This window comes from Tasmannia lanceolata, unplaced genomic scaffold (assembly GCF_043159265.1).
Source record: "Tasmannia lanceolata isolate RefF3 unplaced genomic scaffold, GAP_Taslan_0.1 ptg000021l, whole genome shotgun sequence".
Classification (NCBI taxonomy): Eukaryota; Viridiplantae; Streptophyta; class Magnoliopsida; order Canellales; family Winteraceae; genus Tasmannia; species Tasmannia lanceolata.
In genome coordinates, this window is record NW_027518698.1 from 7,650,314 (window position 1) to 7,794,492 (window position 144,179).

Genomic DNA, 144,179 nt, shown 5'->3' on the forward strand with positions numbered 1-144,179 from the left:
TTTGAATTGTTTTGTTATATGAACGATTTTTAGAACCATCAAAATCCTATTTTCGGGTTTTATTTAAATGAATTTTTGAGCTATCAAAACAAATGAAATCTACCGGAATTTTTAGATTTTTGGGGTTCTTTTAACCTCATTAAGACTCAAAAAATATAGCTTCGTGAAAAACTCTTTATTTTAAAATACTCACTTTATAAAACAATTCAAAAGTCGCTAGATATCCCAATCGATTAAACACCCAATTTTCCCATATAACGATTCCTTTTTGTACCAAAATTGATAATTAAATAAACTGACGCATCAAAATCATGCATGGTAGCTTTTACGAAAATCATGAAGAAAACAAAGAAGAAATTGCCCTAAGCATGCTTTTCTACTTTTGATCTTATAAAGATGAAGGAACCTACCGTTGATCGCGCCCCTTGTCTCTAGGGTGCGTAAATCTGAGGTATATGCTTTGTCGCACCCTTTTATACGCTCTAAAAAAACCCCTTTAATGAAGTTGCGAACCGAAGCTATGTGCGAAGACCCGCAGAAAGATGGCTGACTTGGCACAATGAAGAGATAACACCACCAAGAGAGAATGAGTGAATCTTTTTTTTAAGAGATGAGAAGGCTGCCCAGATAAAATAATGGGGAAAGCTATACATATAGCATTGAGGAATAGATCTTTTCTTCCTAGTCAGTAGAAAAATCAAGAGATCCTCTTCCTTTTGAAGCCGCAATCCATCTATAGGGAGAGAGAAGATCTCCTCAACATAGAAATTGCCAAGATTCGATACAATGAGAGAGGGAAAAAGTTGCCATTTTTCCATTGCCTCTTTCAAAAGGAAACTACTACTTTATTATCAATTGTGGTCTCTCAAAAAAGAAAATTAATATTCTTCCCACCACATGCTTTGATTGTGTATTCAAACATGGAAATCCAGAATAGCACTTACCACGAGCCATGATATAAACCGATTGCTATATGGCCTCTTTCCCATATATAGTTATATACGAGTTTAACGATTCTCACAATCAAGAAAGTTCCTTTTTCTTGTTGCTGCTCATGCTAGCAATATAATATTGCTTTTGGGTAATCTCTATCAGCCATCTCCATGGGATGATCATTACGGTCCATTTGATGGGCATCCCAAAACCATTTTCATAAGATGATCCACTTTCCAATGTGGCATATGATTGCTATTTTAGCTACTCTAAATTGGACAAAAATTGAATGTTGAGCTCTCATTAAAAATGCAAGACCATGTGTCCAAAAATAAAATCGCTTGAAGAGGCAAGAGTGAGGACATATCTAAATACCCACAAATTTAGCTAAGGACACCCATTTGCAAAGGCCAAATCAAGGGGGTAGAATTGCCACAATCCAATTGCCGCAAGGTGATACAATATAGAAACTGATTTTTTTTTAGGTGAGAGCCAATAATGAAAATCCTGAGTGACCTGCCATGTGGGTTTAGCTCCTTTTTATTCTAACCGAATTCTCTTGAAATCCATTTATTTTTGTGAATAAATGGTAGGCCCCTCTTGATGGAATGATCTAAACAATTCAGTGAAATGGCCCAACATGTGAATGGGTTGTGCTCTCAAAATCACTTCCATGAGATGATCCGAGCCATCCATGAGCTGCCACATAAATTGGTTGTGCCACAAAATTAATTCTAATTAGAATAATCTCAACCATCAATTTGACAATCCACAGCTTCAAAATCATTTTCAAGAACGGTTTGGATCATCCTAATATGATAAACACTAAATGTATAGTGGGCCCTACTACCTCGCCGATCAACTATTCCTTCAAAATTTTGATTTTCCAAACCTTTGTGACCGCACCAAATGAACTATTTTTATTCAAATTTATTCTCTTTAATATCCAACTCTTGATGTGATTCTATATAATAAGATCAGTGAGTGGCCCCACTTGCATTTGCCGGATTCCAATAAGATTTAATAATTATCAAGAACGAGCCCCACTTGGGTGACCGAATTCCTCTAGAATAATTTTCAGAATTTATTATTGGTGGGCTCAGACAAAACCAGAACGCTCTTGAAATTTGAACTTTTTCTAATCGAAAATTATGTTGGCTCACTTGTTCAACCCGAATCACAATTGTAAGGCCACAAAATTCGTACAAACTCCTCTCATTCAGAACTTCATGAACACTCTTTCTCAACACTTGCTGGAAAAGATGGAAAACGCAGTAGAACTGACCGAAAAGATCGAGATAATATAAGAAACGGACTTAGAAAGGGAAAACACTGAAAAACAGATAGGAAAACACTAACTTCTTTGTTGATTAAAGCGGAGCAAAATGGGGGTGTCTACAGATACCCCTCTTTGGTAGAGATGACGTAGCCATTGAATACCAAAGCAAAAGTGACAACACCATTTTGTGCAGTATTTGCCAACAAAGGACTCTTTAGACAATATGCAACCTAAATTTTAAATGCTTTCTAATGCAAAACCTTAGATGAAATCTTAGAATTAGAATGCTATCAATGATTATTTACTCTAAACACCATAAGGTAGTAGTTTAGAATAATGGAGAACTGAATTCAATCTAAGAACAAAAATCACGTAACTTAGAATGAAAGATAATTATGATGTGGCGCCTTTTCAGACGAACAATGAAGGCATGGGAGATCATTTTCAAATGGATTTTCGAAGGGAAAGGAATACCGTTTTTGAACGGTTTCAAAGGAAATGAGACGCCATTTTCAAATGGTCTTTGAGAGAATAACAAATGACTTTCGAAAGATTTTTAAAGAAAACGAAGCATCATTTTTGAACGAGCTCAGATAAAATGTGATACCATATTCGTATGGGTTCAAAGGACATGAGATATCATTTTGAATGGATTCAAAAAGATTGAGACCTTGTATTTGTACGAGTTCGAAGGGCTAAGAGACTGTATTTGTACAGACTCGATAAGAATGAGACCTTGTATTTGTACGGGTTCGAAGGGCTAAGAGACCGTATTTGTACGGACTCGATAAGAATGAGACACCGTAGTTGTACGGGCCTAAAGGGAATGAGATATCATAGTTGTATGGGTCCAAAGAGAACAGGACACTGTAGTTATACAGGCCCAGAGGAAACGAGACACCAGAATGAGACACCGTATTTGTACGGTTTTCCAAAGAAAAATGAGCAACATATTTGTATGGATCCCAAAGAGGAATAAGAGAACATTTTTTAATGGACTCAGAAAGGATGAGATACCGTATTTGTACGTTTCCCAAGGAACATGAGATACCATATTTGTATGGATCCCAAAGAGGAATAAGAGAACATTTTTTAATAGACTCAGAAAGGATGAGATACCGTATTTGTACGACTCCTAAGGAACATGAGATACCATATTTGTATGGATCCCAAAGAGGAATAAGAGACCATTTTTTAATGGACTCAGAGAAAATGGAACACCGTATTTATACGGATTCCAAGGAAATGAGACATCATATCTGTATGACGCTCAAAGAGAATAAGAGATCACTTTCGAATGGACTCAGAGAAAATGGAACACCGTATTTATACGGATTCCAAGGAAATGAGACCTCATATTTGTATGATGCTCAAAGAGAATAAGAGATCACTTTCGAATAGTTTGAAGAGAATGGAATACCGTATTTATACAGATTCCAAGGAAATGAGATATGATATTCGCATGATGTTCAAAGAGAAGAGACAATTTTCAAATGGACTAAGAGAGATATGATAATTTGAGTTTTGACAGAGATTATTAGAAAAAGGAAATCGAAATCTCCATTTAATAACTTTGGAAGCAAAGGATTTAATAACACCATATATAAAGGACTTTCCGGGCCCGAATTTGGGATGCCACTTCATTAGCAACCTGCCCGAGTTTGAGGCATTCTAACTTTTTTCTATTCATTGACCAGAGATCATTCTTCAAAGATTTTTCACCATTCATGACAGTCTTGCCTTTTCCAAGTTTCTCAGAACCTGTTAATGAATCTGTTTTCAGAGTGATTGCACCCTACAACAATTCTTAAAATAGAATTCGTAAAAAAAAAAAATTCTAAACAATTAAAAACCACTGGTACTTGCAATAAAATGACGAAGTAAGAAATATTACTCAAGTAATCCTGTGATGCTTCTGACTTATCAGTACTTTCTTTTGGGTTAGGCTAGCCTCTTTTAAAGAATGTTTCTCCATTGATAAACATCTTCACCTTTTTTTAAGACAGTAATACTTCATATATCTTTCTATCAACTTTCTGATTGCTAGAAATTAATGCCCCTAGTTTCAAGAATCGTTGTTATTTTTGCCTGACATACTGTGATTTCAGAGATCAATGTAATTCTTCTGGCATGAACCCAATCTTACCACGACCAAGTTCCCTTTTTGGATTTTTGACTTGGCGGACCGCTTGGCCTTAACTTTTGCCTGAATCGCCTTTTCAGGTTTTCGACTCAGCAGGCCACCCCCTTAACTTTTGCCTAAGCCGCCCTTTCAGGTTTTCAACTTAGCAGGGGAATGATCCTAAATTTTGCCTATAGGTTTTCAATCTAGCGGATCTTCAAGCTCCATTTCTTATTCTTTTTTTCTCTTTTTTTCTTTTTTCATCATCATTTTTTTTTACTTGAACACCAAAAGGACTTTATAGGTGAGGTAGGGCTTTTCAAAGAATGGCTTAAGGTTTTGCAAGAATTTCGACTGAACCTGTGAACAGGTTGCCTACGTATCCCAGGGTAGGAATCAGGCCGTGCGTAGTTCAGGGCGAATGCCCCTAGTTTGAAGGTAAATTATTATTATTATTATTATTATTGAATAACTTCCTTTTGGAATGATTGAATTTCTTCTTTTGAAACAACCTAACTCGGTTTGACCGAGCTGCCTACGTACCCCAGTGTAGGGATCAGGTCATGCATAGTTCAGGGCGAATGCCCCTAGTATATTGGGTTTTTGAAGGGAAATATTATTTAGGCTCAATAGGGTTCGCAAAAGGTTATATATATTTCCATCTTGGGCTATGAATTTAGGATTTACTCGGCCGAAAGACGACCTTCTGGTGTTCAAGCATAGAACCTCTTGAGTTGATCAAGGTTTGTTGGTTCTGGTAATATTTCTCCATTTAAATTACAGAGCTTGACGGCTTTTCCTGGTAAGATTTGGTCCAAAATGTATGGTCCTGACCAATTCGGTTTGAACTTGCCCCTTGGGTCAAACACTGGCGCTCGGTTCTCTTTCAGAACAAGATTGCCATCTTCTAAATCTCTGATCTTAACCTTTTTATTAAAAGCCCGGGCTATTCTACGCTGGTAACCCTGTACATGGTAAAGCGCCTTTAACCTCTTCTCATCTAGCATGTTCAACTCTTTATATCTGGTATCTGCCCATTCATTTTCTGGCAACTTAGCCTCAGTTAACACTCGGAGCGAGGGTATACGGATCTCAACAGGTAGCACTGCTTCCATCCCATAAACAAGAGAATAAGGGGTTGCCCCAGTTGAAGTTCCAATTGATGTTCTGTAAGCCCACAAGGCGTACGGTAGCTTATTCGACCAATCCTTATAAGTTTCTGACATTTTGCTAATGATAGTCTTGACATTTTTGTTTGCAGCTTCTACAGCTCCATTTGTCTGTGGTCGATAAGGTGAGGATTTATGATGCTTAATCTTGAACTCTTGGCAAAGAGTGATTACTTCCTTCTTCAAATGAGATCCATTATCTGAGATAAGTTCATGGGGAATTCCATATCTTCATATGATATTGGTGCGTATGAATTTAGCAACTGATGCGGATGTAAGCTTTGCGTAAGAAGCGGCCTCAACCCACTTGGTGAAGTAGTCAATCGCAACGAGTATGTACTCGTGACCATTAGATGATTTGGGAGAAATCTTGCCAATAATGTCAATTCCCCACACCGAAAACGGCCAAGGAGAAGTAAGAGAATGCAATTCGGTTGGTGGTACATGGATAAGATTTGCATGTATTTGACATTTATAGCATTTCTTCACAAACGTGTGACAATCTGCTTCTAACGTTGGCCAATACTACCCCAAACGTAGGATCTTCCTTGCCAACATCTTTCCATTCATATGAGGTCCACACACCCCTTCATGAATATCTGCGAGAATTTCTTCTGCTTGATCTTCAGTGACACATAAGAGTTGAATTCCGTCGAAGGACCGTCGATATAACTCTCCTCCGCAAACGACAAAATTAGCCACCAATCTCTGCAAAGTCCTCCTTTCTTTATTCGAGGCCTCGTCGGGATGCTCATGGCCTGAGATGTAGTTCTTTATGTCTGTGTACCATGGCTTACCATCAGGATTGCAGCTATTTCTATAGCATTAACATATGCAGGAGCCCATTGCTCCCGAACCGTGATGGGTCTCATCTTCTTATTGTGAGGGTATGTCAATCATAGAAGCTAACGTCGCTAAGGCATCGGCGAATCTATTATTCAATCTTGGTAAATAACTGAAAGTGATGCACCGGAATTGTTGAACAAGAACGTCCAAGTATTCATGATATGACTGTAGCTTTTCTTCTCTGGTTCTCCACTCTCCCTGAGTTTGGCAAATGATTAACTTCGAATCTCCATATACGTTAAGATTCTCTATGCCTAAGGCCAATGCGGCCTCAAGCCCAACAATGCATGCTTCATACTCTGCCATATTGTTGGTGAAATTAATTTGTAACTTAACGGCAAGAGGAATCTGCTCATTTCGGGGTGACGCAAGCAATGCCCCTACTCCCTGCCCTGCTTTGTTTGCTGCTCCATCAAAATAGAGGGTCCAACCAATTTCCAGATATTCATCTTCTACCATCATGATCTCTTCATCTGGGAACATCGGCTTAAAAGGCTGACTTTCTTCTCGGGGTGCTTCTGCCAATTGTTCAGCAATGGCTCGGCCCTTTACTGATTTTTGGGTTACATGGGTGATGTCAAACTCAGACAACAATAATAACCATCTGGCAGTCCTCCCTGTCAGGGCTGGTTATTCAAAGAAATACTTCAGAGGATCCATCCTTGACAAAAGCAGGACCTTATGTGATAAAAGGTAATGTCTGAGTCGCTGAATAGCCCAAACCAAGGCTAAGCAAGTTTTTTCTAGGACAGTGTACTTCTGTTCATACTCCAACATCTTCTTACTAAGATAATATACAGCCTTTTCATGCTTGGTTTCTAGATCTTACTGTGCTAACATACAACCCATGGTGGTTTCTATTACTGACAAGTAAAGCAGCAATGGATGTCCCGGTATTACTAGTGCTACTATCGGTGGTTCAGACAAACTTTGCTTTATCTTCTCAAAGGCCTGTTGACATTCCTCTGTCCATTTTTTGGAAGTATTTTTCTTTAAGAGCTTAAAGATAGGTTCGCAAGTTGATGTAAGATGAGCAATGAATCCTCTTAGGAACTGTATCCTTCCTAGGAATCCTCGAATTTTCTTCTCGGTTTTAGGCGGCGGCATCTCCTGGATAGCCTTAATTTTCTGAAGATCTACCTCTATGCCCCTTTGGCTCACCATGAATCCTAGCAACTTACCAGAGGTAACCCCGAATACACACTTGCTAGGATTCAGGCGAAGCTGGTATTTGAGTATTTCTTTCAAAAAACTTCTTAAGGTTCGGGATATGATCTCTCCTTTCCTTGGCTTTTACAATCATATCATCGACATAAACTTTGACTTCTCTATGTATCATGTCATGGAGTAAGGTTGTAGCTGCTCTTTGGTATGTCGCACCGGCATTCTTAAGACCAAATGGCATTACCCGATAGCAATAGGCCCCCCATTGTGTAATGAACGAGGTCTTAGTCATGTCCTCGGGTGCCATCTTAATTTGATTGTAGCCCGAGAAACCATTCATGAAAGATAGTAATTCATGCCCGGCCGTATTGTCTACCAGGATATCGATATGTGGTAGAGGGAAATCATCTTTTGGACTTGCCTTGTTCAAATCCTTGAAATCTACACACATTCTTACCTTCCCATCTTTCTTTGGTACAGGCACTATGTTTGCAAGCCATTCTGGATATTCCACTACTTGTAGAAACCCAGCAGTCAGCTGCTTAGTAATTTCTTCCTCTATTTTCAAGATCCACTCTGGCTTCATTCGCCTTAGTTTCTGCTTTTTAGGTTTAATTCCTGGTAACAAAGGCAGCTTGTGTTGGACGATGTCTTCACTCAACCCGGGCATATCTTTGTAGGACCAGGCAAAAACTTCTTTATATTCCCTAAGTAGGTTTATTAATTCATCGCGCTCTTCAGGAGATAGAGTATTTCCAATTCGTATTTCCTATATTAAATCTTCTGTTCCGATGTTTATAATTTCGATTTCATCTTTAAGAGGCTGGGCTCGGCGCTCCTCCTCTTGTTTGAGCATATGCTGCAACTCAAGGGGAGTTTCGTCGATCCATTCTTCCTCGTCTGAGGAGGGAATGTTATCATTATTAAAGTTAGAAAGCAAACACAGAGACGTACTGAGAATCAGATTTCATTGACTTGAAAGAAATTACATCATCATCATTGGACTCATCCTGAACAGGCTCAGGATTCACATTATAAATAAAATCAGAAAATGACTCGCCTGGACTAGGCACTAACACAGACTTAATTGACTTGACTGGACTCGACTTAGCAATAAGATAAGTAGGAAAAACATTATAACTCCAGTTTGAAAGATTTTCTATTGCAGGTGCAATCTGACTCTGAGGTTCAGTAAAGGTAGCATCGCTCTGAATAACCGCTACTAGCACATCTTCACGGTCTGTCTCTTCCTGTTCTTCAGAATGGTCTAAAACTGGCAACTCCTGCCAAGCAACATCAGGCTCGTCTTCTTCAAACAAGGACTCCAACATATCTGGCTCAAGGTAGACTAACTAGTCCTCAACAATTTTCTGAAAATAATGCACCGGCGGTTCTGTTTCTGGGAGAGCAAGGCCACTAAATATTTCAAAACCAGGTATCATGATTCCTGTTACCGAGTCATACCATGGTTCGGAAAACCCATAGTATGGTGAAGTCTCGCCTTCTTTGACAAAGTGACTGTTCATCGATAAGGAGTATGGAGCCATTGGGAGTACCCCCCGGTGCGGCGGATTTCTTCCCTCAATTTCAACAATTCTTCCATGGCTTCTTCCTCTTCCTCAGTAGGTAAATATCCAATACCAAAAGTTCCATGGTTTGCTTTGATTGGGCGCCAGTGAGACGCCTTGCTTGGATCACGGCCCAAATTCATGCCAGGAAAGTAATTCATTTTTCTCATTATCTTGGCAACCACAGGACTGATGGCAAAAGATAAACACAACTCCTCCTGTGAGGCCTCTTCATAGGAAATAGCAGCAACATCGAATGCGAAACCATTCAAGTTGTAGTCTTCTGCTTTTACAACTGGGAGGATCAGAGTTTCTCCTGTTATTTGTCCTATTTCTGGCTCTCCGTCACCTCTGACAGTGATCAACTTTCCATCTTTGATGAACTTCAATTTTTGATGAAGGGTTGAAGCAACAGCACCTTCCTTATGCAACCAGGGACGTCCCAGAAGCATATTAAACGAGGCCTTGATGTCAATAACCTGAAACTCAACTTCAAATTCTTGACCACCTACAACAATCTTGGTGGTAAGGACCCCGACTACATTTCTGCAGGTGTTGTCATACGCGAGGATTCCAAAGGTTGATTCGGCAAAATCATTGGGACCGAAACCCAAGGTAATGGCAGTTCTCAACGGACACCCATTCAACGCAGATCCGTTATCTACTAACACAGATAGTACTTTCTTACCTTCACAGACAATGGTGACATGAAGAGCTCTAGCATGATTCCGACCTTGAGGAAGCAGCTCTTGATCTGAGAAGCTAATGACTCTGGTAGCCTGGGTTAGAGCAACAACTTCAGCCAGTTGCTCTGGAGATATTTCTGAGGATACCTGTGTAGTATTCAATTCTTTTAACACGGCTTCCCTGTGTTTCTTTGATGCTATCAATAATCCCCAAATAGATATAACAGCCTGAGTTTTCTTCAACTGCTGCACAACCTCATCATCTGGGTCTTTCACATATTGCGGCTCTTCTCCTCGAGCCAATGCCCCTGGATTTTCGACTCTTAGTTCAGCAGGTTTGAAGATCCTTTCTCCCCTAGTAACATATCTGACCTCATTTAGCTCCGGCTCATCATAAGTAATAACTTGAGGAACTTGTGGCTCATAGGTGATCACCAAGAGAGATACAGACTCTCTTTGGTAGACTCATCACAGAAGATGATTTGAGGTTCAGAAACAGGTTCTAAGGCACAGATGAGGGTGAGAGGGTCAAACCCAGAATCTCCTATGGTTATGGCATTAATGGCAGCAGGAGGATTGGCATGACCAGGTAGCGGGTTTTGGGTAACATTGGGTCTTGGCTGGAATGCAATGCTTTCTCATCAATGAGTTTCTGAATTCTAAATTTCAAGGCAATGCAGTTGTCAATAAGATGACCAGGACCCCTGTGATACTCACAGAATTGGTCAGCTCGCCAATTTGCAGGTAGAGGATTGGGGGGAGGCCGGATGGTGGGTAGGGTTATGCGACCTGAGGCAAGACACTGCTTAAGTACCTCTGAAGGTGGAATAGGAAGAGGGGTAAATTCTACCTGGGTCCATTGTCGAGGTGCAGCATCGGGTTGGGCATAGTCCATCACTAGAGGTTCCTGGGTCCTAGAGGACTGAGCATTGGAATGAGAAATATTACTAACTTGGGCTGGGGGAGACTTTTGGAAATCCATGGTGTTTGGGTTATTACGGTTGAATACACCTTGAGTCATAGCCTCCTCTATCTGGGTGCCTGCCACGATAAAGTGTTTGAAGTCTGGATAATATTGCAATGACATGTGATAATGGAGTTGGGGGGAAATATTTTTCATGATTATTTGAACCTGCTCTTCCTCAGAAGGGCGCTCCATCATCTGGGCTGCTAGTCTCCTCCATCTTTTCACAAATGTTAGAAAAGATTCCTTCGAGTCTTGCTTGGTTCTCTCTAAATCATTTCTAGTGATTTCCGTCCCATCATCATATTTGAATTGCTTGATGAATTGTTCGCCGACGTCCTTCCATGTCTTATAACGGATTTTGTCTAGGACCATGAACCATCTCCTAGCAACTTTAGTGAGCGAAACAGGAAATAGTTAGGCCATTTGCTCAGGAGATAAGCCTTGAGGCTGACACATAATGGTAAACATCTGCAAATGGGTGATTGGACAACCCACACCATCATATTTATCAAAATCCGGCATTTGAAAATTGGCAGGGAGACGGATTTCTGGAAACAATGTAAGATCACTTGGGTTGAAACCACCCTGGTCCTGAAGCTGGATGTCTTGAACTTTCCTAGTAAGACTTTCTAATTTCTCCATAACTGTCTTATCAACCGTGGACTGAGAAGGCTTACTGTGATCCTCGCTGTACTGTTCTTTTTCTAAGTCTTCTTCGGTTTTATCAGGGATAGGGATGAACACTGGCTGGGCAGGTGCTGCTGAAGTAGCTATATGGTGCATAGGCCCTTTATCTTTGGAAGACGACGGCCCCAACTTCTCAGAAAGCTGAGCCTTGATAACTCGGTTCTCCTCTTTGAGCTCTTGAAGTTGCTGGAGAATTAAGGTGAGAGTATCGGTAACAGCAACGGGTGGAAGATTATCTTGGTTTTCTGCCATTTGTGAGGATGAGGATGAGAAAGAAGGAGATGCTGGGGTTCTCAGAGAAGGTGGCGGAGAGACAGATTTCCTCTCCAATCGTGAAGAGATCCGAACCCAAGGAGTAGTAGGCTTAGCTATGGTGTTACTTCCCTGAAATATTTGAAAGACATATTTTAAAATCACAGAGAAAAATAGACGATGATACATACATAGACGAAGATAATGAAAGAGAAAGATGGACTTTATTGATCAATCATTAAAGCTTGAGTACATGGTTCACTCTTATTAAATCACAGATAAACTAACAGGACTAAAAAGACTAAACATTCTTTCTAGACTTTTTCTTCGGACGATAATCTTCCTCAACTGATTCCTTTAAAGGTTTGATGATTTTGACATCCCAAGCAGATGAAATGGCTCTGACGATCTTGGGCTTGAGATCCTCAGGCGGATTAAAATGATGAAGGGGAGGCACAATAGATTGCTCCCTTCCATACTGACACAGAATCCTGGCAGGAACATAAAAGGAAGTCTTTTATAGACCAAGAAGGCGAACGTAGTTAGCTTCTCCAGTGTTGAAGACAGCTTCTTGGATTCCAGAAATTTGCCAACAAATCTGATCTTGTCGGCGAGAACTTAACCAATCAGCCCAATCACTTTTATGATCGAAGGAAACATCATGACGCCACTCGCTAAAAGTATACAATGTATGATCAAAATGGACAGGAGCTGCAATATTTAGCTTGTGGCACAACCACACCTGGAGTAATGCAGGACATCCTGAAAATGACCCATTGAAAGAGCGAACATAATGACCTGGATATGAGCTAGCACGAAGGCGAGCCATATCATCTAACCCATTGAAGGTTTCTACAAGTATAGTACGAATTAGATTGACGCCACAATCCATTTGATCAACGAGATCCAAAAGAACAGCTGACGCCAAGCGAGAAGGCTGAACAGTGAGGAACCTAGCAAAGGAGCAGAATCTCAAAGCGCGACGTCGGGCCTTTTGAATATCAACAGCACCAATGTGTCCAATAGGAGGGTAAGTGTCGATCAGCTATTGTATGGACACTTCGTGGCCTTTTATGAAAGAGTCCATGGATTCATCTGGATTATTCATTAAGCGAAGGAACAAAGGACGATAATCCGGCACACAGGATGGCTTCATCAAAGGGCCATCCACAGGATATTCCTACAAGGCACACCATTCTTCAAAAGTGGGACACATTTCTTGGTTGCCAAAACGGAAGACATGATGATTGGGATCCCAACACTCTGATGCGGCATAGAGTAATCCCCAATCGAGCTTAATGGTTGCTATGTAGCCAAAGAGATTTTTCTCTTGCTCACTTATGGCATAGATGTGTGATTCCTTTAATGTACCACGGATCCAATCAAGAATTTTACGAGTAGACATGGTGCCTGTAAGCCAAGAGAAGGGATACAAGAAGGATCAAGATTACGTAAACATGAGATTAGGACAAGTTCCTGCCAGTTTAAAGAAAGTATGAAGACATGATCAATCACATGATAGAAGAATGAAAGGCATATGATCAAAAGATTAGATGAGATTGCATATGATTGCTTTCAACGGATAGATCAAGAATAGACCAATCCTATGAGATCTTGGGAAAGATGGGATTTATATCCTAATCCCAAAGGGAAAGTTTTTTTAATCTTTTTACATTTTAACAAGGGTTACCTGAAGGCATCAATCCTAATCCTAATCTAGCGGAGTGGAGAGAGGATCTCGACTCATGACTTTGTTTGTGTACCTAAGGACCGATCGTAGTCATTGGAAGATGGACTACCGCCTAATCTAGACACAAATGGGTAGGATATCCTAAGCTAGGCTTACACACGTGATGCACGTGTGTTCGTATACTACATGCATGTGTGGGTTAATCTAGGGGTAAGGCCAAGAGTTCCCTTAGCGTGAATCCATGCTCAATATACTGTACCAGTGTCCGGCGTATCAGTACGTGAACAAGCGATCCGTTTACCTATCATAAAGGTACTAGGCTAAGAGTGGAATGCTTCTCTAGCACAGAGGCACCAGGTGATGAAATCCCAGTCAACCATGCTAGATAACACTCCGGGTTCCTAAAATCGGATGTGTGTGCATGTGAGATGCAAGGGTTTAGATGCAAGTGATGTAAGTGTGTGCAATATGTTTACGCAATCTATGAAGCCTTCAGGTTTTGTTAGATTAAGTTTGACTATTATGTGATGAGAAAGTAAACAAACTAATCTACCAAGCATATAAAAGAAAGAGTTTTTATGAGTCAGTTAAATTAAATTCAAATGAGTTATCCTTTGAAGTTTTAATGAAGTTAGGTGGTCCCCAGCAGAGTCGCCAAACTGTGGGACCCGATCCCACGAGAGGTTCGCGAGCGCGCGAGGCGCAACGCTCTCTCTTGGTCTCTCGTACCCACGCGAATGGCGTGTTCTTGTTATTATTAATTTTAATTACCCAACCAACCAGGCAGCAACCAAGCCATAGGGTGCAAACAAACGTGCAACCCAGTACCCATAAGGGCAAGGGTAAGCCGCCGAGCCTAGAAAGGTGTGATTTCATTCATCTTTTCCGTGAACTTGGGATCACTAAGGCAATCCAAATTCCACGCAAAAGAGAGTGACAGAGTCGCCACCTAGATGAGGGATCTATGACCCATAATTAACCAGAAATCTAGACTCGTTACCTGGTTACGAGAATGGAAGGTATGGGGAGTTACCATCACATGCACCATTCCTGCCCGATAATCGATCTTCAATTCTAAAAGTTAACTCTTTTGAATTTCTTTTAAATGGCTCATTTAACTCTATATTAATGTGCGAACTACATGACATGCATCCTAAGATCTAATTTCAGTGTAATTCCTAAATGTGTATCTTGATTTTCTTAATTTATTGGAATTCAATCTAAGTGAAAGTTCTCCTAAAATTCTAATTTCATGGAAAGTCCTAAGTGATTTAATTACTTTCAATTTAAGGATTAATGTACAAAACCCCACCACTTATGTGTGGAGCCGACTCGTGATTGGTATGCCATCAAGCATCCAAGCTGCCTACGTACCCAAGCCTCACTGGGATCAGAGTCGACGTAGTTCGGTGCACCTGAACTAAGCTACTTATTGCTAACTCATCTAAAATACCGATCTAGGCTTGATTGACTGTTTTAACAGTTTAAGAGAAATTATTTAGTTGAAGTTGAAGATTTTATTATCCTAGGACTTCATCTAAGATGTTATATGATCCTATCTAAGTGCAAGTTGTCCCTTAGACTAATGCAGGTTAACCTACATCCTAGCATGTTATTATACAAAGGAAATCTATTACTTCTAAGATTTCTATTTCAGATGGCTTAGTGATTGAATACATGATGAAAAGTTAGAGTTCTCTGAAAATTTTCAAGGTGCTTTGAATTAATTTGGATTTTTAAATGAATTTATCAGGATTGGATCAGATTAATCATTTTACACAGAAGCCTATAGCTAATTATGTTAACTGTTCCAGAAACTTTAGGATATGATGTGTTATTGAAAAATATATTCTTCTTGAATTTTTCATAATTTTAAAGATTGAAATTCGATTAGTAATTGATTTTTGACTTTCGGGTCAGATTGATGACATTACACTAACAAATATACCAAATTAATTCCAAAATCAACCAAACTTTTACTAGAACATTCTTGGACAAATAGAAAATTATGAGAAAACATTCAGACATTATTTCGATAATTGTCTATTTTAACAGATATATTTGTATTCTGGTCAGAGCAATTAAACATCAATAAAACATATTATAATATACCCAAAATTTCTGAGAAATTCACAATATGATTCTGACTGGTTATTTCATCTTGCTACCAAATTTCAGCTCTTAAATAGTTCATTTAATGATATGTCCTTCATATACATGAAAATCAGTGATTTTATCAAAAAAATTTCAATAAAAATAATAAATAAACTCCAAATCTTTTGAAAATATTTGTATGATATTTAAACATCAAAAATCTACTGAGGACCAAATTTCAATCAGTTTTGAATTGTTTTGTTATATGAACGATTTTTACAACCATCAAAATCCTATTTCCGGGTTTTATTTAAATGAATTTTGAGCTATCAAAACAAATGAAATCTACCGGAATTTTTAGATTTTTTGGGTTCTTTTAACCTCATTAAGACTTAGAAAATAAAGCTTCATGAAAAACTCTTTATTTTAAAACACTCACTTTGTAAAACGATTCAAAAGCCACTAGATATCTCAATCGGTTAAACACCCAATTCTCCCATATAACGATTCCTTTTTGTACCAAAATTGATAATTAAATAAACTGACGCATCAAAATCATGCATGGTAGCTTTTACGAAAATCATGAAGAAAACAAAGAAGAAATTGCCCTAAGCATGCTTTTCTACTTTTGATCTTATAAAGATGAAGGAACCTACCGTTGTTCGCGCTCCTTGTCTCTAGGGTGCGTAAATCCGAGGTATACGCTTTGTCGCACCCTTTTATACGCTCTAAAAAATATCCCTTTGATGAAGTTGCGAACAAAGCTATGTGCGAAGACCCGCAGAAAGATGGCTGACTTGGCACAATGAAGAGATAACACCACCAAGAGAGAATGAGTGAATCTTTTTTTTTAAGAGATGAGAAGGCTGCCCAGATAAAATAATGGGAAAAGCTATACATATAGCATTGAGGAATAGATCTTTTCTTCCTACTCAGTAGAAAAATCGAGAGATCCTCTTCCTTTTGAAGTCGCAATCCATCTATAGGGAGAGAGAAGATCTCCTCAACATAGAAATTGCCAAGATTCGATACAATGAGAGAGGGAAAAAGTTGTCGTTTTTCAATTGCCTCTTTCAAAAGGAAACTGCTACTTTATTATCAATTGTGGTCTCTCAAAAAAGAAAATTAATATTCTTCCCACCACATGCTTTGATTGTGTATTCAAACATGGAAATCCAGAATAGCACTTACCACGAGCCATGATATAAACCGATTGCTATATGGCCTCTTTCCCATATATAGTTATATACGAGTTTAACGATTCTCACAATCAAGAAAGTTCCTTTTTCTTGTTGCTGCTCATGCTAGCAATATAATATTGCTTTTGGGTAATCTCTATCAGCCATCTCCATGGGATGATCATTACGGTCCATTTGATGGGCGTCCCAAAACCATTTTCATAAGATGATCCACTTTCCATGTGGCATATGATTGCTATTTTAGCTACTCTAAATTGGACAAAAATTGAATGTTGAGCTCTCGTTAAAAATGCAAGACCATGTGTCCAAAAATAAAATCGCTTGAAGAGGCAAGAGTGAGGACATATCTAAATACCCACAAATTTAGCTAAGGACACCCATTTGCAAAGGCCAAATCAAGGGGGTAGAATTGCCACAATCCAATTGCCGCAAGGTGATACAATATAGAAACTAATTTTTTTTTAGGTGAGAGCCAATAATGAAAATCCTGAGTGACCTGCCATGTGGGTTTAGCTCCTTTTTATTCTAACTGAATTCTCTTGAAATCCATTTATTTTTGTGAATAAATGCTTGATGAAATGATCTAAACAATTCAGTGAAATGGCCCAACATGTGAATGGGTTGTGCTCTCAAAATCACTTCCCTGAGATGATCTGAGCCATCCATGAGCCGCCACATAAATTGGTTGTGCCACAAAAATAATTCTAATTAGAATAATCTCAACCATCAATTTGACAATCCACAGCTTCAAAATCATTTTCAAGAACGGTTTGGATCATCCTAATATGATAAACACTAAATGTATAGTGGGCCCCACAACCTCGTCGATCAACTATTCCTTCAAAATTTTGATTTTCCAAACCTTTGTGACCGCACCAAATGAACTAATTTTATTCAAATTTATTCTCTTTAATATCCAACTCTTGATGTGATTCTATATAATAAGATCAGTGAGTGGCGCCACTTGCATTTGCCGGATTCCAATAAGATTTAATAATTATCAAGAACGAGCCCCACTTGGGTGACCGAATTCCTCTAGAATAATTTTCAGAATTTATTATTGGTGGGCTCAGACAAAACCAGAACTCTCTTGAAATTGGAACATTTTCTAATCGAAAATTATGTGCTCACTTGTTCAACCCGAATCACAATTGTAAGGCAACGAAATTCGTACAAACTCCTCTCATTCGGAACTTTATGAACACTCTTTCTCAACACTTGCTGAAAAAGGTGGAAAACGCGGTGGAACTTACCGAAAAGATCGAGATAATATAAGAAACGGACATAGAAAGGGAAAACACTGAAAAACCGATAGGAAAACACTAACTTCTTTGTTGATTAAAGCGGAGCAAAATGGGGGTGTCTACAACTTATCATATGTGATGCACATCAAACATCATATGATAAGATGGATGGACAGACATTGAGCATGTATAGCTCTTCCTTTGTAAGTGACTCATACAGTGTATGAATCCAAAGGGCTGTCCAACCACAGAGACACTAAGGGATTTAAAGGTGAATGACTTTCAAACCACCCTTGGGCCACTAATGCATGATTTGCTAAGGTTTAAGGTATCAACCTAGCATACCATGCTCCCCCTAAATATGTGCATATAATATATACATATATATATATATATAACACACAAGGCACATATGGCTTATTATAGTTAAGATGCTGGGTAAAAGCTAAAGAAATTAGTGTTTTAATTAAAGGTGAGTGTACACTCTCCATCTTACAAGGTAAGATGACAAAGAGTACCAATTTAGTGATTTTTAAATTTAAGTTTACCATCTTTACCATGTACTCAGTAGCATACAAGGAGAAATAACTATAAATTATATAGATTATCAATTAAGCTTAAATCTATAGAACTTAGACATTATAAGAGGGATTAATAGAGTCCCATGTATAAGAGAGACATCCATGGCTCATGCGATAGGGCATTTAAGCACAGAGTGCAGAAGGCCCATGGAAAACCAAGATGTGTGGGATAAAAGTGTTCCCATCACAATGTGTTACATGATAACACTACACTGAATAGCTGCCCAAATGAGATACCAGATTCCTATGACATTTTCAATTTTATTCAATTGAGTTTCATACATTGAATCTAAACTCATTTTCAATTCTCTACAAAAAAAGTATTCATGCAGGACTGTAGAGAATAATCCAAAGACTTCTAGAGAATGTCAAGTGATGAACACCTTGGACACATGCATTCCAAAATAAACTACTATGACTAGATAGTTTTATCTTAGTCATGAGAGGATATTCATTTTAAGCTTTTTGGAACACATCAATTTAACCCATCAAAATTTCTTATGCATTTAATGATAATCATTAAGCACATAAGAATGGGTTAGAAGGACAACTAGGCGCATAGTAATAAACATACTTACTCACCTATGGCAAAAGAGATGTCTAAGAAAGGATTTGAGTGGATTTCCTTAGACATGGCTTTTAACACTCAATTTTGCTAGAAATTATATTCTACCTAAGTTGAATATACTGAGATCTAGCAAATGCCAAAATTATTTTAAATAGAGTTCAAGAATGAAGGGAATGAACTTGAAAGATCAATTTGAACTCAAGGGCAAAGAGGGAGATTAATTTTTATGAAAGCACATATATGGTTTTCACATTGAATTTTCTATTGTGGATTTGCTATGTGGATGCTAAGTGCACAAGTGATGTGATTTGCACTTAGATAGGCTTTTCAAGAAAAGATATTCAATAAAGTACAAAAACTAAAAAAGATGTGATCATTTCAGCACAAGAAAACTAGATACAAAAAGTATTCAATGAATTTAAAGTATCTAGCATGAATGTGAATGATATGAACATTTTGCACAATCCCTAAACTAACTCATTCACTAATTAGTTTAAATGGGATTCTTCGGAACCCAAATCCCTTTGGTTCCATCCAAGTTTGTTTGCAGGAGTGTACATTTTCTTAGCCAAACAAACTTGTTAGATTTCACAATTCTAAGCTTACACTCAGAATTGTGATGACCAGATCTACCACAATGAGTACAATAGTAATGATTGGTAGATAAAGAGCAACTAGAATCATTAGACTTTGAAATATGTTTATCTTTCTCTTCATGAGGTCTTTGATTCTTAATGGAGAGTTCTTCATTTTCATGTTCTTCATTTTCACAAACATGTTTAATTAATTCAATGTTGTGATTTCAAGGCTTTTAATTTCTTTCTCAAAGGCATTGCATCATTAAAATAAGTCAACATTTTTGTTTATCAAAAATATGCTTAATTGACTTAAATTTTTATTTCTTTTCAAACTTTCATTTATTTCTAATTTAAAATTTTCAATTTGAATTTCAAAATTAGAAATTGAATGTTTGAAAGAACTTTCTTTTGCAAAAGATTTTTGAGAAGTCTCTTTTTGACTAAAAATTTATTCATTTTGAAAAGAGAAACATTTTCTCAAAAGTATTTTCTAATGAAGTCCAAATATCTTTTGCATTGATGCAATTTGAAATATTGTCAAAAATGTTTAGATTTAAACCACACACAATAAAATCATAGCCTTTGAGTTCAAGAAAAATAATTTCATATCACCTTCAGTGCATTTCCTTGAAAAAGAAATTCCCTCATCAATGACATAAAAAATGTCATGATCTATGGATTTGAGATAGGATTGCATTTGTGCTTTCCAAGCTCCATAATTTGTTCCATCAAAGAATGGAGGAATTATGGTGGATCGGCCTTTCTCAAAATCCATATGGATTGTCACAAATCTTTTCTCTTATAGATTTTTAAGATTTAAAAATCTCTTTAAGAGTCTAGGCTCTGATACCAAATGAAATACAGATGTAACAACCCAAGAGGGGTGGTGAATTGGTCAAATAAAAATTTTAGGCTTAATTAAGGGAAGATTAAAAATTAATTCATTTAATTAAGCACTAATTAGTCTAACCCTTGTTCAAATAAGTATATCAATGAAAGATAGGGTTTAGACTTTCTAATCATGCACATTTAGCTAAGCCTTGTTTAAATACATATCATAATGCTTAGGATTTAAACATTTCAATCAAGTGCATTTACTAACCCATGTTCAATCAAAAGCACAAATATAAGTTAGGTTAGAGATTACCAATCACCACACGTGCAAGAGAAGGAAAGGAAAAGAGAGAGAGACAATGAACACAAGATTTATAGTGGTTCGGTCTATCACAAGACCTACTCCACTCTTCACGTCTGCGCATGAGTTCCACTATCTCGATCCTCCTTCAAGGTCGGATCAATGAGCCATTACATGACCAAGTTTTTCCATTCTCAAGGGCCAAAGCGAAGCTCATCTGCACGAAGCCTTCAGCGAGGGGACACACCCTCATATGTCATCTTCACCTTTCTTAACCAACCGGAGAGAATACCCTCTTCTTCACAATTCTTACCGGGCCAAAGAGAAGACCCTCACATGAAGAACAAATACAATGAAAAACACTCAATGCCTCTTAAATATGTGAATTACAACTTTGTAAAGTAACATTCACTCCAAAAGAATAAATAAAGAAAAGCCCTATGGAGTGCCTCTTGAAAGAATGTAGAAATGAAAGCTCAAAGAGGTTTTGCTTTTGATTTTCAAAATGAAGCAGAAAGAGAAATGAGATTTGATCTTTCTCAAATCATCAAAAGCTTGTAGAGATAGGTTTTAATCATGTATATATAGTGTATTTGAAAATATGACCGTTTAGGGTAAAACTGTAAATAATTGGCTTGAAAAAGTCAAGCAGAAAATGCCCCCACGGCTAGTTTGCTCGACCGCGGCGGTCGATCGAGCCATCGTGGTCGCCCGCCCCTATTTTATTTTCAAGTATCTTACCGTCGCGGTCGACCGGCCCAATGGCAGTCCCCCGGCGTGGTCTACCTATTTGCTCAAAAATTCGGCTCAAAAACCAATCCGGGTTGATCGACCCACGGCGGTCGCTTGCCCAAACCAACTTGGATGTTTTCTGGATTTCCAGAAAACCAATCCGCGGTCGCCCGGCCTTCCCCATTCGACCGGCCCGATAAATTTTCGCAAGTGCTTGAATTCCAGCAAGCTTGCCGCGGTCATCCGGGAGATGCCCGGTCGACCGGTCCGGGTAAAAATTCCATTTTAACATTAAAAGTTCAGGGGCTTTTGGACCATGGTCTTTGGGCTTAAGTCCTAGGTTTTCAAACACATTTTTGGGTGTGTGTATGGTTTTCAAAGATGTGAAAAGTTAAGTATGAAAATCATTTGAAAACCTTTTGAAAATGCATTTAAACATAAAATCAAGAGGACTCCAAATACATTCTAAAAATAAGAGCATTGAGTCTTCTTGGAATGTCTTTGCTCCTTTGCACTCCCTTGGACTTCATCGGCTTGAGAGAACATCTTGAACTTTGTCTTGGCTCTTGTGACTTCCTCCAATCTTCAATGCATGTTGGAAGGTGCATGAGGTGTCACCATGGCATGTTCAACTCCAAGCTCCTTCTTGACACTTGTTGGGAACTTGTGGAATCTTCATGATGAGCTTCTTGATTTGAACATCTTCAAATGAGGATGTCTTCACTGTAGGTGCAAGCTCTTGGTTCCTTTGCTCCTTGATCCACAAGCCATGTGTTGTGAAGAGTTGTGTAATGGCGATTATGACATGAAGTTCCTGTATACAACACAACACCTCAAAGCAACACATCAGCCCATAAATGCTAATCAATTTAGTTTGCTAGCATCAAAACAAGAAGGTAAGGTGAATGATTAACCCATGGGAACCCTTGGGCTTACACTGATATTTGTGGAAAATATGCGAAGAGTAAAGAGAATCTTTGGAATCAGGTTTTAAATTCATAAATTTCTAAAAGACGATTCTCTATGTGCTATAAATCTCAGGTAATTTCCTTTCATATGATTCTTGTGACTGGATTTTCTCGTTTTGATATTTATTTTTTATGATCTAGAGTGTTTTCTTTATAATTAATGATCTGCCATGAATCGATTTTTTTTCCATTGCTTTTACATAAAAGATCTGATCATTGAAGGTTCTGGATATTTGTGTTAACACTGTAGTAATGTGTAGAAATATCATTTCCGTTACTAGTCCCTTTGGATCTGTGATAGTGAGCTAAGTGGAAATGTCATATGTTGGTGAATTAGACTTTTAAAAAAAAGTTCAATATTAACATATTCCAAGAGGTGGTAAATTAATTTTATGTTATTTTTTATAATAGTGATGCTCTTGCTATATTCTATCTTCTTATTTTTAGTGTTACATGACCTTTCTGCGATCAAACAAATCCTATTTGTTCTTTTCAATTCAGTCCCTCCATGTATCTGTGATTTGATTGTGGATGATTTAAGTATTGTTGGAAATATCAAAGTAGGTTTGGGTTTATCATGATTGACTTGAGAAAGATTTCAATGCGTGTTGAATTGATCTGAATTATTTCAAGTTATATTATGCTTTGATAATTACATCTCTGTAGTTAATTCTCTTTTTTTTCATCAAGTTCTTGAATTTTTTTTATTGTCAAAATTTTGATAGTTCCTGGAAGAATAGAAAGCAGTATATCTTGGTGGTTAGTTTTTAATATTTTTTGTCTCATTACTCCAATTCATTGACTTTCATTAAGGATGGTAATAATCCAGGGCTAATACAAAATAAGATGATTCTAGGGTGATCTCATTTGTCTCATATGTATATGAAAGTGTTGATAGATTGTCATCATAGTTATTAAGCCTATAAAGGACTATAGTGTTGTTTTTTTAAGTTGAAGGTCAAATTATCATACCAGATGATGTCCCTTTGTATCACCTCGTCTCATCTTATATGGTAGTGAAGTTTCTGTTATCGAAAGGATTAAAACGTTTAAGGTTACCTGTTCATATGAGTTCATGGAGGCTTGGTTATCATCAAAGTCCTTCTCATTGACATTAACTTTGGATATTTCGAGTGTTTTCTACATGCCTTTGAATCATTTTATCAAATTTTATGAGTATAACTAAGTCATGGAAATGTGGGTTAGTCATCAACCCAGACCTTGTCTCGATTTGGGGGATCATTATTTGGTTGGTTTCTGTGAATTTCTTTTGAAGGGTATGTTTTAATGACAAACAATGATTCTTTCATTACAGCACCCACTATGATTAATAATTAGGTTCCCTGAGTATAATGCCACTCATAAAGTTGATGTATATGGGTATGTGGTACTAATGATAGGGTTTAATTAAACTGTGGTAATATGGATAATGCAAGAAGATGATGATATGAATATTGTCTATTTCTAGCGAGCTTTATTTCCCATCAGACGAGGCATTTAGGATTCATTTTCAATATCTAATTGACAGCACCTTATCAAGGTCATGTTTTAATATTTGTTTTAATGTACTTTTATCTCCTGGAGTAGTTTGTGGTTTTGGAAAATCCAATTATAATGTATTTGAAGTAACTTGCATGGATTGTTGTTCAAATGCATTTTGTTTTTTTTTTAGACTTACTTAGTCCCATTGACATTTTGTCCTTATCACAGGGGCAATGATAGGGTTACCTAGAGCCCATCCTTAGGAGACTTGCCCTCTGTGTTTCATTAGTACACCCTCTATAGATTATACCCCCTTAATTAGAGGCTACTTTATCCTTTCTAGTTGCCCATATTTATCATTGTAGGGGCAATGATAGAGCTATCTGAAGTCCTCCCTTTATGAGACAAGCTTTGTTTCATTAGAAAGTCACACATAAGAGACTATCTAAGTCTCATTGTTAGAGCACCCCAACTAAGTTAAAGACTAATATGTCTTTTAGATACCCTTATTTATCATTGCAAGGGCAATGGTAAGGTTACTTGGAGCACTTCCATAGGAGACATGCTTTGTCTCATTAGCCCTAATTATCTTTTCTTCTATGGGAATTACCTAGTCTCACTAGCACCCTTGTTGTCTTCTCTTTCTCTAGGAGACATACTTTGTCTTATTAGCACTCCTCTTAGAGTCTATAGCTTAAGAGTCTGTCCTTTAGGCTAGAATTCTATCTTTTAGTTGGGGAGTCAGTCATTTAGCTAGGAGTTAGCCCTATAGCTTTAGAGTTTGTGTATTAGTTAGGAATCTATCCTATAGCATACGTATCTCCCCACCTTTTAGAGACTAGTTTAGTCTTGTTAGATATACTTTCTTGGGATCTTATCATCATTACCTGGGACACTAGTTCACTCATTTAAGGATTTTTTCTTAAGTTATATGGATTCTGTCCTTTAGTGTTGACACTCCGCCAGGCTATGGATCATGGAGTGTGGTCTTATAGGTTCCCTTTAGCTGAAAGGGTGAAAACACTTTAAAAACAACAAAAACATCAGAAAAACTTAAAAAACACTAGAAATATATTTTGGAAAAGCTGTTTTCGAACTACGTTGGCTTGATCCCCTTCCACGGGGTACGTAGGCAGCTTGGGACCGTCATCCCATGTCTAGTCAAACCTTTTAAACAAAACTTTGCAAGCCTTTTAAAACCTTTTTAACAAACATTGTCAAAACCTTTTAAAAAAGCAAAAACTTCTTATTTGTAGTAGGAGTCTGTCCTAGATAGATAGGAGAGTCCTAGAGTTATGAGTGCTTCAGTCAAGTCAGTCGTACACATCATCAACTGATGACTAGAATATGATTCACTAGATAGCCCAGTCTTTTTCTTTAGGATCAGCCTAGTCACACTTAGGATGTAGGGCCCACCTGTATTAGTCCATGATTAAACTTGCATTCAGTTTAGGAGCATACAGGAAGTCCTAAAATTCACAATCAGCTTCAACATAACTTAATCATCTTCAATAAGCTTTAAACACTAGTCCAGTCTAGTTGGGTCGAGTCTAGTTTAGTGGTTCTAGGCACAATAGGCATCGTAGCTTAGAATAGCGCCACCGAACTACGTTGATCTTGATTCCAAAAGAGGCTTGGATACATAGGTAGCCTAGACGACCATCCGAGTCCAGATTACCCTATGCGCATTTTTTTTAGGTTTTTTTAAGGTTTTAGGGATTTGTGGTCTGTTTCTTGACATTATCTCTTGTATAGGGGCATGCTAGTGTGTTCACTTCTTTATTTTGATTATTTTCTCTTTGGATACATCTCTTATGCAGTTTTATATGCCCATTCATATGTTTAGCAGTAGTATACTTGCTTTCGCATTGTGATTGCTAACATATGCCTATTTAGCTATAGTTCTTTATCTGTACCTGCTCCTTCACATGCTTAGCTATAGCACTTACCTGCTTATTAACTCTTGCTTACCTATTTAGCTGTAGTCCTTTATTGTTATCTACTTATTTTATTTCACTTATCTGCTTATATCTGTCACTACCTGCTTAGCTGTAGCATGCATGTGGTTGTTTACCACTTTCTTAATGTGATGTGTTAAGATTAGATGTGACGAGTTAGGATTAGTGGAGACAGGTATCATAATTATCTGATATTGGATTGGCTCTAGTCTTTCCCGTCTCCCCATAAGTGATGTGAGGATTTCATATTCACATTCTGTATGTATATTACATGTATATATATTTTTTCAATTCGAGAGGGGGAGACGGCAGACTCTAGTGTTCATTCCAATGTCAGGTGATACTGATATCAACCCTCTGTGGGTCATGGATGTTTTCTCTTTCTTTTGAGGATATGATTGCCCATCCCCGGGTCATGCATGTTTTAGATAGATCGTCTTCTCGAGGATGCTGGTTCCCATAACATAATTTTCACCCAAAATTCTTCAAAAATAATAAAAATGGCATCAGAGACTGAGTTTTCTCGGGCGAGTGGGGAATACCTTCCCCACTCATAACCAGGCACCGACCTGTTTATTTCTGGTTATCCATTGCACAGGGTACTTTATGGGTTCCAAGCCTTAATCCTGGATGGCGACTCTTCTTTTATATTTAGGTACGTCATGGTTCTGAGCTTTGACTCCGAATCAAGAGGTATCGAACGTCATAGACTCATGCTGTGAGGGCACTATTTCGAAAGAGCCGCAGCGAAGCTCTCTAACTCATGTGGAAGATCGAGAGGCCCGCGGAGTCTCATCCCGCCTTCTACGCCTCGAGATCGGGTCCCACACACATATAAAACTCCTTTTATAATAAAATAATATTTCCCTTTTTATTAGACTAATATTATATGTTTATGGCACTTTCTCTAACAATCTCCCACTTGATCTTATCATGTAATTTTTTGTCCATTACAGTTAAATCCAAATTCAAATCTTTTAAATAATTCCCATCTAATGGGAGTATAGCTCCATCCTATAATATCCCTTTCAGTTAACACTTAACCAATTTGGTATTCCAAATGTGTCCCATAGTTTAAATACACTATGATATCTGTTCCCTTTGCATCAAATGCTACGAAACAAGTTCGTTTGTACAATCAAATAAATGCGGGACCATATCTAATAGATACAATTGGTCATTCGAGTTGTGAGTGGGATTGTTGCAGGGATTCAATGGTCAATCCTGCAAAACCCAATGAAGAGTCCCACTACGATCTTTTTCTATAGTTCGAAAACTACAATCGCATTGAGTCAGTGGCCTCCATCGAGACGTAACCCTAAAGATGACCATCAAATCATCTTACCCCTAGTCACATCCAATATGTGCAAGTCCTTTCTTCGTTCTCCATTTACCGAGTTGAGTCCTACGGAGGGTGGACATACATTACCCTTGGGCCGACTCTGAGTATACCTTTTATTCAAGCAGCTTAGGCTCGCAAATGCATTTGCTAAAACCATTCAAAATATTTTCGTAAAACATTTGATAAAACATTTATCAAATCCACATGGCCAGGTATTTTATAGGCCTACTGCTCTTTTTCGTCGCTTGGCAGCGATATATTCTGCTTCAGTGGTAGAATCTGCTGTGGTGTCTTGTTTACAATTCCTCCAAGATATCGCTTCACTAGCCAAAGTAAAAATAAAGCCTGAAGAAGACTTCATGTCATCAACGTCAGACTGAAAGTCCGCATTGGTAAAGCCAGAAATGACTAACTCGTCTGCCCCATAAACCAAACAATAATGTTTGGTTTTCCTAAGATATTTAAAAATATGTTTAACCGTCGTCCAATGCTCAGGAGCTGGGTCTGACTGATATTTGCTAACCACACTTACAGAATGACAGATATCTGGCCTTGTACATAACATGGCGTACATATGACTTCCCACAGCCAAAGCATAGGAAACTTTATTCATCATCTGCTTCTCCTCATATGTCTTTGGAGACATCTTCTTGGATAGCCTGATTCCATGCCTGAAAAGGATTAATCCTTTCTTAGAATCTGCCATATTAAACCTTGCCAATATCATATCAATGTAAGCCTCCTGTGATAGCTAAGCTTCTTACTTTTTCGGTCCGTAAACAATTTAAGTACTAATATATAAGAAGCTTCGCCCAGATCTTTCACTGCAAATGTACTGGAACGGCATAACTTTGTGTTAGATAACATTTATACATCATTCCCAATGAGTAGAATGTCATCCACGCATAGAATCAAAAGAGTTACGGCGCTCCCATTGACCTTCTTGTATACACAAGCCTCATCAACATTTTAAGAGAAGCCAAACTCTTGGACAGCTTGATCAAAACGAGGATTCTAACTGCGATATGCTTGCTTTAATCCATAAATGGATCTCTGCAACTTGCACACTTTCTGATTATCCTCTCTAGCAGCCTCAAAACCCTCTGGCTAGACCATATAAATATCTTCCTGAAGGTTTCCATTCAAGAAGGCGGTTTTGACGTCCATCTTCAAGATCTCATAATCATAATGTGCAGCGATAGCCAACAAAATCCTAATGGACTTTAACATAGCTACAGGCGAGACGGTTTCCTCATAATCAATTTCAGCCTTTTGAGTATAACCCTTTGCCACAAGCTGTGCCTAGTAGGTCCCCACCTTTCCATCAGAGCCCTTCTTCCTCATGAAGATCCATTTACATCAAATGGGCTTAATACCCTCTGGTGGATCGACTAGTGTCCAAACCTTGATGGAATACATTGAGTCCATTTCGGATTTCATAGCATCCAACCATTTGCTCTCATCGATGTCTAACATCGCCTTTCTATAGTTAAGGGGATCCGTTTCTTCTATGTTTGGTTTACTTTCCTCACCCAAATAGAGATATCTATGGGGTCTTATGATCTCCTTAATACTATGTCGAAGTGTCGGAGTAGGCTCACTAGATTTTTGCTCAGTTTCCTCATATCTCTCTATTGGATTATCATATTGCTCTTCCAAGATAATCCTCTCTATCTCAATTGTATCTTGGATGTACTCTTCTTCCAAGAATGTGGCATTCCATCTTACAACACAAATTTGTTCGCCAGGGTTATAAAACCAATAACCCTTTGTTTCCTTAGGATATCCAATAATGAGATACCTTTCGGCTCGAGTCTCTAACTTGTCAGCACTTACCTCTTTAACATGGACAAGACAACCCCATATCCCCATGTGATTCAATGAGGGTTTTCTACCCGTCCATAACTGAAATCCCAATAGGCAACACAAGAGGGGGGTGAATTGTATTATTAAAAATTTTGCCCTAGTTAAGTGCACTTTTAAAATTAATAGTTAATATTCTCAAATATCAATTGTAAATCTAACCCTTGTTCAATTAATAACAATAATAGAACTTAGGGTTCAGATTATACCATTCACCACAAGAAGCAGAAGAAGAGGATAGGAGATGACGTAATCATGTATAGTGGTTCGGTCCTAACCGGACCTACTCCACTACCCAAGTACTTGGTCTTTTCCTAGGGATTTACCTTCACTAAAATAAAATTCCGCACGCCGAATCTCCGGGCTTTTACAACGAACTCCTTCAAGGGACAAACCCCCTTTTTGTACAAACCGCCTCCAAGGATCACCACCTCTTTGTAAACCGCCTCCAAGGTGCTTTCTCCTCTTAGCAAGTCCGCCTCCAAGAAGACGAACCCTTTTCGCAAACCACCTCAAAGGGAATCGCTTCTCTTCACAAATACAATAAAAATAAAGGAAGGTTTAAGCTCACAAAAGCCTCTAGATAGGCAAATAACACACTTGAGCTCACTACAAACTCTCTCTCAAAGATAAGCAAGAAAAACCTAAATCCAACACTTTTGGATGTAATCAAATGTAGCTTGATGTTTTCTAGCTTAAGATTTTCTTTTTCCAACTTCATCTCTTCTAGTTTATCTTCTAAATATTCAATTTCTTTAGATGAGTTAGTTCTCAACTCTTCTTCATCTTCTTTCAAATATTTATACTTTTCTTTACGTTCAAGGTTTGTACTTAGTAGACCTTTGTTTATCTCAAGCAATTCAAAATCTTTTGTCTTGAGTTTTTCTAAATTTTCTTCTAAGGTCTTGATTTTGCATATCATGGAGTCAACAGACTTTTTAATCAACAAGTCCTTCTTGTTTCTTTCCATTAACTCCTTGTTAAGCTCTAAATATTTAGTTTTGAGTTGCTCACTTTCTTGTTCATCAATTCTAGTTATTAGTGAGACAACTTTGCAAGTGTTGTGGTTATTATAATATTCTTTAAGTTTATTCCAAACTTCCTTTGCACTTTTACATGATGAAACAATATCATAGACATTAGTGCTTAAGGCATAACACAATGCAATTAGAGCTTTTAAATGCAAAATAAATTGTTTGGTGTCTTTTTCATTAAATTTTCTAATGCTAGGAAAAATTACTCCATTTTCAATGGTTTGCCACACACCAAACTCTAGACTTTTGATATAGGTCATCATACGGATCGACCAAGATCTATAATCCGAACCATCAAACATGGGAAGTCTAAAATCCATTGGTTGCTTTGGATCTTTTCTCTTGAAGGTTTTCAATGAAAACCTATGTAAGAGCCTTTAGCTCTGATACCAATTGAAATCCCAATAGGCAACACAAGAGGGGGTGAATTGTATTATTAAAAATGTTGCCCTAGTTAAGTGCACTTTTAAAGTTAATAGTTAATATTCTCAAATATCAATTGTAAATCTAACCCTTATTCAATTAAAAACAATAATAGAAATTAGGATTTAGATTATACCATTCATCATAAGAAGGAGAAGAAGAGGATAGGTGACGACGCAATCATGTATAGTGGTTCGGTCCCAACCGGACCTACTCCACTACCCAAGTACTTGATCTTTTTCTTAGGATTTACCTTCACTAAAATGAGATTCCGCTTGCCAAATCTCTGGGTTTTTACAACGAACTCCTTCAAGGGACAAACCCCCTTTTTGTACAAACTGCCTCCAAGGATCACCACCTCTTTGCAAACCGCCTCCAAGGTGATTTCTCCTCTTAGCAAGACCGCCTCCAAGAAGACGAACCATTTTCGCAAACCGCCTCAAAGGGGATCGTTTCTCTTCGTGAATACAATAAAAATAAAGGAATGTTTAAGCTCACAAAAGCTAGGGGTGCAACTCGGGTCGGGTTGGGTCGGGTTGAGGCCAACCCAACCCAACCCGAAAACTTCAACCTCCAACCCAACCCAAGTTTCAACCCGGCTTGGCTAACCCAACCCAACCCAACCCAAATTGATTTTTCCCTAACCCGAACCCAACCCGACCCGACCCGATTTCCCAAGTTGGGCCGGGTTGACCATGACAATCACCTGTTTACTTTTTACTTTAGTTTGTTGTTTGCCTTTACTTTTTGGATAGAAGTTAATAGGAAATATTAAATAAGTATTATAAATATAAGGATGGAAAGAAAAAATAAAAAAGTCAACAAAAGGTCAAAAACTACAAAAAAAACATGTATACTGAGAAACTGTGTTTATCTTTGGCGGGTTCACGGGTCGGGTCGGGTTGCTTGGTCCCCAACCCAACCCAACCCGAATTTAAGTCGGGTTGCCAAATCCCAACCCGGACCCGAACCCAACCCGAAATTGGTCAACCCAACCCGCCCAAAAATCGGGTTCAACTCGTCTGGTTCGGGTTCAACCCAACCCAAGTTGCACCAAATAACACACTTAAGCTCACTACAAACTCTCTCTCAAAGATAAGTAAGAAAAGCCTAAATCCAACACTTTTGGATGTAATCAAAATCAAGGCACAAGTGTTGAAGGAGAGATTTTAAACACAAAAATGATGACCAAATAGATTTTAGGGTGTTAGGCTATTTCAAAATATTTTCATCAAGTTAAAATGGAGCTTGGAACTCCTTTTTGTAGCCTTTGAATGGATATAGTAATTGGAGGGTAAAACTGTAAAAACTTGGTGCAAATTAAAGCTGTGCAGAAAACCCAACGGCTAGTTTTCCAGAGAGGGGCAGTCGACCGGGGTGTCACGATCGCCCGAGCCTCATCGGGCGCTCTTTGTTAAATTCAAAATCTTTATCGCCGCAGTCGACCGAGACGATCGTGGTCGCCCGCGGGCCATGTTCTGATCAGATGTTAAAAACTTTCCTTATCGCGGTCGACCGGGCCTGTAGCGGTCGCCTGCCGCATGGCTTCTGACCAGTTTTATATTTCACCTTTTAAAAGGCCGGTTCGACCTGGGTCTTGGGTCGGTCGACCGCCGATTGCAAAAACTGTGTTTTAAAGGAAATTTTCAGGATTTCTTTTGCAATCTTTTTGGGTTCTCTCTTGGACATAAAAAGTACAATTTTGAGGGGTTCAAGAGAGTGTGCCTTGATAGAGGAAACATCAAGAGTGTTAGAGATACAACCTATAATCGGATTTTTCAACTCTTGAGTCTTCTCTCGAACATGATCTTCAATATGCTCCGTTCGATGCTTGACTTGGTTGAGATCTTTGAATCTTCACTCCATCTTGTGGGATCATCCATTAAATGACATTTTGAGCTTGCTCCCATCACGATTGAGTTGCTCCGTGTAGTATCCACATGGATCTCCAAGTCATGCATTGTGTTGTGTATTGTAATGTAATGTCATTTTCCTGTTTCAACACAACACTCAAGGCAACTTATTAGTCCTAATAACCTAATCAATTTGTGTTTGTTAATCATCAAAACATTGGTGAAAGTATGAGGAACCCTTAAGAGAACCCTTGGGCTTACAATAACTCATATGGAGTCATTGGTACTAACTTAGTTGGGACTCGATTAAGGATATAAAGCATTGTTTCTAAAGCATACCCCCAAAGAAACAATGGTGCCTTGGCAAAACTCATCATGCACCGAACCATGTCTAACAAAGTTCGATTCCTTCTTTCTGACACACCGTTCAACTCAGGTGTGGCAGGTGGAGTCCTTCCATGTTCTTGTAAGTAGTCCTTAAACTCATCCGAGAGATACTCTCCTCTCCTATCAGAGCAAAGAGTCTTAATTTTTTTATTTAACTGGTTTTCTACTTCATTCTTGAACTTTTCAAGGGTCTCAGACTTACGTCGCATTAGGTACAGATATCCGTACCTTGAATGGTCATCCGTGAAAGTCACATAATAGACAAATCCTCCTCTCGTAGGATGAGAAAGAGGTCCACAAACATCCGTATGTATCAAATAAAACACACTTTCGGTGCTTCCACTCTTGCCTTTAAAAGGAATTTTGATCATTTTGCCTTATAGACACGATTCACAAGTTGGAAAGGGTTCCACATGAATTCCAATGGACCATCTTTCACTAACATTGTGATCCGCTCTACACTAATATGACCTAATCGAAGATGCCAAAGTTGAGTTGGAATTACCTTGTCCCTTGCCCTTTTGAAATTCGGAACATCAATGCTTGGAATACTCTCATTGTTACTCACATTCTCTTTGGTGTTAATCAGATACAAACCATCGACTAATGCACCTTCCACAATAATAGAATTTTCTCTTTTAATAAAAATTGAACTTTTATTAAAATCTACTAAATATCCATCTGAAATAAGTTTAGAGACAGAAATCAAATTCCTTCTTATAGAAGGCACATAAAGACAATCTTTTAATAGTAAGTATCCCCTAGAAAACTCCAAATAGTAATCACCCATAACCTGAACTGCAACAATTGCATCAGTTCCAACCTGTAGGTTGAGTTTGCCATCAGTCAGCCTTCTGCTTATAATCGCTACAAAACATTGCAGATGTGTGAGGTCGCACCAGTATCTACACACCAGGAAAATGCAGGACCAATCATATTGATTTCAGCAACAAAAACTTACAACATACCTTGAGAAGGCTTGTTGCCCTGCTTGCTAGCTAAGTAGCTCCTGCAGTTCCGCTTCCAATGTCCAGGCTTGCCATAATGGAAGCATGTATCGTTGATTTTGGTTAGCTTTTTCTTGAAAGTTTTCTTATTCTTAACCACTTGAGCTTTTTTCTTGGAGGCTTAGCCTTTCTCATTCTTTTTCTCTTACCTTTCGATTTGGAGACTGAAGGTACATTATTGTCAGCTAAGAAGACACTCTTCTTATTTACATTTTGCAGATCTTCAATTGACTGGAGTTGGTTTAATAGCTCAGTCAACGTCATTGTTAACTTGTTCAAATGGTAGGTCATCACAAACTTTTTGAATGACCCTGGTAGGGAAGCAAGAACAATGTCAATCAGTATTTCTGCATCCATGATGGCCCCCAAGATGTCGAGTTCATTAAGAAAACCCATCATCTTTAACATATGGTCGTTGACAGGGGTTCCCTCTACCATCTTAGTGGATACAAGGCCCTTTATCGCAATCAGTCTAGCTGTGCGATTCTGCTCTTCAAATAATTCTCTTAGATTAAGCATTATTTCCACAGTTGTAATCATTCCAACATATTGTTGTTACAGTACATTGGACATGGAGGAAATGATATAACACTTAGCCATTTCATTATCATCAATCCATTTCTACCTCCTGTCACTTTTAGCCTGTGGGGCATCGACAATAGGCTCTTCAGGTTCAGCAGTGGTAAGAACCCAGTAAACTTTCGTAGTTGTTAAAACCAACATCAAATTCTTTTTCCAGTCAATGTAATTAGGGCCGTTTAACTTATTATCTTTTAGGATTATAGCTAGTGGGTTGAAGGAAGCCCTTGATCTACATTCAATGAAAAAGAGAGAGACACATTAGTAAGACTACCAAATTTAAGTTCATTAATTTCATGACATATTTCCATCGAATCTGGGTTTTCGATCTACGATGGTACCCCCCATTGTACGTCTCATTCACGGGCCCCCCCAACCTCGTGAATCAAGAGAAATTTGTAGTTTCTCCAATGGATATCGGAAACCTATTCATAACTTTAAACAAGAGGATTCTTCTAATCCATTATGTCTCACATAATATCTGATTTTCCTTTTGCCCTCCAAGCATTGTGGTATGTTTATCCTTTGGGCTTCAATACCCTTTGCTTGGTTAAGTTAGACCCATTGCCTTCGAAAAACAATGTAAATTTACAAAAGCTTCTACTTTGGCATGTGACCTTTGCATTTTTGCATGTTTCCCTTATCCTAATGGGAATCTAACGGTTACTCTAGCCAAGGGAATGGAATCGGCTTCTGCTTTGGCATGTGACCGTTCTATTCTCTTGACTAGCCAACCACTAGATGGCTATAGAAGGCCATGGAGTTTAATTCTTTCAATTTGAACTCAATTTATCAACTTAATATTATAATGAGGGTATTTTTATAGTGAGAGTGTGAATATAACATTACTTGCATGTTTTAAGCAAACAACCATCCAATGGAATAAAACATGCATTAAACAAGCATAAAGAAATCATAAGGCATCCATCATATGAACACATCCATCCAAACCATGGGCTCAATTTGGTAGTTGGGTTGTAGGGAACTCCCACTAACCTTATTATAATAAGGGTATCCCCACGACTCCACATTACCAAACCGGAGGTGAATTTTGGGCAACTAAGTGCTTTCACACTAAGAAAATTCACCGACCTCAAGGCAAATCATCCAAAGGGGTAAATTTTAGATATATGCCTCATCAAAAAATACTAAATAAATCAGCAACATCAGCGTATATGTCCGTCCTTGGTTGAATAAAAAACCGCCATCATCCGCCAGACCTTCTGAAGCATCTCCATGCCACAGTTGATTCAATCCATCCGTCGGCCTCCAAATCAACGATCCGATCATCAATTGAGCTTATTTGAACACGAAATAAACCACCTTGGTATCCTACACTAGCCTAGGTAATCTGATCAAATCTCCATGGAAAACCAGTTGCCCGCGCAACTGCCCAGAGGGAGTATAACAATTAAATAAAATTAAAATTAATACATTACGGTCAATATGTGGGACAAACCACGTATGAGAAAATAAATAACTTGCACATCAGCAAATAAAACTAGAAATTAACATATGCTTGAAGCGCACGAGTTGAGGTCTAAACTCCCTTTCTGCCCAATATTCACTTTAAGCGATTATTTCGCACTTTTAATGGGTTGATTAATTTTTAATTAATACACAACCATTCTGATTTCCATTAGAATAATCATAAAACACTTTTATATGATCTAAGAAATCACCATAAAAAATTTTGTGCGAAAACAAGATCATTTGATAGGAAAAGCAAAAAATTGTCCTGTACCGGGGATATAATCCGGATAGCATGACCTTTTGGATAATTTTGAGTGGGATTCAATTATCCAAAAGACCTATCATGGTTCTGATCATGCTACAAACTCCCCAAGACATTATTTGAAAAGTCCATGCCTGGGTTACAGGTTTTTCAAACTTGTTTGGGGTAAAAATTACATGCAATTTTGAAGAATCATATCTCATAATCCGCCCGTCGGATTTCGATGATTCTTGATGGCGTTGGATTCGTATTCGTATCCAACTATGAAAAGCAATCATCTGAAAAAATCCAGCAAGTAGATTAGATCCACTGTTTTCTAAAAATAGTCATATGTCTATTAAAATCACACAAATACTAGGAACCTCGGATAGCCGGGATAAACGTCCAGGCTCACAGCGGGTAACCGTATGATCTATCTTTGGGTCGTTAGCCTCCTAATCGATTCCCTAGTTTGCTCTGACCACTTGTTAGAAGGGTTGTATAACCCCCGGGCAAAATCGCTATGCACAACAGAATAAAATCGCATATTATAATAATTATCTTTAATTCCGCCCTTAGCCCAGGATTTCTAGGATCTAGATTATATTTTGGTGATAAAATAAATAGATAAAAGCATACATCTGTAGAAATTACCACGAAGAAGATCGTCTACTTGATTTACTCCCCGAATCGCCACGAACGAGCTTTTTGCTGAGGACGTCGCAAGTTGATCCGATGGGATCTTTTTGATTTTCACAAAAAGAATAGAATAATGTTCATTCTATATCAAGAACTGATCTAAATCAGCTCTTTTTTTGAATTGAGAATCTAAGATATTGATGGAGCTTTTGATCTCAAGTTATGTCTTTCAATGGAAACTAGTTTTTGAACTTGAGAAGAAAACAAGAGAGAGAGAGGGTTGGACATTTTTCAATATGATAGATGGGAAATGAAAATTTCACTTTCCAAATTGTTGTATTGGACGTCCACTCCAAGTTGGGTTTTATAGAATTTCAATTCTACAATTCCTAAAATTTCTTACTTGAAGCTTTATCTAAAATTAGAAAACAAGTTTATAAAAACACACCTTTTGCAATACTAAACGTCCAACAAGAGTTGGACGTTTTCTCCCCTTTGTAAAACGCTGGAATAAGAGTCCTATAGATGGCAGACTTAATAAGTTTATTCCAAAAATCTCTCTCTTGCTCTTTATCTTGAAACTAGTTTCCTTTTCCAAATAGATTTTCTCAAATTAATAGATACATTTGAATATGAAAGTATTTCAAAAATTTTGGAAACTTTTATGGAACGTTTTCTCAAGTCTCCCACTTGAGAAAATTCGTCCCATGTGGGCCACATATAAAACTCCTTTTATAATAAAATAATATTTCCCTTTTTATTGGACTAAGATTATATGTTTAGGGCACTTTCTCTAACAGTTGCAAGGTCTAAATATTGGTTCTGACCGTTTAAGTAGTGATTCTGATTGTACATAGTAGGAGTTTCATCTTGGTTTTACTCTAACTAGAAACATATAGGGAGAGAGAGAGAGAGAGAGAGAGAGAGAGAGAGAGGATGTAAAGCAAGAGGATGACAATACACCATAGCAATGTAAAAGACAAATAACATGTAAAGAACATGCAAAACCTTAGCAAATGGAATGGACCTACTAGAGCTTAGGTTTAATAGCCAAAGAAAATTAAGAGAGCCAATAAAATCTACAAGTTATAAATGACAATGGAGTTTCACCGGTTCTCAATAGAGTTTTACTAGAGGCAATGGAGTTTTACTAGGGCCAATGGAGTTTCACTGGTTGGTGTGGGAGAAGAAGGTAAAAAAGGTGAAGAGGGTTGGTGAAATGCATTGGGATCCATTTTTAGCAAAAAAAAACCAAGTGAAGGGCATTCTTGTCTTAAAACATGCCTTGTGATCTGTTTCATCCTTTTCTCATAATTTAGAAAACAAGCGGGAAATGATATTTACGCCCCTTTTGATCAGCTAGGAAACCCATTGCCAGTGTAGTTTGCAATCAAAGCCACTGGATTTTTCTGACATCAAGTACATGAGCCCTCTTTTTGTCATTGATACACGGACGTTGGGTGTCCCTAGTGATAAAAGGGGCGTAAATATCAGTTCCCAAACAAGCCCCTTTTCTCATAATTTAAGTTAAAAGTGCCAATTTTTTTTGTCATTTTCCCTAGATTTTATTTTTTGAAGAAAAAAATACAAGCCTTGATGCTAGACCTGGCAAAAGTGACCCGTGCCCGCGGGTCGACCCGGCCCACCCGCAAATTTGCGGGCACGGGTCTAAGTTTCCGTGACCCGTCAAAAACCAACCCGCGGGTGACCCAACCCGCAAAAACACGGGTCGGGTCAACCCGCGGGCACCCGCATTTTTACAGTATTTTTTAATCTTTTTGAGAATGTTATCATCACTGCTGTTTGTTTTTTATGAGTAACTCCTCACTTTATAAAAAGTACGGTATGTCCTGCACCGTAGGATTATCCAAAGTTCCAAACCGTCCATTAGATGGGCCATACCCTAAATAGGTTATGCCCCAAAATTATTTCCATCGTTGATTCTAACCCTCCGATCTATAGAGGGTTAAGATCAACCCTCTAACATTCAGATTGGAGGGATAGGATCATCCTATGGAAATGATTTTTGGAGCATAACCTATTTAGGCTATGGCCCAACTAATGGACGGTTTGGATCATCCTATGGTGTGGGCCATACATAAAGTGAGAGTGCCCAGTAGTGTTGATAACATTTAAATGTGGTTTTTATTTTATTAGAATTTGCTATCAAGCTTCTCCTTTGGCAATTTCTCGGCAAGTGGCCTTTGTGTATGCAAAGATGCGCGCATCCAAATGTTGCTAAAATGTTCCTAGAAAATGTAAAAAGTAATCATTACACCACAAAAAGTAAATTAGCTAAATTATAAAGTTTTGAATGAAAAATTACCTAGAAAGGGTTATAAAATTTTAAAATTACGAAAAAATACCAAATCACATATCGAGGTTACGACAATTGGTTACGACAATTACGGGAAAAATAGAGGCTGTCAAATCAAAATAATTATTACAATCCCATATTTGCGGCATATTTGCGGGTGACCCGCGGGTTGACCCGGCCCACCCGCGGGCCGCGCGGGTCACGTAAATTTTGACCCACCAAAATGCGGGTCATTTTCTCACCCGACCTGTGGACCCGCACCCGCATCACCCGCGGGTTGACCCGGCCCGACCCAGCCGTTTGCCAGGTCTACTTGATGCAGTGGACAAGATCCCTTTGTTTGCGACCAAATCAGGACCCACTTGGTAAGTCATCAGATCGACAGTCTCGATCAGATCATGGGTACGATTGTCAGTAATCGTCTTTACTAGTCAATTTAAGCAGCCTAGTCTGTGAGTTCTGCTGCCGCATTCCTTTTTGGGTCTGAGAGGGTTTTCCCTCAAAACCAAAGAGAAGAAGAAAAAACGCGAACCCCATCTTCTCTCTGCTTCCTCAACCATCATCTACGTATGCTCTTCTCTTTAACTCTTCATTTTCTTTGCCATGCTTATAATAACTCTATTTATCCTTTTTCTTTATAGCCATCTCATTTTCTACTCACTCGATGCAGTTGTTCTCTTTTTGGAAATTACAAGTAGAAGAGGATAATCTCTGACCCAATTTTTGTAGTAGAAAGTAATTGTTTTCTTCTTCTGGGTTTTGTTTTCTTTCTTCCTAGAGACAGATATTACATTGAATTCTTCTTGCTTTATCCAGAATCTTTGATACATTAGTTGGGTCCTTTTTCTTTTGTTTTCTTTTCAATCCACCCATGTGTCAAGAGGCCTTTTTCCAGATAAAACCCTGCCAACAGGTTCTAGAAATATATGGGTTTTGTTCCAAGAAACCCAAAGCATTTGATTTTATTTATTTATTATTTTTTTGGCCTTGTCTGGATTGCAAGAATCTTCTTGAAAATTTTGTAAAAGAAAAGTATTTGTAAAATTTACTAATTTTTTAACACACTAAAAAAAAGATAACTTGAAACAACCCTATTTAATCTCTATTTAGTGGGACATTTGATTTATGACACTGTCCCTCTAAATTAATCACAATTATATTATTTCTCCCTAAATCATGGAAAGAAAAAAAATGAAGAAATTTTTTTTCCATCAGAAATGTTTTTCATGCAATCCAAACAGGGCCTTAGCTAAACCCTCTAAGATCAATATGTTTCAGGGTTCACAGTATGGATATCCGATATCCTGATTGTGTTGCACGATTGCTGGTAAGCCCATACACAGCTTGTGTCTCCATAGGATATGCTAGTTTCTTTCTAGAGATATCTTGTGATCAATTCCTTTTTTTTTTTAATGTCTCTGTGGTCAAATCCCTTAAAATTTATGTCTATTATGTCCATATATTCATTACTATTAACTGCAGCCTTTTTACTTCAATTCAGAACAACTGGTTAAGATTTTTTGTAAGCCCAAGGGTTCTCAAGGGCTAATCATTCATCTTACCTTATTGTTTTGATGCTACCAAACTAAATTGATTAGCTTTTATGGACTAATGTGTTGCCTTGAAGTGTTGTGTCATATATATGAATTTCGTGTCATATACATGAATTTCATGTCATAATCGCCGTTACACAACTCAACTCAACACATAGCTTGTGGATCAAGAAAGCAAGGAACCAAGAGCTTGCACCTACATTGGAGTCATCACCATTTGAAGATGATCAAGTCAAGGAGTTCAATATAAAGATCCCACAAGTTCCCCAGCAAGTGTTAAGAAGGAGCTTGGAGTTGAACATGCCATGGTGGCACCTCATGTACCTCAACATGCATTGAAGATTGGAGGACAAGTCACAAGAGCCAAGACAAAGTTTAAGATGTTCACTCAAGCCGAAGAAGTCCAAGAAAGTGCAGTCCTCTTGATTTTATATTTAAATGCACTTTCAAAAAGTTTTAAAATGGTTTTTATACTTAAGTTTTTACATCTTTGAAAACTATACACACCCAAAAATGTGTTTGAAAACTTAGGACTTAAGCCAAAGACCAAAACCCAAAGCCCCTGGATTTTAAAGTTAAAAAAGGAATTTTACTCAGGGCCTATGCCGGTCGACCGCGGGATGCTACCTGGAAGTCCAGGACATCTCGAAATTTATCTCGCCGGTCGACCGGGGTAAGCCGGGCGACCGCGGATATGTTTTCTGAAAATCCAGAAAACATCCAGGTTGGGCTTGGAGGTCGACCGCGATAGTGTTTTGAACCGAATTTTTTTTTTCAAACAGGTAGCCCTTGCCGGGTGACCGTCATAGGGCCGGTCGACCGCGACGGTATGAAATTTAAAATTCAAATAGAGAGCCCGATAAGGGCGGGCGACCGCCTTGCCTCGGTTGACCGGCCCTTATTCATGTTCAGATTATGGTAGATTAGGGGATCACAAATCTAGGTGCAAGTTTAAATTTGTAAAATCAAACTAGTGTTTAAAAACTCCTTGACTCGGCAAGGAACTCACCCGAGTTGACTCCTTTTTACCTCGGCCGCGTTCCGCGTTGCACCACATTCGCATTCCGCATTTTGCCCTACAGAGTCAATAAACTCTTTTGACTCTCCCGAGTTATGACCATGTAAACCATGTCAACCGCATTCTTTGCCGCGTCCGTGCCGAGTCGACAAGGATTTTTCTTGGCCGCGTTCCGCGTCAAATCCGCATTTTTAAACACTGAATCAAACAAGTTTGTGTGGATAAGAAAATACTCACTTCCACACACAAACTTGGCTGGAACCAAAGTAATTTGGGTTCCAAAATCACCCATTAAAACTCTTCATTGAACACTTTGGTTAAATGGGTTGTGGTAAAATTGCTATATCATATGAATTCTCTCTAGATACTATTTCAATGTTGCATTCATTGTATCTAGATTACCTTTGCTTTAATGATATATCATTTCATAATTAAGCATAGATACATACCATTAGTCATGTTTTTAATAGAATGTATCTTTGCTTATTGAGCTTGATGATCACATCATGTATCTCTTATAGTCTATAAAGAAAACAAGAAATTACCTCTTTAGACTATATGTTGTGCTATATTGAAAATCTTTTAGAAAAACCCATTTAAGTGCAAGAACACACACATATGCACTTAGTATCCAAAACTAGATGAGCTAACATGTCAAATATTGCTAGATATAGTTCTAACAAGTGTCACATTTTGTATCTAGCAAAATTCATCAAACATACATCCACAAAGAACTTCATTGAAAATATATGTCCATTCATTTTCTTGAGCATTAAATGTTAGAAAAATAGAAATGAATTTTTAGATGTCCTCACATAGCCTAGGGATCGAGTTTACATGTTCATTAGAATCCCATAAATGCGAGAAAAATAGGAGAAAATTGATTTGTCCACAAAATCCCTTGAAAAATATCAAGCAATTGAAAACAGGGGTGTGGCGGTCGACCGAGCCTCGGAGGGCGACCTCGGAAGGTAACCTGGACAAAAATGAAATCAAAACAGGTTAGACGCGGCGGACGACCGCGTGAACCCGGTCGACCGCGGATGGTCGAAATGGGAAAAATAAAAAGGGACAGGCGAGTCGCGGCGGGAGACCGCGATAGTCCTGCGGGCGTCCGCAAATCACTTTTTCACTTCCATCGTTTCTTTCTTCTCCTAGGGTTTTCTCGCTTCTTCGCTCCCAAGCTATTTTCCGTTAAGATTATTGAAGATTAAAGGTATTAAATAGGTTGATCCATTCCTCTTCCTTCATTTCTCGTTTCTTCATCTCTCTCATTTGTTTTACTCTATAAATCACTCCATAGCTCACTCTTCCTACATTTCTCCTCATATCTCCCTAAAATCTTTCGTTTTCTCTTTGTTTTCATTCTCTTCTTCCATCCTCCATCATCCTTCACGTAATCCCTCATCCTTCACCGCGTTTTCTAATCATCTCTCAAAATCCTAACCCTAGAATGGAATCCTCAAGAAGGAAAATGCTTGCACATAAAGAAAAGAGGTCAAGATCTGAATCCGAAGAAAATGGAGCTCCTAATGAACACTTATTTAATCAACAAGCACAAGAAAGGTACGAGCTCCTCAAAGATAGGCCGATCATCTCGGGAAGGAAAGTCGAGATTACTGACCTTATTGAGTTTGATCTCTTCAATCTCTTTGCGGCACAAGGATGGGTACCATTTCTAGAATCTAACTCCTTGATCTTCCCCAAGCTTGTAAAGCTTTTTTATGCAAATCTTTTAATATCACATGGAGGAGCAGTGATGAATAGCTACTGCAGATCACAGCTTGTGTTGAATGTTGCAGAAATTTGTAATATCTTTGATGTCCCTAATAAGTGAAAGTGAATCTTCTTTTGGGGAAAAGATGACATTGAGAACCATCGCTTCACAAGGAAGGATGTTTACGAAACTTTAGGATCTTTCCCCCCTACAGGTAAAAAATTGAACATCATATCTAATCAAATGAATCATCAGGCCAGAATAATCCATAAAATTGTGGTTCACAATTTCACTCCAAGAGCTGGCAATCTTGATGCAGTCAAACCATTTGAAGCATTCTTAACTCACTGCATTATTAAGAAGATTCAACTGAACCTCAGTACCGTTATTTTAGAATTCATGGATGAAACAGTTAAGAAGGGAAAATGAGGTTTACCCTACGGGATGCCCATCACTAAATTGCTAAATTATAACGGAGTAGATTTGATGAAGGCCTACTTCACACTGCCTGATCCTGTGATCGATTCTTCTACCTTGATTCAAATAGGAGTAAGAGATACCACAGGGGGAGGTAGTAGTAGAGTTGGCTCTAGAAGAGTACCATGGGGTCAGGCTGAGATGAGCAAGCACAGACTACTGAGCCTCAGAGATCATATGAGCATCTTGTCAGACGGATTGACCAGATGAGTGCAGAAATAGGTCGGCTTACTAGGGCTGATATTCAGAGGGCCACCGATCATTCACAACTAATGGATACCTTAGCCACTGACAAGAGTGAGAGAGCTCGAGAGCATGATGAGCTATTACAGGCTATATCAATATCCCATTCTCTTCGACATTACTCCTCGACTCCTTTCCTTGACCAGCCTCTTCCAAAAATGTAATGGATTCACCAGTTCTTGATAGGAGACAGACTGTAGTTGGTACACCAGAAATGGTATACTATAATGCTGCTATAATATTATCCATTTCTTCCCCTAGATGAGCTTTTGGACATTATTATTATTATGTTGTGATAAATGTTGCCCAGTAAGGGTTTTATGCTTGATGGACGTTTATGCCCAGTAGGGGCTTTTATTTTATAAGATGTGGATGGATATGCTATGTTTGGCATATGTTTGTGATTTTAGATGTTTGTCCAGAGGGGCAGTATGCTTTATGGTTCATTTTGTCTTTCATATTTAGAGATATGTGATTTTATCCTTTGTAGTGGTGATGAGTTCTTGTTCCTCACACCTAGTATTCATATATCTCTGTTGATGTTTTGACATGATGAGAAGATGGTGTGTCTCTTCCATCTATTGGCTCATGTATATGGAGTTTTATGTTTTCCTATATATATATATATATATATATATATATATATGATCTTTTGGTTGCCATGGATGTATATTCTCTTGGTGTTCATTATTTTGGTATCCATGTGGTTATTAGACTATACTTGCCTCAACTTTATAATCCTATGTCTAATAATCATCCATTCTAATTCAAATTGTACTTCTCATTTGAATGGAGCAAAAATTAGAATGATTAAGGTAATTTAAATCATGGGCCTATGTGCTTAGAACTTTTACATTTAGATTTAGTGCATATAGTCAGGGGGAGCTTTCACCTGCAAATGTATAACTATCTAGGGCCAAACAACTTAAACTCAATAGTTATTTTACAGTTCTGAGCATGTTCATGCTCAGGAAGAAACTTATCTGCCCTATGACAAGAAAACCCCTACATAATGCAACTTGTGAACTTGAAATGTTAGGTCATAGATTCGAGCATATCTTTGCTCAGGTAGATACTTATCTGCTTCAACAAGTTGCAAATGAAGTCCAAGTATTCAAATCATTCTGCCCTGTCATGTCCTACAACATAGGTTTCACCTATGGCTTGCTTCTATAGAGCATTGTGATGTGCTCACAAGGTCTATTACCCCTATTCCTATGCTTAACTTGCAAATCATTTGATCAAAAAAAAAAAAGGCTTATCATGCATTTCACTTTTGCTTTTCTCTGTGATAAGCATTCCTAGCGCTTGAATGGTATATCATATACAAGGCACATAGCTTAGACAAGCTATTATTCATCTTGACACCCCACTTGCACTTTCACTTGTAGATCCCTGCCTTTTTGCAGTTGCCAAAATGGGGAGAATTTTGGGAATTGATTAGGTAGTCCAATTGTGTATGCACCATACGCTTTGTAGTAGTTAATTATGTTTGTGCATATAGTGAGGGGGAGCTATGCTCTATTGTTTATATCATATCATGCATACTCATCTTGTTGGTTTGATATCTCCTTCCTCTCTAATCAATTTATTTGCCATCATAAAAAAGGGGGAGAATGTAAGCCCAAGGGTTCCCAAGGGTTAATCATTCATCTTACCTTCTTGTTTTTATGCTAGCAAACTAAATTGATTATCTTTTATAGACTAATGTGTTGCCTTGAAGTGTTGTGTCATATACATGAATTTCATGTCATAATCGCCATTACACAACTCAACTCAACACATAGCTTGTGGATCAAGAAAGCAATGAACCAAGAGTTTGCACCTACATTGGAGTCATCACTATTTGAAGATGATCAAGTCAAGGAGCTCAACATAAAGATCCCACAAGTTTCTCAGCAAGTGTCAAGAAGGAGCTTGGAGTTGAACATGCCATGGTGGCACCTCATGTACCTCAACATGCATTGAAGATTGGAGGATAAGTCACAAGAGCCAAGACAAAGTTCAAGATGTTCACTTAAGCCGAAGAAGTCCAAGAAAGTGCAAAGGAGCCAACCAATTCTAAAAAGACTCAAGGTTCTTATTTTTAGAATGTATTTGGAGTCCTCTTGACTTTATGTTTAAATGCACTTTTAAAAGGTTTTAAAATGGTTTTCATACCTAAGTTTTTACATCTTTGAAAACCATACACACACCCAAAAATGTGTTTGAAAACCTAGGACTTAAGCCAAAGCCCAAAGCCCAAAGCCCCTGGATTTTAAAGTTAAAAAAGGAATTTTACTCAGGGCCGGTCGACCGGGCTATGCCGGGCGATCGCTAGATGTTACCTGGAAGTCCATGACATTTCGAAATTTATCGGGCCGGTCGACCGGGGTAAGCTGGGCGACCGCGGATATGTTTTCTGGAAATCCAGAAAACATCCAGGTTGGGCTTGGAGGTCGACCGCGATAGTTTCGGTCGACCACGATAGTGTTTTGAACCGAAAATTTATTTCAAACAGGTAACCCTCGCCGGGCGACTGCCATAGGGCCGGTTGACCGCGACGGTATGAAATTTGAAATTCAAATAGAGAGCCCGATAAGGGCGGGCGACCGCCGTGCCTCGGTAGACTGCCGCGACATGGAAATAGAGCTGTTGGGGCTTGCGCATGTTGACTTTTTCAACCATGTATTTTACAGTTTTACCCCCAAACGGTCATATTTCCTTGTGGGCTATATATACACTATCTAAACCTTTCTAAATAGCCTTTTGCAAGATTAAAATCCTATCTTCTTGAACCTAAACTTTTATATGAAAGGTTAAAACCTCTTTGAACTTAGATTTTCATATTTTATCAAGAGGTACTCCATAGACTTTACATTTTATCTTCCTTGGAGTGTTTGTGAGCCATACAGGGTCTGTAATCCACCTATCTAAGAGGCATTGGGAGTTTTTCATTTTATTTCTTCATTGTATTTGAGGGTCTCCGATTCGGCCCGGTAAGAAAGGTGGATCATGGTAAGAGGGAGTGTGCCCTCGTAAGGCTTCATGCAGAAAGGGTGTGATCCCTTTAAAGTAGAAGTTGGTGTACGGCTTTGAGATTCGCCCGTTGAAGAATCTTATTGGTTAGTGGAGAATCCCAAGGAAGAAAACTTGGAAGAGTGGAGTAGGTCAAGTTGTGACCGAACCACTATAAATTTTGTGCCTTGTGGATGCTTTCTCTTCTCCTTCTCTTTGCACTTTGGTGTTTGGTAATCTCTACCCTTTACTTGTGTTTATGTTTCATTGAACAAGGGTTAGAGTATATAAGCATAAAGTCATATCTAATCCTTATCCTACATTATATTTATTGATTGATAAAGGGTTAGACTTGTTAAGGCTTAATTGGTAAAATGATTTTAATGATCCTCATTTAAGCCCCAAAATTTTAATTGGCCAATTCACACCCCCCCCCCCTCGGGTTGTCACACCCGTATTTCACTTTTCGATTTCATTTCTAGTTCAATTCATCTTTGCCTAAAGTATGTTTGTGGCAATTCAAGTACTATGGAAACTGCAGAGTAGGGGAATGGGCCTTAGATTATATCTATTTTAAGTCTTCGTTCATTGGTGCCTCAGTATTCCTCCTATCTTCTGGACTCTAAAGAAGCCTATCCTTTTTTGGTATTTTATTAGGTCTCTGCCAGACTGTTACCATTTTATGCTTGGTTGTAACACTCTATGACATTACTGTTCGGATTTTGTTTTATGTTCATCTCTAATCACATGAAGGATATATCTTTTGTTTCATAAATAACTACATTTATCTCTAAAAATAAGCCATTCAAGCTATTAGATATTACCCCTTTCCTCAAATTATTGTAAATTATATCCATGATACCCTCACCTAATCTTGATTACCATGCCCTATTTGGAATTATTAAAATCTATAACCATGATAACCCCAGCTAATCTTGATTACTGTGCCTTATGCAGGTTTAAATTCTGAAAGTCCTGTGAACATTCAGCATTATGCAGGCGGTAAAAGTCAGCTGGGTTGGGCAAACATTTGCTCTAGCTAAATGCAGTGATTCTCAGGGAAAGAAGCCTCGTAGTCGGCGAACAAAAGAGGAGAGGAGGAAAATGGTTGAGACCTTTATTAAGAAGTAAGTTTGTGTTTTCTTACATTACAAGATGCTACTGTTTTTAGCTTTAAGTCGTTGGCAAGTATATGCTGTAATTAGTTAACTACTCTGCCTATTTCTTGGCCTCTTACAATTATGGAATTTCTCATTTCCTGCCCTGTTTCCTGCCTTGTTGATGAGCCTCATCATTGGAATCTAGACCCTGTATGGTTTAATTGGTTATCAACTTGCTTTCAGGTATCAAACTTCTAACAATGGAAGTTTTCCCTCACTTAATCTCACACACAAGGAAGTTGGTGGATCTTTCTACAAAGTACGAGAAATCGTGCGAGATATAATTCAGGAAAATAGAGTGCTGGGCCCCGCTAGTTCATCTCCAGAAAAACTAAGTGTTGATCATTTCTCAGAAGAACCAGAGAGTTACTTGTCTCTATCTTCGACATTTGGGCATGCAATTGGCCAGGGTCAGAAGGAAACCATTTTCATTTCTAAGGAGCAATACAATATTGCTGACGGACCTTTTACAACATCAAATGGGCAATCTATTCACAGATGTAATGAAATGGATGAATCCGATGGTCAGGAAACACTTGAATATCATTCAAATAATATTTTCATACCACAACTTACACATGCAGAGTCTACTGGTGATCTACAGCAGAATTCTGACAATGGTAGGTACCTTAATGATAATAAGTACGAGGCAAGGAACCCATCGGAACAAGGAGATATCAAAACACAATCAGATGAACTGATATGCACACAAATTGGGGTGAGCAAAAATGTGGAGGGGACGGAACATTTTAGAGAATCGGCTAATGATAGAGTAGCTCCTACGCTCTACAATGGCGAAGATTTTAAGTATTGTAAAGATAAAAATGAAACTCTTTCACAACAGTACGATGGGATTCCAGTGAATCCTGGGAGTGATATGCAACCAAGCAATGGACTGTACCCACACGAGCATAGCCATATAGAAGGCTGTGATGTCTGTATATCGGAGAACCAGACTGAATTGCATCATACCCTATCTGTAAATTCACCCTTATATGTATCAACAAGGAATGGCAATAAAATTGGCAAACAAAGGCCCTTGAAAGCAGAAGACTTATCTTTGCCGCTTAACTCGGGCTCTATACTGAGTGGAATGGACTCTCCAGAAAGCCTGTCTGGCAGCGTTGTTGATGAGAAAGTAATGGTAAACATTGCAAATCCAGTGTTGGAAAACTTAGCTTGCCCTTCACACAGCAGAAGTCCAACACGTGAAATTTCGACTCATGATATAAATAAGCTTTCAGAGGTTGAGGTAAGTCATAGTAGCTTACTCCATTGTTTATGTTTTGCATCTTTTTATATTGTTTTTGCTGTTTAGAATTTATAGTTTTCGATTTCATATCTTGTAGTTTCGCCTTAACAATCCAAATATTCTGATCATATGCATAGCTATTTAGTGCTGGTGAGGACATGTTGAAATGATTTGACTTGATACCTTGATCAGTGTTTTAAAACGCGGATGTGACGTGGAACACTACCTCGTCTTAATTCTTCCGTCACAGACAAGCTGTCTTCATTTGAAGATGAAATCAAGGGAAGATTCTGGAGAGGTTTTATGCTCATAGAAAAGGGCAATTTGGAGAAGTAACTAGGGAAATAACAATCATAAGATTTGGGTGTGGTGAGACGGAGAAAGAAGCACGGAAAGACAAACTATTGAAGGAGAAGAATAGCAATCACCTACCGCTGCTACTCACGGCCGTCAACCAACACGAACCAGTCCTCACCATCGCTGGCCAAGGAGCATTGCCAGGACACCGTACCAATCGTTTTTTTGTCACAGTAGCCCCACGGGCGCCGCACCACCATCATCGTCGCGAACCGATCCTCTCCAAGAAAACCAACATTCTGTGAATGCTGTGTAAGTGAATGCCAGAATCATATTGGACAAGAAACATGTCTCTCAAAGCTTCTCTTTGGTTTCACCCCCGTACAATAGCAATTGCACTGCTGACCAACTTCATCTACATTCTATTAGAGACCACTCGGAAAACGCCCATGTGTTTCACACCATGAATAGTAGTTACAGTTGTTTTTTCTATGAATGAGAGAGGAAAATAGTCTTCTCTTTTTATAAAAAAATTAGTGACGTGAAAAAGGGAAAATGGGAAATACCTTGTGCGTTTGTTGTTGGAAGGGTTTTAACCCTAAGCAAAATCACTATACGCAACTGAATTAGAAATCGCATAGTTTTAAATTTTTTAAACAATTTTGCCTATAATCCAGGAACCCAGGGTCTAGATGATCTGATGGTGATGAAAATAAATACCAGAACCTTACCTTTTTATTTACCGAAATTTAAATCTTCTTCTTGATCTACACGTCGAACGCCCGCAATCGTTCTGAACGCTGTGAACTCGCAACTTAAACCGATGGATTCCTTTTGTTGCACCAAGGGATATTGAATAACAATTATTCCTAGATGGTACTTATCTATATCAGTACCAAAGAAGAAGAAATCGAATTTTACTTTTGGAACCTTTTGGTGTTCTAAAACTAGAACTAGAAGTGGGAGAATAAAAGAGATGATGAAAGAAGAAGAAACCGATATTTCTCGGAGGTGGGGGGACAAATTTTCTAGCTTCTAGTGCTGGAAATTTTGTTCTCTCTTGCTTGTATAAGATGTAGTAATTTTCCTTTTTGAATTCCTAGTTTTTCTCCTTCATATTTTATCACAATTGGAAAACTAGTTGAATTGGGAGTCCAAAACCAAGTGGGAGGGGTAGTGGGTCAACTTGGATGTTTTCCCCTAGTAGGGGAACACGTTTTTGGATCCTAATACATTTCGCTTTTCTGTTTTTAAAAGAGTTTTTGTTGCATTCCAATTCCTAAATAATCTCCTACAAAATATCCTATTTTATCTCCAACTCTATCCAATAGGATTTCCATTTTCATTCAAACTTAAAGTCCGCCAAAAGAAAACCTTTTGGGAGTCCTTTCACAAGGGTGGTTGTGTGGTGGGGCCCACCACATGTTTTTCTTTGTTGGGAGACTCCCCACAACTTCCATTTTATTTAATATAATTTATTTGAAATATAAAAAGCACCAAAATGATTGGACGAAATATATGTGTGTATGTGTCCCACCAAAAGCTTTAAATATATAATTTGTAATTCAAATAAAAATAAAAATATATTATTTAATTCTCCAATTAAATGATTTAATCACTCCCATCCAATGGGAATTAAGGCTCCAATAAAATTTCGAAAATTCTTCTATATGTATTAATTGTTAATTAACATTTAACTAACATTAAATACATAGCATTATATATATATATATATATATTATATATATATATATGTATGTTTTACCTTTCAAAAAAAAATGTATAGTATAATTATATCCCTTTGTAATTAATCTAACGGATCAAATCCGTTTGTGGAAACCAATAAAATGCGGGACCCTAATCCAAAAGGATGTCCTCAGTTCATTCGAATCGTTGCAGGGATCCGACAGTTGATCCTTCAGAACCCAATGGTGGGTCCCACTACGATCTCGCTCCATAAATAAAACCACAATCGCATTGGGTCAGTGGCCTCCATCGAGGCGTAACCCAGAAGATGATCGCCTGGTCATCATACCCCTAACCACATCTAGTACGTACAAGTCCTTTCTCCTCCTCTACATCTACCGAGTTGGGTCCTATGCAGGGTGGACACCATTTACCCCCGGACATAGTTGTAAATACCGTTTCGTTTCGTCCGGAATGGACGAAACGAACCGGTTTCGTTCAAATTCCGGAATGAAATTGACAAAATTTCGTTTCGGACGAAATTTCGTTCCATTTCGTCCATTCCGGACGAAATTTTCCGAAATCCGGAATTTCGTCCGGAATGGACGAAATTCTCCATTCCGGCCGAAATCGTCCATAACGGCTAGTTTGACTTGCAGAATTTACGACAATGCCCCTGCAACGGCTCTTTTTGGTTTTTGACCATTTTAACCTCAAAATGTGACCGTTTATAGCTGTTGGGAAGGGTATTTTAGTCATTTTTAAATGCACAATCAATAAAAAACTCTATAAATAGCATTTTCCCTACCTTCTTTTCCTCCACCTTCACATAAGTGATTCTCCTTCTCTTCTCTACTTTCACTTACACTATCTATTCTACTAAATTTCCTACAAGTCTACCCTCTTCTACAACTCAATCCAAGTCTATTTTGGAGCAAAGGGAAGGCATACATTCAACTTACCACTACAAGAAGTCAAGAACTATTTCCAAAGGCTTATTTCAAGTGAGTGAAGGCTAATTTTTTATTCTTCTCTTCAACTCAAGTTCAACCCCAAGGTTCTCTTTATTTCTTTCCATTTCCTTTCTTTTATTTCTTACTTCATTTGTCCTCTTCTACTTCATTTTTTTGTAATTTGTTTTAATTTTCTTTCTTCTAATTCATTTTTCCCCTTCTTCTACTTCATTTCAGAATGAGTGGGTCGGGTTCGGGACCTTCTGCAGGAGCATCCTCTATTGGTTCGGCACCCGCTAGATCGGATGACCCGGCATGGTCTTACGGTACATTGGTTCCGGGTCAAAGAAATAAAATAACTTGCATATTCTGTGGCAAAGTCATATCGGGTGGAGGTATAACCCGCTTGAAAGAACATTTAGCGGCTGTTCCTGGTGAAGTAGCATCATGCAAAAAAGTGACTGAAGATGTAAAATATCGAATGAAGCACCTTTTAGATGCAAAGAGAAAAGAAAGGGCTAGGATGAGCATATCCAGAGCAGAGGTTGGAGGTTTTTATGGCACACCAGACGAAGAAGAAGAGCAGGATGAAGAAGACCTTGGCACACAATTGCCTCAAGTCCCTCAACGAAGAGGTAAGGAAGTTCTTGTAGAACCGAGTGGTACAAAAAGGAAGAAGAAGGGAATCACAGGAGGGATCAGGAATTTCTTTGCAGCACGAACAACCCCTGGAGCCCAGCCAAGCATTAAAAGTGCTTTGGCTACTAAAGAAACAATGGATAGAGCAGACATGGCGGTTGGCATGCTTTGCTACGATGCCAATCTCCCTTTCAACGTTGCCAATTCACCTTTCTGGCAACCTATGTTTGACGCTGTGAATGCCGTGGGTTCGGGTTATAAGGCACCTACTTATCATGCTTTAAGGGGTCCCATTTTGAAGAATACAGTGGATGAGGTAAACAACTACTTGGAGGAAATTAAGATGTCGTGGAGATACACTGGTTGTAGCATTATGGCAGATGGATGGACAGACACCAAACAACGTTCCCTAATCAACTTTTTGGTGTACTGCCCTAAAGGAGTCATATTCCTCAAATCCGTTGATGCATCTGGCATAGTGAAGAATGCTGATGAATTATACAATATCTTTGCAAAGATTGTCGGAGAGGTGAATCCGGAATATGTGGTGCAATTTGTAACTGACAGTGAGCCAAGTTACAAAGCTGCTGGGAAAAGACTAGAAGCCGCGTTTGGTACATTCTTCTGGACTCCGTGCGCAGCTCATTGCTTAGATCTCATCTTGGAGCATCTGTGCAAACCGACTGTATTTCCTCACATAGCAACCACAATTGAGAGGGCTCGAACGATTACAAAGTTCATCTACAACCATGGAAGCCTCTTGAATTTGATGAGGAAGAAGTTCACAGGAGGGAAGGAGTTGTGCCGCCCTGCTGCAACCAGATTTGCTACAAATTTCATTAGCATACAAAGTCTGGTGTTGAATCGGAAAGCACTTCAGCAGATGTTTGTGTCTGATGAGTATAGTACTAGTAGGTTTGTCCAACACCCACTGAGTGAAGGGGTAGTTAGTACTGTGTTGGATAAATCTTTTTGGGACCAATGTAAGTACATTCTAAACATCAACGAGCCTTTAGTGAGAGTGCTGCGCTTGGTAGATCGGCAGGACAAACCGGCGATGGGTTACCTATATGAGGCTATGGATAAGGCCAAAGAGAACATTAAGGAGAGGTTGAAGAGAAAATCAGATTACAATCCCATCTGGAGGATCATCGACCAAAGATGGGATAGGCAACTCCACAGTCCCCTCCATGCAGCAGGATATTTTCTTAACCCTGCTCTCTTTTTCACTCCTACCTTCTCTAGGCACAGTGAAGTCTCCAGAGGCTTGTTGGCATGCATCACTCGACTGGTACCTGATGAAGGTACACAAGACCTCATCACCAATCAGATTGAGGATTATCGAGAGGCTAAGGGTATGTTTGGAATGAAGCTTGCAATCCGCAACCGAACGAAGTTGGGACCAGGTATATTTGAGTTTTTTGTTTAATTAAGTATAATTCATTTTAACTTTCAGTTTCTCAACAAATAATGATTTACTATTTGTTACTTTACAGTTGCATGGTGGAATCAATTCGGAGGTGACGTGGAAGAATTACAGACATTTGCGATCAGAATTCTCAGTCAGACCTGCAGTGCGACTGGGTGTGAAAGGAATTGGAGCACCTTCGAACACATTCACTCTGCAAAGAGAAATAGGTTGGAGCACCAGAGATTAGATGACTTGGTGTTTGTCCATTACAATCTTAAGTTTCGAGAAAGGTATACAACGTAATATAATGTTTTCAACTCTCACCTCATCACTTTAAGCTTTTAAGTTTAACCTTTGACATTGATTAAACTTAATGTTTTCCTTTTCAGGGACTTGTTGAGGAAATCATCTACCACTAGTGACCCTTTGAGCATAGACCATCTGGATGTCATGATGGATTGGGTTGCAGAAGAAGAAGATGTCATATTCACGCCGGAAGACATTGGGTGGGAAAATCTTGAAGCACCTACTGTTGTGGTTGGGGCCGGGGACGACAACGACGACTTTCTCATGCCTCTTGAAGAAGATGTCCATACTGGTGGTCCATGTGGTGATGACGGCGGCGGCGACGACGACGACGACGACGACGACGACGACGAAGAAGACATTGAGTATGATCATCCGGGTTATGATGATTGAGAGTTGTTGCTACTAGCTATTGTCTATGTTTCATTTTCATGTATCTTTTTTTTTTAATGTTTTTCTATGTATCAGACTATCAGTTGCACTTGTGCAAGACTTTATGTGTTTAAGTAATGAATATGCCTTTTGGGACACATATTTTGGACTATTTATTAGTTTTTCATCTTTTTCTATTGATTTTTTATTTTTTTGGATTTTTCTCATATTTTTTAATATATTTTTTGTGTGAACGAAAAGTTTCGACCGAAATGCACCGAAATGACCGAAATCCCACCGAAATTCCGTTTCGGTGGCCAAAACGAAATGGCGACCGAAACGGAATTTACAACTATGCCCCCGGACCACTCATGGTATACCTTTCTAGTCAAGTAATTTAGGGCCCGCAAATGCATTTGCAAAACCATTTCTAAAACTTGCTAGTGTTTCAGAAAACTTTTGATAAACTGTTTACCAAATCCGCATGGCCAGGCTATTTAATAGGCCCACCACTCTGACCGACATTGTAGATGTCTTCCCTTAAAATTTAGGGCATACAATTTCGTGTTGGGTATACCAATTGGCCTCGAGGGTTTGTCCCAGGATCTACCGCTATCCGAATGTGACTCTAAACAAGAACCACTATAAGATAGACTAAAACCCTAGAACGGGCCCACAAACCAATATGACCCCTCAGGTCAAAGAACATGTAAAGGGTCCTGTCTGGTAGAACAACCTTATCTCGTATTGTCCATAAGTTGTTCAAATGTGATCCTGTCAGTGCGCGATTCAATCGTCGCACCCACTCTTCTTGCTTAGGGTCCACTACCCAGATGATTGAGATAAGTCACCTCATGACTCGTGCATGTAGGCAAGCATGGTGCTGGTTGTATATAGAAAGAGATGTTCAATCTCTACTCCAACCAGGAACTATTAAGGTATGCAAAGAACCGAGATGCCATATCTCCTTGCTCCCTTGGATCTGTGAATCCTCGAGCATGACATTTCTACTTTGGTACCTGAGGATGGATGTGTCATAAAACATGCACATCACACACATTCAAATGTATAAAACCCAATATATGTCATGAAATAATTTTTTTATTGATACTTGGAAAAATTGTTAGAAAAATGCGAAGTTTTGGTTAAATTGTCAAGTAAGGGTACATTCTCTTTTTTTGTGAAATAAGGGCTGTCAGGTACTTCTAGAAATCCCAAAGGACAAGAATACCCTCCCTCCTCTTTTTCCCTTCACCTTTTTAGCTCACTTCCCTATGCATTTTCACCTCCCTATCATCTTTTCCCTCCACCTTTTCACCCTCTTCTTCCCCAAACGTGAGAAACTCCATGAAACCCCAAGGAAGCTTGCCATTGCTAAACGTTCTAAGCTCCATTTCCATTGGCTTTTGATAAAAACCTTCATTGTGAACACCCTCTTCTTCCCCAAACGTGAGATTTCTTCGTGTGCGCCGGTAGGTCATCTCTTGATTAGGTTAAAGATGTTGTTTTCATGTTTATTTTGTGTGATATTTTGGTTTATTTTCATCCTCTCTTGCTTAGGTTTTAGATGAATCTTTTGACCCCTCTCTCTTTCTCTTAATGGTTCAATGGTTGAATGGTTCATTGGTTGTAAAGTTTTTAAATGGTTCAATGTTTGTAAACCCAATATCAGACCCATTACCAATCCCATTAACAATCCCATTTGGTTGCTCTATGTAGACAATCAATTTATACAATTGGAACCATTATGTAGACCTTGGAACCACTAAGAGTGTAACTGTGGTTCCAAGAGTGTAAATAGACTTTCATGCACTTTATAAGTGATCATGAGTGTATTGATAGGGGTTAAGGTACTCATACTCAGTATGTATATAATCGGAACCATTATCAACACCTCGGAACCACAATTTATTGGTTCCAAGAGTGTAAATAGTGCTTCCAAGAGAGTAAATAGGAGGTCATGTTTTGTAAAAGTGGTTTAATACACTGTTTACCATTATTATGACCTTGGAACCGCAATTTAGTGGTTCTAAGAGTGTAAGTAGTGGTTCCAAGAGTGTAAATTATGGTTCCAAGAGTGTAAATAGACTTTCATGCACTTTATAAGTGATCATGAGTGTATTGATAGTGATTAAGGTACTTATACTCAGTATGTATATAATCGGAACCATTATGAACACCTCGGAACCACAATTTATTGCTTCCAAGAGTGTAAATAGTGCTTCCAAGTGTAAAGTATGGTTCCAAGAGGGTAAATAGGGGTTCATGCTTTGTACAAGTGGTTTAATACATTGGGAACCATTATTTAGACCTTGGAACAATAATTTAGTGGTTCCAAGAGTGTAAATAGTGGTTCGAAGAGTGTAAGTAGTGGTTCCAAGAGTGTAAATAGACATCCATGCACTTTATAAGTGATCATGAGTGTATTGATAGTGGTTAAGGTACTCATACTCAGTATGTATATAATCAGAACCATTATGAACACCTCGGAACCACAATTTATTGGTTCTAAGAGTGTAAATAGTGCTTCCAAGAGTGTAAAGTATGGTTCCAAGAGAGTAAATAGGGGTTCATGCTTTGTAAAAGTGGTTTAATACACTGGGAACCGTTATTTAGACCTTGGACCATAATTTAGTGGTTCCCAGAGTGTAAGTAGTGGTTCCAAAAGTGTAAATTATGGTTCAAAGAGTGTAAATAGACTTTCATGCACTTTACAAGTGATCATGAGTGTATTGATAGTGATTAAGGTACTCATATTCAGTATGTATGTACTTGGAACCATTATGAACACCTCGGAACCACAATTTATTGGTTCCAAGAGTGTAAATAGTGCTTCCAAGAGTGTAAAGTATGGTTCCAAGAAAGTAAATAGGGGTTCATGCTTTGTACAAGTTGTTTAATACACTAGGAACCATTATTTAGACCTTGGAACCATAATTTAGTGGATCCAAGAGTGTAAGTAATGGTTCGAAGAGTGTAAGTAGTGGTTCCAAGAGTGTAAATAGACATCCATGCACTTTATAAGTGATTATGAGTGTATTATAGTGGTTAAGGTACTCATACTCAGTATATATATAATAAGAACCATTATGAACACCTCAGAACCACAATTTATTGGTTCCAAGAGTGTAAATAGTGCTTCCAAGAGTGTAAAGTATGGTTCCAAGAGAGTAAATAGGGGTTCATGCTTTGTACAAGTGGTTTAATACACTGGGAACCATTATTTAGACCTTGGAACCATAATTTAGTGGTTCGAAGAATGTAAGTAGTGGTTCGAAGAGTGTAAGTAGTGGTTCCAAGAGTGTAAATAGACATCCATGCACTTTATAAGTGATCATGAGTGTATTGATAGTGGTTAAGGTACTCATACTCAGTATGTATATAATCGGAACCATTATGAACACCTCGGAATCACAATTTATTGGTTCCAAGAGTGTAAATAGTGCTTCCAAGAGTGTAAAGTGTGGTTCCAAGAGAGTAAATAGGGGTTCATGCTTTGTAAAAGTGGTTTAATACACTGGGAACCATTATTTAGACCTTGGACCATAATTTAGTGGTTCCAAGAGTGTAAGTAGTGGTTCCAAGAGTGTAAATAGACTTTCATGCACTTTATTAGTGCTTCCAAGAGTGTACATTATGGTTCCAAGAGAGTAAATAGGGGTTCATGATTTGTAAAAGTGGTTTAATACAATGGGAACCATTATTTAGACCTTGGAACCATAATTTAGTGGTTCCAAGAGTGTAAGTAGTGGTTCCAAGAGTGTAAATAGACATCCATGCACTTTATAAGTGATCATGAGTGTATTGATAGTGGTTAAGGTACTCATACTCATTAATAATCGGAACCATTATAAACACCTTCGAACCACAATTTATTAGTTCCAAGAGTGTAAATAGTGCTTGCAAGAGTGTAAATTATGGTTCGAAGAGAGTAGATAGGGGTTCATGCTTTGTAAGAGTGGTTTAATACACTGAGAACCATTATTTAGACCTTAAAACCACAATTTAGTGGTTCAAGAGTGTAAGTAGTGGTTCCAAGAGTGTAAATTATGGTTCGAAGAGTGTAAATAGACTTTCATGCACTTTATAAGTGATCATGAGTGTATTGATAGTAGTTAAGGTACTCTTACTCACTATGTTTATAATCAGAACCATTATAAACACCTCGGAACCACAATTTATTGGTTCCAAGAGTGTAAATAGTGTTTCCAAGAGTGTAAATAGTGCTTACAAGAGTGTAAAGTATGGTTCGAAGAGAGTAAATAGGGGTTCATGCTTTGTAAAAGTGGTTTAATACACTCGGAATTATTATTTAGACCTTCGAACCATAATTTAGTGGTTCTAAGAGTGTAAGTAGTGGTTCCAAGAGTGTAAATAGACATCCATGCACTTTATAAGTGATCATGAGTGTATTGATAGTGGTTAAGGTACTCATACTCAGTATGTATATATTCGGAACCATTGTAAACACCTCGGAACCACAATTTATTGGTTCCAAGAGTGTAAATACTGCTTCCAAGAGAGTAAATAGGGGTTCCAAGAGTGTAAATTATGGTTCCAAAAGTGTAATAGTATTGTTTTGGTCCAAAAGTGATCATTGTACCAATAATGGTTCTTATCGAAACAGGGTGTGCGAAAATGGTGTAAAAAAGGGCTTCTTTTATGTTACACGTTGATGGGTACTTGAATGATGAAGTATTATTCCAATATTTTGGTGGGACGAAAATGTGTTTAACTGTGAATCGCCATATAAAATTTTTGGAATTTCAGTTTCTAATTCACCAAAGGATCGGGACCACAGGAACCGGCGTGTCATTATATATAAAATGTCGATATGTCATGGATCCATATCAAATCGTGTTATACGACATTCGAAATGATGATGAGCTAGGTATGATGATGATGCTTTTTGAGAATAGCCTCTTTAATTCTATCAGCCTGTACATAACTAAAGAGTACAGAGTTGGAGGAATGATATCTGCACCCATCCCCATGAAGAGGTAAAATATTAATTCAGCTGAACTTGGGCATTATTTAAATTCTCGTTCCATTAGAATATTATCTCATGTGGAAATTGTCATTGCTCAGAAATGTAGTTGATATAAATGAACATTATGAAGCTTCTACTCCAATCGAAGCGGCTTTGAGCCCCAAAAATAATTTCGTTCGTGCAGTGTCAGCAACACCTATTCCAGCTGAAGCTCCCAGCAAAACAAATACGACATGGCGAAGGACATACCAACAATATGTACTATCCGTGTATGAAATTGTGATTCCATTGATAAAATTTTCATTCCATTATTCTTACTCTAATGTTGATAGTGTCGGCAGATATTCAGTTGACTTGGATGAAGATTATGAGGATCCAATTTTTAATGAGACAGAGGAAGATACAACTCAACAGAAGACCACTTCCATGTAATAAATTATAGAAATTATATTTAGTTGGGAGGTTCTATTTTTTTCCATTGAATTTCATTCTAACCTAGTCCTTACCATTCAGGCACGATGCACGGTTCGGTAGGGATTTTCATAGTGATATGCATGTTAATGATGCCATTTGCGAGGATGGTGATGAGGACTTTGATGAGGACAATGAGGACTTTGATGAGGACGATGACAACCAAGGTGTAGAGCAGGATGGTGTAGATGATCAGGATGGTGTACATAACATTATCAGAGACCAGGATGGTGTACATAACATTATCGGCGACCCATTCGGTAATACGTATACAAGGGAGCCGATGGAAGTAGATGAAATGGTTGTGGATGAATTAAATGTGGGGAGAATAGGACTTGAGGAGTTGAAGGTGTGGGGAATCTTCCCGAATTTAAAAGTATTTAAGAACAAAGTTAAAGAGTATGCAATTGAACGGCGTTTTGTATTCATCCCAGTAGACTCAAAACCTACAAAGTATGCTGCTAGATGCAAGAATGGAAGTTGTCCTTTCAGAATCAGTGGGGCAAATTACCTGGATTGTGTTAGGGTGAACAAGTTTGTGCCAGAGCATACATGCTCAAGTACGATGAGTGGTAATGATTATCCCCTTGCCACAGCATCTTGGGCAGCAGAAACCTGCCTAGGGTTATTTCCCCGTCCAGGAGACGTGACGCCTAGTTTGATAAGAGAATACATCAAGGATAAGTGGAGTATAACTACAAGCTATACGAAGGCTTTCAATGCGAGGATCATTATACACGAAATTATGTGTGGAAATGCGGAAGCTTCATCCGCATCCTTCTTGCGTATGCTCAGGAGATGGAGAGATGTAATCCTGGCACCATTATGCGTGTATACCGAACCCGGCAGCTATGGGGTAGTGGAGACACATTTGGTCGTTTATTTTGGTCATTCGGCCCCAGCATCCGTTTGTTCAGTCGAACAGTTAGACCCCTGATACTAATTGATGGGACACATTTGCGAGGGAAGTATAAAGGAATCTTATTGGCTGCGACAACTCTAGATGGTGATGATGGATTATTTCCGTTAGCTTTTGCTGTGGTTGAGAACGAGAACTTTGACAGTTGGCTATAGTTTCTTCTTTTACTCCGCCAGAGGGTGATGCCAGTAGACAAAAACCACAATGAATTTACGATTTCCTCCGATCGGATGAAGGGTCTGCCTAGAGCTGTTGCTGAAGCATTACCGGGATCATACCATAGTTACTGTATTCGTCACCTCAATGCCAATCTGTTGAAGACCTTTAAGAGTCAGTAAACTATTTTCGAGAGCGGCATATGCCGTAAGGGAGAGTGACCATAAGGAGGCGATGGAACTCATAAAAGCAAAGAATGAAAAAGCAGAGAAATGGATATCTGAGATTCCTAAAGAAAATTGGGCTAATGTACATTTTAAAGGGGCGAGGTGGAATGTACTGACCACTAATGCAGCAGAGTGCTTCAACAACGTATTGAAGGGCGCAAGGGAGTTGCCGATTGCTGCTCTAGTCGATCACACTAGATAGAAAGTACAAGACTTCTTCCAGTTTCGCCGGAAAGCTGGGGCTACATGGAAAACACATTTGACTCATAGAGCAGAAAAGTGGTTGGACAGATCATGTTCGTATGGCAGTAAGTTTCTACCCCGCACGTGTAGTTGGAATGAATATGAAGTGCTCTCATCCACTCATACGGATAGTGTGGATTTAGAGAAGAAAACATGTACGTGTGGTCTTTTCCAAACGATGGGATTGCCGTGTGAGCATGCCATAACAACTATGAGATTAAATAAGCTGGACCGATATAAGTACTGCCAGGATTGATTTTTGTCTTCAACATATCGGAGTACGTATGAAGAGGTGATTCATCCTACTTTAGATCGAACACAATGGTCGGAGCCATCTCATGATTTACTAGTACTATTGCCACTGCGAGTAAGACGACAGCCCGGACGACCCAAAAAAGTACGAATAGAGAGAGGGCTGCAATTTGGACAACATCACAACTGCAAATCATGTGGGGAACCTGGACATAACAAAAGAACGTGTAAAAATCCCTCCCTCGTAAATCGTCAATTAAATACGACTCCCATCGGTCCATCCGCACCTACACAGAACATGTATGTTCCATTATTACGTACTCGATATGATTTTCATATTAAACTCATCATTTTATTGATTGTAGCAACTTTCTCTTATAGGTCCGGAGTGTCCTTCGCACCTTCTTTCTTTACTTAGGGATGGAGTTGTTGGTTTTTCTGTACAAAGTGGCAATGATTTTGGGAACCTTGTTACTACACATGATACTTACTCACACGGAAATTGTAAAAATTAAACGTTGTTTTAGCCACTAGTTAGCCGGAACTGTACATTTTTTGGAACCACAATTTTGGAACAACTGGTTGAACAATTTTGTTTGGAACCACAATTTTAATTGCTATTGGAACCACAATTTTAATCTCTATTTCTCTCTCTGTGTGTGTGTATAGAGAGAAGCCTGATTGGAACCGAGAGGTTTGTGACATTGTAACCACTCTCTATCCATTTTGGAACCACTCTTTTCACACTGGAAATGATAGTGTTGACCTCGGAACCACTGTTATCCTAGTGGAATTAAATCTTGGAACCAATTTGGATTTATTCGGGAGTCCGAATGAACTTCGGAGATCCGATGAGGGAGTCCGAATGTTTATTCGGACTCCCGAAGGAATTCCAGTAGAATTAGGCTCTTTCCTCTATTCACTCGGGAGTCCGAATACACGTTCGGACTCCTGAATGATTGCTAGTAGAGTTGGTCTCCAATCTGGGTTTATTCGGGAGTCCGGAAGAACATTCGGAAGTCTTCTTCGGAAGTCCGAAGCTTTATTCGGACTCTCGAATTAATGCCAGTACAATTGGCCTCCAATCTGAGCATCAATCGGGAGTCCGAATGAAACTTTGGACTCCCGAGTCGGAAGTCCGAAGCTTCGTTTTGGACTCCCGATGGACTTCCAGTGGTTTTGGGTTCCCCTTGCGTTTCAATCGGGAGTCCGAATGAAGCTTCGGACTTCCGACTCGGACGTCCAAAGCTTCTTTCAGACTCCCGGTGGACTTCTAATAGTTTTGGCTTCCCTCTGCATTTCAATCGGGAGTCCGAATGAAGCTTCAGACTTCCGATTTGGAAGTTCGAAGCTTCGTTCGGACTCCCGATTGAGTTCCAGTAGTTTTGGCTTCCCCCTCGGATACACCATATGATTCCACTATGATTTTAAGCCTGTTGCATAGATGATGAGAACGAGGAGGCTATTTGGGTGTAAAATGGGAAAGCCATAAAAAACCTACAACATGCAATTGAGAAGCGTTGCCATTACAAGAAAAAGGGGGTAGTGGGGTCATAACTAAAAATAATGAAAGGTGTTATATAATGTTGGTTATATATCATTTTTCCAGCCATTCCCATTACAGAACTCACAAATTAAACCTGCACAAAATAACTGAAACAACAATTACATTACAAATCATGCCCACGAAACAAGACACTATTACAGATCATGCCCAGGAAACAAAACAACAATTGCATCACAAAGTTACAACATGACTTCCTCCCAAAAGTTACACGGATACTTTCCCATACACCCCATTCAACATTTCAGAAAGTAGAGAAGTTCGCATAGCCGTAATATCTTTCTGGGTGAAATCCAAACTAGCATCACGACTGAGGTATTCCATCTCTTTCAAAACGAACAGCCTACAGTCGTGGCTGCAAAACATGAAGAATATGCAACAATAAGAATTAATCGTTTACGTAGGTTTCCCTAACTCAAGTAATTGGAACTTACATCACCTGTTATCTTGTATAGGACGAACAACCACTTCATCACTAGGGAATGCACTTATATCAATGTCTTTCACCCTTTTGAACCATTGAACAAGGTAATCAACCTACAAATCAGTAACTCCGTACGTTATGGCAGTAGTAAGCAAAAATTAATATTTGGCCTACGAATCAAGTTTAGGGTAGTACTCACAAGGGGTTGCACCCTTCTAGGATTTGTGCGAGTGACTAGAGAGTCGTAAAGAGCGAAGGTACACTGACCCATATCCAAGAGTAGAAGAACCCAGTGAACCAAATCTATGTTGATTGGAATGAGTACTTTTCTTAGCTCTTCAAGTGGGATATTCTCTAGACGCTTTACGAATCGGGAACATGCTTCGGGATTTTCACATCTATCGTTAATTATAAGTTGCTGCAACCACGAAAACAAATGTTAGAATTGTCGGCAGCTTCAAATACAAAAAGCATTACTTATAAGTCACTTTAATCTCACAGCTAGATGGGTAGTAAGGCAAATGCATGCTCCCGTTTGTTCTTTTAGCAAACATTCGTCTCGCAAGTTCAAGTAGTCGGTATATACATTAACGATCTACATAACAGACCATTGGTCAACGAGAAGAAACTTAAGAAGAAATGTGTAACAAAGCGCTCACTCTTTACGTTACTCAATGAACCATATATAACAAATAATGTTAAATCTTACCGGAGATGATAACCACCCTGTACGATCGGTTAGTAGAAGCAAGTCTTCTTTACACATGTAGTAACCATCACTTTCAATGACTTTGTCACTGCAAATCCAGTAAAAAGTCATCTCCCTCTATGGACCTTAGCTCAGATCATTTTATTGAAACAACCTATCTATGAATTTAATCGGATGAGATAGAATTCTAAAAAATGAAACGGGCTTTCCAACACAATCTAAGTTGTAAGGAAATTTACCATGGTTGTAGCGCTGCCAATGCATCCACCTTGCTCGCTGCAGGCCCGGTGACTTTGCCAAGAGCATCCTTGAATTTCCGTTGGCCTATGTAATATGGTGATCTCATTGCTCTACTAGGTCTTGTTTGCCTTCGACGTTGCTTTACATTGTTTTCAATGCTCCCAATAGGTCTCTTGTTTTGTTTCTTATTTTGTTTACTCTTCATTTTGTGAGTGTCAAGCAAGATAGCAACTATATTAGCTGCAACCTCCTGGTCATCCTCTGTAATTTAACTATTAATATAGATCTGGTCTATTGGATCAACAACCACATCTTTCCCAACATCATACCCATACTCTACAATATCCATCGTCTTCAGATCTTCTACTAATCCGCCCTCCCAACGTCCCTTATCACTCCCTATCACAACGTCCCCATCTTTTTTTTCAGTATGTCCTGTTTTATCCAGTTGTTCATCTTCCTTTTTTTGCTTCTTCTTTGTTCGAGCATCTTTCTTTTTATCCTTCACTACCTTCTCCTCCTCACTCGATAACTGTACACCTTTCTTCTTCAATGAATCTGTCCATTTCAACTGACTTTTTAGCTCCCTCACTTCACGTTCAAGTTTCACTATCCTTTCCAACAAAGAATTATGAGATGCGGATTCCTCTGCTTCTTTCAGAAGTCCCTCTCTTACTTTCATCCCTCTCCTTCTTCGTTCTCTCCCCTTACATGCCACAATTGGCCCGATCGCATTCCTCACTGCAGGCACAACTCCCCCAATCGAATCCCCCACTGAATCCTCTACAATACCAACAACGTCGTCCTGAACCTCGGCGAGCAGTAGGGCTTCCTCCCTTGCCATAGCTTCAACCGTCATAAGCACCTGAAATAAATCTCATATTTTTTTATTAGAAATACGAATGTAAGAAAACAACACGCAAGACATACGTACAACGACCAATTAACAGTAATCTCTCACCTCTGTTGCTTTCACCGCCCCATCACCAACACGGTCAATCAACTTTATATGCTCCGTCTTCTTGGTATCCTCACCGATCCACTTAAATATACATGGATAAGCATCAGGGTAATCAGGTACCCAGAACGTGGTATGCTCAAATAGCCATACCTGAAATCACGTTACATTATTTATACACTCCTATAATTTAGAAACAAGTAACTATAAGGCATTAATGAAAAATTACCTGTAAAATGACAGAGCAACCCAATATATGCCCCTTCCCACCAAGTGCAGCATGTGAATTTAAGGACCCGACCAAGAATTCATGAACGAGATAAGCCCACGCAACATCTCCTATAGTCCCCAAATCAATATAGGGGAACATGCAAGAACATGCCTTGTGATCCCTCTGTGCGAACAAGACAGTACTGCAGAATAATAAGATCACATGTTTCACTGTCGACTTTATCGACTCTTCTTCATTTGAATCCATTTCCGCATGAATAACATTTACGACCTCTTGGAAGGTGGCTGTTGGAAGCCCAAACCTCCAACCATCCACGCTTGTCATGCTATCCCAATCTATTTGCGGCCTCTCCCCTCTCATATTTAAGCCTAATATTTTGGTTACATCACTAACTAGAAAAGGAACTATAATGCTCCCCAATCTAAATGCTTTCCGCTTAGGATCCCACTCTGTCACCAATGTCGTCAAAATCCTCTTGCGCAACTCGACATCATCGAGGTTTTGGTGTAGTAGCAAATCTCTGAATGGGGTCTCATTTATCAAAATCTTATGCGCATCATGTAACCGAAACATTTTTAAGGACTCCTGGAAGCGGGAAGGACAACATCTAGATAAAACATATTTGTCCTGCAAAAAAAGCTATTAGGAAACAGTTGAGGTAGAAACTTAAGGAGATGCAAATAGAAATGGAGAAGTTAATCACCATGATGAAGCCGCAACGAAGGAAATGGAAACCTTTATATCCTTAACTTAAACACAGTCTGTAGAAAGCAGCAACAACCACTTGAAACACAGTGTTAGTCCCATGAAACAACAATTAGGACAACCATAGCTAATCCCTTCAAACCTAAACCACCAAAAATCATGTAAAACAACACAGGGCTATCCAACTCACTTCAAACAACAATATCTAGAGATAATCATCAACAATAAGGCGAACCATTGGTAATACATTTCAAACAACACATGAATCCCCAACTCACTTTAAACAAGCACAGGTAAAGAGAATCAAAATTAACCATAAAGGCCTCACAAATATCCCCAACTCACTTTAGAGTTGTACTATTCATTGGATTAGTAGGACCATTGCTATTCATAACAACCATGAAAACATACAATCCATCCAAGACAGAGAAATAGAACAACCATAATAACATATCATCCATCCATCCATAATAACATATCAAACCCATATATAACATATCATCTATCCATCCATGATATCAACCATAATAACATATCACTTCATAACAACCATAATAACATACCATTCATATACATGCCAGAAACACTAAACCAAAAAGTAAATAACTGCACAGGGATCATGTACAGCTCTCATCGGTAGCAACATCCTAATGATCTGGGGCAGCAGGCGGCGGACCAACTCGCTGAGTGAAGAAACTTGCTCAGTGAGGGAGGCGAATGACGTCCCATACTCCTGTCAGTGGGTGGACACCTCGGTGCGTAGGGCACTCACAGCCTGCTGTGTCGCGACATGGTCCTCATGATGAGATGCAAGAAGCCGAGAAAGCGCAATAAACTTCTCGTCAAAGTACTGACGATGTGCAACGAGCTCCTCTACCGATACACGCTGAGCCTGCGGACGAGGTGGTGGAGCGGGCCCCTGCTCATCAAGTCGCATTGCCTTTATAGTTGTATGATTCATTGGATTAGAAGGACGAACGCGTTCTTCGCTACCTTGGATGAGCTTCTTATGTTGGAAGATACGTGTCAGAAGCATCTCAAATGGTAGACTAGCCAAAGCCTTGTCATGGTGTCCTCCATGAAGCTAAGTATGATATAGCCAAGGTGAAGGTGCTGGCCCTTTAGAAGTCGATACATAATAGACGCCTCAAAAGGCCGGACCATGTCACTTTTGCCTCCGCGAGGCATGATATTGCTGGTCAGAATCTTGTGTAGGACTTTGCACCTATGGCTAAGGGAATTGTAGGACACATTGGTTGACCCGTCATTAGGTGGGGGTCTACAACCAAGCTCCTCATAAGCGGTGCCAGGATCAACCATATAACGATCAAAGTCATCCATCGTACCGGGCCAGAAAAAAATCTCATCGCCTCTGGTGGGAAGAGAGGCGACTTCACAAAACTTCTCCATGGTCATGCGAAAGGTTTTATTATTGACTGTGGAGTGGAAGAACTTATAATCTTCGTCGACTCTATAATTGGCATAGAATTGTTTGACAAGAGTTGGGTATGAATCGCAGTGTACTCCGAGAAAATTGACCCATCCAAAGGCCACAAAAAGGGATCGAACATCATATGTGGCAAGATCTTCAAAGACGATTTTCCTACCTCGCAATATGCCATTCCTTTCTATACGACGGACGGAGGATGCCGCCTTTACGGAGCCGACCTCGACGTCCTCCTCTCCTTCGCCCATATATTCGGCTTCCTCGGAGGGAGGTGTGGGAGGGGAGGGCTCACGGACAGCATTCCCATGCCGTTTGCGGCTGGAAGAGCCTTCGGGCACAGTGACAGTCTTCTTCGCATTCTTCGCGCGCGGCATGATCTCTATATGGGGTTTCGGCTTAGGTTGTTAGGGAGTTGCAAATACGAAAAAGGGAACCACTTCCACGTCTTATCTGCAGAAACCAGAACAAGATATTTGAAGGAAAAGAAACTTCAAACACACTATTATTCCATTCACAAAACTACGATGCAGTATAACACACTTCAAACCACATTTAATTACTATTAGACACATGGAACACTATATAGATACTTCAATTTAAAAACATTTACAGACTTTGAACAAAACCACTCTTTACAGACTTCGAACCACTTCAAACCACTGTTAGAGGATCCTCGGAACCACTAATACAACATTTGGAATCACATATTACGAAATTGGAATCAGTATTTACTGCAGAGAGGATCTATTCATACCATTGAAACCACTCAAAGCATTGAATAAAACCCTTTCACACCGAAAATGAAAAATGCTGAAATACCAAGTGTAAATGAAACCCTTTGGAACAACAAATTCGACAGTTGGAACCACATATTAGACAGTTGGAACCAATATTACTGATTAGAGGATCCAGGGAACCTTAAATTAGACAGTTGGAACCAATATTACTGGATAGAGGATCCATCGAATATTGCTTCCAACTTTCTAATATGTGGTTCCATGGATACGACTTCCATGAAATACTGGTTCCAACTTTCTAAGCCCTAAATGAGACCCTTTCAAACCCCCTAACAAACCAATGCAACCATTGAAACCCTAAATGAATCCTTCAAACCATTACATCCATTGAAACCCTAGATGAAACACTAAATGAAACCATAAATGCAACCATAAACCATTGAAACCCTTTCAAACCTTAAATGAAACCCTATGAACTAGAGTGAAATCCAGCATGAAATATGCCGAAACCAATGAAAACCTAAATGAAACCTTTTGAAACCATTGAAACCCATTGAGATCCTAACTGAAACCCCTTAAACCATTGCAACCATTGAAACCCTAAATGAAAGAATTGAAACCCCAACTGAAACCATTGAAACCCTAACCGAAACCATTGATAACTATTGAAATCCTAAATAAACCCTAAATTAAACCCTAAACCATTGAAATACTTTGAAACCCTAAATGAAAACAATAAAACCCTACATGAAACCCTTTCAATCCCAAAATGTTATTTCAAACCCTAAATGAAACCCTTTGAAACCATTGAAAACCAAACCCTAAATTAACCCATTCAAACCACTGAAACCATTGAAACCCTAAATTAAAGCATTGAAAAACCTGACATGAACCATTCAAACGCATTGAAACCCTAAATGAGATCATTGAAACCATTTAAAGCCCTAAATGAAACCCTTTCAAACCCAAAATCAAAGCCCAACCATTGAAAACCTAGAAACCCTATATCAAAATATTTTGTTTCTAACAATTAATGGTTCCAGCCCATTGAAACCCAAAAAATCAAAAACCATCCAAATGAAACCCCTTGCAAAGCATTTCAGAGCCTTCAAAAATACATACTAATGCAAATCCGTTTCACACTAGCAAAGAGGCACTTAAAAGAGGTTCAGAGAGCAACAAACATTGTTGGAAGTGTGTGAGATCTAACCTCTCAAGAAAAAAACCCAAAATAAACAAAACCCTAGATGAAATGTTTCAAAATAACCTTTGTAGGTCGTGCTTCCGGCGAGTAGGTCGTGCTTTCGGCGAGTAGAACGTGCTTCCGGCGTGACGTACGAGGTCGACGGCGAGAAAGTTCGTTTCTCCGGCGAGATGAAAGGCTCGTTTGGGAAAAGAGAAGGGTGGAAGTGAGAAAACGGTGAAAAACAATGGGTTAAAAGTAAAAAACTAAATAGGGGTATTTTCGTCAAATTCACTGTCTGACCGTACCTGACAGCCCCTCTTTTAAAATTTCTCCAACTCTACCCTTGATTGACAATTTCACTAAATCTTTGCATTTTTTTAACAATTTTCCCTTGATACAGTCAAAAGAAATACAAAATATATTGGCTTTTGGGGCACTAACTCTAACATTTGTCGTCTGCTCTCGGACTCTGACCATGGCGAGGAAAAGAATGGAAAAACCAGTGGCGACGGGAAAACGAGAAATACAAAACCAGGGGGGTAAAGATTTGTAAAGATCGATGACAGAGATGGCGTGAAATCAGAGAGGTCTTCCACAAAGCTTGTGCTTGTCTGTTGGGTGGTATCAGAAATCCGGTGCCGGAGATGCTTCACCACCCATTCCAATCTGTCCAAGGAAATCTCGTTTTTGGGTTGGAGTGAAAAACAGAGACGAGAGAGGAGGATGAAGAAAATTAATGGATCTGGTTTTTGGATTTTGTTGGATTGAAGGGCCTTGGATTGTGATTGGGAGAGAAACCCCTGGCCATTGATGGGAGCTCCGCGTAGCCATTGCGTATATAGAGGGAGACGTGATGAATGAAATTAGAAGAAAGTTGTGACTACCCCAACAATTAGAATTTTAGTTTGTTAGAAAAAGAAATAACAGGTCTAAGAGAGTTTTTTTTTTAACTTTCCTTATTTTTTGCAGAAAGTTCTATCCTAGAATTGTAAAATCCACAATAAAGTAGTTGTACAAACATGAGATGTTTCTTTTTTTAGGAAAAGTTTTTTCCACGAAAGAAAAATCCATAGATCCAAACACACCGAGTAACACACCCTGAAATCTTGTCGTTTCAGATGGACACAAGCTACCTCTAGTGCTTTCTTTGGCGACATGAGTCACTCAAAATACTTCCACTGTGTTAAAGGTTATGACTTGTATTTTAACACTAAAATCTCAGAAATTAATTATCTTGTGGTTTCAGATGGACACAAGCACACAAGCTGCATCTAATGCTTTGTTTGGCGTCAGGAGTCATTCAAAATAGTTCGAGTTAAAAGCTATGACTCGTACTTTCAACATTAACATGTCAGAAATTAATTTCATTAGAAAATTCCTACAGTTTAGTGCAACGAACTGATGCCAGAGATTAAGAATACTCGTTATTGAACTAATATTCACCTATCTTGTCTTGTGGAAAAAAAGACGAAAACAGTTCAATGCGGAATAGGAAGCCTGTCCTTCAAAAAGTAAACCACAAGTTTTATACATGCCAAATATAATTTTCTTTTCAAAATATTTTCATTGTTAACATGCATGTCAGGCATGTCACACTTATTTACAAAGAAAGTGAGGAAAACTTATGTACCTTCATATGTCTGTCATATTTGTCAATGCCATTTCGTTCCACTTGGAATAGGTGGAACATATCATTCCCGCTGAAATGTCTTGAAGACCCGTGAATAAGATAATGGATATGGTAGCAAGAGAAAGAATAAGAAGTGTACTTGTTGCTAGGGATTCATTTCCATTATAATGTACTTTTGCTGTATTTGTTGATGCCGTACTTTTGCTGTATTTGTTGATGCAACTCGTCCTCTTGTATTGTTTTTTATTTAATTTAAGTTTGTTGTTTTTATTGCTCAAAGAAAAAGAAAAAAGAAAGAAAACACGAAATATATTGGATTGTGTTTTTTATTGAATGGTGAAAAACTTTCATTAGAAAGAGCCAAAACCCGAGTCCTAGGTGGTCAGCCTACAACACAGAAAATGGGGGAAAGGGCAGGAGAAACATGAAACAAAAAGAACAAATCTGGGATATTTAGGGTGTAGATTATGAGACGTCTCAACCTGCCAACGTTCAACCCCTGAACGAACTAGAAAATCCCCCCCTCGCCATTGGCAGATAGGTGAGCATACTGAAAAATCGTGGAATGGTCCTCTACCTTGTCTATAATTTCCTCAATGGCATCCACGAATCTCCAAGGGTGAGTGACGCCATATCTCACCCTGTGAATCACATAAAGGGAATCTCGAATTCCCAACACTCGAATCATCGAAATTCAGCATCTAGAAATTGGGAGAAGGGGTCCATCGAGACTGCAGGCACTCAACTCTGCAATAGCTCAAACGGGTCTCCTTCCAAGATCCATGGAAAGAAGTCACTGAGTATTATATAGGACTTTCTATCCAAGGAGGGACGGCTAACAAAGGTTGGTACAAGTGTTGAGATGGTACTAGGAAGAAAATATTTCTCAGATATGGAACATTACCTAAAATTAAGAACTGACCTAAAGCAGCTGCATCGTTGGATCATTTTGAAAATTTGATGGGCAGGAGGACAACGCTTTAGGAGGACAATCCGTAAATTTTGAATCATCTGATGAAGCAAATTCAGACCTGGTTGGGATAAACGAATCTGCAGTATGACTAAATTAAGATATGAAATTTAATCATTGAACACAATTTGACCATTGGATTGGTCCAGTTCTTAGATGTGTTAGAGAATATTAAGGGATGGACAGTTCAGATCTTATCCTAGTTTCAGATCCAACTGATGGATCAACCTGAGACGCGGATATGGGTGGACAATGTTGGAAAGGACAATGGTTGTAGAATTTGAAAAAAAAATCCGACACTTGGATGAACATATGGGATTCTACAATTAGGACTGGTTGTAAGAATTAAAAACTAAGTAGCAAAGACGATGATGAAGTGTTGACAAGCAAAGGAATGGAGAAGAAGAATGTTGAACAATTACCAAGAACCGGATATGTTAGGGCACCACACCACTAAAACTCCACCAAGGCATGACACCCAAGTGTCACGGGGAAACAGTTCAGGGCAACCCAGTCTTCGCAGCGTGCTCCATGTCATGGGGACGCAGTTGGCATTTTGGGCCATCAATGTCATGTAAATTTCCAGGGGCACGTAGCTAACAACACTTTTGGTGGGCACTCCTGGTTGAGAGGGTTGGTTGGTAAAACTCTTTAGGAGGAGTTGACATGCAACCGGGTTGCAAGAGGACTTGCTTGTGCATGTGAGGCACACAACAAGAAATCATACTACATCTCATGTGCTTTCCCTAAGGGAGCTTTAGGTGCGGACTGCGAGTTATCCACAGGGATGCTCCAGTTTCTTTGGCTGAGGATGGGGGCCAAAGACAGTGCATGTTGGGTTGGGTTCCCACATGCATTGCGTGCACGGACCTGTGCAGGGGGCTTGCTATACTATTTGCCTTCTGCACTGGGTACGTCTTGTGGGTAGGACAATCTCTAGGTCTTCCATGAGTTCACGCCAGAGCAGCCTCGGTTGCCCTCGCGAGGTGTACACCTTGTGGATCAGTCCATTGGGCATCTTCCTTCTTGGATAACCAAGCCTTTGTGCTTGGCGGATTAGTGCGTGGCTTCGTCATGTCTCGTACTCGATGGACTTTGCATTGGGCTCCAAGGCCTGATGTTCGATGTACTCGTGAGGTAGGCTGATCACAAGAGTGGGCTCAGAGTTGGTCTCGGCATGTCTAGGCTCAGTAGCTTGATGAAAGGTTTGGTAGCCATGAGCAAAATATCTAGGAGTGCATATCAAGATGTTGGCCAAGTAGCCGGTTGAATAGCTTAGAGATTGTATGCACATATCAAGTATCACAAGGTGTTGGGCATGTAGGGCCTTCAGAGCCTTGCACGGTTGAAGGCTTGCCTTAGTATACGCATATGTTGGGGCGCTGCACGGCTATTCCGCTGCTAAAACAATAGGCCCGTGACACAAGGCTCTAGATGCATCACACCGACGTCTGTATGTGATGGAATCACACCCACGCAACGAAACAACAACTTCAATTTTCATTCATTAATCTATGCTTCAAATTCGTAAAAAAGGTGGGGGTGGCACCAATTGAGGAGAAGATGAGAGAGCACCGCTTAAGATGGTTTGGACATATCCAACGTAGGCCTTTGGATGCTCTAGTGAGAAGAGGCGACTCGTGCCAAGTTGATGAAGTAAAAAGAGTTAGGGGCAGACCGAAAATAACTTGGGTAGAAACAATGAGGAAAGACTTGATAGCTCGGAACATAACATAGAACATGACCTTAGATAGGATAGAATGGAAGAAAATGATCCACGTTGAAGAACCCAACTAGAGCCAGGATTAGAGCCGGGTAGATTCCTTTCACCTTCTTCATGAAATTTTTCTAAAGGATTCATTTAGCGACAAAGGCTTTGTTGAGTTGAGTTGAGAATCTATGCTTAAAATGGCCATAGGCTTACAAATACACAGACTTCCCTAACCCTAGAGGCTACTTACCTCGACATGGGACTTTTACTGTGAATTAGTAATCCAAATTCACCCCCATAATACTACTTACACAATAATATTAAAAGAATATTGCTCGACTGGCCGGGGGCCTTCCATGGATGTCTCGGTCAGTCCATGTGGGCGGCCATTCCATACGTAGTCATATGGTTTCAATGGTCTGAAAGGAACAACAGATTTTTCAATGGAACGTCCAAGTCGTGATATCATATCGTGCTTGACACCCAAATCGCAATTTCTTATGGTCTAGAGCATCGGGTGGATGCCTTACTCTACCAGGGTGATCTTACGGAATATCTCAACTGTCACTTTGGAGAGAAGAGCATCTGCGAAACCTATGCCCAAATGGCATGCGCCTCCTATGGGCTGGTTCAAACTGAACTTCGATGGTAGCTCATTTGGCAATCCGGGGAATGCTGGTATCGGGGGTGTGATTTGCGACAGTGATGGGGTACCATTATGACTTTTTCCGGCTCGGCCAGCATTTGTGATGCAAACAAGGCGGAGGCCCGGGCACTCCTAGTTGGCTTAAAATGGTTCATGGACCATATGGTCCCCTAAATGTCGAGGGTGACTCCGCCAATGTCATTGCGTAGGCAGGTAATAGCTGTGCTGGTCCATGGTGGATCGCATCGGTCCTGGATGAGATTAGAGATCTTGTGAGGATCATTCGGCCCAAACTGGTATACATGAGGAGATCTGCTAATGCTGGAGCCAACCCTTTGGCTAAAGAAGGGGTTGGGCGCATGGATATTGTCGTCATCTACGAAGATCCCAACACTGGGATCTCATAACTCCCCTGTTCTTTAATACTTTGTACTAGTGTTTCTGTTTTTGTGGGGACATCTTGTCCCCTGCCTATGTTGTACCCTTGGGTTTTTCATTGGAATAAATTGTTAATTTTCAAAAATAAAATAAAAATAAAAATCACACCCACAATAGATAATGCCCAAGGGTCTTGGGAGTCACACCTAGGCTAATTTCTACTATTGGAGAAGAAACTAGACCCATGACGCTAAACAAACCGAAGTAACATCTTAGGGGGTAGTTATATTAAGAGACAAATGAAAAATAGCAGCCCCTCTTTCTCTCTCTCTACTCTATTTGTATTCATGTATTCCTACTATTTAGGTAAAATTTCTAGAAGCGCATTCTCAACCACACAATGCAATATAGGATGTAATGGACAGCAACAAAATAGATGTAGGTTCTGATTCACGAGATAAGTGGTGCAGAAAGGAATGACATGTAGAGTTCTGGCTATGCCATAACCACAAAAGGCAAATTATAGGACATGGAATTGACAGAGATGGCTGAACATCCATTTATTGTGGTTAGAGGCTTCGAGCATCATCATTCTCAGAAGATGTCACAGTCGAATGATACTATCAAGTTCACTATTCACGATTTGTCAATATGTACTTGGTTACTAGGGTCATTTATTTACATGTTAATGGAGTTATTCATATTCATCGGTGAGCTTTGAGCGTTTCCACGTTTCTTTCCTCATGGTTTCTGCATCACTTACAACATATCTATGTCTATTCATAGATATATTTATTGGGTATAGGAATCTAACTAGTATGGAGAACACTTGATTTTAAATAAATCGTGCGTTGATACTATGAGAATGTTGTGATGCCCATGTACAGCTATCAAGGAATATACTAGTATATTGGGAAATGATAAATTCGCCCGGTTTCTTAACATGGGACAGCCAGCTGCAGTGTACATGCAAATCAGGCCCCTTAAATCCTTCCCACGTGAAGTACATTTCCCTCTCTCAAGTCATGGATAAAGTGGAGTGGGCTGTCCCAAGCAAAAAAAGGGGCTTATTTATCACTTACCTAGTATTTTTCCTAATGTCCTCAAGTGTCTTATAACATGCAAATCTAAGCTGGAGAATTTTAAGTCTGGCGGTTTTGTTCATTTTCTGATATCTTTAGACCTTTAATTTCGTATAGGTAGTCATTACTCATGCATGTACTTTCTGATTTTTCATCAATAAGTTTGTCTAAGCCTCCCCGCCGATCCCCATATGTTGGTACCCTGTTTTGATCTCTGTTCTACATATGCTTCATAAACCATTGATTATATCCCTATTTTTCATTGAATTTCTACTAAGAATTAGACCTTCTTTAAGTATATTGGTTTATTTTTTCCTTCATGGGGACCTTGCAAGCTCTCCTCTCCGGAATCTTGTGATTTAAATTATTATTTTTTGCAGTTACCGCCGACACTTGCTCCTAATGATCAGCAGATGGAGACCGTCATTGCTGACAGCGACAAAGCTCATGGAGAATCCCTTTTTCCTGATATTATAGAGGCAGCTCAGATTGAAGTTAAAGCTGAGATTGAACAAAACAACACTATAGAGAGTGGAACCAACTCCATTGTAGATGATGGATTAACCAGGTAAAGTCCAGTACTAAATTCTGAACTTAATCTCATTTATGGTCCGTTTGGTTGCCGGAATTTTTTTGATTCTTGGGACTTTTGTGGAATTTCCGCAGGAAACCCACGTTTGGTTGCTGGGCCCAAAATAATCCCAGGAACCAAAATAACCCCGCACGAAACCCTTCCCTGGAAAAAAAAAACTCCCAGGAACCAAAAATAAGCTTGCAGAAGAATTTTTTTCTTCCCAACAGTTCAAGCAACCAAACAAAGCATATTTTTTCCCACCATAGTCCGGTCAACCAAATGTGGGATTTTTATTTTACCGGGATACTTCCAGGGAGTTTTTTTTTCCACCAATCTCCCAGGAAGTTTTTGGTTCCACAAAAATCCCAAGAACCAAAAAAATTCCAGCAACCAAACGTCCGATTTGTAAGGCCGGAAACTAGATTATGAGTCTCACTATTCCCCTTGCTGTATTGAGTGAGATAACAAAATACTTCATTCACCGAAACAGAAACATGGAAAGCATCTCCTGGCGGGTCGTGGGAGCAAGTCACAAATCAGAAGCATCTCACAGAATGCATCCTCCTTTGCCCGTCTGTCTGCTGCCTCGATTGTCGATTTCGGCATCTGGGTAAGTGATAAGAAAGAGATCATCACAAATCTTAGATTAATTACAATCAAATCCTAAATGGTGCTTCTACAGAGCACTTTAGAGGATAAACAAGGAAAGAGATTAGATAAATTTTAGGAAGATAATCCCAATTAATTAGATAAGATTTAGGGAGATTAATCCTAATCAAACCTAACCACTTAATCTACCATAGTTGCATAGTCTACACCCTAAACAATCCAATGATTAGATATTGTGATATCTAATCTTTTTCTAACATGCCCACTCAAACGTATGTGGATTGGAAATTGACATGCATTGTGATTACAATAAAATTCCCCTAAATATAATTAGAAACCGTCAATTTGTTGCACTGTCGAAGATTGATGAGGAATGTCTGTTGATGATGTTGACTGACGCCGGTTGCCGAAAAGAGTGTCATCTTTCAAAATGAGTAGTGAAGAGACTCAAGGGCTTGGATGGGACTTGAGTCTCAATGGGCAAATCATGTGTTGGTTTTGGATACCAATCCTCATAGTAAAATGATACTATGGACTATTGCCTCGATGGGTAACAGAGGGCCTATATGGGCAAGTCATCATGGGTCTTTTTAGGTGCCTATCCACATGGAAGTGTGAATTACCTTCTCAAGCACACACTAGTTCTTATTTCAGGCACGGCCCTCAACTAAAATAAATCAATGATAGAAATAGAAATTGATAGAAAGAGAACAAGTTTTGAAAAATAAGAAAGATGGTGTGGTAAAGCGATGATTTGTGACTAAGAAGGATGACAATAAATATCAACAGAAAAAATGCAGCGGCTTGAGGGATTTTAAAAAGTGAAAGAATTATTTTTTTTGGGGTGTTGAGAGCAAATTAGGAGGGGTATAATTTTGGATATGATATGTTGAGGAGTGTTTTTCCGGAATATGAGATGAAATTGAAGGCAACAGAAAAAAATCTAGAAAATTAGGATGGAAATAGAGTGCCTTTATCAATTTCGAGGGTAGATATAATGTTAAGGACAAGAGAAGGCTGCTTTAGGTATCAGATATGAGGGGTGTTGTTTGATATCCTTGTTATCACCTTAATGGCCGACACCCTCTTTTGGTAACCCCTTTTTGTTGATTACCTTTTCTTTTTCCCTCATGCTTTACCTTTCTCCAATTTCTTGTTCTTCTTGCCGTTGATGCCATCAGGCAAGGCTGTTGAAGAACGAATGGCGATTGGCTATTGCCATGCAGAGGGCCGTGGCCGTAGTAATTCTGCCAGCTTGTGCTTAGAATGAGGGGGACGTCTGCAATCCTTGGTGCAGCGACAGAAGGCTGATGATTCCAACGACTTGTGCGAGGAAGATCACGAGTAGCTATCACACGTTTCTTGACACGCTGGTTGAATCTGGAAGATTTTTAGTTCTGGCAATTGGAGATTTTTTGGTTCTCGATTTACAACTTTGAAGACGGTGGAACCCTAGGTTGCAAGTGGGTATTAGCGCAATGGACGCCATTTGATGTGTCCTCTCCTCTGACCACCTATGGTGTAGCGTTGAAGAAGGGAATAGTGGCTTTGGGTCAATTCAAGGAGAACTAGTTGTTAACTTTAATTTTAACCGAAATTAATGTAGAATTTACTTCAGGCCATGGCTATTAGAGTTGAAGATCATGAATCCCTCGAGCTTTGGCAAACCACAAACATGATCTCTGTTGCACTACGAACAAGAGAAGAGAGATCTTCTAATCTGTAGAAAATCTTAGGGCTCGATCGATGGAATCACAGGCACAATTTTTTATGCAGATAGTTGCCCATTTATTTACATGTTTTTAATTTTTCATGTTATTTAGTTTGTAGGATTTTATTTTCCATATTACTTTTAGGGCTTTTATTTTCCATGGAATTTTATTTCTATCCCTTTGCTTATATATAGGCCTTATTGTATTAAGGATTATGAAGTTTGGATGATTAATATAGATTGATTGGCTTCTCCCCTCTACAGGTTCTTCTCCTTCCTCTATTCCTCCTCTTCTCCTTTTCTCCCCCAGATTTCTTGTTCCGCCTTCCCCTCTTTCTCATCTATTCTTGTTCTCCTATTCTTCTCCTCTTCTTCTCTCTTCTCTCTTCTCTCTTCTCTCTTCTCTTCTTCTTCTTCTTTTTTCTTCTCTTCTATTTCTCTTGTCTATCCTACATCAAATTTGGTATCAGAGCTAAAGATCCAAGTCTCCGAAGCTTGGCCTTCGACGATCAAGCTGCGAATCGCCCTTAAATTCTACAATAAAAGTCGTTTTCCATCTTTCTCGCTGTAGTTTTCCGCTGCCGGAAAAGCCCAACTACCGGTGAGGCAAAACTTACCCAAACAGCCATACTACCCTCTCTGTTTTGATCATCAAACCAGTCCCGTTATCCTCTTAAACAGCCTTTTACTATAGCCTTTTATTGTTCCATCTATTCCAAACTCTAGCCCAAACTTCCCCCAAACCCTACCTGAACAATCACATACTAACCCCCTTATTTCCATTGGACACCCCCTAATTGGAAGTTTTCATTCTTATCCAATTTAACTCCTCTTTTTTTTCCTTTGGGACACCCTTTTGAAATATAAGAAGGTTTATTACACCCCCTCCCTTTTCCCCCTTTGGCACCCGCATTATTTTAAGTGCATTGAGATGACATATTCCGAATCTGTCACACCAGTGAGTTAAGGGAAAAGTTAAGGGAAAAGGAGAAAATAAAATAAAAGAAATTCCTTTCTCTTTTTCTCCACACTTTCTCTCTCCCTCTCCATCACATTTTCTCTCTCTTCACTCGGGCAATTTCTTTACAAAATTAGCTTTCGCTGTCAACATGAAAGTTGTCCATAACAACTCGAAGAGCCTATTGAGCCAATTTTCAGCTGTCAATTATGAGTGCAAGCAGTACAACGACCAACTTCCATAGTTCGTCCGTTTTGGTCCAACCGCTGATCCGACCTATCCGGGAATCCGATCTGAGATCCGCGAAAAGCATTGTGTTCCTTTCGACATGACAGACAGATAAGAAGGTTGAATTTGTTTTTCGATACCGATCCCAATGGCTCCACATTTGTTCCATATTTTGCTTGGTACGACGATCGATATTTTCAAGGCTACACTCCTTATAGCTACTATGAGGATGCATTTTTGCAGTGGATCGATGCTCTAGACGCATATCATGAGCACTGTGGCTATGATCACTGAGCAACTATCTACCGAGCCAAAGAAACTGCGAGACGACAAGCCCAGTCGTTCTGGATTCGCATGGAGCAGGCGCGTCGTGTCGAAGGCGGGCCTCCATTTCATCGATGGGAAGAGATTCGTTATGAATTTATGGGTTTTTATGCGATATTGGCCCATTGGATGAACTAAGATTGAAGTGTGAAAATCTCCAAGGAGGGGGCTTTTACGATTTGGAAATCCCCTAATTGAGAACATGCAGATAAGACCCGAACTAGAGTAAAACTATCCGGGAGAGAAATATCAAGGAGTTTTGAACCCAGGGCAACGCTCTGAGATTTTGGAGGCGATTTTTAGGCGATTTTGGAGCTCCCTACCTAGGTCGATGGAAACACTAGGAAAGGAGGCGTTTTTCTTCCCTATTTCTTCTCTCTCTCTTCCCTATTTTGACTCTCTCCTGTCTCTCTCTTCCCTCTTTCGTCTCTCTCTCTCTCGTCTCTTCCCTATTTCGTCTCTCTCTCTTCCCTATCTCGTCTCTTTCTCTCTCTCCTGTTTCTCTCTCTCTCTTCCCTTTTTCGTCTCTCTCTCGTCTCTTCCGTCTGTCCCTCTCTCGTCTTTTTCTCCCCCATCTCTCGCTGATCTTTCTCTCTTCGATCGATTTCCCTCTCTTTTCCTGATATCTCTTTCTCCCCCTATCTTCTTTTCTTTTCACTTTTCTGATCTCTTCCTGTTCTCTCTCTTTCTGCTTTTTCTACTCCCCCTTCTTTATTCCGCTCTGGTCTCTCTTTCTCTTAAATCTTTCCTATTTTTTTATCTTTCCCTTTCTCCCCCTTATTGGGCAAGGGAGGTGTTAGTGGCCGGTTAATGTCCGGAGTTGGGTAGATCTCGCAGGGGATGCAACAATGGTTACTGGAGGTTCGAAATGGCTGGATCTGGGTCTGAGTGGGCCGGATTTATTGGGGAAAGGATCGGATCTGGGTTGGGTGGATGGAGAAAGTGGGTTGATGAGTTGTTGGAAGTGGTGGACGTGGCAGGAGTGTGAAAAAGGGTGGCCGGATTAGGGGGGAAAAGGAAGAGGTTGGATGTGGAGGGTAAAGATGGGGTTTGACCGAGTTACAAGGTTGGGGCTAGAAGGGTAGGTTGGGCTCTAGGATTTGGCGAAAATAAGGGTAGTATTAGGTTTTCAGGTTCTGGTGAAGCTGAAGGGGAAGAAGTTAGTTTAAAAATTACGGTTTTTGGCTTGGTGGTTTAATGGGGATCTCCTAGAACGGGCAGTGGTGCAAGGTGGAGGCCGCCGATGATCGGATTCGATGGATTGGCTATCGTGCACGGTCAGAGGCCCACAGTAGCTTTAGGCCTTTGAGCGGGATTTTAAAATTTGAATTAGCTGGGTGGCAGCGCATGAAAAGTGGTGGAGCAGTCTGAGTGACGTGGTAGGTCACATCTATAACTTGATGGGGTCCGCAAATAAGGCACTTTCAAATGAGACCATTATGCAATGTAAAGGAAAGGAAGAAGGAATGGTGAAGACATTTTCAGCTGCGGTAGTAGATGAAGAATTCGAAAGGAAAGTGAAATAGGTATTCGGTCGGGTGGCAGCGCATGGATGTGTAGAACTCGTTGTAGTGGTTGACCCAGAAGATCATTTTTTGGCTTTTTACTGGTCTAGGAGCATGCTCCTAGCCACCCTTAATTGATTCTATTTAATGCAAGTAGGGACCTCTAGTCCCCAATTTACTCTTCATAGTATCAATGAAATTGTCAATTTCAAAAAAAAGAAAAGATTAAAGTGTGAACGAATAATTGCAGCTCGTCGTGGACATGAAGCCGTAGCCCGTCATCCACGAGACGCCAAAATTGAAGCAGAAAACAGATATTTAGAGCACCATATGCATGAGAAGGAAGTTGCTAACACTATTTATGAGCCAGATGCTAGTGTTGACGAGACCATTATAGTTATTGAGCCCATGATTATGTCAGATACAGAATCAGAGATCGGAGACGTAGAACCAGAAAGTTCAGTGATTGATGAAGCATTACCAGAGCATGGAGAGCTTGTGCATTCCACCGAGGATATCTTTTTCACATCAGGACAGGAGCATAGTGATAGTATGGAGTCTCCCGTGGATATTGAGACAGAGGATTTTAGCACACCAGACTACAATGTTGAGCCAGATATGGTCCTAGCAGATGACTTTATTATTGATTGTACTGAGCCTGATGAGATACCAGCGGGCGTTGCTCTTCTGGAGGATAGTCATAGATTCGTACTGCCCATAGCTGTCATGCCGATCCCACAGCTCCAGGAAGAGTACGTTGCTATCTTCCCAATCAGCTTATTTCTCTGGCGCAGTTTGTATTCTTATGATTCTACGTGGGCGATTTCTTCCCTATTGCTCTGCCGGCATATCAGGCTACTCTCACGATTGTCGTGAGCAGTAGACATCACGAGTTCTTCTGACGGATCACGACTCCTACTGCTTGAGTGGGTCGTTTACATATTTGATCCAGGAGGACTAGAACTCGAGGGCGAGTTCTTTTCAAGCAGTGGAGAATGATGCAGATAGTAGGCCAAATAAATGGCATATTTGCCATTAGTATTTATTTACATGTTTTTAGTTTTTCATGTTATTTAGTTTCTAGGATTTTATTTTCCATGTTACTTTTAGGGCTTTTATTTTCTATGGAATTTTATTTCAATCCCATTGCCTATATATAGGCCTTATTGTATTAGGACTTATGAAATTTGGATGATTAATAAAGATTGATTGGCTTCTCTCCTCTACAAGTTCTTTTCCTTCCTCTATTCCTCCTCTTCTCTTATTCTCCTCTAGATTTTTTCTTCTTCTGCCTTCCCCTCTTTCTCTTCTCTTCTTCTCCTATTCTTCTTCTATTCTTCTCTTCTCTTCTTCTTCTCTTTTCTTCCCTTTCTTCTATTTCTCTTCTCTATCCTACATCAATTTTACTCTCAGATTAGGGACCCTTTTTATGATGGAACTTTAGCTATGACGTATGAGAGTTGTTCCCATCAAACGCAACCCATATTTATAGATTTCGGCACACACGAATTTGTGTCCTTCCACACTTCAAACACTCAAGTGGTTTAGAGTTTCAAAACACTTGGGATTTATGCCCAAGACTCCCTTTGTAAATACAATACAAGGTGAATAGGGAAAGCTAACGTTTTCTCTAAAGTAGGTCCCACCAATGTGGGCCACACACTAAAAACGCCAACATTTTCCCACTTGGTCCATATTAGTATATCCACAAAGTAATTTAGAGTCTTGAGATATTAATTTTAAAAGCTTTATGGCCATTGTTTTGGAAAAACATCAATCCCAAATATCTTTAACTCTGCCTTTATTGTACACCATTGTAGCATGTCTCAAATGTACGAATCATAGCGGCATACACCTCTTACCAGAAATGTTACCTTCTATGTATTACATACGCTGATTCACACTAATGTACACTTTTTGTGTGGTTTAAAACTTTATTGATTAAGCTCTCAAATGCTTATTCGGGTCCAACTTTATCTGTCCTCATGAACAGTCCGTCTTATGAAACCTAGATGTATATTCACTTTATATAAAACATAATATATGTAAAACCATATGAGCAGAATCATCATCTTTATGTTGCAACCAAAAGTGACAAATGTAATTAAGCACACTTAGGCGGAAGTCTTTTAGTCACAGTCCACTGTCAATTGTAAAGTAGAATGTGCTTGATAGCCACTTGATGATTTACAAAATTCTCTCTAACTTTGGAACTCCATGTTAGAAAAGAATACCTTAATAGAACTATCACGGTAAGTCTCTCACGGGTTGCAGATGGAAATCAGAATCCTAAGCCCTGTGAGTAAATTCCGCAACCATAACGCCTGCATAGTTACCTTGTAGTACGCAACAAACTTTGCCTCCATAGTGGAAGAAGCTATATATCTTTGCTTTATGTTTTTCCACGAAATAGTGCCCTTCAAGTAGGAAGATACGCCCCCAATATCAACTCCTTAATATTAAGACACTTGGCAAAGTTAGAAACTGAATATCCGATCCCTCCAAGTGATCCGATCAACTGTATGTAAGCATGTAATCGTTCGTACTCTGAAGGTACTGTAAAAACTTATTTGCAGCTATCTAATGATCAATCCTATAATTATTCTAATATCTCACTAGTATCCTCACAGCGGATTCGATGTCCAGTCTAACATAGACCTGTGCACACATCAAACTACCAACCGCTGAAGAATAGGAATATTATTCCTCTGTTCCCTTTGATTGTGCCTTATTGAGTTTATCACCTTTCAAGGATAAATGCTACACTAGGTGAACAGTTATGTATCTTAATCCTTTATAAAACTTTGTTAATGTGGGCCTTCTAACATAGTCCAAAGATACCTCGAGATCTATTTTTATGAATCTCAATGGCAATGACATATCAGGTTTCACCCATATCCTTCATATCAAAGTTTTGAGTTAGAAACTGTTTCACCTCACCTAGCATTCCCAAATTATTAGTTGCCGCCAAAATATCATCCACATATAGGACCAAAAAGATAAATGTACTCCCACTGACTTTAAGATATGTATAATCACGTCAGGAAATTAAGGTACCAATACGGGAGGCCTAAGGCCTGCTTTAGTTCATATATAGATTTTTTTATTTTGCAAACTTTATTACTAAAACTTTCCGACTGGAACCCATCAGGTTGATTCATCTATACCTCTTTCTTTAAACTACTGCTGAGAAAAGCCGTTTTCACATCCATCTGATGTAACTCTAGATAAAAATGAGCTACAAGGGCCATTATAATCCTTAAGGAGTCATTTTTCGAAACTGGTGAAAAAGTCTCATGACAATCTGCACCCTCCTTTTGAGTGAATCCTTTAGCCACAAGTCTCCCTTTATATCTTTCATCATTGTCGGCAGAGTCTCTTTTAATCTTATAGACCCACTTCCAGCGAATGGTTTTAGTCCCTTTAAGCAATTCGATAAGATCCCAGACTTGATTCCTGACCATAGACTCTAATTCATTCTTCATGGCCTCATGCCATAAATTAGAGTCCTCACCACTCATAGCTTGTGAAAACGTTAAAGGATCTCCATCATTCGCACTCTCTTAGTCAACCTCTTGAAGATGCACAATGTAATATGAAGATATAACTGGCCTTCCTATTCTTGAATATCTCCTTAGTGCCACCACATCCTTCACTTCGTGTGGATTCTGATTGGCACTATCAATGACAACATTCTCTTGGGGTGGCAAACCATCTATTGGTTCGTCCTCCATAACCACATCCTGTGGAAGGTCATGAATTTCAACCACTTGATCCTAAGATGATTCTTATGGGGAGGCTCTGATGACAAGAAGGGTATTCCTTTGGTGAAGTGGAAGAGAGTATGCCTTCCTATCAAGAACGGAGGTATGGGGAATTAGAAGAGTGAAAGAGTTTAATCATGCCCTGCTGGAAAAATGGTTATGGAGGTTTGGGGAGGAGCAATCTCAACTGTGGGTTAGAGTGATAGGGAGCAAATATGGATGCAAATCAGGGAAGTGGGAATTAAATAACCTTTTCAATAAACAAGGTTTGACAGTGTGGCACGATATCCTGAAAATGACTCGTGTGTTTAATTCGGATATTAGGTTTAAGGTTTATTCTGAGGACTGGATTAAATTTTCGAGGGATGTGTGGTGTGCAGATGAGCCCCTTATGAATTTGTTCCCGAATCTATATATTGTAGCTTATGAGAAGGAGGCCTTTGTATGTGATTGTTTTGTTCGATCCGGGGGAGGCGTAGTTTGAACACCGAGTTTTAGGAGAATTTTTTTTGAGAGAGTTGGATTTGGTATCTCAATTTCTTAAAGCTATTAGATGGGTGCTACATTAAAAGGAATGGGTCAAATAAGAGAGTATGGACTTCGTAATCCTCTCGTTCTTTCTCTGTTATATTCTTTCTACTTTCTCTTGGTGCCGAGTGGTGTATCCTCTATTTCAGCAAAGGTATGGAAATTTTATTGCCCTCCTAGAGTTTGTATCTTTGGTTGGGAGGTATGTCACGATCGGATTCAAACGATTAACTTCTTGCGGAAACGTGGTATGTGGCTTGTTGACCATTGCCCCTTATGCTTGGAAGATGGTAAATCTGTGGGTCATCTCTTCATGCATTGCTCTATTGCTCGCGAGATATGGAGTTTATATATTATAGAGGTTTGGAATTTGTTGGGTCTTTCCATCTTCTATTCCAGAGTTGATTCATAGTTGGGTCCTCATTCCGTGGAAAAAGAAAGGTAAAATGTTGTGGAAAATTTGCCTTCATGCTACATGGTGGGTAATTTGGAAAGAGAGAAATTCTAGAGTTTTTGAGGGGGTGGCCAAAACTCCTTATTGGCTCTACATTAAGATTATTGCTCACACTATATCTTGGGCGAGATGTCTTCCGGCATTCCGTTTTGTATTGGCTTTTGACTTATGGGAGGGGTGGAGGGAAGTGTGTTTTAGTGGGGAGGCTCGGCCTCAGATTACTCAGAGATGGGAGGCGCCGCCTGTTGGGATGTTGAAATTAAATTTTGATGGATCGAGTTTTGGGAATCCGGGCCCTGCTGGGATGGGAGGGCTTTGCCGTGATGCTTGTGGCGATGTTATTTGGGCTTATTCTGGCCTATTAGGGATTTGTGATGCTTTTGAGGCGGAGGTTAAGGTGGCATATCAAGGAATAAAAAGGGTTGATAAAGGTGTTATGGATTGCACTATTATGGAAGGGATTCACTTAATGTGATTCGTTGGTTTCGTTGATTGGTGGTGCCTCCTTGGAGATTTTCTTCGCTCTTTGATGAGATAGATGATCTTATTTTAGGGTCTTCTATTGTTTTTAATCAGTTTTAACGACCGGTGATCCAGGTAAGGAAATCTGTGCATTGAATTTAGCCGTCAAGGATGAGCTACTGGCGCTACTCCCAAATCTCATGAGAGAAATAGGGCCGATGGTTGACCGACATATAGCTGCTTGACCAAGGATGTCCCAGTTGACTCAAAAGGTCCGTTGTACCGGCTTGGCGGCTTTATATGGGCCCTGGGTCTACAATTCGCCCTGCTCTTCCTATCCTATTGATGATTCCGAGAGCACCTATTCTTGGCTCTTCAGTGAGTGAGTAGCCCGAAGGGAGCACAAATGACTGTGAAGTGCCTATCAAAAGATATAGAAAGAACAAAAGGTTACTTTATACTTTCGTGGCATGCAAAGTGACGAGCTATGCCTATCCTCTTTTTTCTTTGGATGAGAAGAGTAGGGCTGACTTATAGCATTCAATTGATGGGTCATCTGAGGAGGTCCGCTAGGCAGACTCCTTGGCTAGGGATGGTGTTAGTCGGTTCGGCTTGGAGTGGTTTGATTTCTTATCTCCTTGAGGGTTTTCTTGTTATCTTTGTTCCTTTGTTCTATTGTACTAGCTTGTATTCTTTGGGGGGTCCATCTCGACCCTTTCCCTCTTTTAATGAATTTACTTTGCCATTTCAAAAATAAAGATGCAAATCTTATAACCGGAGTCTACACTTCCCCAAAGACTAAGTTTCGACCTGGTTCACTTCCACTGGTGTCACCATTCTGAAGAAAACAACATTCCTTCCTTCAATAAACTTAATAGTATGGTTAGGTTAGTAAAACTTATAACCTTTAGACCCTTCAACGTAGCCTATAAAATAGCCATTAACGGTCTTTAAGTCCAATTTCCTCTCATGTGAGTCGAATACTTTAACCTCAGTTGGACAACCCCATATCTGTAATGACCTGTTTGGTTCCTTATTTTAGGGAGATCATCAGAAGATGATCTTCCGAAGATCTTCCCAAAACATGTTTGGTTGCCATGTTGCACTTTGACCACCACACAACTTCTAGACATCATTATGGCCTTTTTGCCTAAGTGATGACAATGTTTCGCCTTCTAATCTTCTCCCCATTTTTACCTAAATGGTGGAATTTGTATGAGAGATTAGGAGAAGATTCTTGTCTTATTCTCTTCTCTCTTTCTCTCTTTTCCACCCTCTATTTTGGTTACGAAACACTAAATCTTCCGCTAATCTTCTCGCGCAACCAAACAAAACTTCTCTTCCTCCTAATGTTCTCCTCATCTTCCATGCTTGTCTAATTCCCTTTGATAACGTCATGCAACCAAACAGAGCATAAGTGTTTTAAACTGGGTTTCCAACCTTTCCGTAACTCAAATGGAGTTTTAGGAACTACCTTACTAGGAATCTTATTTAAAACATACATGGCTGTCTTTAAGGCTTCACTCCATACATTTAATGGCAGGGTCAAGTGACTAATCATACTTCTAAGCATATCCACTAGCACATGATTCCTCTTTTCAACCACACCATTTTGTTGAGGTGTTCCCGGCATGGAATATTGAGCAATAAGGCCCTTTTCCTTAAAGAATCCTGCAAATGAACATGACCTTTATCTCATTTCAGTATATTTGCCATAATATTCACCTCTATCAAATCTTACAATCTTCTCTCTTTCTAGATTGTCTCCATACTTTTGCTTTGTATATCTTAAAGACACTCAATGCCTCACTGTTTTTAAGTGAAGGTAGAGATACATGTAACTTGTAAGATCATCGATAGAAAAGATAAAACACCTTAGACCATTCAAACAAGGAGTTGGAAGGCCCATAAATATCAATGTGTATGACTTCTAACGTTTTAGAATTCCTCTTGGCACCCTTCTTGGACTTGTTTGATTGCATTTCCATATACAGTCTACACAATTCCCAATGTCTGTAAAATCAAAGTTTTTAGGACTCCATCATTCAATATTCTTTTAATGCACTCTATGGAGGTGTAACCTATCTCCTGTGCCACAATGTTGACGATTTCATATTCTCATGACTATGTTTAATGCCAACACAATCTTGCACAGTTAGGGTATTTTGAGGAAAAATGTTTAGGCTCAAACGATGTGGGCCATCAATCAAGGTACCATTACTAATAACAGAATCCTTAATTATATCAAGGGAAGAAGAATGGAAATTAAGGTTCATATCATGGTCCAAAAGTCTAAAACAAATAAGGTATGTAAAAGGTCATTTCTAAATTTAAAACAAATCATGTAGATGGCTCAAGCTGGTAAGTCCTTATATCCTCCGCCCGTGATCGTTTCTTGTTTCTTAAGATAAATCGTTCACTTTCAGTCGGTATTGGATGGCTAACTAATCCTTGTGAGGTGTTGGCAACATAGATTGAAAAATCGAAGTCAATCCACCTCATGTCATTGTGAACATAAACCATACTAGATTCATACAAACTAAATGAGATCGCCTCGCTTTCCGAGTCACTTTTATATACTCAATACAGTTTCTTTACATGTCCCTTCTCTTCTAGAAGAAGCACTTCACTAGAGTATCCTTAGCGTCAGTTTAGTTAACTGGCGGTTTGCTTACTTTCTTCTTTATAGGAACACTCCTGCCAATCTTTTGTTGTTTCTAGCATCTCTTGCCTCAACGTCCCTTCCTCATGTACGCACATGGTCAAAAGTTTATTGAGAGACCATTTACCTTTATGAATATTGTAGCCAATATAAATTGACTATATTCCATAGGGAGGGAGTTGAGGATAAAGAACACCAAGAATGACTCAGAGATCTCGATTTTTAGGGCCTGCAATTGCACAGTAATGTTGCGCATTTGCCCTTACGCCCTTCTGTCTGTAGTGTGCTTCAAAGATATGAGTTTGCTCATGAGGGTAGCAGCCAATGCCTATCTGAACTGACAAACTCTTCTTGAACAGCTTCCATAAACTCTCTGGCATTGGTGGTCTTAAGGAGAGATGTCATGATGCTTTGAGCAATAAGCTTAAGCTATTCGATCTCTCCCACTCTTTATGGAGGTCCTTCTTATCTTGCGTACTCTCACCTGTATGAGTGGGTGGTTCACGCACTCTGAGAGCAAGATTAAGGTCCATCCAGCCTAAAATGAGCATAACCCTATCCTTCCACATAGAAAATTATCTCCAGTAAGGGAAGGGATCCTAATAGATTCATAATATAAAATATTGATCTATTAGATGCAAAATATAAAAGAAAAACAAATGCTTACTTTGTACTAAATTCCAATTCAGCCATAATACCAGAATGCCAACACATATTGACATTTCCGGTTGTAAATGCATCGCATCATTGTAACCCCCTATGGGTCAAGCTACAGCACGCATTAGATTTACCCTTAGTAATCACACCGATCAATTAAATTAGAATTTGATCACTTCTCCATATTTGTGGGCCTAGGATAAAAGCCTTCATCTAACGTCATTGATCTTACAATTCCAATCGATTTACAATACACAATCGCCTTCCTGCAGGCAAGTGACTACGCATTATAAATCCATTGTAATCTTAGATACCATTAGAGCAAAGCAACTGAATAGTTGCACTTTATGTGTCAATGGGCACTATAAATGCACCGGTTGTCATAGGCATCCTCAAAGCCATTAGGATGCTATGGCCCCTCCCAGACTAATCGAATACCTCTTTATAATGGTATTTATGGGTGTATGACTGGTCTTTATGTCATATTACTATGGTTTTACTTTATCGGATATTTTTACTTGATTCCAAACATCAAAGACAACTAAAGGAATTGCAAAAGAACATGCAATAAATTGAAACTGAAATAATAATGCTTTAAATTCAGATCATAAGGTTTTAGGGCAGTTATTAACTACATTGCACAAGTTTTGGATTTACCGGATCCAGTTAATGGTGAGTCCAGACTAATTTACAAGAGCCTCCAAATTGCATGTGAAACCGAAAACACACAACTTGGGCATTTTGAAACTAGAAACCATTGATCCAATCAGTCCAAAACTAATGCAAAACAATGCCCTAAGGTGCTGGACACGTTCCATGAAAGTTTGGGAGAGAATCCCGAATCCTAAACCCAACTTCCAATGCCCAATAAAAGTTGAAATTTGAAAACAGAAACCTATAGGTCTCTGGTTGTTCCGAAACCATTATCATTGCGTCATGAACGCCAAAAAAATGTAGGGTACAGTTCAACACTTTTACAAAATATGTCATTAGATCCAAACTAAAGCCCAATTAAAGTTGGAATATTAAAAACAACGACCTACATGTCTTGGATTGTTCTGAAATCAGTACCATTGCGTCTGGAACTCCGAAAAACGGTAGGGTATAGTTCATAACTTTTCCTAAATATCTCATTAGAGGGCCGAAAATGTTCCCCCAAGTAAATCCGAGAAAAAGATAATAAAATAATAATTCATGTGCGTCACAGTGGCGTCACGACGCGGGTGACGTCTTCTACATTTGAACCACGGCTTTTTTTGTAATTCCAGTTACGTCCCAAAAAGTGGGCAAACTTTAGACGTTGACTGTGGGAGCTACAAAATTCCACTTGACAAACCGTTAGTTGCGTCGGCTTCCTGTCGTCAGCGGCTATCCATCCATATGGTTGGATCGCTGGAACGCCGCCGGTGGCCGAATTTCGGTCAGTGGATAAAACCCTTGAAAACTTGATTTCTTAATTGATTTTAGTAGTGATTTTGCCGTAACCACACTGAAAATCTCTGATTTGTCCCAGGATCTTTGTTTTTATGATTCAAATCGATCTTATATCATCCATTCATCGAATTCTTAATAAATCGAATTCCATAAAGAAGGGCGGATGAATAAAATTGATTCGAATCTTTCGTTCGAAACGAATTGATCTTATCTTCATTAATCGCCACAACCCGAAGGCTGCTTTGATACCAACCATAGATATAAATTCCGTTCGGTTCCGGCCGGAACGGACCGGATTCCGGAACGGAATGGGCATATTTTCCGTTCCGGCCGGAATTCCGGTTTCCGGCGGAATTCCGGCCGGAATGGCCGGAATTCACTGTTCCGGCCGGAAATGCGGAAAAATTCAAAAAAAAATCTTTTCAAAATTCAAAAAAATTACAAAAATGCCATTAAGGCCGTTAGGGAGTGTATTTTACAGATTTGCCCTCATTTTATGACCGTTTTATAGTTGTTGGGAGGGCATTTTTCATCTTTTTCCAAAAAAATTCGAAAAAAAATAAAAATAAAATCCAAAAAATTACATAAATTCATTTATGGCTGTTGGGGAGTGTATTTTACACATTTGCCCTCATTTTGTGACCGTTTTGTAGTTGTTAGGAGGGCATTTTTCGTCTTTTTGTTATTAAACTTTGGTTTTTAAGTAATAAATATGTCTTTTAGTTCATTTAAGTGTTTCTTATATTTTTCTAACAATTTCTAATTTTTTAGGATTTTTTTCATATTTTTAACTATTTTTTTCAACCGGAACGGAAAGTTTCGACCGGAACGCTGAACGAAACGGCCGGAACACCGGAACGTTCCGTTCCAGTAGCCAAAACGGAACGGCGACCGGAACGGAATTTATAACTAAGATACCAACTGTTAACTTTATTTTTAACCGAAATTAATGTGGAATTTACCTCCTGCCATGGCGATTAGAGTTGAAGATCATCAATCCCTCAAGCTTTGGCGAACCACGAACACGATCTCTGTTGCGCTACGAACAAGAGAAGAGAGATCTACTAATCTGTAGAAGACCTTAGGGCTCGATCGACGGAATTGCAGGCACAATTTTCCTCTCAGACTAGGGACCCTCTTTATGATGAAACTTTAGCTATAACGTATGAGAGTTGTTCCCATCAAACGCAACCCATATTTATGGATTTCGGTACATACGAATTTGTGTTTTCTCACTTCAAACACTCAAGTGTTTTAGAGTTTCAAAACACTTGGGATTTATCCCTAAGACTCCCTTTGTAAATACAATACAAAGTGAATAGGGAAAGCCAACATTTTCTCTGAAGTGGGTCTCACCAATGTGGGCTACACACTAAAAACGCCAACACCAGTTCCTCCTAAAGTTCTCACAAAGTTGCAACAAACAAAGTAGTTACCTCCATTCCAATTAAAACTAAATGCATAAGTAGACAATTGGTACAAAGAACCGTTAAACAAAGCAACTTTCCTACTAGCATACGTAACAACGCTCACACATTCCATATCACATGCAACCACTTCAAATGCAAATCCATTATTGCTTAACTGCTCACGCATCTCCTATCACATGCGAACTTCTTGAAACAACATCTAACCTCATTGCAAACTTGCAATTCAGTTACCCACTAACAATGACACATCACCCATAAACTAACGTCCTTAATGAACCGATCACCATTGATGGTGGAAGAACATGCAAATGAAAGATTCCAAACAGTAGCATTATGATTGTAATGTCACACTTTTTATAGTTTAATGAGAGAGAGAGAGAGAGAGAGAGAGAGAGAGAGAGAGAGAGAGAGAGAGAGAGAATCCAAAGTAGGGCATGTTGAGATTATCCATGGGATGGATGCAAGGAGATGGATTGCCGTGGTTGAGGTTGATCAATACCCTATTAAAGACAGGTTATGGTTTGAAAATGAGGAAGTAGAAAAGAGAAATAAAAAGTGGTAATCATGGGATTTCGACCGATCCAGGAAGGAGATGGAAAATTGCGAGGAAGAAAAGGAGAGTGTTGTGTTTGCAGCGTTGGTCAGAATTGATGGTGGCCGTGTGGATGGCTAGATTGACCATTCGCCGAGAAAGGGATCACGGATGTTGTGATCAGTGTTTGGTCCGATGCTCTGATTCCATGATAAGAAAGAGATTATCACTAAACAAAGATTAATTACAATCAAACCCTCAATGGTGCTTTTATAGAGCACTTGTGCAGATAAACAAGGAAAGGGATTAGATAAGATTTAGGAACATAATTCCACTCAATTAAAATGAGTTAGAGAGATAATCTCAATCAAACTTCAAACATAATTACCTAATCTACCACCATAGTTGGCTAAAATACATCCAGCGTAACTACCTAACCTACCATAATTTCCTAATCTAATCTAATGCTAAACAATCCAATGATCAGATCTTGATCTTTTCTTTTTTTTTTGAATAATCGCCATTTTCATTAAAAAGAGATAGAGATGGTCAAGATGCAAGTAGGAAAAGAGAAACAAGGGAAGAAAGAAACATAGGGGGAACAAGAATTAAAAAAGCATCTGAAATCGCGGGAGAAGAGTCAAATAACACCAAGGACTCTTTGAACACCCCCAACCTAGCCAAGCTATCGGCGACCTCATTTGCGGATTTGCGCACATGCTTGAATTGAAGCGCCGTTAATCTTTTGTCAAAGAATTTGTCAAAAGAACTGAAGCTATCGGCGACCTCATCAAAGAATTTGTCAAACCTCCAAGGATGCTTCCTCATCAAAGAATTTGTCAAACCTCCAAGGATGCTTTTGGGCCCCTTTGATCAGATCTTGATCTTATTCTACCAGTGAGAGGGACTGATGATGCTACATAGGCCCCAAACTTCAGTGATGAAATTGGCCATGCTGAGATACCAAGATATGAAATGAGAACGTCCCATGCCCAGAGTCAACACAAGTCAATCTCCACTATGGGCACCTTTAAAGTTGGGCTATGATGCCAAAGTTGGGCTATCAATCATATTTTCAATGTCAATATGGGAATCACACATTGTATTCAAACTTGTTCTTCTGTTGTAGTATTTGTGTAGTATATGATGTGATTTTTTATTTCATGCATGTTCTTGGTGGCAGTGGCTTGTCGGGGAAGCCAGGAAAGGCATCGTCAACGGAGCAATCTGCTAAGACAGAGACCAATCCAGTTTTGGTTGTAATCAAGTCATTTATTGCTGCTTTCCTCAAGTTTTGGATGGAATGAAGCTTTTGAGTGTTTGATGATGAGGCACCACATTGGCCATGGGTTTACGTGACCATTACAGAGTGAGGTTTGAACAAAAGGAAACAGCCCCCCGCACCCACCCAAGCTTCTTTTGTCTTGTTTCTTATTTTATAGCTTTTCCTTCTCCAAAATTTTCCTTTTCCGTCTCTTTATATTGTTGTTGCTGTTCATAAGGAGATGTTATAAAAAAATAATTTCTACAGGGGAATTGGTGTTGGCACTCTTAAAAATTTAGGCATTTTCAACCGTGCAGCCTGGTTTTATTTGATTTGATTTGCTTTTACTTTCCTTTTTACCTATTGGAGATGGGTGGAATGGCCTGATTTTGAGGGTGGTTATATCAAACCCCAAATACATATTTTTTCTGGCACTGTTTGGATTGCAGGAATTTCCTTGAAAAGTTTGGAATGGAAAAATATTTGTAAAAGTTCCTATTTTTCTTACACGAAAAAAGATAATTCGAACAAACCCTATTCAATTTCTACTGACGGTGACCTTCAGTTTATGACAATATCCCTCCAAGGCACGTTTGGCTACCGTGATTTTTTTTCTCATGATAAATTGATGTCTCCTAGCGGAAATGAGCGTGAAGTCGCTAAAAATCCAGGAAACTAGCGTATCTGGTGATGAGATGTGGCTAAAAATCAGGAAACAAAAAACTCTACTCAAAATCGGATTAACCTTTTCTCAATTTTTAGCAACCTCTAATCATCACAGGAGACTGGTTTCTTAGATTTTGTTTCCTGCTTTTTAGCCAGACATCTCCTATTTCCTGGCAGCCAAACATGGCATTAAATTTATGACAATCATGCCATTACACTCTAAAAATCTTGGAAAGTTTTTTTTTTATTTTTTAATAAAAATATTTTACGTCATAAATGTTTTCCTGCAATCCATTGGAGAGAGAGAGAATGTTGAAGTGTAAATTTGAGAATGTTGAAGAGTAAAGTGGCAGAGCAAGCATCAGTTCCCCATATTAATGTTTGGCTGCGCAATGGATGGACCGTACACCAAAGTTTAACTCATTAGTGCTCTGTTTGTTTGCATGACGTTGGCTCGGAGATTAGGAGAAGAAGAAGTCAAAGGGAATTAGACAAGCATGGAAGATGGAGAGAAGATTAGGAGGAAGAGTGGTAGTTTTGTTTGGTTGCACAAGAGGATTGGCGGAAGATGTAGGGTGTGGTTACAAAAATAGAGGGTGGAAGAGAGAGAACGGGAAGAGAGAGAGAAAGAGAGAAAAGAGAATAAAACAAGAATCTTCTCCTAATCTCGTACACAAATTACACCATTTTGGTGAAAAATGGGGAGAAGATTAGAGGCGGAAACATTACCGCCACGTAGGTGCCAAGTAAGCAAAAAGGCCATAATGATATCTAGAAGTTGTCTGGTGGTCAAAGTGCAAAATGGCAACCAAACATGTGTTGGGAACATTTTCGGAAGATTATCTTCCGATAATCTCCCTAAAATAAGCAACCAAATAGAGCATAGATGATTCTAAAATGTCGCAATAACTAACGTCTAATCTCTATGTTTATTCCAACAAAACTAATCCCTTACAACCTGCCCAAAAAAAAAAGAAAAAAATGTAATCCCTTACATTTTATATAACCAATGGACTCTAGCTAACTGCTAACGTCTACGCAGTGCATGGGGAGAAGATTTACATAGCACTCCCCCCATAAGAAGGAACCTGCGGGGGAGAAAACAAGAGCATCACTCACCATAAGAAAGAACCCTGTCGGGAGAAAACATGAGCACCCGTGGGTCTAGGAATTTATATCTACTACTTGAATATATGAGCACCAGATAACCCCTTCTACTCGCATGGTCTGTCATGCTTCTAGGGACCATGGTGTGTATTGGGAATCTCCAGCATTGATCACTACGATCTTTGGTTGGTGTTAGTTTGTTTCACTCTCCGTTGTGCTTCTGACCTTCATCTTATCCAATGAAGAAGAGCCTTTTGTACCTTGCAGCAGTGGCCCAATCAATATTTCTCGTCTCAATTGTCATAGCACCTTCATCGCAATTCTCTTTCGCTTTGTGTAAGGGTCAACCTTTTAATGGGCGGCAATGTGGCCTTCGTCTCTGGGAGGCCTAGCACTAGTGAAGAGTAGGAGGGCTCCATGCATATTTTCCATCTTTCCTTTGATATATTCTCACCTTGCAACCGCCCCGAAGCCAACCGTTGTTTCAGTGATGTGGGCTTAAACATCTGTACGTCCAAGCAAATATCCTCTCATATGCCACACAAGAAGCAGCTAGTGAGAAATGCTTCTCTCAAACCTTCCATTCAATTCATAAGTTTCTCAAACTGAATTTTGTATTTTCTTAAGGTAGCGGTTTGTCAAAGCTTGGCAACACCATCGATGGATAATCTTACTTGGTTGGTCCAAACTGAACATAGGCATAGGTGAACTCTCCCCGGGAGTGGAAACTTGTGTTGGAGCAAGCGGTTGAAAGCAATAGATCTTATCAAGAAAAACAGTGCAAAATTATAAAATTATACTGACTTGAATAGAGGATGACAAACAATATGAATTCAGACACTGTCGTACGTCCTCGAACGCCCACCTTAAAGTGTTATTCGGCCCAACTCCAGTGCAAGAACCACACGACCGAACCACCTCCAGAAATAGCAGGAGAATGGATTGTTGTAATGCACCACTCAATAATCCTATAAGGCAACTTCTCTATCGAACACTTTCTATTACTCTTGAGGCTCTAGAGTAATCTCTTTTTTTCCATATCCTTGGATGCTAGAATGAGGGCTCTATTTATAGAGTGCAAATAGCAACCCAAAGGTCTCATTGGAAAACCAAGGGATTCCTTAAAGAGATATACCCATTCAATGTGATAATTTATGGATTCATAGAATTCTAGGTGACTCTTCGTAGATTCAAAGTCTACCAAGAGTTATACATGAATCTCTAATTAATCACAAGAGTCATCACTAATGAGAGTACTCAAAGCCAAGATTCACCATTAATAGGTTAATCAAAGAGTTATGGAATATGAAGAGTTGCTCACAAAGAGTCAAAGCTTTCATGTGTTAGAGTATATGCTATGGAAAGCCAGTAGAATGACATTTTCTAATCAATAAAGATTTATTTCAAGACTTGAATGAGTATTTACATTCATGAATGTGTGTGATGTGCTTATTTTATTGACACATGTTCGTCCTTAGGTAGCATAGTAGAAATGCCAAGCTCAACGGATTCACAGATCCAAGGGAGCAAGGAGATCTGGTTTCTCGGTTCTATGCAAGCCTTAATAGTTTCTAGTTGGGAAAGAGACTGGACATCTCTTTCTGTATACAATTAGCACCAGTCTTGCCTACATGCACGCGACGTGAGGTGACTTATCTCAGTCATCTGGGTAGTGGACTCTAAGCAAGAAGAGTGGGTGCGACGATTGAATCGCGTAACCGAACCGGATCAAATAAAGAACAACTTGTGGACAAAAAAGTATAAAGTTTTTCTTCAAAACAGGACCCTTCACAAGTCCTTAGACTTGAGGGATCTTATTGGTTTGCCGGTCCGTTCTAGGGTCTTAGTCTATCTTATAGTGATTCTATTTTTAGAGTCACATTCGGATAGAGCTATATCCTAGAGCAAACCCTCGAGACCAATAGTGATACTCAACAAGGGATTCTTCGTCTTAAAATTTAGGGATTGACATCTACAATTTTGTCAGAACTGTAGGCCTATTGAATAGCTTGGCCGGGCAGATTTGATAAAACGTTTATCGGAAAGTTTTATGAAACATTGAATTGTTTTCAAAGGATTTTACAAATGCATTTGGAGGCCGAACACCTCTTGACCAAAATAGTATACCAAGAGTGGGCCAAGGGGGTAAATGGTGTCCACCTCCCGTATGACTCAACTCAGTAGATGTGGTTACGAAGAAAGGACTTGCACATACATGATGTGATTAGGGGTAAGATGATCTAATGGTCATCTTCAGGGTTACGTCTCGATAGAGGCCACTGACCTAATGCGAGTGTAGTTTAACTACAGAGCGAGATCACAGTGGGGCCCACCATAGGATTTTGCAGGATTGCAGTCGGATCCCTGCGACGATCCCACTCACAACTCGAATGACCCGGTAACATCCAAATGGATCAGGGTTCCACATTTTATGTAATTGCACGGACGGATATGATCCGTTAGATTAATGTGGATATTAATTATTATATATATATATATATATATATATATATATATATATATATATATATATATATACACACACACACATACATGTCTTTGTTAGGAAACTAATAAAAGACAGTAAGAGAATTTTTCGAAGACAAATTGGAGCCAAAATAACTCCCATTAGATGTGAGTTATTAATCGATTAAATTAGTAATTAATTTATTAATTAATTATTTAATTATACATTATTATGTATTATTAATTTAATTAATAATTATCATAATAATGTGTAATCCAAATGAGGATAGTTATTCCCAAACCGGTTTTGCAAAAGTTGCGGAATTAGAACGGAATTGGGAATTGGGATAGGACTACACATTTGGATAAGGTTTGTGGGGCCCACAACACTTCTAAATCAGTTGGATAGCTAGGGAAAAGAGTCCCAATTGCTCAAGGACTTTGAGTTGCACTCAAACTCCTTGTTGGATAAGAATTGCTAAATTGTAGGATTTACAAAGCAAGCAATTTGTTTGCAACACCAACTCTTATGAGATAAGGCCACAAGGGCTGGAAGGAGGCCTTCATATACGTTCTCTCATGTATCTTTAGTGTCCCTACATAGCCTTGGAGGTTTGGGAGAGTCCCATTGACTCGAGGAGTCTCAATTCAAGTCGGTTTCTCAATTGGATTGGAATTGGGAGAGAGAAACAAGGATTTATCAAACCAAAACTCTACTTTATATAAAAAGAGAGGGGAGAACGAAATTTCAAGTGTGGAATATTCAAAAATTCTTTCTCCCTTGCTTCCCCCCTTTAGAAAATAGTTTTCCATCTCTCTCTCTCTCTCTCTCCCTCTCTCTCTCTCTCTCTTCTCTCTATCTCTTTCTTCCAATTGAAATAATTTAAAAGAGAAAGGCTTCAAATCAATTTCTCTATTCTCTACAACAAAGGTACTGATTAGATCAGAGCTTAAATAGGTGAATAAGAGGTATTCACATCCACAATAGTCTAAGCAAAGAAAAAGAATCCATCGGTTCAATTTGCGGGGTCTGCGGCGTTTAGAACGATCGCAACCGTTTGAGGAGTAGATCAAGCAGCGTGATTCCTTGATTTATTCTTCAAAGAGGTATTTATTTATATTTGATTAACTTAATTAACTGATCTAGACTCTAGAATAAAGAAAATTTTTAAATTCTATGCGATTTTTGTTCCGCTGCTCATAGCGATCTTGCCAGAAGGGGATAACCTTCCTTCAAGTGGTATCAGAGCAACTAGGGCTCAGATTAGGGGATTAAATTAACCAAAGATAGATCATGCGGTATATCTACTGTGAGTCCGGACGTTCTATCCCGGCTATCTGAGGTTGTTAGTCCGTAGTGTTAATTAATCAAACATATGGATTGTTGTGTAAAGATTTGTAATTTCGATTTACTCATTGTAATTTTTGATTTGATCAACCATGATGGTTAAAAAGTAGACTCGAATACGAGTCAAACGCATTAAGAATCATCAAAATTCGATGAGCGGATTGGGAGATATGATTTTTACAAGTTAGGGCAAAAGTGTAGCCTTTTGCTGATTTTTATTTCGGGAATTCCTTGTTTTATTTCAGAATGGCCCAAAAGTTGTGACAAAAATTTATAGCCAAAGATTAAAATTTTCAAACATTATTTGGGTATATTCTAAGCATAATCAGTAGCTAATATGGTAGTCCGAATATTTTTCTCCCACTTAAAATATTCAGGAATTATGCTATTCTGAAAGGGTTTCCGAAAACCACTATTTTGAGCTTTTCTAGCTCAAACGATTTCATTTTTACACGAAATTTTTTGTGGTGACTTATGACATCATTAGGAATAATTATATTAAGTTTCTTTAGATGTCAGTAGTTTTTATGGTTGAATTAAAAATTATTTGATTTAATTTCAGCATGAGTTGATCTCTACTGGTGAAAATTGGGCAAAAAGGATTACTCGACCTCTATCCATGCATGAGATGCATATGGATAATATTTGTGGATGTTTGTTATTTATTTTTATGGTTTGATATTGCTGGAATGTAGCAATTAAAAGTTCGCAATGTAAAAATTAAAGGTTTTATTGGTGTATGTACTCCGTCTGGGTAGTTGTGCGGTCAACTGATTTCCCATGGAGAATTTCTTTTAATGTACATATTATTTAGGCTAGTGTAGGACACTAGGGTAGTTTATTTTCATATTACATCAAAAATAATGAAGAAAGAAAATCGCTCTTGAGGTAGTCAATCGAAGAATCAAAGAAGGACTTGGACATGGTGATGCTTCAAGAAGGCTATAGATGATGGCGAACCTCGATTCTGTCTATTCAATGGAGGGTGGACGCATTCTTCATGATTTTTACTGATCCAAAATACTTCATATGATGAAGTATATCAGTACCAATACCTTCGAAAAATCGCCTTCAGGTCGGCGAATTTTTCCTATTGCGAATAGCGAATAGTTGCCCAAATTTCACCCTTAATTTTGGTAATATGGAATTATGGGGATTAACCAACTCTAAAATAGTTAGATAATTTTAAAATAGTTAGTGGGAGAATCCCTATAAATCCAAGATGCCAAAAATTAAGCTTATGGATGTGGTTGTTTTACTTTCCGTGATTTGGATGTGCGATGGATGACTGCATTTTCCTTTCCTTATGTATGTATTTCCATTGGATGGTTTGTTTTAGATGCATGCATAGGAATAAGTTTTTTCCACTTAAAAGAAGCACTCTTTATAAAATATTAAGTTGTAAATGGAGATTTAAATCGAAAGGATTAATCTCCATGGCCTTCCATAGCCATCTATTGGTTGGCTAGTTTAGAGAACAAGACGATCATATGCTAAAGCAGAAGCCGATCTTGATTTTCTATCTAGAGTAACTAATAGATTCCTATAAGGATAAGGGATATTTGTAAAATACATTAGTCATATGCCAAAGCAGAAGCTAGTATGTTTTGTAAAATGGTTCCAAGGCAATGGGTGTTAACTTAACCAAGCAAAGAGTGTTGATGCCCAAAGGATAGATTCACTTCAATGCTTGGAGGCCAAAATCAAATCGGATATCATATTAATAATATGATGGATTAGATGAATCCACTCGTACTTAACAAAGTTGTTGTTAATGAGCATCCGATGCCCATTGGAGAAATCATGTTATTTCTCTTGATTTATGTGTTTGAGGGGCACATAAATGTGACAAACAATCTGCAGTACCATTACAGATCAAAAACTCAGATCTAATGGTTACATGTCATGATAAATCTAAAATGGTTAGTCTTGCTAATTTTATGCCTCTTTCCTTTGCAATAGATATGGCATCCTTCAATCCATTAGCTAGGATTCATGAGGACAACAAACTTACTGGTCCAAATTACGTGGACTGGAAGAGGAACTTAACCCTGGTGCTCACAGCAGCGAAAGTTCATTGGGTCTTGACTACTGAGGCACTTGAGTTGCCTGGTCCCGATGCTCCCTATGATGTCAGGGACAGAGCCACAAAATGGCATGAAGATGACCAAATGGCTAAGTGCTATATCCTTGGGTCGATGTCGAACGTGTTGCAACAACAGCATGTTGGAATGGCTTCTTCCATGGATATTATGTACATTCTTAGGAAGATGTTTGGACAACAAAATCGTAGTGCCAGACAAATAGCGATTAAGGGCCTGGTTTCCACAAAAATGGTGGAAGGAACACCAGTTAGAAATCATATGTTGAAGATGATGGGCCATGTTAGATGCTGAGTTGCAAGTCGACATGGTGTTAGCATCCCTACCACCATCATTCAATGACTTTGTCATGAATTACCATATGAACAAACTGTCAATGACATTGGCAGAATTGTTGAATCATCTTCAATCTACTGAGGATCTTCAGAAAAAGAATAAAAAATCCTCTTTCTTAGTTGAAGCTAATGTAGTCTCAACTCCCAAACCGAAATGCAAGAGAAAAAGAAAGGGTAAAGGCCAAGGTTCCAAGAAAAATATTTTCAAAGTCAAGAACAAGAAAACTTTTAAGAAGAACTCAACTAAATCCAATGATGCATGCTTCCACTGTGAAAAAGTTGGTCACTGGAAGCGTAATTGCAGGGATTACTTAGCAACCAAAAAGAGCAACAAGACGTTTGAAGGTGTGTTGCAAATCTTTGTTGCAGAAACTAATTTGATTGGTCCTACTTATTCCTGGTGTGTGGATACTGGTGCAATCTCACATGTATGCAATTTTTCGCAGGGATTTAGGAAAAGCAGAAGGTTAACTAAGGGCGAACTCTACCTACAGGATAGAACGGATGCATCGGTTGCAGTCCAAGTTATGGGTGATCTACTGCTAGCATTTTCAGGAGGATATTTATGTTTAAATAATTGTCTTTATGTACCTTCCATTAGAAGGAATTTGATTTCAGTTTTCTAAACTTTTGATTGATGGTTATTCGACAAGTTTTAATAAAAGTAGTGTTTTTATCAAACATGGTAATTCCTTGATCACAGAAGGTACATTAGTTGACGGATTATTTATAGTAAATGCTTTATAAAATGTAAGTAATATTGAGGATATTCCTATTCAAAATATTCCAAATCTCAAAAGGGCAAGGAATACGACCAATCCTATACATCTATGGCATCTTCGATTAGGCCATATTAACCTAGATAAGGTTACAAGATTGGTAAAAGACGGTCCATTGGATTCTATCCAAGTGGAACCTTTTCCAACTTGTGAACCATGTCTTCAAGGTAAAATGACCAAAATTTCCTTCAAGGGCAAGAGTGGAAGATCCCAAGATTTGTTGGAGATTATACATACTGATGTATGCGGTCCCATTTCTCATCCGGTAAGAGGAGGGCTGATATACTTTGTGACTTTTACGGATGACCATTTAAGGTACGGATATTTGTACCTTATGAGACGTAAGTCTGAGACTTTTGAAAAGTTCAAAGAGTTCAAGAATGAAGTAGAGAATCAGTTAAATAAAAGAATAAAGACTCTTCGTTCTGATAGAGGTGGAGAGTATCTCTCGGATGAGTTTAGGAATTACTTAAAGGAAAATGGAATCATCTCTTAATGGACCCCACCTGCAATACCAGAATTAAATAGTGTTTCAGAACGTAGAAATAGGACTTTGTTGGACATGGTTCGGTCTATGATGAGTTTTGCAGAAGCACCTCTATTTCAATGGGGATATGCCCTAGAAACGGCGCTCTATGTCTTAAATCGTGTCCCAACTAAATCAGTATCATCTACTCCATATGAGATATGGACAGGCAGAAAACCCTCATTAAATCATATGAGGATATGGGGGTGTTCCGCACATGTTAAAAAGATAAGTGCTAATAAGTTAGAGGCAAGAACCGAAAGGTGGATTTTCATTGGATATCCTAAGGAAACAAAGGGTTATATATTCTATAATCCAAGCGAGCAAAATGATTTTGTAAGCAGGAATGCGATATTTATGGAAGAAGAGTTCATCCAAGATACTGTCAAGAGGGACAGGATTGCCTTGGAAGAGCAACCTGAAACTCTAATGGAAAGAGAAGACACTGAGCAAGAGCCCACTATACTTGTACAAATACTCCGACGTAGTAGAAGGGTGATCACACAACCTGATAGATTAGTCTACTTGGGTGAAAATATGATATGATTTCAGATAAAAATGATAATGATCCCCTTAACTACAAAGAAGCGATGTTAGACATCGATGCAGAAAAATGAATGGAAGCTATGAAATCCAAAATGGACTACATGTACACTAACGGGGTCTGGACTTTAGTTGATCCACCAGAGGGCATTAAGCCCATTGGATGCAAATGGATCTTCAAGAGGAAGAAATGCCCTGATGGTAAGGTAGAGAACCTACAAAGCACGGTTAGTAGCGAAGTGATATAGTCAAAAGGCTGGAATTGACTATGAAGAAACATTCTCACCAGTAGCCATGCTAAAGTCTATTAGGATTCTATTAGCTATCTCAACACACTATGACTACGTGATATGACAAATGGATGTTAAAACTGCTTTCTTGAATAGAAACATTCAAGAGGATATCTATATGATCCAGTCAGAAGGTTTTGAAGCTGCCGGAAAAGGAAGTCAGAAAGTGTGCAAGTTGCAAAGATCCATTTATGGATTAAAGCAAGCATCCCACAGTTGGAATCTTCGTTTTGATCAAGCAGTCAAAGTGTTTGGCTATACACAAAACGTAGACGAGGCTTGTGTTTAATAAAAGGTCAGTGGAGTGCTGTAGCATTTCTTATTTTGTATGTAGATGACATTCTACTAATTGGGAATGATGTTGGAATGTTGTCTAATACAAAAGTATAGCTATCTAGTACCTTTGCTATGAAGGATTTGGGTGAAGCGTTTTATATCCTTGGCCTTAAATTGTTTAGAGACCGTAAGAATATGACACTTGGACTATCACAGGAAACTTACATAGAGAAGATATTGACTAAGTATCATATGGAAGATTCTAAGAAAGGGTTAATACCATTTAGGCATGGAATCAAGCTCTCTAAGAAGATGTCTCCTAAGACATCTGAAGAGAAGGAAGAAATGAACAGGATTCCCTACGCTTCGGCAGTGGGAAGCTTTAGTATGCCATATTGTGTCAAGGCCAGATATTAGTTTCTCTATAAGTGTGGTTAGTAAATATCAATCAAACCCAGGTCCAGAGCATTGGACGGCAGTTAAACATATCTTTAAGTACCTCAGAAGAACTAAACATTATTGTTTAGTATTTGGAGGAGAAGAATTAGTCATTTCTGGATATACTGATGCGGATTTTCAATCAGATGTTGACGACATGAAATCCTCATCAGGTTTTGTCTTCACCTTAGCTAATGGAGCAGTTTCATGGAGGAGTTGCAAGCAAGACACCACGGCGGACTCCACAACTGAGGCGGAATACATCGCTGCGAGTGATGCGGCGAAGGAGGCGGTATGGCTGCTGAAATTTATATATGAACTCTGAGTCATGCCCTCTCTTAAGAGACCTATTACCCTGTATTGTGATAACAGTGGGGCGATCGCTCAAGCAAAGGAACCAATGTCTCATCAGAAGTCAAAGCACATCCTTCGCAAATATCATGTGATACGAGAGATTATCGATAGAGGGGATGTAACCATAGCTAAAGTAGCTTCAGTGGACAACGTGACAGATCCTTTGACCAAGTCCCTTAGTCAAAAGGTATTTGACAAGCATTTGGAGGGAATGGGTCTAAGATATATTCATGATTGGCTTTGAGGGCAAGTGAGAGATTGTTAGAGTATATGCCCTGGAAAGCTAGTAGAATGACATTTTCTAATCAATAAAGATTTATTTCATGACTTGAATGGGTATTTATATTTATGAATGTGTGTGATGTGCTTATTTTATTGACACATGTTCGTCGTTAGGTAGCATAGTAGAAATGCTATGCTCAAAGGATTCACAGATCCAAGGGAGCAAGGAGATATGGCATCTTAGTTCTATGCAAGCCTTAGTAGTTCCTAGTTGGGAAAGAGACTTGACATCTCCTTTTGTATACAACTAGCACCAGTCTTGCCTACATGCGCGTGGCGTGAGGTGACTTATCTCGGTCATTTGAGTAGTGGACCCTAAGCAAGAAGAGTGGGTGCGACGATTGGATCGCTTAACCGAACCGTATCAAATAAAGAACAAGTTGTGGACAAGAAAGTGTTCTTCCAGACAGGACCCTTCACAAGTCCTTAGACTTGAGGGATTTCATTGGTTTGCCGGTCCGTTCTAGGGTCTTAGTCTATCTTATAGTGATTTCATTTTTAGAGTCACATTCGGATAGAGCTATATTCTATAATAAACCATCGAGACCAATAGTGATACTCAAGAAGGGATTCTTCGCCCTAAAATTTAGGGATTGACATCTATAATTTTGTCAGAGCGGTAGGCCTATAAAGTAGCCTGGCCAGGCGGATTTGACAAAATGTTTATTGGAAAGTTTTATGAAACATTGAATTATTTTCAAAAGATTTTACAAATGCATTTGGAAGCCGAACACCGCTTGACGAAAATGGTATACCATGAGTGGGCCAAGGGGGTAAATGGTGTCCACCTCCCGTGTGACTCAACTCAGTAGATGTGGCTACGAAGAAAGGACTTGCGCATACATGATGTGATTAGGGGTAAGATGATTTGACGGTCATCTTCAGGGTTACGTCTCGATGGAGGCAACTGACCTAATGCGAGTGTAGTTTAACTACAGAGCGAGATCGCAGTGGGGCCCAACATAAGGTTTTGCGGGATTGACCGTCGAATCCCTGCGACGATCCCACACTCACAACTCGAATGACACGGTAACATCCAAATGGATCAGGGTTCCGCATTTTATGTAATTGCACGGACGGATATGATCCGTTAGATTAATGTGGATATATATATATATATGAGAAATGATAGATACAAGGGAGCCCTTTCATAAAGAGCCAAAAAGGGCTCTTGATTGGATCCACATCATCAAATGTAACTAATTTTACTTTTTCAAATAATTTTAAAATGTAACTGAAAATGACGTGGATCCAATGAAGAGCCCTTTTGCGGCTCTTTATGCAAGGGCTCTCTTGTATCTATCATTGCTCTCTCTCTCTCTCTCTATATATATATATATATATATATATATATATATATATATATATATATATATATAAGAAACTGTTGGTGCGCTTAAGCTCACCAAACTTATGGTGAGCTTAAGCGCCCAATCACATGGGGGCCCACTTTGTTAGGATGATCCAAAGCATTCATTTGAAAATCCCTTACATAGATGGGGGGTGTACCAAAAATCAGCTCCATAGGATCATCCTAACCCCTCCATTTGTGGAGGACAAAAATGGACAGACACAAATCTACCCATTTTTGTCCTCCACAAATGGAGGGGTTAGGATGATCCTATGGAGCTGATTTTTGGTACACCCCCTATCTATGATAAGGCCTTGCAAATAAATGGTTTGGATCACCACAGAACATGTAGGACCCATGTGATTGGGGAGCTTAAGCGCACCATAAGTTTGGTGCGCTTAAGCTCACCAACAGTTTCCTCATATATATATATATATATATATATATATATATATATATATATATATATATATATATATATATACATACCTTTGTTAGGAAAGTAACAAAAGACAGTAAGAGAATTTTTCGAAGACAAATTGGAGCCGAAATAACTCCCATTAGATGTGAGTTATTAATTAATTAAATTATTAATTAATTATTTAATTATTATACATTATTATGTATTATTAATTTGATTAATATTTATCATAATAATGTATAATCCAAATGAAGATAGTTATTCCCAAACCGGTTTTGCAAAAGTTACGGAATTGGAACGGAATTGGGAATTAGGATAGGACTACACATTTGGATAAGGTTTGTGGGGCCGACAACACTCCTAAATCAGTTGGAGCGCTGGAAAAAAGAGTCTCAATTGCTCAAGGACTTTGAGTTGTACTCAAACTCCTTGTTGGATAAGAATTGCTAAATTGTAGGATCTACAAAGCAAGCAATTTATTTCCAACACCAACTCTTATGAGATAAGGCCACAAGGGCTAGAGGGAGGCCTCCATACACGTTCTCCCATGTATCTTTAGTGTCCCCACATAGCCTTGGAGGTTTGGGAGAGTCCCATTCACTCGAAGAGTCTCAGTTCAAGTCGGTTTCGCAATTGGATTGGAATTGGGAGAGAGAAACAAGGATTTATCGAACCAAAACTGTACTTTATATAAAAGAGAGAGGGGAGAACAAAATTTCAAGTGTGGAATACTAAAAAATTTGTTCTCACTTGCTTCCCTCTTTGGAAAATAATTTTCCATCTCTCTTTCTCCCTCTCTCTCTCTATCTCTCTTCCAATTGAAATAATTTCAAAGAGAAAGGCTTCAAATCAATTTCTCTATTCTCTACAATAAAGGTACATATGAGATCAGACCTTAAATAGGTGAATAAGAGGTATTCACATCTACAATAGTCTAAGCAAAGAAAAAGAATCCATCGGTTCAACTTGCGGGGTTCGCGGCGTTTAGAATGATCGCAACTGTTCGATGAGTAGATCAAGCAGCGTGATTCCTTGATTCCTTCTTCAAAGAGGTATTTATTTATGTTTGATTAACTTAATTAACTAATCTAGACTCGAGGATTTTGGGCAAAAGCAAGATCAAAAGAAAATTTTAAACTTCTATGTGATTTTTGTTCTGCTCATAGCGATCTTGCCGGAAGGGGATAACCTTCCTTCATCATGAACCTAATAATGTGAACCATTAAATAGATTCATTGCTACAACTCATTCGCTTATCCAAGTCATGATTTTGGAGTTTCAACGAATATGAAAAGTCACCATTAAAGCCCCATTAATTTGATAATTTGAAACTATTAATTGGAACAAAATCCAACAATCCCCCACAAGTTTCAAACTTATCAACCAAGTATTAGAGATCACTAGTTATATTGTACATAATGAAAATGTCCGAAGACTTGAATTTCCAAACAGATTATTTGAATTGTAGTGTAAGTACATAGTGGACTTAGCCTTAAATCGCACCTTTCTACTTTTCAGTAATCACACATGACTAGATCCAGAGTATGTGCGCATAGTAGACCAAGCATTGAACTATCACACTACTCACAAACTTGCCTTAAATAAATTGCACACACAGTGCTCGTCCTGGTTTTACGAGGGCTCTAGGAGTATGCTAGCTCCATAGGAGACACATAGTCTTCACCCTAACATAGGTGTGTCCTTTAGTGTGTTCCTGTCAAACACCCCATACCCGAAGTACTTCGCACCACATTAAGGCTTAAGAGCCAACCTCTTTACTATGACAGGTTTCTGTGTGGGCTCTAGCAATCTGTCAGACTACATAGGAGATGTCAAATCTCTACCCGTACATAGGTGAGCTCATCATAATATACAGAATACTCAAAACTCATTAAGGCACTAATGCCATCCTTAACTCATTCATGTTTCTGCATGGGCTCTAGCAGTCTTGCCTACTCAGACTACATAAGAGGTGATATGCCTCTATTCATACATAGGTGAGTCCCTGAGCGCATGCACCTGCCATGCATCCCGCACACAAAGTGCTTTGGTCTCATTAAGGCTTACATCCATCCTCTACTCCGACAGGTTAAGTGCATTAACACAAGAATGGTCTTAGACAATTTATATTAAAGTACACCAAAACAAACCCATTCATATTTCATTCTTTGAGAACTACATTTGATGATAGACTAAGCTTTGAACCACTAATATAGCTTAATGGTAGATACAAATACAAATATATTACTTAGGCATGAGACCCATTCCGACAAGTAAGATACTATTTCTGCAACAAATGCGTATAATCCTTTGCAACACATGCAATTAGACCCTTGTGCAACACATGCACTTAGTCCTTTATGCAACACATGCATAAATTTACTTGCAACAAATGCAAATAGTCTTATTGTGCAACACATGCACTTAATCTATTTTGCAACACATGCAAACAGTCTACTTTGCAACAAATGCAAACAATAATGAATTAGTCTAGTTGTGCTTTATTCTTTGAACTATGAATGACATAATTAGGTAGACAAGTCTTTGAACCATAAATGTCATTACAATAGTAGATATAAACTCAAATGACCGTTCCCAATATGCAAATGACCATAACTCAAATGCATTTCATACCTGAAATGAACATAAGTCCCATTCTGGAGGCTGTCTGTAGGACCAATTCCATTTAAAGACCTTTTATCATATGATCAATAACATTCTCTTATGATCGAACATTGATCGCTGCAATGATTCCTTGACTTATTAGATCAGATAGATAGTTGTGTTTCAGACGAAGAGTCCTCTTTCTTCCGTTGAAGAGTTTGTTTTCTGCAACAGTGCTGGCCACTTGATTATCACAAAAGATAGTCATTGCTGACAAGCGCAACTTCAACATCGATCACTGCAATGATTCCTTGACTTATCAGATCAGATAGATAGTTGTGCTTCAGACTAAGAGTCCTCTTTCTTCCGTTGAAGAGTTTGTTTTCTGCAACAGTGCTGGCCGGTTGATTATCACAAAAGATGGTCATTGGCAACAGGCACAATTTTCTTAACGGAAGATCTAGCAGAAGATCTTTGAGCCACTTAGCCTCATCTCCAGCACTTGCCAAAGCAAAAAACTCTAACTCCAAGTGTTATTCTGCATCAAAGAGCTCATTTCATCTTCCATGGCTTCTTCCCAGAACAGAGGATATCTGGATTGCATAGCTTCTTCAAACGTTTGAGGATCGCTCTCAACATTATAGGTGATAAAGTCACCGCCAAAGGTTGTGGGCTTCCTTTGTCCCTTAGGCCTTGGCTCATCAGCTTCCTCCACAGGAACATCAACGGGTTCATCATAGACTTCATTTTCTTGAGAGGTAGAGAGAGGAGCAGGAGCCTCAGAGTTAGCTTCAACTTGAACCTCTTCTCTAACATTCTCAGGTGAGTCCTTTAAAGATATTGACTTATCCTTGATGAACTTGTCTTTAAAGAATTCAGGATCTCAAGTTTCAATGATGGAGTTGGTGCTGATATCGAGATATCTGCAGGCATCACTGTCCATAGCATATCTAATAAAAATGCACTTTTTGCCTTGACTCCAACCTTTGGCCTTCTAACATCTGACACTCGAACATAAGCCAGACACCCCCACACTTTGAGCATTCCCAAAGATGGTGGATACCCGAACCAGAGTTCATGCGGAGAGGTCTTCGTCTTGGTACACGGAACTCTATTCAAGATAAAGTTTGCCGTAAGAAGCGCCTCACCCCAATAATAAGTTGGAAGTCCAGACATCAGAAGCATAGAATTCACCATCTCGGTCAAAGTCTGGTTCTTCCTTTCTACTATCCCATTTGACTGAGGAGAATAAGGGGCAGCCGTTTCAATGACAATCCCATGTTCTTTGAAGTATGCCTCAGCATCTTTAGAGCGATATTCACCTCCTCTGTCACTTCGAAGCCTCCTGGCTGAACATCCCAACTGCTTCTCGACTCAAGTTCGAAACTCGACTAACTTGTCGAAAATTTCATATTTGGACTGCAGTAGATAGACATGACATAATCTTGTCCGATCATCGATGAAAGTGATAAAATACTTCATGCCACCTCTTGTAACACAATTCTTGAAGTCGCATGCCACCTCTTGTAACACAATTCAGAGTGGATTAGGTCCAAGACCTCTGTACTCCTTGTAACACTGGGAAAAGGCTTCCTCATAATCTTGGCCTGCATACGAATCTCACATTATTTGGTTTCTCACCCCCATAGTTGGGTAGAAGACCTTGTTTACACATGTCATGCAACTTTCTGTAGTTGACATGACCTAGCCTATTATGCCACAACTCAGAAGAGTAAGCAGAAACATAAACTTCATTTACTAATTCAGGGGCATGAGTTACAATGCTCATCTTATACATACCATTAGTCTTGTATGCACTGCCAAAGTACAAATTCTTAAAGGATAGCACCGCTTACCACCTTGAAAATCCAGACGCATTCCAGCATCACATAGCAGACTCCCAGATACCAGATTCTTGGCGATTGAAGAAGCATGCTTCACATCTTTCAGTGTAAGAGTTTTGCCAGATGTTAGCTCTACTACCACAGTTCCGACCCCAAGAACAACAACTGAAGATTGGTCTGCCATAGCCACTGATTTTGATCGTGCAGTGTAGGTAGATAATAGGGACTTGTTGGCACAGACATGACATGTAGCACCCGTGTCTAGCCACTAGTCCGTAACATTAGAAGCATCCATAGTCTTCAAGACCATTGCCACAAAATTCTCCACCACAGCTATAGACTCTTTCTTTGATGCCTTGCAGTCACTAGCATAGTGGCCAGGCTTTCCACAGTTGAAGTAGTTTCCCTTCTTCTTGAATTTTTTTTCTGAACTACTAAGTTTGCAGTTGCTTTTTGATTAGCAAGCAATTCATTTTTGGAACAAATTCTTACTTCATCCTCAATCCTGATGAAACGCTTCAAATCAGAAAGTGGCACTTGCTTCTTTCTGCGGTGCATTTCGGTAGAGAAAGACATCCAAATTGGAGGCAACTTGTTTACAATTGCTCTAGCGACAAAGACGTTGTTGAGCTCCACCTTCTCGTCCTTCAATTTCTGAATGAGTTTCTCCAACTCCTTAACTTGAGGTAAAACTTCCTTATTGTCGTTGAGATGGGTTTTGGAGAGCTTCTTCTCATCTCGATATTGCTGAACCAAACCATCCCAAATCTCCTTAGAGGACTCCTTTTGGCTGTAGACATCTGCTAGGTGATTAGAAAGGCTATATAGCAAATAACTCTTACAAAAGTCATTGTCACGCTCCCATTGGGCATCTTCGGCAGCATCATCATCACCAAATATAGGTTTGGTGTCGGTCACAGTATAATAAATTTTAAGCAATTGCAAGCCAAAAACAACTTTCGGCGCTAAGCATTGAAATTAGAACCATCGAACGTTTCCAATTTCAAGTTGCTAAAACCCATAGTACCAGTATCCATTGCTTTCCAAGGAATAACACTTTAAGATTGTTGGAGCAAGCGGTTGAAAGCAATAGATCTTACCAAGAAAAACAGTGCAAAATTATAAAATTATACTGACTTGAATAGAGGATGACAAACAATCTGAATTGCGACACTGCCATACGTCCTCGAACGCCCACCTTAAAGTGTTATTCGGCCCAACTCCAGTGCAAGGATCACACGACCGAACCACCTCCAGGAACACATGAGAATGGATTGTTGTAATAACCCACTCAATAATCCTATAAGGCAAGCTCTCTATCGAACACTTTCTATTACTCTTGAGGCTATAGAGTAATCTCTTTTTTTTCATATCCTTGGATGCTAGAATGAGGGCTCTATTTATAGAGTGCAAATAGCAACCCAAAGGTCTCCTTCGAAAACCAAGGGACTCCTTAAAGAGATACACCCATTCAATGAATTTATGGATTCATAGAATTCTAGGTGACTCTTCGTAGATTCAAAGTCTACCAAGAGTTATACATGAATCTCTAATTAATCCCAAGAGTCATCACTAATGAGAGTATTCAAAACCAAGAGTCACCATTAATAGGTTAATCAAAGAGTCATGAAATATGAAGAGTTGGTCACAAAGAGTCAAAGCTTTCATGAACCTATTAATGTGAACCATTAAATAGATTCATTGCTACAACTCATTCACTTATCCAAGTCATGACTTTTGGAGTTTCAACGAATATGAAAAGTCACCATTAAAGCCTCATTAATTTGATAATTTGAAATTATTAATTGGAACAAAATCAAACAACTTGCACCTTTTCGTAATGTCGATGCCATTCTGACAATTTGCCTTGCAGGAGGAAGGATGTAGTGGTCACCTAGTCGGACAGATCTTCGTTGTTGAAGGTCAAAAAGTTCAGCTTCATCGTTCTCGATTGAATGGGCCCTGCGGATCCCATATGAATACAAACATGCTTTAGACTACTCTCCCTACTATTTCTAGATCAATCAAGTCAACCACTCATATTTAATGACCAGTGGAACCAATTTTGGAGGATCTCTTCCTAGCGAATAATAATCTCTCCAAGGTGATCATCCTTCTCTGCCCAGTTTGGCATGGTGTAATGAATGACTTAGCTCTTATACTACTTAGTACTAAGCCAGTGTTTTTTTTAAGAAATAAAAAGATCCTCCTCCAGGGGAGTCACCTTCCAAATCTCCTCACCAAATCTCCTCACAAGGAAGATGAATATTCGTCTCCCTGCGTATTTTGCTATTACACCATTTGAAGAAGAAAAAACAATCAAGATGGATGACTCAATAACAACTAAGGTTTATTCCAACTAAACTCATCCCCTGCATTTTAAATAACCAATGCACTCCCTGATGATGCCGAAATCCGCTTACCACGATCTAGCAGTGATAGAGGTGTTTCTGTAAGTAGCTTGCACTCACAGAAAAGTTGTTATTGAACCCGGTTTCATGGTGCCAGATAATGTTTCAATATCTAAGCTAGAAATCAGAATCACAGGAATAATTGAAGGGAAGGAGGTGAAGTTCAGAAGTGTTACCAACGAAGGTGATGGAGAAAGATTGTGACTGAACCTGGTCTTCCCAAGCTGCCTACGTACCCCTTTATTGAGGATCAAGTCTCACGTAGTTCTATTATGAAGTAAGGGTCCCTTTTTATAGAGAATAGAGTCCTCAATGATTAGAATCTTACAGTTTTAAGGAGTCTTTCCTGATTGGTCGACTTCCCCGGGAGATAAGTTTATATCTATTTTTGATAAATATCTTATTTCCCTGTACAAGTAAGTTACTAACAATAGGTCTCCTTAGTTCGGAAAGCCACTGCCTTGGGGTGTATTACCTCTTTGAGAGGCGGTTTCTCAACTGTAAACGTTACTGTTTATAAGGAAAGGATATGATTTTATTATATTTCCCGTAGGTCGGTTTCTATTTACTCGGAGGTACCACGTGTCGTTCATCAACAGCTAGTGCCAATTTTACCACCAACATATTGCCCCCCACTTCCTTGAGCCATTTTTGGGTTGAGGAAGTAGCTCGAGGGTTCCTTTATTTTGTAGGAAGTTTTGTCGGTATCGATGGTGTTATGAACGCACCTTTGTAGGGATCCATTCGATCTTCAATGTTTGGTTAGTTGAAGTGAAAATTGAGTCTCGCAAATGCAATCATTTTTAACTTTCTCATTCATCGTGGTTCATCGCGGGGAATCGTCAAATCACTCTTAATATTTGAAATGACGGTGTCTATCATAATGACGTGATGGGAAAGGGTCTCTTCATAATGGACGACATTTCTTAGGGCAAATGGGATTGTGCCACGTGGCAAGGAGGAGGAAAAAGCCCAAAGGACACTTAATGGTACTTAGTTTCCTTTTCTCTCTCCTTTCCACTTCTATTTATAGGGAGTTCCCCGTAGATTTTTACACAAAATCTTTTCAATAGAGACATCCTTCCCTTTTCTTCCCTTTTCTTTTTTCCAAAAACTTCATGACTGAAAACCAAGATTTGGACCTTTCCACTCTTGGGCTATTCGATGCCCACATCGTTGATGTGGATGCCATGCCCGAAGCAGAGGTTGTGGTGACGCCCCCGCCGGAGCCACCAGTGGAGCCGGTTGCAAAGAGAACCAGGAGGGGCTCCGCCGGAAAAGAGGTGGTGAAGCAAGAAGAGACCATTGCGACTCCTGCTCCCCCACTGCCGGCGGCCAAAAAGAGGCCGAAAAAAGTTGCACCTTCCTCTCCAGCCCAGTCAGATGCCCAGTGCAAGATGTCCGATTTAAAGGGAATGAGTCTGTTTGCTTGCAACTATCGACGTTCGGTAAGGTAGGCCAAGGACCAGAGCATAGCATTCGTCGGCCGGTTCGTCGAACTGGCGCAAGAGCTGTGCGACTTGGAGATGAAGACGGCTCTGTTGGAGGAGGAGAACGCGGCTCTTCATGGCCGGCTCGCGAATCTGACCAGAGAAGTTGGTCCTTCGGAAGTTCCTTCCGAGGCTGACCCTACCGAGTAAAATTACTTGGTACCCCGGATTCTGAGAAGGTCAGAACAGTGTTATTTGCACTTCCCTATCTCTTCATTGGGGAGGGGAGACCATTGTTCTTAGGACTTCTCTTCAAGTTCGGGGAGGCTCCTTTTTGTCGAGCGGTCTTCATCAACCTTTTGGGAAGTTTTTGATCTTTTTTTCTTCTTTTTGCAAGATTTGGCCAGGAAGCCCCCCCACTGGTAAACAGTTCATCGAATTAATGAAAATCGACTTTGCTTGTAATTGTCATCCACGTAGTTTTTAGCTGTTCACGCTCCCGATTCTTTTGCCTAGAATTTCATTCGGATAGTTACCCTTTATATGAGCGTATGCACGGGTCGCTTTTCCATCCTAAAGTGGGTCGTTACTAATGCGTCAACATGTCCAAGGATCACCTTTCTTATCCCTTTTCTTATTTGTCGTGGTTTATTTGATAGGAACTTACCCGTACGAGGGTAGAGTCGATACTGAATCACAGGACCACTTTCCTTTTGATGGTTTATTGCCTAGGGAAACGACGCTTTTGGTTAAAATGGCAACCGCCATTATTTTCGGCGCAATGATGGGAGACATGAGGTGCCAATGTCTAGGGGCATGATACGTGTTCCTCTTTGAATGGTAACCTTGATTTTTTCCGCCCAAAGGCTTTAATCCATATATAAGGCATTTTTATCTTTTACTTTTTACCCATGTCTTTTCTACCTATCGATTTCACTTCAAGGGTGGTGGCAAAGAATAGCGGGACTTTTCTTGCCTCGGAAGGTTTACTTGGTACCTTCGTTCCTATAAAAATCCGTAAGTTCTTCTCCTCTTCTATCTTGTGTTTTAGTCCTTAAACATGTCTGATGCTTCAGACTCGTAGAACCCTCTGGGAGCGTAGGGCTGTAGACACCCCCATTTTGCTACGCTTTGAAAAGCAAGAGATTCGGAAGTTTCATCGAGTCTTGAGTCAGTCTTCCTCATTAGACTAGGTATTCTTGCATTTTAGGGTAATCTTCGCCTCATTTTAGGATTTTTAAAGTTGATTCGCAATCCTAAAAGTCTCTAAGGGGTTCCATTGGACTCCGGAAGATGAAAAATCAAGTTTCCAATCAAGTAGGAAAAACTGCTACTTTTGAGTTTATCAGGGTTTCCCTCATTTTTGCCTATTTTTGCACCTCGGGGGTATTTTGGTCATTTCCAGTATGTTTCATTTGATCCCCGGGGTATGTCTAATAAGTTATGGGTTATTCCATGAATTTTGAAAAACCTGCTATTTTGGAATTTCTCAGGGCTTCCCTATTTTTCATCGATTTTTGCACTATAGGGGTATTTTGGTCATTTCTAATGTGTCTCATTTAACCCCCAAGTTGTGTCTGAGAAATCTTGAGTGATTCCATGAATTTTGAAAAACCTGCTAAATTTAGAATTTCTCAGGAGTTTCGCTTGATTTGGAAATTTTGAATGTCGAGGGCAATTTGGGCATTTTCAGGAAATACCAAATGATCCTGTTTGATATTACCCACCAAAAAAAGCAAACTTAAAAATTTCTATATTTAGGTTTGACCATGGAGACTTTCTATTTTTAACTTTCTCCTTTAGGAGCAATCCAATTTAAGGTCATTTTTAGTCGTGTTTGGGTGTGTAATGATCAAACAGGAGCATTTTGGTCCGAATTTTTTTTAAGGGGAATGGTTTGACAATATGTTGAGGGTGCACCATAAATGTCATACGGGTTGGGTTCATCAATAAAAATTTTGAATTAAAGGATTTTATTAAATTTTCATTGAAAAAAACCCAAAATACATGTCATAAGGCTCATTGGGCTAAAGCCCACAAGGTGGGGGCCCATGTGGGTCGGCCACATAAGTGGGCGCCCCACATGCTTGGGCGCCCAACCTTGATGAGGTGAGATGGATGATGACATCATATTTGGTTGCTAAAAATAGAAGAAAGGGCTAATATGGTCAGGTTAGTAAAACGGCCATAACTTTTTACCTTCTCTTTTAAAAAATTTTCAACTATACTTGTTTCAAACGTCTAAAAAAGATCTAGTTTATGACTTTTCTTGATTCTGCACCTAAATAGGTCGAAAATGAGCTCCAACATTGGGCAGTCCTTTTTGGACGGGAATCTTTCATATATATGTTATTTCCATTGTGTGAGAGCTTCCAGAAGAGTCTTGAAAGATCTACCTTATGCCAAATGACATATCTTGCTTTGCAAGTAATCCTAATTAGAAGCTTATCTAATTTAGAAAGTAAAAACAAAAGAAAGCTAGAGGAAAAATTAGGAAACTTGCTAAAGTAAGAGTCCTCACATTGAAAACTCTTTATGCCTTGCTAATCCTAATCCTTTTCTATTTAAACAACACCATTCAACCCTACAGAGAGGAAGGAAAAAATGCCCAACCTTGCTCTCTCCCTTGAGAAAATGTCCCACCCTAGTTGGGTGAGTTGGATCATCTTCCAACTTCATCTTCCTCAAAAGTTCCATCTTATTTCTTCATATCTTCTTTCATATACAGCACATTGGAGATTATTGGATCGTTCTTCGGGGTTTTCTAGCATTTATAAGGGTGTGACAAAGCGAATATCCCAGAATTACACACCTTAGAGACAAGGATTCGAGATCAACGGTAGGTGTTCTTCCACTTTTCAATTTTTGGTTTAGAAAACATGTTTATGATGTTTTTTATGGTTTGAATTTCGAGTATGGTCTAAACGGATGAATTATTCGACAAAATTTCAATATGTTGTAATATGAATCATAATATCATTAATTCCAGAATTTCAATAAAAAATTAATTTTTCTCCATTAAATATTAATTTTCTTTTGTTTTTCATTCAAGATGGGTTTCAAGCTTGGTTTTTAAAGTAAGTGTTTGAAAACATGGTGTTTTTCTACAACTCATATTTTTTGAGATTAAAGTAAATCCTAAAACTACTGAAAAATATAATTTTCACCCATGGATGGCTTTTTTTATTTTTAGTTTTATTTTTCGAATGGTAACCCAAAAAGGGTTATTTATCGACGAATAGAATAAAAAATGTATCAAATAAAGTTGAAACAAGGTGAAATTTTGTTTCTAATCCGATTTTGATATTTTCAGATTATCCAAAAAGTTTTACAATTTTTGAAATTTATTTGACTAAATTTTAAATTATTTTAAAATTGGATTATTTTTAATAAATATCAAATGATTTTGAAAACACATGAAACTTTCTAGATTTTAAGTTTAGACATAAATAGAATTTTCTATGAAGGAAAATTTTGAAAAAACTGTTTTCTTTATGGTTTTCTAATCAAAGCTTCATTTTGCGTGCTGTAATTATTTTTCATGCTAAAATTACTAAATTTTAGAATTTTTCCTTAGAAACCAGTAACATATATTACTGGTATGTCATAGAAAACGTTTCACAGATTTTTGTAAAGTTTTGATATGGTTTTGAATTTTTTATGATAAAATGGGTTTGGATTTCAAAAAAATGATTGACCTCTTTCCTTAAAAATTGAGTTTCTGGAGAAATATTGACTTTCAAGTTCTGAAATGTGGATGAAAATATTATGATTCATATTCAGTATACCTTCATTTTATCATGATTTTAGGATTCTATTATGCATGCTTTTTTATTTCTTCTTCCGAAATAGATATTATTTGTTGAATCTGGAATACATGGCAAATCATAATATTATCCGATAAAATTTTTATAGTATACTTTATTCATAATCAACATGTTACTGTAAAGTTTGGTTTGAATTAAAATTCATTTGCTATAAGTTACTCTGTGATGTCATGAATCTGGTCCGATTTTGGAAAAATCACTAAAAGTTGAATTTAATCTCTAAAATCATGAAAACTTCAAGAAAATCATAACTTTATAGAACATATCATATCCCAAAGTTTCTGAAATAGAGAACTTAGTATTCTATAGGATGCTTTGTAAAATCATGAATCCGGTTCGATTTTAATGAATTCACTTAAAATCAAATTAATTCAAAACCTCATGAAAATTTTCAGAAAACTCTAATTTTCCTACATGTATTAAATCCTTAAGCCGCTTAAATAGAAACCTTAAAAGTTTAATACTTCCTTTGTAAACTTGCCATCTTAGGTTAGTTTAAGTGTTAGGTTGGAGTTCAAGATTGATCACTCTTTGCGATTGGCCCTAGATAGTTTAGCATCTAAATTATAATATGTTATTGGCTCCGAGGTCTTTGTCCACCGAAATCCTGAGAATATGCCAGGCAATAATATACTATAACTTATATGTTAAATTGTTTAAGGGTAGAGATCACGATTCTCTCTAATGAATGCAACCCAAGCATGAGACTGGTCAACCCTTAGAACCATAGGATTTAGATGTTAGGGATCCTTAAAAAAGAACTGAAAATCATTAAACTTAATGAATTTGGGTTGGGCAAACCCAAGTTCAAATTGATCTTGGAACCGTTGGATTGCGGTCCCACTTCGCAGGAACCCTTTCATCTTCTTAAGAACACTTACGTCACGTTGTGTTCTAGGTATTAGGGTGTCATAGAGTTAGGAGTCCAGCCTCATCACAGCCGATTGCTATCATTAGCTATTGACCCTTAGATTAGATTCACTAGTCGATCTCTCTTCTCTTTAGGACATGCCTAGTTAACCTAGGATGTAGGGCCCTCCTGCATTAGTCTAGGGATCGTTTTGCACTTAGATATGACCATATAGCATCTTAGATGAAGTCATAGGATAATAAAATACATTCCACTTGAACTAAATAATCTCTTTTAAACTGTTGAAACAGTCTTCCTAGTTTAGATCAGTGTCCTAGATGTCTTAGGCATGTAGCTTAGTTTAAGCACCGAACTACGTCGACCTTGATCCCAGTGAGGCTTGGGTACTTAGGCAGCTTGGATGCTGGGATGGCATTCTATGCACAAGCCAGCCCCATACACAATCAGTGGGGTTTTTAGGGTTGTAGACACCGTCATTTTGCTACACTTTAACTTATAACAGTTCAATAATGACCCGTGATATTTCACTAATCCGAAAAATTGGAAAAATGTCCTGTCGGGTAACTTAAGTGTGTAAATCCATATGATAATCCCTCTATCATGGATTTATATACTTTTGGTCATTAATATCTTGATCTGACTTTACGGACCATCAATCGAGACAAAATAAGCTAGGGTTACTTCATGACCCGGGCCCTGATTCCCTTTCCGAGGCCCGATTTCCGTAAATCACCAGATCGGAGGCAGATCTTGACCTGGGTATCTTTCTTTACCGAGAATTTGAGATCATTTAACCAAAATAATATTAATCAAAGTTGATCTCAAATTCGGATTAAACATTGGGTCACTTAATCGAGCAAAAACTCAGTGAAAAGTCACGGATCAAGGCAGAATGAGTGCGATCCGTCAAAATTATCCCATTAAACCATCGATAACAGAACCTTTTAATGTCTCAATTGTTGTTAATATCATTGTTTAATAATTTTAACCGTTGACTCACAGTTGATCGAATCGGTTAGTTTGTTTGAATCGTCGATTTGCTCAATCTTTGAAAAAATGATCTGCCGATGGAGATTGATGGCTCTCATTGGTCAAAAATTATGGAATCAATATTTCTATAGCAATATTGAGCTTAAATGAACGAGGAAAAATCAAGGATTCCAATGGCGAAAAAATTATCGAAATTGGACTTCAAAATCTCCGGAAAACTACGTTTTTCAGTTTTCGTAGGGTTGCTCTTTTCCCACTTTCTCTCTCCTTCTCCACACGTTTTTTCCACATGGGAAAACATGTGGTAGCATGGGGTGGGCGATTTTCACATTCAAAATATTTGAAAAATCTTTTATAAAGATTCCAGAAGATTTGGAAACCACATCTTGTCCATTCTTTCGATCCCCTTGAGACTGCAGTTGATCTCAGCCATCCAAACCGTTGCCATTCTCTATAAAGGCAATCAATTTGGACATTTTTCTTGTCTTTAAATTTGTTTCCAAAGTCACAAAGATTCCGAGAACAAGTGGCATCATCCTGGACCTTGAATTGATTCTAAATCTTTAGTGTTCGATCTGTGCCACACAAATACTTGTTATTTTTATAAGATCATGTCTAAAAGAGAAGCTGCTAAAGAGGAAAAAGAATATTCTAGAATAATGCAATCCTGGCCATCCTTTTTCATTCATTTTTCCATCACTCAATCTCCACCCTACACCTTTAGGCTCCTAAGAAGGCAATCTTGTCCACCCTTCACCTATAAATACCCTCTCATTCCTCCATCCCAAGACACAATGAAAATCTCATCTCTCTCCCTCTCTAAAATCCATCCACCCTCTCCCTCTATCCCTGTCTCTCAATTCGGCCAAAACATCTTGTCGGCCTAATTCACACATCAATTAGGAATCATTTTGGGAACCATCGTCAAAGGGATCATCGTATTCAAAGGACTTCTCCAAGGAAAAACAAGGGGATCGATACCAAACGTCGGGAAAGGTTGGTACTTATTGTTTTCAAATAAGAACATGATAGGAAGTATGTAGGTTTCAACGATTCATGCATGTCTCCATTTTTCTTCTTCTTAGACTAAATTCATTGCATATATATCTCGTCCCATTTTTCTTTTATCCATGGTCTTATGCCATCACCCCTACTCGATCCTTGACCCGTAACCCGGCCCTGACTCAACCCAGTTTGACTCGGTCTAACATGGACTCAACCCAACCCAACAACCCCTTTGGCTTAGATTAAATCCCAACCCCACGCAATCGCCATCGTCCAATCTCATAACCATCGCATGCCTGTAGCTATAACCTCATATTCACACCATCAGCTCATCCATAGCACCATCAGCCCACTCATTCACACCATCAACCCATCCATAGCACCATCCCACCTAACCATGTACTGTCAGCCCGCTTATCATTTAATCATACCCCATGTCTCTCACCCAAATTAATTCCGGTCACACCCCTATGCATACCTATCAGACACATATCCCATGTCATTAACCTAACATCCCCATCAGCCCCATGTTCCCTAGCCTAATTCCCATAACCCAACCGGGCCTACTTACACCATGTCAGATTCTATAACCGAGTGTAACCCACACAACCCTAATTGAATCAAGCCTATATTTACTATGTGAACATCCACTTACCTGGTTCAATCCAACCCGGCCACCTCGTATCCCAAACCCAAAGGCCCCACCTCCATGACTATAGCTTTCGGCCAAAACCCATGCCCCATCTTCCCATGCCATTCGGGCATATTCAACAGGCCTATTCATCTTATCAAGCCACACCGATTATCCTATTACTATCCCATCCCCATCCATTACACCATAACATCCCACCCCACGCCATTTCTATATACAATAACACTTCATACCCAACAGGCCCCATACATCTGCCCCTCACATCTCATATCCTAGTTAACCCAAAGCCACTATGCTTGTCACCATGTCCCTAGCCAATAACCATATGCCATGACCATCCCCATGATTAAATGCCCATTTTCCATCTTATTCTTACTCCATAACAGTACTCTTTACCCCATAGCTTGGATCCCTTCATGCATTCCCATTGGCCATGTCTACTTCTTTCGACCCATTAGGATCACTCAGACTTCTCTCATTACCTCACATAACCATATATCCTGTAACTTGAAACTCATGCCCATTTACCCGATTCTTATATTTCTCTTAGTTTGCATCCTACCAGTGCGTTCACAGCCATCTTCTCAATCCCCAATTAGAAGTTACTAGGAAAACCCTACACCCAATCCGAGATCAACCTTGGTCCAACCAGAAATCAACCCAAGTCAACTTAGTCCAAGTCAATACAAGTTGGACCCAAGCCCAATCCGAGCCCAACCTCAACTTGAGTTTCAACCTCGGTCCAGCATGGGGTAACCCGAGTCCCAACCCGAATCAAATCCCAGTCAACCGACCCCACCCAGGTTGAACCCAAATTAAACCCGACCCAATCTGGGCCAACCAAATTCGCCCTACGCCGACTCGCGTCAACCTGACTCAGCCAAACCAACCCAAGCTGCACGCCGGATTCAACTTGGACCTAACCCGCATCAACCTTAAAACCCATGACCATAGCCACACACCATACACCACTTGCCCTTTTACACCCATACACTAGACTCGGTCAACATATCTGACCCAGCCATGGGGCCCACTCGGCCCAATTAACCCACTCCCCCTTCCAACCCCTAAGAGCCACTCGGCCCAATTGGTTGCTAAAACACTCAACACACCCATGCTTAGCCAAACCCAAGACCCATGTACTATGTGCACCCTAACCAAATCCACATAAGTTTCATTGTCCCCTATGTTGTACCCTACCCGAACCCGCGACCCGAACTCGGATTCGCAACCCGCACCGCACACCCAAACCCCACGTATGTACTGTGTGCAAGCAAAAATCCAATTCCATTCTTAAGTAGTGTGCACTGTATGTATGTGCATCCCATATTCCCTGTACATCTACCAAACCCCTCTTTCATACCCTCATCAACCATCCCATTGCCTACCCTATCAACATCAGCCTACGAACCCAACAACCACATATATGAACACACCATCAGACCCCACCCATCCACAGCCCATTCTCCATCGTCCATGCCCTCATCTATATCCCCACCCATCCGCAACCCATTCTCCATCGTCCATGCCCTCATCTATATCGTTCAATTGACCATGACCAAGCTCCCTATCAACCTCATCAGCCCAATCATTTACACTTCACTCCCATCTATGGGACCCGATCCCGCGAGGGGGGGGGGGGGGGGGGGGGGATGAACCGCCTCCCTCTCTTGGTGTCTCGAACCCACGCGAATGGCGTGCACTTTTTATTATTGATTTAATTCATCTTTTCCGTGAACTTAGAATCACTAAAGCAATCCGAATTTCACGCAAAAGGGAATGACAGAGTCGCCACCTAGATGAGAGGTCTAGGACCCATAAGTGACCAGAAATCTAGATTCGTTACTTGATTACTAGAATGGAAGGTATGGGGAATTACCACCGCATGCACCATTCTTGCCCGATAATCCGGTCTTCAATTTCAAAAGATAACTCTCTTGAATTTCTTTTAAATGGCTAATTTAACTATATATTAATGTGCGAATTATGTGACATGTATCCTAAAATCTAATTTCAATGTAATCCCTAATATGTATCTTAATTTTCTTAATTTGTTTGAATTCAATCTATGTGAGAGTTCTCCTAAATTCTAATTTCAGAATATCCTAAGTATTTTAATTAATTCAATTAAGAGAAGAAATAAGTAAACTATCCTAAAACCCCCCACCATGTGAGGAGGGCTGACTCGTGCTCGGTATGCCATTCAAAGCATCCAAAGCTGCCTACATACCCAAGTCTCACTGGAATCAGAGTCGATCATAGTTCGGTCCCTAAACTAAGCTATATGCCTAAGACATCTAGGACACCGATCTAAATTAGACTGACTGTTCCAACAGTCTAAGGGAATTCATTTAATTCAAGTTGGGTAGCTTTTATTATCCTAGGACTTCATCTAAGATGCTATATTGTCCTATCTAAGTGTAAGACGTTCCCTAAACAAATGCAGGTGAACCTACATCTTAGGTTAACTAAGCTTGTCCTATAAGAAAATGAGTTAACTAGTGTAACTAGATCTATGGCACGGTTGCTATCCATAGCAAACGGCAGTGATGAGGCTGGGCTCCTAACTCTAGAACACCCTAAAACCTAGAACACTACATGACGTAAATGTTTCTAAGGGGCCCTAAAGGTTCCTACGATGGGAGACCGCAATCCAACGGTCCCAAAAGCATGGATCAAATGAACTTAATTTGTTAAGTTGCTAATTTTTTAGTTTTTAAAGGGGTTCTTAACATCTAAAATTTAAGGGAAACCTAAGGCTCTAAGGGCTGACATATTCTTATGCATAAGTTGCTTTCATGGAAGGGAATTGTGCTTTCCTTTCTTATACAATTTAGCATATAAACTATAACACCTTGTTGCATGGCATGTTCTCAGGATTTTCGTGGACAGAAGACTTCGGAGCCAACAACATGCTATAGTCTAGATGCTTAGACTATACAAGATGGATGCAATTAATAAACGATTGTGAACGTAACCTTTGCACCTAGAATAGCCTAACACTCTAAATTACAAAGAAAACTACTAACATCTATGGTTTCTGTTTAAATGGTTTAAGAATTACATTCTTATTGAAAAGTTTAGATATTTTAGAAATTTTCATAGTTTTTTGGAATTAAAATCAAATTTTAAAGGATTTTATCAATTTGATGCCAGATTAGTGACTTACAAAACAACACATAGCAAATCTATTCCAATTAAGTTCAAATTTTAAAAGTAACATGAGGATCATAAAATAAGCTTACTGTAAAAATTTTATTGTCTTTATTATGATTTACTATTAATTTTCCAATTGTAATAGCTTGAGTCTAGGTTGTTGATTTACAAAGCAACCTATAACAATCGGATTCTAATCAAGTTAAACTTTTTACACAAACTTTCTCATAACCAGAGAAGGTTACTATAAAACTCTCATGAATTAATAAGGTGATTTACTATCAGAATAAGATTTTATTAGATTTAGCCCAGATTGTATGAATTACAAAACAACTCACAGCAAACAAATTCCAAATTAACACAAAATTCTACAGTATCAAGATAATCATAATAGAAAACTATTGTAAAATTTCAGAAATTTTTATTGTGATTTGATATCAAATAAAAGTCACACAAAATTTGGATATTTTGGAAGAATCAATCAAAAGGCATACTTAATGACATCCTAAAATAAAATAAAAATTAGAGTAGATATAATATATATCATGATATTTCTCTTCAAAATTTCAGAACCTAAAAATCAAAATTTCTTCAAGAAACCCAATTTTTAAAGAAAAGTTCACTTGTTTCATAGAAAATCAAAACCCGCTTTATTAAAAAAATTAAAAAACAATATTAAATCTTTATCAAAATTCATGGGAATTTTTTGAAGACATACCAGTAATATATATTACTGGTTTGTAAAGAAAAATTTCAGGAATTAATCAATTTTATCATAAGAAATAATTATGGCATGCAAAACGAAGCTCGGGTTTGAAAACAATGAATAAAACAAAAATTTCAAAACTTTCTTTAATAAAAATTCTATTTATATATAAACCTAATATCTGAAAATTTTCATGAGTTTTCAAACTGGTTTGATATTTATTAGAAATAGCCCAAATTTAAAATAATTTAAAATCAGATTAAAAATATTCTAGAATATCCGAAAACTTTTGAGTGATCTGGAGATCTAAAAATCGGTTTAGAAATAAATTCCTATCGAATCTTTCAAAAAATAAAACGGAAAATAAAACGATCAAACCACGGTAAAAAATTGTATTTTCTTGTAGTTTTTATTTTTATATTAAACTCAGAAAATATTAGGTTTTGAAAAACACAATGATTTGGAGGACTTGCTTTGAAAATCTCATTCAAAACCCATATTGAAGAAAGATCGAAGGAAATCAATATTTTAATGAAGAAAAATTGATTTTCCAGCAAAAATCTAAAAAATAAAAGATCATTATTTATATTATATCATACTCAAATTTCATCCAAAAACTTCATCGTTTAGATCATATTTGAAAATTAAACCCTAAAACATATTAAACATGGTTTCTAAACAAAAAACTGAAAAAGTGAAAGAACGCCTACCGTTAATCGCGAATCCTTGTCTCTAGGGCTGATATTCCGTGATATACGCTTTGTCCAGCCCTTATAATCGCTAAAGAAAGCCCGCAGAATGACCCAATAATTCGCAATATGTCATGTGTTGAAGAAGAAGAAGAAAGAATTCAAGTACACTTTGTGTAGAACACTTGGGAGAGATGAACCAAACACACTAAAAGGAGGGGATGAATTTTCTTGGGGAGTGGGAAGAGAGGGACGAATTTCCAAGAGCAGCCCAAGAGTTGATGTGTGGTTGCTTTTATAAAAAAAGTTAGGTTTGGAAAAGGAATAGTAATTTCCAATGTGGGAGCTCTTACCTTTAGCTAGTTTTCAATTTTCTTCTTTTGCTTTCTTTCTCTTTAGTTACTAAATTAGATTAGCTTCTAATTAGGATTACTTGCAAAGCAAGGCATGCCATTTTGCTTAAGGTTCTTTTTAGACTCTTCTAGAAGCTCTTACACAATGGAAATAACATATACATGAATGATTCCCGTCCAAAAAGGACTGCCCAACGTTGAAGATCGTTTTCAACCTCTTTAGAGGCAGAATCAGGAAAAGTTGTAAACTAGAAATTTGTCGATCTTTTCGAGTCGTTCGTAACAAGTATAATCTTAAATTTTTTAGAAGATAAGGTAAAAAGTTATGGCCGTTTTAGTAACCTGACCATACTATCCCTTTTTAATTATAACTCTTCCTTTCTTTATTATTTTTTTCAAAATAAATACGATGTCACCAACCACCTCATACCATGTTGGACGTTTTTGCATGTGGCCTCCCCATGTGGGGCGCCAACTTAGGTGGCCGACCCACATGGGTGGGTCCACATGGACCCTCACCTTGTGGGCTTTAGCCCAATGGGCTTTATAACATGTATTTTGAGTTTTTTTCAATGAAAATTCAATAAAATCCCTTAAATTCAAAATTTTTATTGATGAACCCAACCCATATAACATTTATAGTACACTCTCGACATATGCTCGAACCATCCCCTTTAGAAAAAATAATTTTTAAGACCAAAATGCCCCTGTTTGATCATTATGCAGCCAAAGGCGACTAAAATGACCTTAAATTTGATTGCCCCCAAAGGGGAAAGTTATAAATAGATAGTCTTCATGGTCAAACCTAAAAAAATAGAAAGTTTTTAATTTTACTTCTTTTGGTGGGTGATATCAAACATGATCACTTGGAATCCCCTGAAAATGCCCAAAATGCCCTCGACACACGAAATTTCCAAATCAAGTGAAACCCCTGAGAAATTCCAAAATTAGCAGGTTTTCCAAAATTCACAAAATGACTCGTGACTCCTTAGACACACTTTATATATCAAATGAAACACATTGGAAATGACCAAAGTACCCTCGAGGTGCAAAAATTGATAACAAATAGGAAAAACCATGAGAAATTCTAAAAATAACAGGTTTCCTAAAATTCACAAAACGACTCGAGATTTCTCAAACACGGTCTAGGGATCAAATGAATCATACTAAAAAAAGGCCGAAATACCCCTGAAGTGTAAAAAATTGGAGAAACACTGAGAAATCTAAATTTAGGAGGTCTCCCAAAGTTTATGAAATGACTTCTCAGCCATACTCTCGAGATGATCTTGGATTCATTCGAAATGACCAAATTATCCCTAAGATGATAAAAATGAGGAAAACCCTGAGAGATTCTAAACATAGCAGGTTTTTTTACTTGAATGGAAACTCGAATTCTTATTTCCCAAAGAAAATGGAACCCCCTAGAAACCTTCAGGATTGCGAATCACTTCAAAACACATAAAATGCAAGAACACTTGATCTAACGCGGAAGACCAACTCAAAATTCAAGGAAACTATTAAATCATTTGCTTTTCAAAGTGCAGCAAAATGGGGGTGTCTACAGATGCTCCTCTTTGGTAGAGATGACATAGTCATCGTATACCAAAGCAAAAGTGACAGAACCATTTTACGTAGCATTAATCAACAAAAGATTCACTTGACAATGCAATCCTAAATGCAAATGTATAAAACCCAATGCAAAATCCTAAATGAAGTCCTAGAACACAATCAAGATATCAGTTATTCTTACCACCGTGAGCTGGTAGTTAGGATAACGAAGAACTTGGAATCGGTTTAAGAGTGAAATCACGCAGCTTAGAATGGGAGATGATACAACGCCGTTTTAAAACGGGCAAATGAGAATATAAGATTCAACTTTAAAATGGATTCGAGATAAGAGGCCGTATTTATACGGACTTGAAAGATTTGAGAAACCATAGTCATATGGATTCGAGAAGAATGAGACACGAATGAGACATCGTAGTTATACGGACAAAAAAAGAGATAAGAGACCATAGTCGTATGTACTCGAAAAAAAAATGGGACACCGTAGTCATACGGGCCGAAAGGGAATTGGACACTGTAGTCATACAGGCCCAAAAGGATAAGAGACCATTGTCCTATGGACTTGAAGAGAATGAGACACCATAGTTATACGGGTCTCGAAGGAAATGGGATACTGTAGTCATACAGGCCCAAAATGATAAGAGACCATAGTCGTATGGACTCATAGAGAATGAGACACCATAGTTGTACGGGTCTCGAAGGAAATGGGATACTGTGGTCATATAGGCCCAAAAAAGGATAAGAGACCACAGTCATATGGACTCGAAGAGAATGAGACACCGTAGTTGTACGGGGTCTCGAAGGAAATGGGATACTGTAGTCATACAGGCCCAAAAGGATAAGAGACCATAGTCGTATGGACTTCAAGAGAATGAGACACCGTAGTTGTACGGGTGTCGAAGGAAATGGGTTATTGTAGTCATACAGGCCCAAAAGGATAAGAGACCATAGTCGTATGGACTCGAAGAGAATGAGACATCGTAGTTGTATGGGTTCAAAGAGAATATGAGACCATTCACAAATGGACTCAAAAAATGAGACACCGTTCACAAACAGGCTCAAGGAAGATATGAGACCATTCACAAATGGACTCGAAAAATAAGACACCGTTCACAAACGGGCTCAAAGAGCATACTAGGCCATTAACAAATGGACTCGAAAAATGAGACACCGTTCACAAACGGGCTCAAATAGGATATGAGACCATTCACAAATGGACTCGAAAAATGAGATACCGTTCGCAAACGGACTCAAAGAGGATATGAGACCATTCACAAATGGGCTCAGAAAATGAGACACCGTTCACAAACGGGCTCAAGGAAGATATGAGACCATTCACAAATGGACTCAGAAAATGAGACACCGTTCACAAACGGGCTCAAGGAGGATATGAGACCATTCACAAATGGACTGAGAAAATGAGACACCGTTCACAAACGGGCTCAAAGAGGATACGAGGCCATTCACAAATGGACTTGGAAAATGAGACGCCGTTCACAAACGGGCTCAAAAAGGATATGAGATTATTTACAAATGGACTCGGAAAATAAGATAACTTCGGTTGAGATGAATTGATGAATTCGTCAATGAAGAATTTTGAGTTTTTTCATGAACTTGAATTTGATGCAAAGTTGAATTTGATGCAAAGTTGAATTTGATGAACTTTAGTTTCTTAAAATTAGTGAAGGATAAATCGGAGACGATAAAGATCGTGCCTGATGAAGACATTGACACTAGGACTTTGAGGAATGACGAGACAATAAACATTAAGAATGATGAAGTATGACTAACGAGAATGGTTTAGGAACGCCTTCAAGAAGCTTCGAAAAGATTTTTTTTTTTTTTTGCAAAGAGATTGTTGGTCTTTTCTGCTAGGGATTTTGATAACTGAAACCTTGATCTAAATACCTGGAATTAGTAATCTAGAACAACGGCTCTTTGGATACTGAAATTGAAAAGTAGGATTTTTCTCTTGACAGGTATTTAGACAAACATTTGTTGACTAGGATCATATTCAACTAACTGGAAGGAAATTCTGAATTTTAATGGTTCATATTTCTGAGAAATTGGCCCAACCATTATCACATACAGAACTCTCCCAAGCTTTAGGTGCTGCTTTGGGGCATGGTCTTCTTACGGAAACTGCACTTTCTGATGTTTCTACTTCTGAATGCTTCTGAGCTGATCTTCTTTGAAATGAAGCTCCTTGACTAGATTCTCGAAGTATGTCCTTCAGGATTAACTTGGCTTAGATATCATCGCAGAGAGCTGATGACACCGAGCCTCTTTCACTGAGATAGTTGCATCATTGGGACACAAGGACAACGATTGACTCTTCCTAAAGAGAAAATTTGGGCAAAAGACACTATTCAAAGGATTGAGGAGCTCTGAAAGAGTGAACTTAGAATAACAAAGATTGACTGACTATATTGACAAACTTAGTGATGCTTCTGACTTAGTTAATATTTTGTTTGGTTAGTCTATCATTTCAAGGAATAGTTTCTCAATTGGTAAACACTGGACTTCTTCCTTAAAACAGTAATGCCTCAAGGATTTAATTACTGCTCCTAAGATTGCTAAGTTTTAATGCCCCCAGTTTCTAGGATGACACTTGAGCTTGCTTGAACTTCTTCTTGATCTTCAGTCTTGATACCGGTTGTAGCTTTCTTATAATGATTCTCTTACCATGACCAAGCCATCTCTTCAGGGGTATTTAACTTGGCGGTCCGTGCTAGCCTTAACTTTTGCCTGAGTCGCCTTTCGGGTTTTCAACTTAGCAGGCAATCATCTTAACATTTGCCTAAGCCGCCTCTTCAGGTTTTCAGGTTTTCAGTCTAGCAGATCTTCAAACTCCGTTCTTTTTTTTTTAGGAGTTAGATCCTTAATTTTGAACACCGGAAGGACTTTATAGGTGTGGTAGGGATTTTCAAAGAAAAGGCTTAAGGCTTTGCAAAGATTTCGACCGAAACCTATAAACAGGTTGCCTACGTATCCCAGTGTAAGAATCAGGTCACGCGTAGTTCAGGGCGAATGCCCTTAGTTTGAAGGTAGATTGAATTTTATTTTCTCCTTTTTTTACTCTATTTTTTTTTTCAATTGATTTCTTTTTCACTCTTTTTTCGACTGATTTCTATTTCTCTGATTGATAGACTCTTTCTTTTTCTTTTTAGAACGATTGAATTTTTTCTTTTGAAACGACCGAACTCGGCTTGACCGAGCTGCTTACGTACCCCAGTGTAGGGATCAGGTCTTGCGTAGTTCAGGACAGATGCCCCTAGTTTGATGGGTTTTCAAAGAAATTTTATTCAGGCTCAAAGGATTTATAAACAAATATTCTTTTTGCCATTGGGTTATGATTCTGGGATTTGTTCGGCCAAAGGAGGCCTTCCGATGTTCAGGTTTGGAATTGATCTAGGTTGATGAATTCTCTTTATTATTTATTTATTAATTTTTTTTCACAGAGTTTGACTGTATTTCTAGGTAAGAGATAACGGGCCACCTTCTTTCAAGATTCTGTTATGTGCTTTCGACTTTGATGGAGCGAAACTAGTTCTTTGAGATCCTCCATTTATGAATCGGTAACTCTTGATACTTGATGATCGCTCATGCCCCTTGTATAGCACGTGTCGCTCACTTCCTTTATTATTTTGAGATTTTCATCCAGGCCTTGCCCCTGGTATCGGTTGTAACGCTTCTAAACAATCCCTCTGTCCTCGAAATGGGTTTATTGATTCTTCGCGCTCCTTAGGAGAGTAATGGGTTTTCAATTAGCATTTACTAAATTAAAGTTTTTAGTGCCAATGTTTATCATTTCACTTTCTTCCTTGAAAGGTTGGGATCGGTGCTTCTCCTTTTGTTCAATCAATTGCTGTGAATCAAGTGGGGTTTTGTCAATTTTGTCCTCATTTGAGGAGGGAGTCTTACTTTTTTATTAAGATCAGAACCATACTTAAGAAACACACACAAATGAACTATTGAGACTGATTTTTTTAAAGAAAAAGCTATTACATCTGATGACCAATCCTGAACATGCTCAGGATTCATAACTCTCAAAATAAAAAGAAAAGTAAAAGATAACTTGTCTGGACGAGGCATTGACCTTGAACTGTAAGACTAGACTCAACAACTGTACTGACCATAATGACTGACTCAACATAAAATAGTAAATGACTAAAACTTTAATCGCTGCAACTGTCTGGCTTGGAGGCTCGCGAAGGCTGGTTCACATCAGGATAGCAGCTACTAGAACATCTTCACTGTCTGTATCTTCTTCGTCTTCAAAAGGATTTGACCCAGACAACTCTTGGAGGTTCAGAGGTTAGGAAAAATTCCAAATTAATCCATAGCAAACAAATTCCAAATTAATCCAAAATTTTACAGTATCAAGATAATCATAATAGAAAACTACTATAAAAATTTCCTGAATTTTTATTGTGATTTGATATCAAATAAAAGTCACACAAAATCTGAATATTTTGGAAGAATCAATCAAAAGGCATACATAATGACATCCTAAAATCAAAGAAAAATTGGAGTAGATATAATAAATATCATGATATTTCTCTTCCAAATTTCAGAACTTGAAAATCAAAATTTCTCCAAGAAACCCAATTTTTAAAGAAAAGTTTACTTGTTTCATAGAAAATCAAAACCTGCTTTATTAAAAAAAAAATCAAAAACCATATTAAATATTTATAAAAATTCATGAGAATTTTTCTAAGACATACCAGTAATATATATTACTAGTTTGTAAAGAAAAATTTCAGAATTAATCAATTTTATCATAAGAAATAATTATGGCATGCAAAACAAAGCTCGGGTTGGAAAACAATGAATAAAATAAATTTTTAAAAATTTTCTTTCATGAAAAATTCTATTTATATATAAACCTAATATCTGAAAAGTTTCATGAGTTATACAAATTGGTTTGATATTTATTAGAAATAGCCCAAATTTAAAATAATTTAAAATCAGATTAAAAATATTCTAAAAAATTCAAAATTTTTTATGTGATCTGAAAATCTAAAAATCGGTTTAGAAATTAATTCTCATCGAATTTAGATTTGATTTGACCTGTTTTTTATTTCATCAAAAAACTCCATCGTTTAGGTCATATTTGAAAATTAAACCCAAAACATCCCAAACATGATTTCTAAACAAAAACTGAAAAAGTGAAAGAATGCATACCGTTGATCGCGAATCCTTGTCTCTAGGGCTAATATTCCGAGATTTACGTTTGTCCAGCCCTTATAATTGCTAAAGAAAGCCCGAAGAATGATCCAAACATCCCAAACATGATTTCTAAACAAAAACTGAAAAAGTGAAAGAACGCATACCGTTGATCGCGAATCCTTGTCTCTAGGGCTAATATTCCGAGATTTACGTTTGTCCAGCCCTTATAATTACTAAAGAAAGCCCGAAGAATGATCCAATAATCCTCAATATGTCATGTGTTGAAGAAGAAGAAAGAATTCAAGTACACATTGTGTAGAACACTTGGGAAAGATGAACCAAACACACTCAAAGGAGGGGATGAATTTTCTTGGGAAGTGAGGAGAGGGACGAATTTCCAAGAGCAGTCCAAGGGTTGATGTGTGGTTGCTTTTATAGAAAAAGTTAGGTTTGGAAAATGAATAGTAATTTTCAATGTGAGAGCTCTTACCTTTAGCTAGTTTCTAATTTTCTTCTTTTACTTTCTTTGTCTTTAGTTACTAAATTAGATTAGCTTCTAATTAGGATTACTTGCAAAGCAAGGCATGCCATTTTGCATAAGGTAGATCATTTAAGACTCTTCTAGAAGCTCTCACACGATGAAAAAAACATATACATGAAAGATTCCCTTCCAAAGAGGACTGTCCAACGTTGGAGCTCGTTTTCGACCTATTTAAAGGTAGAATCAGGAAACGTCGTGAACTAAAAAGTTGTAGATCTTTTTGAGACGTTCGAAAGAAGTATATGTTCAAATTTTTTGAATGAGAAGGTAAAAATTTATGGTCATTTTAGTAACCCTACCATACTAGCCCTTTCTAATTATAACTCTTCCTTTCTTTTTTATTTATTTTTTCAAAACAAATATGATGTCACCAACCACCTCGTCCCATATTGGACGTTTTTGCATTTGGCCTCCCCATGTGGGGCGCCAACTTATGTGGCTGACCCACATAGGTGGGTCCACATGGACCCTCACCTTGTGGGCTTTAGCCCAATGGGCCTTATGATATGTATTTTGGGTTTTTTTCAATGAAAATTCTATAAGATCTTTTAAATTCAAATTTTTTATTGATGAACCCAACCCATATGACATTTATGGTGCACCCTCAACATATGGTCGAACCATCCCTTTTAGAAAAATAATTTTTAGAACCAAAATGCCCCTCTTTGATCATTACTCACCCAAAGGCTACTAAAATGATCATAAATTGGATTGCCCCCAAAAGGGAAAGTTAAAAATAGAAAGTCTTCATGGTCAAACCTAAACAAATAATAAGTTTTTAAGTTTGCTTCTTTTGGTGGATGATATCAAACAAAATCCCTTGAAAATGCCCAAAATGCCCTCGACACACGAAATTTCCAAATCAAGTAAAACCCCTGAGAAATTCAAAATTTAGCAGGTTTTGAAAAATTCACGAAATGACTCGTGACTCCTTAGACACACTCTAGAGATCAAATGAAACACATTGGAAATGACCAAATTACCTCCGAGGTGCAAAAATTGATAAAAAATAGGAAAAATTCTGAAATTTTTTGAAAATAGCAGGTTTTCTAAAATTCACGAAACGACTCGAGATTTTTCAAACACGGTCCAGTGATCAAATGAATCATACTGAAAAATGCCGAAATACCCCTGAAGTGCAAAAAATAAGAGAAACACTGAGAAATCTAAATTTAGCAGGTCTCCCAAAGTTTATGAAATGACGTCTTAGCCATACTCTCGAGATGATCTTGGATTTATTGGAAAATGACCAAATTATCCCTAAGATGATAAAAATGAGGAAAACCCTGAGAGATTCTAAAAATAACAGGTTTTTCACTTGATTGGAAACTCGAATTCTTATTTTCCAAAGATCAATGGAACCCCCTAGAAACCTTCAGGATTGCGAATCAACTTCAAAACAGCTAAAATGCAAGAATGCTTGACTTAACACGGAATAACGATTCAAAACTCAATGAAACTACTAACCCGGACCAACCTGACCCAACCCGATTCTACCGAACCAAATCCGCATAACCGATTTGACTTCATCATAGCCATATCCATATGACCATATTCCCATGCATTACACCCACAGCCTAGTGCGTGCGCCTAGATTCCACCAAACAAGTGCCTAACCCATGCCCAGCCTTATCCTAGTGATGCTAAACCAGTGCCTAATCCATGCCCCGCCTTAGCATAATTTTGCCCACCGGGTGCCCAACTGTGCCTACCCTGGATGTCCATCCAGCGCCCAGAATTGCCCATCCAGTGCCTGAATTGCCCACCCGGTGCCTGATGACGCCCACCTAGTGCTTGACGATGCCCACCAGTGCCAAGAATTGCCCATCTAGTGCCTAACGACGCCCACCAGTGCCTAAGGTCACCATCCAAAATTGCCTACCTAGGACGCCCATCTAGTGCCCACAACACCCAACAATAATCGAACCCTATCTATGTACCCTAGCCGTATCCAACCTCAATTTCTCCCCACCCCAACTCAGCTCCACCGAACCCACCCCACTTTTACTCGGCCTCATCCTAGTTTTCTCAACTAAACCCACTTGCATGCACCCACCCACTCCCGCACATGAAACCAAGTCGCACCTCTAGAACCTAAACCAAGTTACACCCTTCCCTCACCCAAATCGAGTTACACCCCCTTTCAATTCAATCATGGTACAACTTCCAACCCAAGTCTCTATTTTCAATCTCAAGCCTTCAATGCCAATTCCACACTCTTCCAATGGAACTACGTGTGGGTTGATCCCCACCATGGGGTACGTAGGCAACTTGGCACTCCCAAGTGTAGTCGCACCTTTCTCCATCCTTCTCGTTCCCCTACACCCTTCTTCATCTCTTCCATTCCCTTTTTACCTTTTGTTTTGCATGCTAGATGTTTCTTTTTGTTTAGTTGCATGGTTAATTGTACACATTGAGAGTTCTCATTTTTTATTTCTTCATTTCTATTTGAGGGTCTCCGATTCGGCCCACTAAGAAAGGAGAATCATTGTAAGAGGGAGTATGCCATCGCAAGGTTTCATGCAGAAAGGGTGTGATCCCTTTGAAGGAGAAGTTGGTGTACGGCTTGGAGATTCGCCCGTTGAAGAATCTCATATTTAGTAGAGCGCCCAAGGAGGTAAACTTGGAAGAGTGGAGTGGGTCAAGTTGTGACCGAACGACTATAAATTTTGTGCCTTGTGGATGCTTTCTCTTTTCCCTTTCTTTGCACTTGGTGATTGGTAATCTCTATCCTTTAATTGCATTTATGGATTATTGAACAAGGGTTAGAGTATATAAGCTTAATGTAACATCTAAACCCTAGATTTCACTATATTGATTATTTGAACAAAGGTTAGATTAACTACTGCTTAATTAGTAAATTAATTTTAATAATCCTTATTTAAGCCCCAAATTTTTAATTAGCCAATTCACCTCCTCTCTTTGGTTGTCACACCTGTATTTCAGCGTCCTAGGAAGGCAATTTTGGACGGTGACCTTAGGCACTGGTGGGCGTTGTTAGGCACTAGATGGGCAATTCTGGGCATTGGTGGCCATCATCAGGCACTGGGTGGGCGTCATCAGGCACTGGGTGGGCAATTTAGGCACTGGATGGGCAATTCTGGGCGATCGATGTACATCCAGGGTAGGCACAGTTGGGCACCGGGTAGGTAAAACTAGGCTAAGGCGGGGCATAGATTAGGCACTAGTCTAGCATCACTAGGATAAGGCTAGGCATGGGTTAGGCACTTGTTTGGTGGAGTCTAGGCTCACGCACTAGGCTAAGGGTGTAATGCATGGGAATATGGTCATATGGATATGGCTATGATGAAGTCAATTCGGTTATACGGGTTTGGTTCGGTAGAATCGGGTTGGGTCAGGTTGGTCCGGGTTAGATTGGGTCGAATCGAGGTGACTCGGGTTGACCCCGGGTTGGCTTGGATTGACTCGGGGTGACTCGGGTTGAGCCCGGGTTGGCTTGGATTGGATCGGGTTGAGTGTGGGTTGGGGTGGGGCTTGGGTGAGGCTTGGGTGGGGTGTAGTTTGGGTTGGGCTTGGGCTGCGGCTTAGGTGGAGTGCGCGGCATGGGGTGCCGTCAAAATGCAAAGAGGGGCATGTTTTGAGGTGAAGGCTTAATGGGGTGTGATGGGGGTGAAGTATAAACGATTGTACTAATGAGATTGATGGGGAGGATGGTCATGGTCAATTGGACGATATAGATGGGGGCATGGACCATGGAGGATGGGTTGTGAATGGGTGGGGTCTGATGGTGTGTTCACATATGTGGTTGTTGGGTTCGTAGGCTGATGTTGATAGGGTAGGCAATGGGATGGTTGATGAGGGTATGAAAGAGGGGTTTGGTAGATGTACAAGGAATATGGGATGCACATACATACAGTGCACACTACTTAAGAATGGAATTGGATTTTTGCTTGACATACGTGGGGTTTGGGTGTGGGGTGCGGGTTGCGAGCCCAAGTTCGGGTAGCGTACAAAATAGGCGACAATGAAACTTGTGTGGATTTGGTTAGGGTGCACATAGTACATGGGTCTTGGGTTTGGCTAAGCATGGGCATGTTGAGTGTTTTAGCAAACAATTGGGCTAAGTGGCTCTTAGGGGTTGGAAGGGGGAGTGGATTAATTGGGCCGAGTGGGCCCCATGGCTGGGTCAATTATGTTGACCGGGTCTAGTGTATGGGTGTAAAAGGGCATGTGGTGTATGGTGTGTGGCTATGGTCATGGGGTTTAAGGCTGATGCGGGTTAGGTCCAAGTTGAATCGGGCGTGCAGCTTGGGTTGGTTTGGCTGAGTCAGGTTGACTCGGTCGGGGTAGGGCGAATCTGGTTGGCCCAGATTGGGTCGGGTTTAATTTGGGTTCAACCTGGGTGGGGTCGGTTGACTGGGATTTGACTCGGGTTGGGACTCGGGTTACCCCGTGCTGGACCGAGGTTGAAACTCAGGTTGGGGTTGGGCTCGGATTGGGCTTGGGTCCAACTTGTATTGACTTGGACTAAGTTGACTTGGGTTGGTTTCTAGTTAGACTTGGGTTGATCTTGGATTGGGTGTAGGATTTTCTTAGTAACTTCTAATTGGGGATTGAGAAGATGGCTGTGAACGCATTGTTAGGATACAAACTACGAGAAATATAAGAATCGGGTAAATGGGCACGGGTTTCAAGTTACAGGATATATGGGTATACGAGGTAATGAGAGAAGTCCGAGTGATCCTAATGAGTCGTAAGAAGTAGACATGGCCAATGGGAATGGATGAGGGGAGCCACGCTAAGGGGTAAAGAGTACTGTTATGGAGTAAGAATAAGATGGAAAATGGGCATTTAATCATGAGGATGGTCATGGCATATGGTTATTGGCTAGGGACATGGTAACAAGAATAGTGGCTTTGGGTTAACTGGGATATGAGATGTGAGGGGATGATGTATGGGGCCTGTTGGGTATGACGTGTTATTGTGTATAGAAATGGGGTGGGGTGGGGTGGCGTGGGATGTTATGGTGTAATGGATGGGGATGGGATAGTAATAGGATAATCGGTGTGGCTTGATAAGATGAATATGCCTGTTGAATCTGTAGACACCCCATTTTGACTTGACCCAAATTTCCCCAAAAATTGAATAAATCCCGAATTTCGAGTCCTGAAACCGAATTCAAGGTCCCGAGAATCAAGCTTCAAGTTCCCGAAACCAGTTCCAACATGTCCGGAATCAATTTTGAAATTCTCGAAATCGAGCATAGAGTGCGAAAGAACCTGAGAGACCCAAGAGTGCATATTTGCAGTCCATTTCCGAAGTACTCTGAAAGCCCCAATATCTATAAACCCCATTGATATCATCCGTTCCATCGCCCCGACCTTCCCTTTTATTTTTATTTTTTTTCGGAATTTACAAAAATTGCAAAATACCCTGAGTTCTGGTATTAGCACCCCTCTATACAAACCTTGGTATTGGCACCCCTCTGCACGAACCTCCTAAGTGCAGATGATGCTGACACAATCTCGCTTTGATATTTTCACTAACTTACCTTGTCTTTTTGTGTTTAAATCACGATTAAATGATCATTACATTTTCATGAGTTTAAATAAGAAAAGACGGGCGAGTTGGTGTCGTTATCAAAATACGAGTGTGTCAATATCATTTCCCTAAGAAAAGATACAAGAAAAAGAAGTAATTCACTCTTCCCCTTTTTTTTTTCGCTTAACCCCCCCTATAGCTAGAAAATATGCTAAAGAGGGCTGTCTGAGGAAGAAAGGGGAGGCATATATTTTTTCCCTTTTTAGAAGAGGGGAGTGAAACAATCAAGTGGGGGTGCCCATTGATAAGAAAAGGAAGAAAAGGCAAGTAGAGGCTAATGGTAGGAGGTTGTAAAATCACCTTGTCCTAGGGGTATTTTGATAAAATGGGTGTTGCTTCCTTTGCAAGCAATAAACATGGGCTGTAGGATCTAAAAAGTGAAGTGTAGGGCTTGGATTAGTGTGGACCCCGATCCCGAGAGGACAGTGAGCGAGGGACGCGTGATCCCCTCTCGATCCTCTGAGACCTCCACGATGTGAAGGAGAGCTCTACCAAGGAACTCTCGAAATGGTGCCACTCACAGCATGGGTGGCGATACAAATGAGATACCTCTCGATTCAAGGACTAGCCCGGAACCGAGATGCTCAACGTAAATTGATAAAAAAAAAGAAAGAAAGGGAAATTCAAGCTGATTTTATGCCATAGCTAAGATTCCATGGTGCTGGAAAAGAGAAAGTAAACAGGGTCTGTTTGATCCAAACGAAATTAGGAAGTGAACTTGACAAAACCTGAATTGATAACCATGACCCAAAACATATAGCTCAGAGTTATGCAAGAAGCAAAAATTAACATGTGACCAAATGATTCAACTATTTGTACCCACAACATGGGGCGAAAGGAAGAAATCAAACGACTCATATGCTCATGCGCACAATAAAAACCAGGTTAATGAAATCAGATAATTCATATACCCATGCCCGCGACAGGGAGCCATGAATTGGGGTTATAATATCATAACAAATGGGGTAAACAACCATGCAGATTTTATCAATACAAAGAAAGGGAAATGTTACCTGCTACGGATAATTGACGATCCAGAGGAATGCTTTAATTTTGAGATGAATGATGACGCTTGTAGATGGCGCAGATGCTCGGATTTTCGCAAAATCCCGTCGAAGACAGTGATTATCGACGGAATTGCAGATGGGAGAGGGAAATTTATGGCTAATAAAGAGAATGAGATGATGGGGATGGTAGATAACAGCAAAGCGATGGTATAAGCGATGGTAGGAATATAGATTATGGTTAAATGAAAGAGGGTTTGATGAAGGTTCGATAATGGGTTTGGATCTTCAGAGAAGAAAATAGAAATGAAGGAGTGGCTGATGTGTGATGGTGTAGAGAGGGTGGAGAAGATGGATGTTGATGGTAGCTTGGGGGTGGAAATTAGTAGAAATGGGAG

At 39.0% G+C, this 144,179-nt stretch overlaps 3 protein-coding genes and 1 pseudogene across 6 annotated transcripts; 3 read left to right on the plus strand and 1 right to left on the minus strand.

Annotated features, from left to right (window-relative positions):
- Positions 1-27,461: 27,461 nt before the first annotated feature.
- LOC143855415 (secreted RxLR effector protein 161 pseudogene) lies at positions 27,462-27,950 on the minus strand (annotated as a pseudogene).
- Positions 27,951-39,509: 11,559 nt separating this feature from the next.
- On the plus strand, positions 39,510-96,430 carry LOC143855527 (DNA binding protein). Of its 3 annotated transcripts, XM_077365676.1 has the most exons (7): positions 39,525-39,627; positions 40,339-40,387; positions 48,023-48,192; positions 48,409-49,477; positions 77,399-77,586; positions 78,083-78,202; positions 96,034-96,430. In XM_077365676.1, the coding sequence occupies exons 3-7, from the start codon at positions 48,059-48,061 to the stop codon at positions 96,155-96,157; spliced, it is 1,635 nt and encodes a 544-aa protein (XP_077221791.1). In that variant the 5' UTR covers positions 39,525-39,627; positions 40,339-40,387; positions 48,023-48,058; the 3' UTR covers positions 96,158-96,430. The 3 variants fall into 3 exon arrangements, with proteins under 3 accessions (XP_077221790.1, XP_077221792.1, XP_077221791.1); XM_077365675.1 differs by lacking the exon at positions 40,339-40,387 and having other exon boundaries at positions 39,510-39,627; XM_077365677.1 differs by lacking the exons at positions 40,339-40,387; positions 78,083-78,202 and having other exon boundaries at positions 39,510-39,627.
- LOC143855548 (uncharacterized) lies at positions 51,912-55,443 on the plus strand. Of its 2 annotated transcripts, XM_077365699.1 has the most exons (4): positions 51,912-52,464; positions 52,651-54,458; positions 54,549-54,753; positions 54,853-55,443. In XM_077365699.1, exons 2-4 carry the CDS (start codon positions 52,652-52,654, stop codon positions 55,160-55,162), a joined length of 2,322 nt encoding a protein of 773 aa, XP_077221814.1. In that variant the 5' UTR covers positions 51,912-52,464; position 52,651; the 3' UTR covers positions 55,163-55,443. The 2 variants fall into 2 exon arrangements, with proteins under 2 accessions (XP_077221814.1, XP_077221813.1); XM_077365698.1 differs by lacking the exon at positions 51,912-52,464 and having other exon boundaries at positions 52,578-54,458.
- Positions 96,431-103,665: 7,235 nt separating the features above from the next.
- Positions 103,666-104,097, plus strand: LOC143855416 (uncharacterized). Its single transcript, XM_077365532.1, has one exon. It carries the CDS (start codon positions 103,666-103,668, stop codon positions 104,095-104,097), a length of 432 nt encoding a protein of 143 aa, XP_077221647.1.
- Positions 104,098-144,179: the final 40,082 nt, after the last annotated feature.

Bases quoted from the DNA above. Each gene is read 5' to 3' on its own strand.
- LOC143855548 (XM_077365699.1), top strand. From the start codon at position 52,652: ATGAGTGGGTCGGGTTCGGGACCTTCTGCAGGAGCATCCTCTATTGGT. The intron at 54,459-54,548 runs GTATATTTGAGT...GTTACTTTACAG, and splicing joins CCGAACGAAGTTGGGACCAG to TTGCATGGTGGAATCAATTC. The intron at 54,754-54,852 runs GTATACAACGTA...TTTCCTTTTCAG, and splicing joins AATCTTAAGTTTCGAGAAAG to GGACTTGTTGAGGAAATCAT.
- LOC143855527 (XM_077365675.1), top strand. From the start codon at position 48,059: ATGCAGGCGGTAAAAGTCAGCTGGGTTGGGCAAACATTTGCTCTAGCT. The intron at 49,478-77,398 runs GTAAGTCATAGT...TATTTTTTGCAG, and splicing joins ATAAGCTTTCAGAGGTTGAG to TTACCGCCGACACTTGCTCC. The intron at 77,587-78,082 runs GTAAAGTCCAGT...TCACCGAAACAG, and splicing joins GTAGATGATGGATTAACCAG to AAACATGGAAAGCATCTCCT.
- LOC143855416 (XM_077365532.1), top strand. From the start codon at position 103,666: ATGGCATCCTTCAATCCATTAGCTAGGATTCATGAGGACAACAAACTT.